Source organism: Parambassis ranga, chromosome 16 (assembly GCF_900634625.1).
Source record: "Parambassis ranga chromosome 16, fParRan2.1, whole genome shotgun sequence".
In the NCBI taxonomy this organism is placed as follows: domain Eukaryota; kingdom Metazoa; phylum Chordata; class Actinopteri; family Ambassidae; genus Parambassis; species Parambassis ranga.
The window spans coordinates 18,858,519-18,979,597 of record NC_041036.1 but is presented as its reverse complement, the minus strand read 5'-3'; the positions used below and the strand labels follow the sequence as shown (position 1 = coordinate 18,979,597).

At 40.4% G+C, this 121,079-nt stretch overlaps 13 protein-coding genes and 2 non-coding genes across 18 annotated transcripts; 8 read left to right on the top strand and 7 right to left on the bottom strand.

Annotated features, from left to right (window-relative positions):
* Nucleotides 1-7,437: 7,437 nt before the first annotated feature.
* LOC114449152 (CD209 antigen-like protein C) lies at nucleotides 7,438-15,725 on the bottom strand. Of its 2 annotated transcripts, none has more exons than XM_028426584.1 (7): nucleotides 15,600-15,725; nucleotides 9,254-9,325; nucleotides 8,987-9,076; nucleotides 8,620-8,811; nucleotides 8,362-8,525; nucleotides 8,129-8,244; nucleotides 7,438-8,052 (listed from the first exon to the last, which is right to left on the bottom strand). In XM_028426584.1, the coding sequence occupies exons 1-7, from the start codon at nucleotides 15,640-15,642 to the stop codon at nucleotides 7,923-7,925; spliced, it is 807 nt and encodes a 268-aa protein (XP_028282385.1). In that variant the 5' UTR covers nucleotides 15,643-15,725; the 3' UTR covers nucleotides 7,438-7,922. The 2 variants fall into 2 exon arrangements, with proteins under 2 accessions (XP_028282385.1, XP_028282384.1); XM_028426583.1 differs by lacking the exon at nucleotides 15,600-15,725 and adding an exon at nucleotides 9,466-9,662 and having other exon boundaries at nucleotides 7,439-8,052.
* A 3,254-nt stretch (nucleotides 15,726-18,979) lies between these two features.
* On the bottom strand, nucleotides 18,980-20,721 carry LOC114448422 (C-type lectin domain family 10 member A-like). Its single transcript, XM_028425342.1, has 7 exons — nucleotides 20,617-20,721; nucleotides 20,407-20,478; nucleotides 20,142-20,231; nucleotides 19,679-19,966; nucleotides 19,427-19,584; nucleotides 19,189-19,304; nucleotides 18,980-19,112 (listed from the first exon to the last, which is right to left on the bottom strand). Exons 1-7 carry the CDS (start codon nucleotides 20,657-20,659, stop codon nucleotides 18,980-18,982), a joined length of 900 nt encoding a protein of 299 aa, XP_028281143.1. The 5' UTR covers nucleotides 20,660-20,721.
* Nucleotides 20,722-28,274: 7,553 nt separating this feature from the next.
* LOC114449150 (lymphocyte antigen 75-like) lies at nucleotides 28,275-30,607 on the bottom strand. 2 transcript variants are annotated; one of them, XM_028426581.1, is made up of 7 exons: nucleotides 30,405-30,607; nucleotides 30,193-30,264; nucleotides 29,928-30,017; nucleotides 29,561-29,752; nucleotides 29,303-29,466; nucleotides 29,056-29,171; nucleotides 28,275-28,979 (listed from the first exon to the last, which is right to left on the bottom strand). In XM_028426581.1, the coding sequence occupies exons 1-7, from the start codon at nucleotides 30,445-30,447 to the stop codon at nucleotides 28,850-28,852; spliced, it is 807 nt and encodes a 268-aa protein (XP_028282382.1). In that variant the 5' UTR covers nucleotides 30,448-30,607; the 3' UTR covers nucleotides 28,275-28,849. The 2 variants fall into 2 exon arrangements, with proteins under 2 accessions (XP_028282382.1, XP_028282383.1); XM_028426582.1 differs by having other exon boundaries at nucleotides 29,303-29,463.
* Nucleotides 30,608-33,842: 3,235 nt separating this feature from the next.
* LOC114449154 (CD209 antigen-like protein C) lies at nucleotides 33,843-37,017 on the bottom strand. The gene is made up of 6 exons (XM_028426586.1): nucleotides 35,715-37,017; nucleotides 35,514-35,585; nucleotides 35,247-35,336; nucleotides 34,785-35,071; nucleotides 34,547-34,662; nucleotides 33,843-34,470 (listed from the first exon to the last, which is right to left on the bottom strand). The coding sequence occupies exons 1-6, from the start codon at nucleotides 35,755-35,757 to the stop codon at nucleotides 34,341-34,343; spliced, it is 738 nt and encodes a 245-aa protein (XP_028282387.1). The 5' UTR covers nucleotides 35,758-37,017; the 3' UTR covers nucleotides 33,843-34,340.
* A 422-nt stretch (nucleotides 37,018-37,439) lies between these two features.
* LOC114449138 (atrial natriuretic peptide-converting enzyme-like) lies at nucleotides 37,440-41,913 on the top strand. Its single transcript, XM_028426541.1, has 11 exons — nucleotides 37,440-37,929; nucleotides 38,567-38,920; nucleotides 38,994-39,356; nucleotides 39,477-39,830; nucleotides 39,922-39,939; nucleotides 40,468-40,531; nucleotides 40,623-40,666; nucleotides 40,839-40,989; nucleotides 41,071-41,184; nucleotides 41,456-41,523; nucleotides 41,817-41,913. The coding sequence occupies exons 1-11, from the start codon at nucleotides 37,531-37,533 to the stop codon at nucleotides 41,838-41,840; spliced, it is 1,953 nt and encodes a 650-aa protein (XP_028282342.1). The 5' UTR covers nucleotides 37,440-37,530; the 3' UTR covers nucleotides 41,841-41,913.
* A 6,796-nt stretch (nucleotides 41,914-48,709) lies between these two features.
* Nucleotides 48,710-50,421, top strand: LOC114448421 (HRAS-like suppressor 2). The gene is made up of 6 exons (XM_028425341.1): nucleotides 48,710-48,742; nucleotides 48,973-49,038; nucleotides 49,354-49,429; nucleotides 49,542-49,662; nucleotides 49,904-50,133; nucleotides 50,278-50,421. The coding sequence occupies exons 3-6, from the start codon at nucleotides 49,370-49,372 to the stop codon at nucleotides 50,419-50,421; spliced, it is 555 nt and encodes a 184-aa protein (XP_028281142.1). The 5' UTR covers nucleotides 48,710-48,742; nucleotides 48,973-49,038; nucleotides 49,354-49,369.
* A 4,568-nt stretch (nucleotides 50,422-54,989) lies between these two features.
* Nucleotides 54,990-63,446, bottom strand: LOC114449137 (NLR family CARD domain-containing protein 3-like). The gene is made up of 13 exons (XM_028426539.1): nucleotides 63,367-63,446; nucleotides 63,084-63,302; nucleotides 62,570-62,672; nucleotides 61,592-61,699; nucleotides 61,244-61,369; nucleotides 61,025-61,126; nucleotides 60,742-60,805; nucleotides 60,367-60,595; nucleotides 57,761-59,552; nucleotides 57,521-57,694; nucleotides 57,063-57,230; nucleotides 56,793-56,839; nucleotides 54,990-56,428 (listed from the first exon to the last, which is right to left on the bottom strand). Exons 3-13 carry the CDS (start codon nucleotides 62,656-62,658, stop codon nucleotides 55,896-55,898), a joined length of 3,432 nt encoding a protein of 1,143 aa, XP_028282340.1. The 5' UTR covers nucleotides 62,659-62,672; nucleotides 63,084-63,302; nucleotides 63,367-63,446; the 3' UTR covers nucleotides 54,990-55,895.
* A 348-nt stretch (nucleotides 63,447-63,794) lies between these two features.
* LOC114449155 (sorcin-like) lies at nucleotides 63,795-67,428 on the bottom strand. Its single transcript, XM_028426588.1, has 8 exons — nucleotides 67,116-67,428; nucleotides 66,164-66,208; nucleotides 65,503-65,572; nucleotides 65,215-65,258; nucleotides 64,915-65,062; nucleotides 64,454-64,567; nucleotides 64,267-64,325; nucleotides 63,795-64,168 (listed from the first exon to the last, which is right to left on the bottom strand). The coding sequence occupies exons 1-8, from the start codon at nucleotides 67,149-67,151 to the stop codon at nucleotides 64,142-64,144; spliced, it is 543 nt and encodes a 180-aa protein (XP_028282389.1). The 5' UTR covers nucleotides 67,152-67,428; the 3' UTR covers nucleotides 63,795-64,141.
* A 2,647-nt stretch (nucleotides 67,429-70,075) lies between these two features.
* snrnp48 (small nuclear ribonucleoprotein 48 (U11/U12)) lies at nucleotides 70,076-74,124 on the top strand. The gene is made up of 9 exons (XM_028425497.1): nucleotides 70,076-70,293; nucleotides 70,720-70,833; nucleotides 71,062-71,122; nucleotides 71,490-71,570; nucleotides 72,431-72,613; nucleotides 72,860-72,981; nucleotides 73,097-73,203; nucleotides 73,296-73,415; nucleotides 73,594-74,124. The coding sequence occupies exons 1-9, from the start codon at nucleotides 70,153-70,155 to the stop codon at nucleotides 73,679-73,681; spliced, it is 1,017 nt and encodes a 338-aa protein (XP_028281298.1). The 5' UTR covers nucleotides 70,076-70,152; the 3' UTR covers nucleotides 73,682-74,124.
* Nucleotides 74,125-74,409: 285 nt separating this feature from the next.
* LOC114448711 (collagen alpha-2(I) chain) lies at nucleotides 74,410-88,621 on the top strand. Its single transcript, XM_028425847.1, has 26 exons — nucleotides 74,410-74,702; nucleotides 77,438-77,522; nucleotides 77,855-77,923; nucleotides 78,009-78,178; nucleotides 78,443-78,568; nucleotides 78,746-78,799; nucleotides 78,912-78,965; nucleotides 79,093-79,146; nucleotides 79,243-79,296; nucleotides 79,774-79,827; nucleotides 80,698-80,751; nucleotides 80,909-80,962; nucleotides 81,160-81,213; nucleotides 81,595-81,639; nucleotides 83,250-83,303; nucleotides 83,385-83,438; nucleotides 83,821-83,874; nucleotides 85,199-85,270; nucleotides 85,435-85,470; nucleotides 85,853-85,897; nucleotides 86,007-86,039; nucleotides 86,212-86,358; nucleotides 86,637-86,813; nucleotides 87,006-87,096; nucleotides 87,299-87,376; nucleotides 88,053-88,621. The coding sequence occupies exons 1-26, from the start codon at nucleotides 74,682-74,684 to the stop codon at nucleotides 88,256-88,258; spliced, it is 1,995 nt and encodes a 664-aa protein (XP_028281648.1). The 5' UTR covers nucleotides 74,410-74,681; the 3' UTR covers nucleotides 88,259-88,621.
* On the bottom strand, nucleotides 77,750-77,821 carry trnap-cgg (transfer RNA proline (anticodon CGG)). The gene has a single exon. It is a non-coding gene; the product is annotated as a tRNA-Pro (tRNA).
* Nucleotides 88,622-92,751: 4,130 nt separating the features above from the next.
* cd83 (CD83 molecule) lies at nucleotides 92,752-95,457 on the top strand. The gene is made up of 5 exons (XM_028426318.1): nucleotides 92,752-92,874; nucleotides 92,994-93,118; nucleotides 93,773-93,998; nucleotides 94,122-94,228; nucleotides 94,377-95,457. The coding sequence occupies exons 1-5, from the start codon at nucleotides 92,829-92,831 to the stop codon at nucleotides 94,527-94,529; spliced, it is 657 nt and encodes a 218-aa protein (XP_028282119.1). The 5' UTR covers nucleotides 92,752-92,828; the 3' UTR covers nucleotides 94,530-95,457.
* Nucleotides 95,458-97,845: 2,388 nt separating this feature from the next.
* trnas-aga (transfer RNA serine (anticodon AGA)) lies at nucleotides 97,846-97,927 on the top strand. The gene has a single exon. It is a non-coding gene; the product is annotated as a tRNA-Ser (tRNA).
* A 568-nt stretch (nucleotides 97,928-98,495) lies between these two features.
* cfap418 (cilia and flagella associated protein 418) lies at nucleotides 98,496-107,121 on the top strand. Its single transcript, XM_028426038.1, has 6 exons — nucleotides 98,496-98,669; nucleotides 98,996-99,098; nucleotides 99,994-100,058; nucleotides 100,243-100,308; nucleotides 100,523-100,618; nucleotides 106,441-107,121. Exons 1-6 carry the CDS (start codon nucleotides 98,521-98,523, stop codon nucleotides 106,598-106,600), a joined length of 639 nt encoding a protein of 212 aa, XP_028281839.1. The 5' UTR covers nucleotides 98,496-98,520; the 3' UTR covers nucleotides 106,601-107,121.
* A 3,750-nt stretch (nucleotides 107,122-110,871) lies between these two features.
* On the top strand, nucleotides 110,872-116,257 carry wdr73 (WD repeat domain 73). Of its 2 annotated transcripts, XM_028426591.1 has the most exons (9): nucleotides 110,872-110,997; nucleotides 111,550-111,617; nucleotides 111,741-111,826; nucleotides 111,916-112,004; nucleotides 112,120-112,187; nucleotides 112,305-112,469; nucleotides 114,116-114,481; nucleotides 115,131-115,346; nucleotides 115,440-116,257. In XM_028426591.1, the coding sequence occupies exons 1-9, from the start codon at nucleotides 110,927-110,929 to the stop codon at nucleotides 115,445-115,447; spliced, it is 1,137 nt and encodes a 378-aa protein (XP_028282392.1). In that variant the 5' UTR covers nucleotides 110,872-110,926; the 3' UTR covers nucleotides 115,448-116,257. The 2 variants fall into 2 exon arrangements, with proteins under 2 accessions (XP_028282392.1, XP_028282391.1); XM_028426590.1 differs by having other exon boundaries at nucleotides 115,131-116,257.
* Nucleotides 116,258-121,079: the final 4,822 nt, after the last annotated feature.

The window sequence follows — 121,079 nt, the reverse complement described above, 5'->3', positions numbered from 1 at the left end:
TCAGTTTCACCACAATTCATTTTTATTATTAATAGTAATAAACATATAACATTAATAATCAATAAGTGGTTACTAATCAAAATAAGGTCTTTTATTAAAGGAAAACTCAGGCATGGTAACAAAACAGAACACTTGGGTTACGATGTAACCCTGGTTATTTGAGGGAAGAAACTATCTCACCACATTACATATTACATATGTACGGAGAATAACCCCCTTTCCATTGAGGTACGTGGATTCTTTAAGACACACCGGCTTGCCCGGCTACACCCCGTGGGTAGGTTACAAAGGACCCACGCAGGCGTGGAATCAGTGATAGTTTAATCGACACTTGTCTCTGAGTGGCTCAGAGCTGGAGAGATAGTCTCTTCACTCTGAGAACCAGGGTTACATTGTAACCTGGTAAGGTCCACTGTCCGGGGCCACATCCTGGTCCAGGACAGAGGCCAACCCAGACTACCAGCGGCAAATAGACAGAACGCTGAACATTGGCCTGATTGCCTGAGTCCATGTTGTGCAGCCCGTCAGTGCCCTGATAGGGCACAAACTCAGCTGACGGCATCCAGGTCATGGGAGAGGGAGAATGACCTTAGCTCCAACAATCGGCCAGATGACATGATGTCCGTGTTGATGGCAAAAGGCCAGGGGTAGGGAGGAAGGATGCGCTTAGGACATCCGGGATGACATAGCAGCCCAGTGCTAGCAGCCTCTCCCTTCCAGGGGCCATGCCATCACCACCGTCCTGCCAGGAGAGGGTGGAACATGCCTGAGACAGCAGGTCTCCCCAGAGGGGAAGCCCATATGGGGCCCCACTGATAGAGGCATCTTTCTGAATCGGAGAGCCTCGGCCTGAGAGGCTAGAGTGGAGTGGCAAGGGTTACCCTCAGCTCCTCCAGGGTAACTCTGTGCAGGGGAGAAGTGAGGTGAGTGAAGGGGGAAAGGCGTAGAGAAGCTGACAGACCAAAGGGTATGCCAGGGCATCTTATCCTAAAGGCAGATAGACATTTATAGGAGAAGGACAATTGACAGCGTGTGGACTCTCCAGCAGCAACTGGTATCAGAACACCCCTGAACCGACCAGGTCTGTCCCACAACATGGGGGCAGGGCCACCATACACACAAGTTGGTGTCCATTGCCGTGCACAGCGACCTGGCACGTGCATGTCTCTGAGCGAACAAAGACAGGAGCAGGCGTTATTGCCAGGCTGCCATGAAAGGGTAGGAGAGCGCAGGCCTCCCTACTCTTACATGTTGCTGCCACCATGCTGTCTGTGCAGACGAAGGCCCTAATTGTGCATGGTCTCTCGTGCCAGTGCCCAACCTTTCAACAGGTTGAAGCAGGCAGAAACACCTACTATGTGCCCAGACACAGTCCAACTGATACTGTCTCTCCTGTTTTCCTCATGCAGCAACGGAAGGCCATGCCCAAGAGGCGGCAGATTGGCAGGCTGTAGGTCGCTTGTTAAGGAGCCCAGCTGTAGTCTCTCCAACTTCCTGGAAGCTCAGAATCCCGAGCCCGACCACATAATCAGCACGAGTGCAAAGGCCACATCCATGCCCTGGGAGGTTTCTTCTCTCCAGGGGAGGATGCATTGTGGGAGGCCGTTGGAGAAACTGCAGGTGGTAACTCCTGTTGGGGCATTATCAAGCAACCCATGGGCACTGAAAGCCAACTATGCCACCCTGAACTTTACAAGGGAAGGGGCTGGCTGGGCAGTCGGTGAAAGTTGAAAAGGGGGATCACCTCTTGGTCCCTGACAACCTAGCTACCATATTGGTGGGCTGTCTGTGTTGTCCCCTGCACTGCTGGTGGGTATTGACCAAGACCTTGACCAGAGGCCCTAACACGGGTAGAGTCGAGGCAGCCACTTTTGCCAATCCTCCTCCACTTAGGGGTGCTACCACGTCCAGCAGCCCCTGCAAAGTGATGGCTCTGCCGTGCTTGGTGTGGGGTCCGGCGGCCGGATCAAATGTGGCCAACTTCGTTTTCAAGGGTAGCCATGGCAAACGGTCCCTGTTGTTGTCTGGCAGGGGAGACTGTTACAACCAAAGACAACAATCTAAAGGATGCCAGTCCCCCACTGGCAGCATTCTTCTTGCCCTTGACTGAGACAAGGTTGCTTTAGGCCAGCCTCTTTTTTTTTCCGAACCTCAAAGGGGCAAGCGCATCGCCCTTGCCCTGATAGTATACTGTCTATTTTATAATGTATATATCTTTTTCTTAACTTATCCCTTGCTGTCTGTATGCCGTTGCAAAAATGCAATTTCCCCATTGTGGGACTAATAAAGGTTTCTTAATCTTAATCTTAATCTTAATGGCCTCCTTGTGTTGGCCAGGCAGGCCATTCAGGGGAGGCTGCACGACCTGGCGTGGCTCCCTGACGCTCATCTGCACAGGTTGCCGATACGGGCCCGAGTTTGGGAGCAACCGATACGGCTGAGAGTAGCGCCCATTGTGTTAGCTGCGCACCGCGAAGTCTGCAAAGTCACAGACGGAAACCAGCTGGGGGGTTGAAGAAACAGCTGATTGTCTGACTTTCTAGGGCTAACCACGTAAAGCACAGTGCATTAGCTGCACACTGCAGCAATGCGTTGAGGACCTAGTTACTGCAATATAGCCTGGAGTAGCAATGCGTAGGCAGGCTACTGCCGCTCCCCCTCTTGTGTGTGTGCTTTCTGTTTGTGTTCTCGAAGAGGGAAACCACATACAGTGCGTCAGCTCATGACCCCGCAAGCGATACACTAGGCAGGCCAGCGTACAGCACCGATCCATGTGGGGGCTTTCAAACAGTCCCTATCTTTCTGCTGCATAGGGGACTGTGACAACCAGAGGTGGTGCCTGACAAATCTAAAGGGATGCCAGCGCACCACTGGCAGTGTCGGCCTGTTCCCTAGGCACCTAGACCCCAACCAGATCACGTCCGTGACGACGGCCTTTAGGGATGCACCGATCCACATTTTTTCACTTTCGATCCGATTCCGATACCTGAATTTGGATATCTGCCGATACCTATAGTATTCCGATACCATAGCTCTATTTGCTTTTATATCACTATGATTATTATCATTATTGTTGATTTTACGAGGCTGTAATAAACTTCTCTCCAAAAAGCAACTTGAGGTAAGTATGAGGTTAGAAAACGGCAGAAATCCCATCCTGAAAACAAATATGCAACTTTAAGGGTTTAAATGGATATTTATTTAAATTTCAAGACAGGATTACTAGATACTAGTGCAATATACACCACCCAAGAAACAAATCCTGTCATATGAATTAAACAGCACAAATATAAATCACCACTAGGCAGCAAAACAGTTTTAAAGTGTCAAACATGAAATAAAAGGGTAAGCTTCCATACTACCACTCTCCAAATAATACAAAGGGCTGCTTCATCCAATCAACACAAATTAAGTACACTGACTCTTGTAGCATAAAAAAAGGTTTTCAAATATCAAATATTAGAAATAAAAAATATTCACACTATCAATAGAACAATGTGCATCTGATCAACATAAATTCATGTTACTGGCATTGTCCCGCAGAATGACATGCACCTTTTTTAGATGGATCTCCCAGTTATTTAACATCTCGGTAATGGAGGCTGCGATTGTAGTTCGGCTGTGTGAACCCCTGCACTTTTTTACCTGAAGCACCGCACTACAGAGACTATGTGTATCTGAATCAACCCAATGCACTGTGAGACTTATCAGTGACATTGGGCAGACATCTGAAGTCCAAATATCTGTGGTAAAGCTCAGGGCTGGAACTCCTTTTAGCTTATCGGCTAACTTGGTTGACACTCTGTTGTACAGTTCAGGTAGCGCCGTCTCTGACAAATATCTCCTGGACGGTAAACTATACCTGGGCTGCAAGTGTTCAATCAGGCTGCGAAACCCCTCGTTTTCCACCACTGATAAGGGTTGGTCATCAAGTACGATGAAGTTGAGCAACTTCTCTGTAATCCCTTTGGCTTTTACGTTGTCTGCTGGAAGTTTATTTTGCCTTTTGAATGATTCCAGAAGTGATTCTTGGCGGCTCTTCTCTTCTTTCTGCCCCCTGGTTAAAAAGTCCTCGTGCTCTCTCGAGTGGTGCTTTTTCAGGTGTTTAATTATATTTGTAGTGTTGAACGTCGCAACGGAGGTTCCACCTCTCGGAACGATGGCTTTGCAAACATTGCACGTTGCTGTCTTACTTTGTGGCGTTTCGACCGTAAAATATTTCCACACAGCGGACATGTTGTATGGCGCTCAATGCTTAAACTGCTACTTGCAAACTGCAGAGGATTTCCTTAAAGTAGGCGTGTCATCTCTGTCAGTGTCTCATTGGAGCACAGACACATCACCTAGCCCGGGATCACTTGTGAGTCATTAACTCTGGATCGGAAATTTCTCCAGGTTGGATCGGAAATTTCCGATCCGTTAATTAAGCTGGTATCGGAACCCGATACCGATACTGGATCGGATCGGCCCCATCCCTAACGGCCTTACCCCCGCTCACTCTGCAACCGATGTGAAAGGTAGTGGAGGTAAAGGGCCATGATAGCTGCCGTATTGGCCAGGCGGGTCTGCAGAGCCACAGCCTTGTGTAGCCTAGTCAGCAGGGTGTCAATTCCTGCTGGCGCAGATGGCTTTCCCGAGAGCAGAGCTTTTTGGTCAGGGCATGATCCACTGAGGGCAGGGGGCCACAGAAACCATCTCACTGTCTTCTGAGTGGATGGTTTCCACATCAACATTGTCTTCCTGTCTTCAGACACAAAAATACACCTCTTGTGTCCGTTGTCTAGGGGTATAAAAACCTGCAGCCTACACAATTGTGTCCCTGCCCACTTGCCATACTCGCGTTTGCAGCAGACTTCCACGCATGTGCGATGAGTGCTTCGGCTAGCTACACATAGTAGCAACACAGCTCCATCTCTCATAGTACTCCTAGCTCTTTTTCTTTTCTACCGACTTCGTCACTTAGGTAGGCACCAAGCACATTAGCTAGCACTGCAGCTAATGTGATTGGAACAGTAATCGTGTCTGGTGCGTTAGCTCCCAGCACCACAAGCGATACACCAGACAACAGCAGGAGAGAGTGAAAGGGAAGCACACCAGCAATCACGGAAGGCTGCCCAAAGGACAGGCGCCTTATCTGACACAGGTCAGCAGATATATGCCATTTACTTACTTACCTCAACGGAAAGGGGGTTATGCCCTATATGGAATATGTAACGGAGTGGAGAGATAGTCTCGAGACGATAGAGAACTAAGGGTCACTGGGAAAATCCACAGGAACAAAAATCAGGAATCCACAAATACAAACAACAAAAGGCACTCAGAAAAACACAAGGACTAAGTGAGGATCACTGGGTAATAGACCACATATAAATACAAGGCTAAGGCAAGGAACTCTGGAACAAACTCTGGAAGACTACGGCTGAACACAGGTAAGTAAAAACTAAGGCAAGGAACTCAGAAACTCTAAGGTAGAAATCACAGGTAAGCTTTACCAGTTCACAAGCCACCAAGGCTGAAGAGTGGCTCATAGACTGCAGAACTACAGGACCTAAGGCAAGGCTAACAAAAACCCACTAGGGTTGGGCGATATTGGCAAAAAAATTAATCACGATTAATTGTGGCATTTAGCTGATAACGATTAATTTGACGATTAATTGATGACAATTGCACTTACATGTTTTTGACTCTAAATCGCCATATTGTTCTGAATTGATACTGGCAAATCATTAGGTCAAGTGAACTACTTCATTCTAACAGGCTGGTGAGTAGTGATTAGGCACAAACCAGCCATGGAACTATGTATTGATAACAGATGCACAAACTGTTTCAAAGTAATAATGAAGCAAACGTTTAAAGTATCTTAAGTCACAGAGCAGTCCATGTCAGCATTAAAATTAAACAGGACAAATAAGTTCAGAAAAGTCACATCAGTGATTATTAAAGTTAAAAAATGTGTCTGTGCAAATGAACCTGTGACTGAATATGTCCCACACTAGTGCATGTTTTCACTCAGACTGTAGAACAGCAGCAGAAAAAACATTACAAACAAACAAACCGGACAATTCCACATTTAAATGTATGTCTGTGCAAATCAAGCTGCCTTATGTTCTTCCAGCACTTAGTTTGGTCGTAGGGAGCACGATGACTAACGTATCGCGGATTCTCGGCTGAGTGGAATTCTTTCAATATCTGCTGGAGGAGACTTCGCTGTTGTAATGTTTCCTATCTTGCTGTGGAGTCCGCAAATAAAGATCGGAGTTCATTCCTTTGATCCGAGCAAAAGTCCAGTTACTATGCCAACAACCAATGCTCCACGCTTCACCTAATGCATGTGGCGGTACTATATACAGCTGTAGCCGGCGTTGTGTCCTCGTTGTGCTTTCTTCGGCTTTCTTCGGCTTTCTTCGTGCTCTGGCTTATGGTGACAGACGTTGAACCTCTGTTAGGAACGTGCTGCTCCGCATCATTTAACTAAACACCGCTGTCTTCCGCCATTATTGTTATTGTGGGCTCACATGTGCGCGCTTGACGGTGATGGTGAGTGTACGTCTCACACAAAAATGCGTGATCATGACGAAACGCGACTAATCGCTGTAATCGATAAGTGGCTAATATTAATCGGTGACAGTTTTTCTGACGATTAATTGCACACGATACGATTTTGCACAAGCGGGAGGGAGAGACAAAGACTAAATACACAAGGAACAGGGTAGACAATGAGAAACAAGTGGCACGCATTAGGGCAGGGCAGGTAATCACACAAGGAGGGAAACCACTGGAAGTAAAACACAACACAATGCACAAGGAGGGCAGGACTATCAAAATAAAACAGGAAGCACGAGACAAGGCAAGACAAACACTACAGGGACACAAGAAACAGGAACTAAACAAAACCCCAGCCCCTCAAAACAAGGAAGGAAACAAACTGCAAAAGAATGCAGTATCATGACATTTTCAACTGGAATATTTCATTCAATAAGATCTAGGAGGTGTTATTTTAGTGCTCTCTTTATTTTTTTGAGCAGTTTTATTCAGAACATATTCAGACCTTCATCAGGATGAATGTGTCCTATAGCTGCACATTCAAAGTCTACCAATGTATCACTTTCCTATACAGGTTTAACCTGTTATAATGTGAAAAAGAAAAAGAAAGAAAGGTTTATCCCTTTAAATCGCTGATTTCTTTTATTAACTCTCATATGTTCAGCCATGGGTTTCACATCTGGTTTTTCACATCTAGCCGTCACTTAAATTCTATACTATGTCTGTCTTGACTTCCAAAATCACAATTCATTCCCAAATGGGAAGCCTGTGAAGATCTTGTAAGCAGCATATAATGACGAGCAAATAATTGGTATATTATTTAATTTGTCATGATTATAAATTTTGATCTGCCAGTTTTAATGAAAACAGCAACAAAGTGCAGCATTTTATTCACTAAAACAAAGATTACCTTCTTTACAGATATAAAATTAAGTGATATGAAAATCCTCTTTGCATCAGATAGAAAGACTAAAAAGACTAAAAGTCGTGCAGTGCCCTCTGCTGGCAGCAACAACTTAAAATGTTTCTATGAAACAGGACACTGATCAGTCCTGTTGGTCCCTTCATCAATCTGCTTCAATACAAAGTGTCAAAGTTCAGCTCTGAAGATTCAAAGTTATTCAATAATATCATAAACACTGAGAGCCTGCCACTGTTTGTCTTTCATGCTGCTGTCAGCAGTCACAACACAAACAGCATGTACACATTGTGTATATTCACACAGCACAGACACACACAGCCTCATTCTATTTTGATACCTATGCTATGAATACAATAACACTTGGACACAGCAGTCTCTGTAAATCACAGATATTAAACTTTTGTAGATGTTGTTATATTTGCAGACAGTCCTTTAAGCTTGTTAATGACTGCAGTCTTTAAAGAGTTAAAACCTTCTTCTTGCAGATCCATGCTTTCTTCTCATTACAGTTCACTGATCTCCATGCTTCATTTCGGAAAGAAATTGCACATTGATCTTTATTTGCAGGAAGTTGTTGTATCCAGGAGCTGAAGAATAAACATGACAGTTAAATAAAGTCTGATACTTTTTACACTTCAAAGTGTTCATGAATGTGTCTCTTACAGATCAGTCAGATCACTTCCATCCACCCACTTCCATTTCCCATCTTCAACTCTCAGACCAAGCCAGTATCCATGATCTACTCCTCCTATGGGCCAACTGTGATCCCTGACAAATCTCTAAAGACAACAGAGAGAAAGTTATCAGGAACACTTAAATATTTGATTTTAATAAACAAACTGTGATGTAAGGACTTCATTTATATAGACTGTCAGATACATGTGTTTTCTAGTTACCTTTTCAGCGTCATTAACTACAAAAACCAAATCTGAAACCTTCCCTCTGCAGTTTTCACGAGCTTCTTCCCAGCTTCTCTGATCAGGAGGTGCAGCATTAGTTACAGCATAACAGTTGGACTCAAAGGACTTTTCCCAGCCATCCTGACAACCCTGATTCTTTTCTGAAACAACAGAGACCAACTAATAACCAACATCTCTGTGTGCTGATATTATTATTGGTTATCTTTGTTGATAATTATTCAGATCTGAACATACCAGCATTTATCTTACAGTACTGATCATAGGTACACTGAGCTCGACTGATGTTGAGCGCCATCTCTGCTGTCTCCTTGTTCTCCAGTTGTGCTGTTAGGTTCTTTTTGTCCATCTCCAGCTGCTGGTTCTTCAGTTGAAGGTTGTGGAGTTCTATGATCAGCTTGTCGTTGGTTGCAGCAATGACAGAGGTAACTACAGTCAAACACAGAGTCAGATGTTGGAGGTGAGCTGACAGGCTGCAAGTTCATAAAAACAACAAGTTTGACTCAAACTAGGAGTTAGATGAATTGTGTTTTAAATCAGGGATCTTACAGAACAAGTGTGTTTGTCACAGCTGCCATAGAGTTACTATTGAGTTCATACTTACAGTAGATACGTAGGCCGATGATTACTAACAGCGTCAGCCAGCACACTGTTATTTTTGGAAAAGAGCCACTGAAGGATGGAAACTTGTGATCTGACAGGAAAAGAAGAATTTAATGGAAACATCTCAACAACATTTAAAAGAGCCAGAAAGACCTTTGAAGTATGAAGAAAAGGAAGTGTTTGTTCAACACTCACATGTCCAACTTCCATTAATGTCACTCTGTAACAAAACAACAACACATTTGTGAACACTGCCTTCATAATGTACCTGCAGTGCTTTCCCTTTTCTCCACAGTGCATGCAGCTGCATTATAATAGTCAGCATCTTCCCCAATCTCCTCTGAAACACACATAAACACTCATGTCAGCATCTTAGAACAAACAATGTTAGATTTAGAAGAGCTGTAACCACAGGTTATTTACCTACTGAAAGATAAAAACACTGTAAAGTTTGAATGTGTAAAGTTTAAAGTGTCTTACCTGCAGAAGAAGAAACATTTGGGTTTTGGAAAGAAGCAGCCATTGTTGTTGTTTGTCTGTTCAATTTGAAAAATTCCTCAAGTTCACAATCAGTCTGAAAACAATCTTGAACAGAAGAGAAACGTTACAGATTGCAGTCTGACCACTTTATATTTCACAGATGTGTGGTTTTTAGTTCTGCTTTAAAGATGATGACAGAGGCTGCTTTCAGCACCAAACATTTAAAAAAAGAAGTTCCTTTTTTTTGAATTCCGTTTTTTGAGTGTGTGTTTGTGTGTGTATGTGTGTAAAAACATGATAAAAATAATCTTGTCAAACACAACTTCCCTAACTTTCAGCAGAAACACCTCATACACACTGTCAAACACGGTGGTGGAATCATGGAGGGTACATAAATAGAAAAAGAGAAAGAAGAAAAGAAAAAGTCATACGTCGCTGGTTATCTGAGGTTGTATTTTTCCATTATAAGACCCACATCAATCAGTTCAATGATGAGAGACCAAGACCTGGTGGTGGTGGAGAGGAGCTGGATGAAGGGAGGTCAGAAGCTGACCTGGCCTGGGCTGATGCTTGAACGTGATTGGCTGCATGAACAAGGACATGATTTCTGATAGGAGAGGGAGGTGATTCTATTAATCAGCTGAATAAGCTGATTAATGTAAAATACTCAATGTGCTGTGAAAGTGATTAAAGAAAGACGGACATGATTAATCAACCATTACTACTTTTGAATTAGCTGATTGCAGTGGAAAAAGTGCAATATATGTTTGTATCAAATTTTAACACAGGTTGTGTAATCATCATGCATAAAAAGTAAATGATAAGAACATGTTAAAGAGGAAGTTAATGCAGAAATGCTACATGGTGGACTGACACCTCTATATTTATCAGTGTGTGGTTTTAGTTCTACTCTGAAGCTCTAACAGTCTGCATGCAGCTTTTTCCCCACAATAGATCAAACAGCACTAACATGTGAGCAGACAGTGTTCATGTATTAGTGATCAGTGATGATGAACTCAAACATTTAAACAGAACTACAAAGATGGATGGATGTATATAAGGACATGTAAGACATGACTAACACACACAGAAACATATTCAGAACATATTCAGACCTTCATCAGGATGAATGTGTCCTTCAGCTGCACACACAAAGTCTACCAATGTATCACTTTACTGCAGGGTTAACCTGTTACACTGTAAAAAAGAAAATAAAGGTTTATCCCTTTAAGTCACTGATTTGTTTTATCAGCTCTCATATGTTCAGCCATGGGTTTCATTTCTGGTTTTTATATTCAGAAGTGAAAGAGTGAACCTTTTTATTGATATATTTTTTGCTCTAACTAGCAGTCACTTAAATTCTATACTGTCTTGACTTTAAAAAGTCCATTCATTCACAGATGGGAAGCCTTTGAAGATCTTGTCAGCAGCATATAAAGGAAAATATTTATTTTATTTGTTATATTATTCAATTTGTCATGAATATACATTTTGATCTGCCAGTTTTAATGAAGAATTTATACATGAAAAACAGCAACAAAGTGCAGCATTTTATTCACTAAAACAAATTATACGATTATCGTCGTTATCGAGTAGAGTGAAAGTAAAGAGTAGAGACACTGAACGCAGCCTTGGTGAGATGAGGGTTCAGTGAGGCAGGTGTGACTCCTCTGATCAACACAGCTGACATTAATATACTGACAAATTTTACCTCATACCAACAGGGTAAACCACCAACAATCAAGAATGCATGATTATGTAGTGTCATTTCTGTGCAGTCAAAAAATGTGGTTATAATGGAAGTCTATGGGACAAAAATGTCCACGAACAACACATAAGGGAGAAAAAAATGAAAATCCAGTGCTGTGCAAAAACTAACTAACCATGGCAACAGACACTAAAAATAAGAGGTCCAGCTACTTTTCTTTTGAGTATGTGGTCATAGAGTTTGAAGATATATTCATAAACAAAATAAACACGACTGCAGGGGTGAGGCAGGAGAGGTGCTTGCTTGAGACATTAAAAAAATGAGTTTAATAGTTAATTGACTGGAAAGTTGGATTAACTAAATATAGCTCAGTAGAGTCAACAAAGTAAGCACATACTAGTTAGGACCACTTGATATTTTTAAGTAATGTTTACAGTTACATCTTACAGTGATGGGTTTAAAGTCCTGTGGGAGTAGAGCCCCCATAGAAGCAAGGTGAAGTGACTGGGTTGAAGGCCCTCAAACTTAGTAGCCTAGACTGAAATGTATCAGCGGGTTTAACAGCTGTCCCTTAGGTGAAAGCCCTATAAAACTGTAATTGGATTGTTGCTCTGAATCAAATTTAAGTTGTGTGTTAAACTGTGCAGTGTTGATGAATGAGTGATAAAGATGTGGATGTATGATTGAGTGAGTGTGAAAGTACCGGTAAAGTCAGATTGTGAAAAGTACTTTTCTGTGTTTTCATGTTATCCAAGCAAACAGACTGGCCAAGGTTGTATTTGTGGATAACTGTCTAAAAAACACACACAAAAATGTTTCTTTCCAATTAGCCATAATTTAATGAATTTCATTAATGGCATTATTTATTATTTAATGGTAATAATTATGACATTTTAAATAATGAAATTAGATTTTTCTGCATTGACATGAACATAAGGGGAGAGTAAGTGACCATACCAACAGTTTTGTTCAAAGACACTTTGGAAGCATTACCCCTTCAAACCAGGCCTCGGCCCATTGGGCCACTTGTTGGTTTTCTAATTCTTTTCTTTACTTTCAGGTACGTCTGGGTCCTCAGTGGCAGCTGCAGGGGACAGAGTACTATGCACTGTACCTACACCTGCCTTTGATTCAGTGGTTACCTGTAGTTAAGGTCCTTGTTTGGTCCGGTCTATCGCCAGTTCTTCTACGAATCTCCCGTGGTAGTATTGAGCCACAAGATTTTTGTACTTACCCTTTCTCTTCCTCAGACCTTTGCTCCGGATTCCCTCCTCATGGCTGCTGCTTTCCTAGCCTGCCTTCCTTGTTTTCGAAAAATGTGGATCTCCTTCAAGAGGATGATTTAAGTTTATCTACCAAAACCTTTTTTGAGAACACTGAGACTTTGTATGACGGTCTCTGAGTCCCGTCTCTGCGTTGTGTATTTTTATATTAAGACAAATCCACTTTTGTTTTGGCTCAGCTCGCCATTTACAATGCATAAAACAACATAAATATCTCAGTGCTAGCAGAGGTCATGACCACACAACTTACCACGCGGACAGCATGGAGGATACTGGCGACAGCACTAGGGCGTACCCAGGTAAGCCCACAGGGACTCCATAGGTGGCGCCAGTTCCCACTGTCCGCGGGTGAACATGACAACTGTAACATACATACCTAATATTACAGTGGCAAGTGGAACAATTATTAAGGGACATTTGTATAATTTGTATAAAAAATTTTGTTGCATTCAAATCTGCGTTTGGGTCCTTCTTAATCTGCCACCAAAACCTAACAACCCACACACACCACCCATAACTGACTTTTCCACTGTCTATCGTAGACATATCACATAACTCAAGGAGCTGGATAGAAAGTTGAGAACAGACAGGGCAGTGCATAGTCATACTTTTCTTGATTCTTGTATTGCTTTGTTTAACATGTATTCTTCGGTCATAGCCATGGTGAACCCAACAGAAAGTGAAGGACAGTTAAAGAAGTGGGTGATAGGGTCATTGGGGAAGATAACGCCTGGGAGAGGATGTGACAAAAGCTGTGGACAAACTGTGGGTTACCAGCAATCTCCAGGGCCACCTATAAATGAATACACCCCACTACATTTGTCTGAAAACCTTTAGTTTCCTTTAAGAATCAAAATTTTCTATGAGATATTGTACTACAAAATACTCCCACAAATGTGGGCCATTGATTGCAACCAAGATTTGTTAATTTGCACACTCAAAAATAGTGATTTTCCTAACAAATTTATTTAAGCCCATGTTGCAAAAATGAGTACACCCTACAACAAAAACTACTACATCGAGTATTTTGTATGAGCACCTTGATTTTCAAGGACAACACCAAACCTTCTAGGCATGGGATAAACAGGTTGGCAACATATTGCAACATCTATCTTTTTCCATTCTTCAAGAATAACCTCTTTTAGAGCCTGGATGCTGGATGGAGAGTGATGCTCAACTTGTGGCTTCAAAATTCCCCACAGGTGTTCGATTGGGTTGAGGTCAGGAGACATACTTGGCCATTCAATCACCTTCACTTTCAGTTTCTGTTCAGAAATGCAACAGTAGCTTTAGATCAGGGGTGGCCAAACTTTTTTCGGGGAGGGATTCGATAATGCGAAACTCTCCGAGGGCCAACAGTCCCCGATGTCATTATTTTAAACAATAAAAACTGTGTATGCTGTTTTGTAATATGTTATATCTTACGCAACAAACAAAATAACGTCTTAGCATTCAGATGAACAGATCAGAAAATGTATATGAATATACAGCATAAATTTAAAACTTTCAGAAACTGTGTGGTTGTGATAACAGAGCAACAGGCAAGTTATTGACTCTACTGTGCAGGTGAGATCTGATCATATGTGGCAGATCTGGTTTAGGAGCAGCAGACATCAGTAAAATGTCAGGTAGACTAGGTGGGAGCCATTTAGTGCTGATCTCAGGGTCTGTAATTTAATGTTTACACAGGTTTGCAGTGAATGTCAGCGAGACGTAAAAACGTGATGACGTGCCTTACGACAGATGCGTACTGAATGACGGAGCCTTTTTGAGAGAAATGCCGCGTCTCTCTGTACAGCTGACAGTTTAACAACAGAGAACGTTAACAAGCAAAGGGACTGATCTGCTGCTCCAGTAAAACATCACAGTTTATAACAGTCACACGGCACAAACTAATTCATGGTTTACAAATGTTCGCATTTCTGGGGAGTTGCTTTTATCCAGCCGCCGGTAAAAAGGCCCGAGCAGGCTGCCGGCCAGGACGCAGCCTCCCCGTGCAGCAGGGAGCAATGAGCGTCCCTCTCTCTCTCCATCATGTCGCTTTAACTTCTCTAATGGCTCCAGCATCGCTCCCTGCTGCCCGGTGCGGGCAGGAGCGGGCAGCAGGGAGCGACACGATGCACAGGGAGAGGGACGCTCCGCTCCACTCCCCTGCGCTCCTGGAGCCCCCAGTACTCCGGCACGTTCCCCAGAGAGGGACGCTCATTGCTGCACGGGGAGGCTGCTCTCTGGCCGGGCAGCCCGCTCCCATGCGCCCCGTCCATGAATTCTAATAGGGCTACTATACTACAACTAATAATAACAATATTTCGTGCGCACGTTATTCGTGGCCACAATTTATTTCTTTTACCATGTCACAGAGGGGCTCCGTAGTTTTGGAGAACTTCACTTGTACAGACGCTCTCTGATAGCAGGTTGTATGCAGAAGCATGTTTAGTCTCGTAGTGAATTGTGTCGAAGTTCTGAACCGGTGTTGTGCACCTTTGGAGCCCTCTGCGTAGCTGGAACCAACAACCAAGCCCTGCAGCACCGCGTGACGCACCACGATGCAGAGAGAGAGGGATAATGTTCTGCTCGGAGAATCCTGATGCAAACGTTACACAATGAGTTAAAAACAAAAATAAGAATTGCCTGTTGATTTTGTATGATTTACTCTGTTTGGCTGGCGGGCCAAAAATAACACATTTTAAGATAGAAGCCGCGGGCCATAGAAAATCCGACCGCGGGCCGCAGTTGGCCCGCGGGCCGTAGTTTGGACACCCCTGCTTTAGATGTGTGTGTTTTGGATCATTGTCGTGTTGGAAAAGTGCACGACAGCCAAGTGCACGGAGTGATGGCAGCACCTTCTCCTTCAGCACAGAGCAGTACATTGTTGAGTTCATGATACCATCAATGAAATCCAGCTCCCCAACACCAGCAGCACTCATGCAGCCCCACAGAAGGACACTGCCACCACCATGTTTCACTGTAGGCAAAGGTTAGGATTTTTTGAAATCCACACATAAATACACGTAAACATACACATAAACACTCATGTCAGCATCTCAGAACAAAATGTTAGATTTAGAAGAGCTGTAACCACAGGTTATTTACCTACTGAAAGATAAAAACACTGTAAAGTTTGAAACTTTAAAGTGTCTTACCTGCAGAAGAAGAAACATTTGGGCTTTTCAAAGAAGCAGCCATTGTTGTTGTTTGTCTGTTCAATTTGAAAAATTCATCAAGTTCACAATCAAACAAGTCTGAAAACAATCTTTAACTGAAGAGAAACGTTACAGATTGTAGTCTGACCACTTTATATTTCAAACATATGTGGTTTTTAGTTCTGCTTTAAAGATGAAGACAGAGGCTGCTTTCAGGAATTTCCCATAAGGCCAAACAGCACTAACATGAGCAAAGTATTTATTCATCAGGGACCAAACATTAAAAAAGAAGTTAGTTCCTCCTTTTTGAATTCGATGTTGTGTGTGTGTGTGTGTGTGTGTGTGTGTGTGTGTGTGTGTGCCCTCCTTTAGGATTGCCTGCCCCACCCTAATGTGTGTGCCCTTAAATGGAAACTCTGAGCTGACTTAATGTGAGAGTTTCTGGTTTCAGTATAGCTGATTAGCATCAGTTCAATCAACTCTGATAGTGTTGATCTGAGTTAGGCACCTAGGGGAAAAAAAAAAGAAAAAAAAACACATTTCACCATGGCAACAGACACTAATATAAAAGAGGTCATGGTCATAGAATGTGAACATATGTTTATAAATGATTAACATGGCTGTAGGGGCGAGGCAGAAGAGGTGCTTGCTTGAGACAGTGTGGAGGTTATTATAAATTACTCTTTTGGTGAAAATGAGTGAAATATTTAAACTGAAATTCATTTTCATGTAGGTGCAAAATCCACAGCTGAAAGACAGACATGAGTGCAACTAAAAATTAAATAAAGTCTGTTAAGCATAATATCAAGGCTGTTCCTCACTTTATTACATCGGACATATTAAAAAGTAAATATCACACATGAATGCCCTCTCATACGTTATAAGTGCGTGGTTAGGTGGATATATCAGAAACTAACAGAAAAGATTTTGTACCTGTAGATGATAAAAAACAGACCAAATGCAGTGTGAAATATTAGTGTTGATTTGACAGGGTGGTACATTGTACTTATATTTTATATTTCTATTTTCTGTAAATAATGTGTATAGTGTTTAATTTTGACCATTAGAGGTATATGTTAGTATGCTGAGTGTCTGTACATTGCTGCTGTAATAGTGAAATTTCCCAGCTTGGGGTGAATAAAGCATTTCTATTCTATTCTATTCTATTCTATTCTATTCTATTCTATTCTATTCTATTCTGTTCTATTCTATTCTATAATCAAAAAGTCATTGGAATGTGGTTAAAAGTAAATCCAGTTGTGGACATCCCAACATAACTAACTCCCTGTGAACTGATGCAGCCTCTTCATCTACATGATCCTCCATAAAAGAACATCTTAGCTGATCATATTTTCAAAGTTTATATTTTGGTTCTGGGTCAAATTTATGAATAAATAACTATTGAGATGTAATTTAGATGCACCAGTGTTGGTTTCATCAAGGACAAAAGGGTGACTTTAGAGAAAGAAACAGTGAAAGTGAACATGCACGCCTGTGTGTAGTTTTAAATGGAGCTTGGAAAGACTCCTTCTGACTCCTTGGTTGCAAAGGTGACAGCACCTTCCTCACACAGCAGCTTCAGCAGCTCTCATAAAATATGTCTATTCTATTCTATAATTCTGAAGTCATTGCAATATGGTTTAAAAAAATCCAGTTGTGGACATCCCAACATAAATGTAACTCCCTGTGAACTGATGCAGCCTCTTCATCTGCATGATCCTCCACAAAAGAACATGTCAGTTGATCATTACACACTCAGTCTGCAGAAAATGTGCCAGACTCTAAATATAAGTTACCTCACATTAACTCTTTCTCGGGTTTGACTTACCTCCCTTATTATAATGGTACAACAGCCGTCTCACCCGGAAGGCTCTCCGCATCACAGGAGACCCCACCCACCCTTCACACCGCTTCTTCAGTCTGCTGCCATCAGGAAAGAGACTGCGCAGCCTCCGGGCCAGGACCAGCAGACTGAGGGACAGCTTCATCCACCAGGCTGTCAGAAAGCTAAACTCTCCCTGCGGTGCCCTCTGTATGTCCCGCACATATAGCACATTTCACAATAAAGCTGACTTTGACTTTTGACTTTGACAACTGAAGTTTCCCTCATTTCAGACTGAACAAAAACAGAGTTTATACACAGTGGAGAATCATTTCAAAATTTAACTTAAACGACAAATGCCTAAAAACAGCAGAATGACAGAGGTATCTGAATCAACAGGCTAAGACTAAATCCAATAAAACAGGAGCAGGTCAGAACGCTAAGAATTTCCCAGGAAATACTGACAGGAACATGTGACGACAAATGCAGCAACAAACTAACAAGAAGTGAGGCGACACAAACACAGGACAAGTACACAGCAGCAGAGACAACAGGACACAGCTGAATTATGTCAGACTGTTGCAGGTAATCACACAGACAGGAAGTGAAGTCATCTGAAAAGAGAACAAAGCAGAGTACGTTGCACCACAGACTGTCCATGAGTGGACTGATGCTTTAATCCAGGTCTGGAAGGAGATCCCTCAGGAGAACATCCACCGCCTCATCAGGAGCATGTCCAGGCATTGTAGGGAGGTCATACAGGCACATGGAGCCACACACACTACTGAGCCTCATTCTGACTTTTCTTGAGGAATTTCCACTCAAGCTGGATCAGCCTGTAATGTGTTTTTCCACTTTCGTTTTGAGTATGGTTCCAAATCCAGACCTCCATGGGTTAATGATTTTGATTCACATTGTTCATTTCTATGTTATTTTGTTCTCAACGTATTCCACTATGTAATGAGATAAGATTTTCAACTGGAATATTTCATTCATTGAGATAAGGAGGTGTTATTTTAGTGTTCCCCTTTTTGAGCAGTGTATTTATTTTATTTATATTGTATTCATTTAATTTGTCATGAATATAAATTATGATCTGCCAGTTTGAATGAAGAATTTACACATGAAAAACAGCAACAAAGTGCAGCATTTTATTCATTAAACCAAAGATTATCTTCTTTACAGATATAACATGAAGTGATATGAAAATCCTCTTTGCATCAGATAGAAATACTAAAGACTAAAACTCCTGCAGCGCCCTCTGCTGGCATCAACAATGTAAAATGTTTCTGTGAAACAGGACACTGATCAGTCCTGTTGGTCCCTTCATCAATCTGCTCCAATACAAAGTGTCAAAGTTCAGCTCTGAAGATTCAAAGTTATTCAATAATATCATAAACACTGAGAGCCTGCCACTGTTTGTCTTTCATGCTGCTGTCAGCAGTCACAACACAAACAGCATGTACACATTGTGTTTATTAACACAGCACAGACACACACAGCCTCACTCTATTTAAGTACCTATGAATGCTGCTATTATTTTTTTTTAATGCAGTCTTTAAAGAGTTAAACCCTTCTTCTTGCAGAGCCATGCTTTCTTCTCATTGCAGCTCACTGATTTCCATGCTCCATTACCAGGAACAGAAACTGCACATTGACCTTCAATTGCAGGAAGTTGTTGTATCCAGGAGCTGAAGAATAAACATGACAGTTAAATAAAGTCTGATACTTTTTACACTTCAAAGTGTTCATGAATGTGTCTCTTACAGATCAGTCAGATCACTTCCATCCACCCACTTCCATTTCCCATCTTCAACTCTCAGACCAAGCCAGTATCCAGGGTTTACTCCTCCTAAGGGCCAACTGATAGAACTGACAAATCTCTAAAGACAACAGAGAGAAAGTTATCAGGAACACTTAAATATTTGATTTGAATAAACAAACTGTGATGTAAGGACTTCATTTCATATAGACTGTCAGATATATACATGTGTTTTCTAGTTACCTTTTCAGCTTCATTAACTACAACAACCAAATCTGAAATCTTCCCTCTGCAGTCTTCTCGAGCTTCTTCCCAGCTTCTCTGATTAGAAGGTGGAGCGTTATTAACAGCATAACAGTTGGACTGAGAGATTTTCCAGCCACTCTGACAACCCCGATGCTCTGAAACAACAGAGACCAACTAATAACCAACATCTCTGTGTGCTGATATTATTATTGGTTATCTTTGTTGATAATTATTCAGATCTGAACATACCAGCATTTATCTTACAGTACTGATCATAGGTCCACTGAGCTCGACTGATGTTGAGCTCCATCTCTGCTGTCTCCTTGTTCTCCAGTTGTGCTGTTAGGTTCTTTTTGTCCATCTCCAGCTGCTGGTTCTTTAGTTGAAGGTTGTGGAGTTCTGCCATCTCTGCTGTCCCCTTGTTCTCCAGTTGTGCTGTTAGGTTCTTTTTGTCCATCTCCAGCTGCTGGTTCTTCAGTTGAAGGTTGTGGAGTTCTGTGATCAGCTTGTCGTTGGTTGCAGCAATGACAGAGGTAACTACAGTCAAACACAGAGTCAGATGTTGGAGGTGAGCTGACAGGCTGCAAGTTCATAAAAACAACAAGTTTGACTCAAACTAGGAGTTAGATGAATTGTGTTTTAAATCAGGGATCTTACAGAACAAGTGTGTTTGTCACAGCTGCCATAGAGTTACTATTGAGTTCATACTTACAGTAGATACGTAGGCCGATGATTACTAACAGCGTCAGCCAGCACACTGTTATTTTTGGAAAAGAGCCACTGAAGGATGGAAACTTGTGATCTGACAGGAAAAGAAGAATTTAATGGAAACATCTCAACAACATTTAAAAGAGCCAGAAAGACCTTTGAAGTATGAAGAAAAGGAAGTTTGTTCAACACTCACATGTCCAACTTCCATTAATGTCACTCTGTAACAAAACAATAACACATTTGTGAACACTGCCTTCATAATGTACCTGCAGTGCTTTCCCTTTTCTCCACAGTGCATGCAGCTGCATTATAATAGTCAGCATCTTCCTCAATCTCCTCTGAAACACACATAAACACTCATGTCAGCATCTCAGAACAAAATGTTAGATTTAGAAGAGCTGTAACCACCGGTTATTTACCTACTGAAAGAAAAAAACACTGTAAAGTTTGAATGTGGAAAGTTTAAAGTGTCTTACCTGCAGAAGAAGAAACATTTGGGTTTTGGAAAGAAGCAGCCATTGTTGTTGTTTGTCTGTTCAATTTGAAAAATTCATCAAGTTCACAATCGGACAAGTCTGAAAACAATCTTGAACAGAAGAACGTTAAAAGACAAACGTTACAGAGTGCAGTCTGACCACTTTATATTTCACATATGTGTGGTTTTTAGTTCTGCTTTAAACATGAGAAGAGTCCGCTTTCAGCTTTTTCCCATAAAAGGCCAAACAGCACTAACATGTCAACAAACATTTATTCATCAGTAAAGTTAGTTCCTTCTTTTTGAATTCTATGTTGTGTGTTTGTAAAAACATGATAAAAATTATCTTGTCAAACACAACTTCTCTAACTCAGCAGAAACACCTCATACACACTGTCAAACATGGTGGATGTTCTTGTTTTACCATGAACCATGAATGTTGCTAATAAAGGTGGATCTACAAGCTGCTTGATCATGGAGGGTACTTAGTGTTGACCACATGTTTTTTTTTACTTCATTTTACATAAATAATAACACAAAGAAAGTCATATGTTGCTGTTTATCTAAGGTTGTATTTGTCCAATGATAACACCCACTGCAATTAGTTCAATGACGACAGACCAAGTCCTGGTGGTGATGGAGAGCAGCTGGATAAAGGGAGGTCAGAAGTCGACCTGGCCTGGGCTCCTGACTGGTGGTGCCTGGGGAGGAGGAGGGCTGAGGGTTCGATCTGAAAAGAACGCTGACAGCAGGACACGTTGTATATATGCTGCTTGAACGTGATTGGCTGCATGAACAAGGACATGATCACTGATAGGAGAAGGAGGTGCTTCTATATCAGCTGACTAAAGCGATAGAAGTATGAAACGAAGGAGGGAGAGCGAGATAATAGGAGAACACAGGTCTATGAATTTAAAAACTGAATAAGCTGTAAAATACTCAATGTGCTGTGAAAGTGATTAAAGAAAGACGGACCTGATTAATCAACCATTACTACTTTTAAATTAGCTGATCACAGTGGAAAAAGTGCAACATATGTTTGTATCATTTTTAACACAGGTTGTGTAATCATCATGCATAAAAAGTAAATGATAAGAACATGTTAAAGAGGAAGTTAATGCAGAAATGCTACATGGTGGACTGACACCTCTATATTTATGAATGTGTGGTTTTAGTTCTACTCTGAAGCTCTAACAGTCTGCATGCATTTTTCCCCACAATAGATCAAACAGCACTAACATGTGAGCAGACAGTGTTCATGTATTCGTGAATCAGCTGACTAAAGCGATAGAAGTATGAAACAAATGAGGGAGATAATAGGAGAAGATGGAGGAGTGAGTGACCCAGGAAGCTTGTTACACCAGTGAGAGATATAGAAGGTCTTTGTGACTAAACTTTCACTGAGCTCTATTTAGTTTGTGGCCTTTAGGCTCCGTTCCAACATTCATTGTGAGACAACATTTCCAAGTAACAGCTGACTGAAAATGTTAAAGTCAGTCAAATAAATGTGGCATTAATTAATAAATTGCTTCACATTGTGTCACAGTTGTCTACAATTTGATGTGTACTCTTGGAACAGTGTGTACTTCTTGAGGGCAGCCAGAGCTCAGTGAAAGTATATATATATCACAAGTACAAATATATATATACAGTTAATAAATAACAATGAAAACATAGCAATGACTATTTAATAAATAACAGTAACATTAAATGAAATTTAGACGCCTTTAAGACGCTGTCCCAGGCGCTGTGTGCGAGCTCCTGAAGACACGGATAGAAACAGACGCTGACCAACTGATACACGCAAAATCTAAAGACCTCCTTCAAATTAAGTTTATCCAACATCTTGTACATTTATTTAACATATTTAGGCAACTCAGAGACAGACCAGACTCATTGGAACCTTCAGTTAGCCGCGAGACAGCGCACACCAACTGAAAGACGTCACGTGAGCATGATGGCGAGCCCACCCAAGGAAGGATAACCTGCAAGGACTGAAACACCGCAAACGGACCACTGTTACGGTTTGACCAAGACAAACTGAACTGAACTGTGATATTTAACAGATCAAATTAGAAGGGGATCCCCAAATTGAAATTATTGTGTTGCAACACAATTATTTAGGAAGTATTGAGGTGTGAATAGGTAAATGTATATGCGACATGGTTAAGGTATTTTATTTCATTTTTTTCTATGTGTTTTCCTGTAAAAGGGTACCTGAATACTTACCTTTTGTGGAAAGATCACACTAAAACCTAAATACTTACCTGTTCCCTAAAGAAAAGAGTTAACTCCAAGAAAAACAGAACAAACAAAGATAAATAGCTGAAAATTAGTTAAAGCAATTGTTCTAAATTAGCTATACAGAGTATAAAAGACCGGTCTAAGAGAAACAGAAAAAACTAGAGCAAACCAGTATTTAAATCTTTTTAAACTCTATTTAAATAAGAGGGACCAAACGGGTTATTTTATACTGTTTATTGCTCATTTTGCACTGTAAATATTCATTGATATTTTTATTGATATTTTTGTACATATTTTATTGATCTATTTATTGATACTTTCATTACTCTATTTATTGATATTTTATTTCATTATCTATTCATCTGTTTATTAACCTGTTAAATATTTATTGTTGTTATTTAAACTGCCGGCTTATATACAAATCTTCAAGTCTCTGTTCCTAATATTATTAATTACACCACTCCACGAACCTAGAACTGGTCCATAAATGATAAGAACATGTTAAAGAGGAAGTTAATGTAGAAATGCTACATGGTGGACTGACACCTCTATATTTATCAATGTGTGGTTTTAGTTCTACTCTGAAGCTCTAACAGTCTGCATGCAGCTTTTCCCCACAAAGTCCATTCATTCACAGATGGGAAGCCTTTGAAGATCTTGTCAGCAACATATAAAGGAAAATATTTATTTTATTTGTTGTATTATTTAATTTGTCATGAATATACACTTTGATCTGCCAGTTTTAATGAAGAATTTATACATGAAAAACAGCAACAAAGTGCAGCATTTTATTCACTAAAACAAAGATTATCGTCATTAGAGATATATAACATGAAGTGAAATGGAAACCCTCTTTCCAGCAGACAGAAATACTAAAGACTAAAAGTCCTGCAGCGCCCTCTGCTGGCAGCAACAAAATGTTTCTATGAAACAGGACACTGATCAGACCTGTTGGTCCCTTTGTGTCCCTTTGTACTTGTTAAGGGCAGCCAGAGTACAGTGAAAGTAAAAAGTAGAGACATTGAACGCAGCCTTGGTGAGATGAGGGTTCAGTGAGGCAGGTGTGACTCCTCTGATCAACACAGCTGACATTAATATACTGACAAATTTTACCTCCTACCAACAGAGTAAACCACCAACAATCAAGAATGCATGATTATGTAGTGCCATGGCTGTGCAGTCAAAAAATGTGGTTATAATGAAAGTCTATGGGACAAAAATGTCCACGAACAACACATAAGGGAGAAAAAAAATGAAAATCCAGTGCTGTGCAAAAACTAATAATGCATAATACACTACACTAACAAAAAGTGCATCAGAATGAAATCTCATACCCTACCTTTAAAGTCAATGTTGTTACTAATGTTTGACATGACCAAGACTGTGATAAAGGTTAAAAAAAATCCAGTCCACATTCACCTTTTCTATTAAAAATAAGCCATTTTGTGTTTTTTTACCATTTATTAGCACCACCCAAGCAAGTTAATTAAAAGCTCTATGCAAAAAAATATGAAAACAAATATTTATATATATATATATATTTTTAAAACCGTTAAAGTTAGAGGACGATTTTGTCCCGAACAACACGAAAGGGTAGTGTTTGCGAACGTTGCACAAGGGTTAAATGTGAACTCTGAGCTGACTTAATGTGAGATGGAAAACTGTTTCTGGTTTTAGTACAGCTGATTGGCGTTAGTTCACATACTGACTGACATTCATTGATCGAGGCTGTCTGTGCACTTAAGAAAGCAGAGATGAAACTTTTAGTGTCATATTTAGAACTAAATAAACTGTAAAATGTTGAATGTGCTGTGAAAGTGGTTAAAGAAAGACTGACATGATGAATCAACATTACTACTATAAGCCAACACAAGGGGGCAGAAGAGAGGAGGAGGCTGTAAGGATGATGTCGTCAGCAGGGGGCCTTTCATTAAGAAGGTTCAGCTAACTAAGCTTAAATGTGAACTCTGAGCTGACTTAATGTGAGATGGAAAACTGTTTCTGGTTTTAGTACAGCTGATTGGCATTACTTCAATCAACTCTGAGTGTGTTGATCTGAGTTAGGCACCTAAAAAAAGAGAGAAAAAGCCGTCATCATCAATCGTTTCAATTCTGCATTGTCTTTGGTTGTTCTCAAGCTCACAAGCCAAACAAGCCATCGTCAGCACAGCCTTGAACCACATTTCACCATGGCAACAGACACTAAAAATGAAAGAGGTCCAACTACTTTTCTTTTGAGTATGTGGTCATAGAGTTTAAACATATATTCATAAACAAAATAAACACGACTGTAGGGGTGAGGCAGGAGAGGTGCTTGCTTGAGACATTAAAAAAATGAGTTTAATACTTAGTTGACTGGAAAGTTGGATTAACTAAACATAGATTAGCAGAGTCAATAAAGTAAGCACATACTAGTTAGGACCACTTGATTTAAGTAATGTTTACAGTGATGGGTTAAAAGTCCTGTGGGAGTAGAGCCCCCATAGAAGCAAGGTGAAGTGACTGGGTTGAAGGCCCTCAAACTTAGTAGCCTAGACTGAAAAGTATCAGCGGGTTTAACAGCTGTCCCTTACGTAAAAGCCCTATAAAACTGTAATAGGATTGTTGCTCTGAATCAACTTTAAGTTGTGTGTTAAACTGTGCAGTGTTGATGAATGAGTGATAAAGATGTGGATGTATGATTGAGTGAGTGTGAAAGTACCGGTAAAGTCAGATTGTGAAAAGTACGTTTCTGTGTTTTCATGTTATCCAAGCAAACAGACTGCCCAAAGTTGTATTTGTGGATAACTGTCTAAAAAACACACACAAAAACGTTTCTTTCCAATTAGCCATAATTTAATGAATTTCATTAATGGCATTATTTATTATTTAATGGTAATAATTATGACATTTTAAATAATGAAATTAGATTTTTCTGCATTGACATGAACATAAGGGAAGAGTAAATGACCATACCAACAGTTTTGTTCAAAGACACTTTGGAAGCATTACCCCTTCAAACCAGGCCTCAGCCCATTGGGCCACTTGTTGGTTTTCTAATTCTTTTCTTTACTTTCAGGCATGTCTGAGTCCTCAGTGGCAGCTGCAGGGGACAGAGTACTGTGCACTGTACCTACACCTGCCTTTGATTCAGTGGTTACCTGTAGTTAAGGTCCTCGTTTGGTCCGGTCTATCGCCAGTTCTTCTATGAATCTCCCATGGAAGTATTGAGCCACATGATTTTTGTACTTACCCTTTCTCTTCCTCAGACCTTTGCTCCGGATTCCCTCCTCATGGCTGCTGCTTTCCTGACCTGCCTTCCTTGTTTTCTAAATGTGGATCTCCTTCAACAGGGATGATTTAAGTTTATCTGTTAAACCTTTTTTTGAGAACACTGAGACTTTGTATAATTTGTATAAAAAACTTTCCTTGCATTCAAGTCTGCGTTTGGGTCCTTCTTAATCTGCCACCAAAACCTAACAACCCACACACACCACCCATAACTGACTTTTCCACTGTCTATTGTAGACATATCACATAACTCAAGAAGCTGGATAGAAAGTTGAGAACAGACAGGGCAGTGCATAGTCATACTTTTCTTGATTCTTGTATTGCTTTGTTTAACATGTATTCTTCATAACCCTGGTGGACCCAACAGAAAGTGAAGGACAGTTAAAGAAGTGGGTGATACCAGCAATCCCCAGGGCCACCTAAATAAATGAGTAAACCCCACTACATTTGTCAGAAAACCTTTAGTTTCCTTTAAGAATCAACATTTTCTATGAGATATTGTACTACAAAATACTCCCACAAATGTGGGCCATTGATTGCAACCAAGATTTGTTAATTTGCACACTCAAAAAAAGTGATTTTCCTAACAAATTCATTCAAGCCCATGTTGCAAAAATTCTTACTACATCTTACTAGATGTAGTAGTTTTTGTTGTATGAGCATCTTGATTTTCAAGGACAACACCAAGCCTTCTAGGCATGGAATAAACAGGTTGGCAACATATTGCAACATCTATCTTTTTCCATTCTTCAAGAATAACCTCTTTCAGAGCCTGGATGCTGGATGGAGAGTGATGCTCAACTTGTGGCTTCAAAATTCCCCACAGGTGTTCGATTGGGTTGAGGTCAGGAGACATACTTGGCCATTCAATCACCTTCACTTTCAGTTTCTGTTCAGAAATGCAACAGTAGCTTTAGATGTGTGTGTTTTGGATCATTGTCATGTTGGAAAAGTACACGACGGCCAAGTGCACGGAGTGATGGCAGCACCTTCTCCTTCAGTACAGAGCAGTACATTGTTGAGTTCATGATACCATCAATGAAATCCAGCTCCCCAACACCAGCAGCACTCATGCAGCCCCACATAAGGACACTGCCACCACCATGTTTCACTGTAGGCAAAGGTTAGGATTTTTTGAAATCTTCACCTTTATGATTCCATACAGTTTTAAAACCATTTGTTCCAAAAACAGTGATCTTTGTCTCATCACTCCAGAGTACAGAGTCCCAGTTGTCTTCGTCTTTTCCAGCATGGGCCCTAGCAAATTCTAGGTGTGCTTTTTTGTGCATGGGCTTTAGGAGAGACTTCCCATGCCCATGCATGCCATTCCTCTGCAGTGTGCACCGTGTGGTGTCACCGAAAACGGTCACTCCAGTTTGGCTTCCTACTGCTTTAGCTAACTGCAGTGAACTTGCACAGCAATTTTCTTCTACCCTTCTCATCAGAAGACGCTCCAGCAAGATTTTGTGGACTTCCATGGACAGCCTGGACGTCTCTGTAAGATGGTTGCACTTCCATCTTTCTTAAATGTTTGGATCACTTTTGCTACAGTATTTTGACTGATATGTAAAGCTTTGCTGATGTTCTTGTAGCCCTCACCATAATATGGGAAGGGCTTTTCTTTGTTAAGTATGCCCTTTTATAGTCACCTGTCTGCTGGACACCTCTAAAATGAATCATTAGACTCACCTGTGGTTGAATGCCTGTTAATTAAAATTTTGTAGCCTGGCTTTTCTCCTGTACTCATTTTTGCAACATGGGTTTAAATGAATTTGTAGGAAAATCACTTTTTTTGTGTGTGCAAATCTTAGTTGCAATCAATGGCCCACATTTGTGAGAATATGTAGACAGTCCCATCTACAGACCAAGCATCTGGTCTTGCCTCCCCCACAAATCCTCCACCCTATCAGCCACAGATCTTCAATCCCTCCTCACTCTCCTCATAATCCATTTTTGCAAGCACCCATCTGTGCAACATAAAGCAGCCACATAGATATTGACTTCCCAGCTGGTTATAGAGAAATGCAGGAAGTGGTTAATGAAATGACACAAGCAATGGAACAGCTGACATTCAGAGTGAGAGTCAACTGAAACAACAACACCAACTGTCAGACCTCTCTAAAAAGATGTCAGAGAACACCGAGCTAGCAGTTCATATTAACAAGTTTTATATTAAGCAAGAGTTAAGCTTTACATTTTTTACTCATTAAGGTCAACAAAAGGACAAACAAAAGAGGAAGATGGAGCAACTTCATGCGTCAAAAGAATGAGGCATGCCAAGAGGCTGAGGACCAGCCTGTGCACCAACGAAGGGTGGAGCAAGTCTAAACCATGGTGCTGCCCCAGCTACAGTTAATCAATCAAACGTTATTAAGCCTATAGTATGGTAATGTATGTGTAAGGAAAATCTTGATCCTTTTCTGGGACGTTGGTTACAGTTAACTGCTTGCAGCCTGTAATTTTCTGAAGAGAAAAGGTCTTTGTACAAGCTAAACTTGTTCCAATAAATTCTCAACTGAGAAAGAGTTTTTTTACTGGAGGTCTTTTATCTTTTCCAGTAGTGTTGCCAACAAACACGTTGACAACACACAGCCTCATTGTATTTAAATACAATAACATCATGAAACATCAGTCTCTATAAATCACAGATATTGAAATTACGTAGATGTTGTTATATTTACAGACAGTCCTTTAATTTATTTTCAGTTTGACTGCAGTCTTTAAAGAGTTAAACCCTTCTTCTTGCAGATCCATGGTTTCTTCTCATTACAGCTCACTGATCTCCATTCATTACTAGAGGGAGAAACTACACATTGACCTTCAGTTGCAGGAAGTTGTTGTATCCAGGAGCTGAAGAATAAACATGACAGTTACATAAAGTCTGATACTTTTTACACTTCAAAGTGTTCATGAATGTGTCTCTTACAGATCAGTCAGATCATTTCCATCCACCCACTTCCATTTCCCATCTTCAACTCTCAGACCAAGCCAGTATCCATGATCTACTTCTCCTATGGGCCAACTGTGATCACTGACTAATCTCTAAAGACAACAGAAAGAAAGTTATCAGGAACACTATTTGATTTGATTTATTTGATTTGAATAAACAAACTGTGATGTAAGGACTTCATATCATATAGACTGTCAAATATATACATGTGTTTTCTAGTTACCTTTTCAGCTTCATTAACTACAACAACCAAATCTGACATCTTCCCTCTGCAGTCTTCTCGAGCTTCTTCCCAGCTTCTCTGATCAGGAGGTGCAGGATCATTAACATCATAACAGATGGACCCAGAGGGCAGCCAGCCATTCTGACAACTATAACACTTTCCTCCTGAAACAACAGAGACCAACTAATAACCAACATCTCTGTATGCTGATATTATTATTGGTTATCTTTGTTGATAATTATTCAGATCTGAACATACCGGCCTTTATCTTACAGTACTGATCATAGGTCCACTGAGCTCGACTGATGTTGAGCTCCATCTCTGCTGTCTCCATGTTCTCCAGTTGTGCTGTTAGGTTCTTTTTGTCCGTCTCCAGCTGCTGGTTCTTCAGTTGAAGGTTGTGGAGTTCTGTGATCAGCTTGTCGTTGGTTGCAGCAATGACAGAGGTAACTACAGTCAAACACAGAGTCAGATGTTGGAGGTGAGCTGACAGGCTGCAAGTTCATAAAAACAACAAGTTTGACTCAAACTAGGAGTTAGATGAATTGTGTTTTAAATCAGGGATCTTACAGAACAAGTGTGTTTGTCACAGCTGCCATAGAGTTACTATTGAGTTCATACTTACAGTAGATACGTAGGCCGATGATTACTAACAGCGTCAGCCAGCACACTGTTATTTTTGGAAAAGAGCCACTGAAGGATGGAAACTTGTGATCTGACAGGAAAAGAAGAATTTAATGGAAACATCTCAACAACATTTAAAAGAGCCAGAAAGACCTTTGAAGTATGAAGAAAAGGAAGTTTGTTCAACATTCACATGTCCAACTTCCATTAATGTCACTCTGTAACAAAACAATAACACATTTGTGAACACTGCCTTCATAATGTACCTGCAGTGCTTTCCCTTTTCTCCACAGTGCATGCAGCTGCATTATAATAGTCAGCATCTTCCTCAATCTCCTCTGAAACACACATAAACACTCATGTCAGCATCTCAGAATGAACAATGTTAGATTTAGAAGAGCTGTAACCACCGGTTATTTACCTACTGAAAGATAAAAACACTGTAAAGTTTGAATGTGTAAAGTTTAAAGTGTCTTACCTGCAGAAGAAGAAACATTTGGGTTTTTCAAAGAAGCAGCCATTGTTGTTGTTTGTCTGTTCAATTTGAAAAATTCATCAAGTTCACAATCAAACAATTTTGAACAGAAGAGAAACGTTACAGATTGCAGTCTGACCACTTTATATTTCACAGATGTGTGGTTTTTAGTTCTGCTTTAAAGATGACGACAGAGGCTGCTTTCAGGAATTTCCCATAAGGCCAAACAGCACTAACGTGAGCAAACAGTATTTATTCATCAGGGACTAAACATTAAAAAAGAAGTTAGTTCCTCCTTTTTGAATTTGATGTTGTGTGTGTGTGTGTGTGTGCGCCCTCCTTTAGGATTGCCTGCCCCACCCTAATGTGTGTGCCCTTAAATGGAAACTCTGAGCTGACCTAATGTGAGATGGAAAAACTCTGAGTTTCTGGTTTCAGTATAGCTGATTAGCATTAGTTCAATCAACTCTGAGAGTGTTGATATGAGTTAAGCACCTAGGGAAAAAAAAGAAAAAAAACACATTTCACCATGGCAACAGACACTAATATAAAAGAGGTCATGGTCATAGAATGTGAACATATGTTTATAAATGATTAACATGGCTGTAGGGGCGAGGCAGAAGAGGTGCTTGCTTGAGACAGTGTGGAGGTTATTATAAATTACTCTTTTGGTGAAAATGAGTGAAATATTTAAACTAAAATTCATTTTCATGTAGGTGCAAAATCCACAGCTGAAAGACAGACATGAGTGCAACTAAAAATTAAATAAAGTCAGTTAAGCATAATATCAAGGCTGTTCCTCACTTTATAACATCTGACATATTAAAAAGTAAATATCACAACAACAATATCAGAAACTAACAGAAAAAATGTCAGGGTTTGTAAGATGGCGGACACAAATGCAAACTTAGCCGGAGGTAAAAGTAAACTCTTTAATTCAGTCCAAGGTTCAGTACACAGAAAAGCAGTCGGCAAGGCGAAGGTACAAAAGGGCTCAAGCAAAAGCGATTGTCAAAATCCAGTCATGGTCAATGCACAAGAAATCCAAAAAACACTCGAAAGATACTCAGGAAAACACTAACGCTTCAGGCTGCTTGAGATGGCTGGCAGGTTAGGATCACTCACAGAGCGAACTGGCAACAAGAGGGAGGAAACACCCAGACTTTATACAAAGGAGGGAGGGAAGACAATAGGACACAGGTGAGGCACATTAGGGCGGAGCAGGTAATCAACGGGAGGGGGAGGGAACACACACGAGGAAGGGGAAGTCAAAACACCAGAAATAAGAGGGAGAACAGTGACTAAAAAATAAAACAGGAAATAACTGGTAAAACTAGAACTAAATAAAAGTCCTGGCTGAGACCATGACAAAATGTTGCTTTTGTACCTGTAGATGATAAAAAACAGACCAAATGCAGCGCGAATTATTAGTGTTGATTTGACAGGGTGGTACATTGTACTTATATTCTATATTTCTATTTTCTGTAAATCATGTCTATAGTGTTTAATTTTGACCATTACAGGTATATGTTAGTATGCTGAGTGTCTGTACATTGCTGCTGTAATAGCGAAATTTCCCACCTTGGGATGAATAAAGCATTTCTATTCTTTTCTATTCTGTAATTCTGAAGTCATTGCAATATGGTTTAAAAAAATCCAGTTGTGGACATCCCAACATAAATGTAACTCCCTGTGAACTGATGCAGCCTCTTCATCTGCATGATCCTCCACAAAAGAACATGTCAGTTGATCATTACACACTCAGTCTGCAGAAAATGTGCCAGACTCTAAATATAAGTTACCTCACATTAACTCTTTCTCGGGTTTGACTTACCTCCCTTATTATAATGTTACAGCTGAAGTTTCCCTCATTTCAGACTGAACAACAACAGAGTTTATACACAGTGGAGAATCATTTCAAAATTTAACTTAAACGAAAAATGCCTAAAAAACAGCAGAATGACAGAGGTATCTGAATCAACAGGTTAAGACTAAGGTGAATCCAATAGAACACTAAGAATTGACCAGTGTCATTCATGTTCATCATGTTATGTGTTTGTTTTGATATTTGTTGTATGACTTGCTCTGTACTTTTACTACGTGTTTGTCCTGCAATAAAAAAAAGAATTTACCAGGAAATACTGACAGGAACATGTGACGACAAATGCAGCAACAAACTAACAAGAAGTGAGGCGACACAAACACAGGACAAGTACGCAGCAGCAGAGACAACAGGACACAGCTAAATTATGTCAGACTGGCAGGCAGGTAATTACACAGACAGGAAACATGACGACAGGAAGTGAAGTCATCTGAAAAGAGAACAAAGCAGAGTACGTTGCACCACAGACTGTCCATGAGTGGACTGATGCTTTAATCCAGGTCTGGAAGGAGATCCCTCAGGAGAACATCCACCGCCTCATCAGGAACATGTCCAGGTGTTGTTGGGAGGTCATACAGGCACATGGAGCCACACACACTACTGAGCCTCATTCTGACTTATGTTGAAGAATTTCCACTCAAGTTGGATCAGCCTGTGATGTGATTTTCACTTTTATTTTGAGTGTGGTTCCAAATCATGACCTCCATGGGTTAATAATTTTGATTTACATGTCAAGGTTCAGTGGCAAGGTTAGGACACAAGTGCAGGACAGGAGCAGTTCACAGTCAACAAAGTCTTTATTTTCTCCAGGCAGTCAGGTAACAAAGATAATTCCTCAACTTGGAATTAATTCAAAAGTACAAGTACTTCATGGCTTGGCTTTACTAAGAATACAGGGCAAACACAAAAGTTCTTCATAGCTTGGCTTAACTAAGAGTTTATAGCAAAAAATAATAGATTCTTCTTAGCGTTGGTTTCAAAAGGAGTTCAAGAAAACAAGGTTTTACCATGGCTTGAAGTCATAAATACACAAAGGCTGGCAAGAAACAGACAGACGACACAAACCCACAAAGACACAGAACACACTGACACCGAGTGAAGGGAAGACACACAAAATATACAGAGGAACAGGGAAGACAATGAGACACAGGTGGCACACATTAGGGAGGAGCAGGTAATCACCAGAAACACAAGGAAATCAAACTCACAGGGACACAAGGGGAAACACCAACCAAGGACTTTCAAAGTAAAACAATAAGTACGAGACACTGAAAACATAACTAAGATGAACATTACCTACAGCTAACAATGACACAATAACAGAACACAGGTTAACCCAGAGACCAAACCTAAGAGGACAACATAAAAACAATCAGACAAGCTGAAACAGAATCGAAGTCCTGACATTATATTGATCATTTTTATGTTATTTTGTTCTCAACGTATTCTACTATGTAATGAGATAAGATTTTCAACTGGAATATTTCATTCATTGAGATAAGGAGGTGTTATAGTGTTCTGCCAGTTTGAATGAAGAATTTACACATAAAAAACAGCAACAAAGTGCAGCATTTTATTCACTAAAACAAAGATTATCTTCTTTACAGATATAACATGAAGTGATATGAAAATCCTCTTTGCATCAGCTAGAAATACTAAAGACTAAAAGTCCTGCAGCGCCCTCTGCTGGCAGCAACAATGTAAAATGTTTCTGTGAAACAGGGCACTGATCAGTCCTGTTGGTCCCTTCATCAATCTGCTCCAATACAAAGTGTCAAAGTTCAGCTCTGAAGATTCAAAGTTATTCAATAATATCATAAACACTGAGAGCCTGCCACTGTTTGTCTTTCATGCTGCTGTCAGCAGTCACAACACAAACAGCATGTACACATTGTGTATATTCACACAGCACAGACACACACAGCCTCATTCTATTTAAATATATATGAATACAATAACACTGTGAAAGAGCAGTCTATATATCACCGATATTAAACTTATGTAGTTGTTATATTTACAGACAGTCCTTTAAGTTTTTTTCAGTTTGACTGCAGTCTTTAAAGAGTTAAAGCCTTCTTCTTGCAGATCCATGCTTTCTTCTCAGTACAGCTCACTGATTTCCATCCTTCATTTTGGACAGAAACTGCACATTGACCTTCAGTTGCAGGAAGTTGTTGTATCCAGGAGCTGAAGAATAAACATGACAGTTAAATAAAGTCTGATACTTTTTACACTTCAAAGTGTTCATGAATGTGTCTCTTACAGATCAGTCAGATCACTTCCATCCACCCACTTCCATTTCCCATCTTCAACTCTCAGACCAAGCCAGTATCCATGATCTACTCCTCCTATGGGCCAACTGTGATCACTGACAAATCTCTAAAGACAACAGAGAGAAAGTTATCAGGAACACTTAAATATTTGATTTGAATAAACAAACTGTGATGTAAGGACTTCATTTCATATAGACTGTCAGATATATACATGTGTTTTCTAGTTACCTTTTCAGCTTCATTAACTACAACAACCAAATCTGAAATCTTCCCTCTGCAGTCTTCTCGAGCTTCTTCCCAGCTTCTCTGATTAGAAGGTGCAGCGTTGTTAATGTCATAACAGTTGGACTCAGAGGGCAGCCAGCCATTCTGACAGCACTGCATCTCTGCTGTCTCCATGTTCTCCAGTTGTGCTGTTAGGTTCTTTTTGTCCATCTCCAGCTGCTGGTTCTTCAGTTGAAGGTTGTGGAGTTCTGTGATCAGCTTGTCGTTGGTTGCAGCAATGACAGAGGTAACTACAGTCAAACACAGAGTCAGATGTTGGAGGTGAGCTGACTGGCTGCAAGTTCATAAAAACAACAAGTTTGACTCAAACTAGGAGTTAGATGAATTGTGTTTTAAATCAGGGATCTTACAGAACCAGTGTGTTTGTCACAGCTGCCATAGAGTTACTATTGAGTTCATACTTACAGTAGATACGTAGGCCGATGATTACCAATAGCGTCAGCCAGCACACTGTTATTTTTGGAAAAGAGCCACTGAAGGATGGAAACTTGTGATCTGACAGGAAAAGAAGAATTTAATGGAAACATCTCAACAACATTTAAAAGAGCCAGAAAGACCTTTGAAGTATGAAGAAAAGGAAGTGTTTGTTCAGCCCTCACATGTCCAACTTCCATTAATGTCACTCTGTAACAAAACAATAACACATTTGTGAACACTGCCTTCATAATGTACCTGCAGTGCTTTCCCTTTTCTCCACAGTGCATGCAGCTGCATTATAATAGTCAGCATCTTCCTCAATCTCCTCTGAAACACACATAAACACTCATGTCAGCATCTCAGAACAAAATGTTAGATTTAGAAGAGCTGTAACCACAGGTTATTTAAGCTGAAAGATAAAAACACTGTCAAGTTTGAAACTTTAAAGTGTCTTACCTGCAGAAGAAGAAACATTGGGGTTTTTCAAAGAAGCAGCCATTGTTGTTGTTTGTCTGCCAAACACGTCTGAAAGCTAAAAGAGAAATGTTACAGATTGCAGTCTGGCCAGTTTATATTTGACATACATATGTGGTTTTTTTGTTCTCCTTTAAAGATGATGACAGAGTCTGCTTTCAGATATTTCCCATAAGGCCAAGCACCACTAACATGTCAACAAACTAACAACAAACAAACAAGTATTTATTCATCAGGGACCAGTAACAATGAACACAAACATTGAAAATGTTCAAAAGTCAGTTTCTTCTTTTTTAATTCTATGTTTTGTTTTGTGTGTTTAAACCTAATAAACATCATGTTTTTAGAGTAGGTCTTAATATGAGGCAATCAACTCGCGTCACTTTCTGTCAGGTTTCCTCCCTGTGGTTTGTTTCATTTCGCACTTCCTGCCAGAGCGTCTTGTGTTGTTACCGAGCATTTCCAGCCTTGTTTTTCAAGTTTGATTCTAGTGCTCTGACCCAGATCAGCTTTGTTTTTTTGTTTTTTGTTGGTCTTGCTGTTTTGACCCTGCTACTGATCTAACACTGTCAAACACGGTGGTGGAGGGATGATGATTCGTTCTTGTTTTACAGCCACAGGATCTGGACACCTCACAGTCATTGAGTGGACCATGAACTCCTCTGTTTACCAGAGTGTTCTAAAGACAAATGTGAGTCCATCTGTCTGACTGTTAAAGCTTGGTGGAAATTGGCTCATACAACAGAACAAAGCTCCAAAGCACAGCAGCTAATCTACATGAGAATGACTGAAAATAAAATAATCAAGGTTTTGAAATGGTCTAGTTAACCACAGGCACTATCCTGTGTTGTGTTTTGACCTTTTAGTTCACAGTTGAGTATTCTACTTTAAGTGAAACTTTTACATGGCCTCGTCAAACATCTTATACTTTGCATAGCATAGTCTACTAGTTGAGGACATGTGTGCAAATCTTGAAAATCAAAGTTTCAGGCAATTTAAGGGACGGTCTGTCACACAGTATGTGTGTATATATTTTCTTCATGGTGCCTGCTTTGTGCAACAATTCTCAGACCCACACAAAGCACATAATCACAACCAATGTGTGCATCTCCTGAATGAGTGCTGCTGCTCTGAGAACAGTCTGGTTTTCATTTTGTGTTGCGTAATATATGGGACCCCCGCAGTGGTTCTAAATGAGTGCCATGTCTGTAGAAAGTCCATTCAATGATTCACACTTGAATTACCAGAATTCCTGGTACCTGAATCAAACAATGAATTTCACATGCACCATCATTACCTTCAGAGATGGCAGAATGTCAAAACTTCTGGGGTTGACATATATTCATAGCCCCCCAAGGATGGATCCCACAGACTTTGGTAGAGCCTGGCCTCTCTGTCTCTATAGCTCTGTCTTTACTTATTGGACTGGCCCAAAGTTAACTGCTTTATATTCTCAGTCTTTGTGTTAAAATACTTTCCAGAAGCTATTTATTGTGCCAGTTTTCTGCAACAAATTCTGACCCCCTAGGTTACCAATAAAGCCCATAATCACCACCAGATGCTTCATCCCTTGGATTGAATTTCTCAGAATAAGGCTCCTGCTCTGAGACCAGTTTGTCCCTCACTTTGTGTAGAGCATCCTTTTGATATTTGACCTCAGCAGTGGTCCTAAATCAGTGCCTTGTTTGTAGAAACTCCATTCGAGGACTCGTACTCCACCTCCTAAGCATAGCAGAGACCCAAACCTCTCCAGGATTTGTCCAACAGCCCGAGACTGTTGTTGAGATCCCCGAGAGCCATGAAGCATTTATGGTTGGTGGTTTTGGGTTTGCTGCTTTTTTCTATACAGCAGGTACACAGCTGGGGAGATGACAGGTCAAGCTGCAAGCCGGTGACGGCCAGCTTTTGTCAAGGTGTGGGGTACACCACTTCGCTCCATCCGAGCGGAGTCCAAGGCTTCACCCTGCAGCAAATTCAGCAGATCGTGGAGACAAAGTGTTCACCTGACATCGCCACTCTCATGTGTCGTGTTGTCATACCTGAGTGCAGCACCACGGCGGATGACAGCAGGGTGAAGCCCTGCCGGCGCCTATGCGAGAAGGTCAAGACAGACTGCGAGTCTGCCCTCAGAGTGAAGAGGCTCACCTGGCCGTCAAAGATCCGATGTGAAACCTTACCAGAAAGCAACTGTGTGGAGGTTAGTATTTAAAATGTCAACTCTTGAGTTTGAATTTTTTATTGTGCTTGTTTTTACATATGTTATAGACAGGCTTGTGTGACTTTGGGCTGAACCTGCACAATAAAAAGCCCTGTGCATGCCCTATGCATGACAGAATGCATGCAGAGAGAACGCAGCATTTAGCACTACTAGCAATCAGACCATGGACTGTGTGGTGATCTGTCAGATTTTTTTTTTTTTGTTTTTTTGGTGTCCCAACCTCACCAGAAGAACATAAAGAGCTGATAATGCAACCAAGCAGCAACGACTGGTGTTAAAAAATGAAGCAGAAGTGGTTAAAAAAACACCCTGTGGTGATCAATCCACATCCTCCATGTTAAAATGCAGAAATAAACATGTTTACAACCTGGTACAAAAATTCATGTATAAATATTAGTTTTGCATAATTAAGAGCATGACCAATTTGAGTGAAAAGTGTATGTCAACTCATGTCTGCATTGCCCTCCCACCTCAGCTCCACACAACTAACCTGGAGTTTAGATCCTAACAGGGGGTCAAAAATGAAGTGCAGAATATGGACAAATCCTGGTTTCAATTTATTAAAAGGAGAAATGTCCAAAAAGACTACTTTTTGTTTTTTTTTCCCTCCTTTTAGAGACAAAGCAACCCTTCTACTTCATCATGTCAGACAATCACCGTCCCGCTCTGCAGAGACCTGCATTATACAGAAACCACTCTGCCCAACGTTCAAGGTCACAACACACAAGAGGAGGTTGGCCTGACCGTGCAACAGTTTGCCCCACTTGTAATGGTGGGCTGCTCCCCTTATATGAAGCCATTCATTTGCTCTGTCTACATGCCTAAATGTGTGCCGGGAAGACCTCTGCCAGCCTGCAGATCCTTCTGTGAGAAGGCGAGATTCGGCTGCGAGACATTGATGAACAGGCTAGGCTTTCAATGGCCTGATACTTTAAAGTGTGAGCTATATCCCACAGAGTCCTGCGAAGAGGTATGATTCAGCTGAACAACAGGTTGAAAAAGAACACATATATTCATATAGTAAACTGCTTTTGTTCATCCAGGCTCCAGCTATCGGTTCAGCTGACCCTTCTTCAGGATGTCAGCCAATCACCGTGCCAATGTGCAAGGACCTGCCTTACACACAAACTGTGCTGCCCAACTTCCTCAGCCACAGGACTCAGGAAGATATAGCCCTAGAGATAAATCAGTTTATCCCGCTGGTAAAAGTACAATGCTCCCCTCATCTGAAGCCGTTCTTGTGCTCTGTCTACACACCAGAGTGTGTAGCAGGGAAACCTCGAGCTCCCTGCAGGACGTTGTGCGAGCAAGCCCGATCTGGCTGCGAGCCACTGATGAACAGGTTTGGCTTTCAGTGGTCTGCCAACCTCAAGTGTGAATCTTTTACCACAGATACCTGTGAACATGTAAGTCTGAGCAGCTACCCACACAATACACACCCAGCCTCACCTGATGATTGTCGAGAAGGTTAGCAAGCTAATGACTGGCTGACTGGTCTTAAGTTGTGTTTCTTATTCCGTCTCCAGTACGGCGTGAGCAGCAGCGGGGGGATCTGTGAGCCAATCAGCATCCCGCTGTGCCAGGACCTCTCCTACAACCAGACCATCTTTCCAAACCTGCTGGGTCACACCAGTCAAAGAGAGGCTGTCATGAAGATGTCGTTTTTCAACTCCATAGCGCAGACCGTGTGCTCCGTGGATATACGCATGTTCCTGTGCAGGGTGTACGCCCCCGAGTGTGTGGCTGGGCAAGTGCAGCGGCCCTGCAGGTCATTCTGCGAGAAAGCCAGGCGGGGCTGTGAGGGACTGATGTCCAGTTTCGGTGTTTCCTGGCCAGAAGAGCTGCAGTGTAACTCCTTCCCAGAGGAAATGTGTGTATCAGTAAGTTACTGATCACAAAGGAGTGTCATTATTAATTGAAACACTGCATTTTGTCTGGCTGTCTTTACATAACTGTTTTTGTCTTTTTCAGGAGGACAGAAGGCCTGATGTAAGTGTTTTCAGCTATAAGAATGTTAACACTACACTAACTCCACACCATCTTCTTAGATTTGCACGTGCATCTAAGAAAGTTCCTGTGCATGCACAAACACACAAACTATTATATTCATTAGAAAAGCTTAGTTATAATTTAAGTATAAAGCGATAATAAAGAGGAAATTTGTATCAAATATGTAATTTTGTGATTTCTGGAGACTCACTAAAAGGGCTTAGACCACAGGTTGGGAAACACATTTTTTAAAGAACGCCTCTTTTTAACGTAACTTGCACATGTATTGTGTTTTATGGTGGCTTTAACGCATCACGTACAGTACGTAGAAAAATATAATAAAGCAACAAAGCAATTCTGATTCATCATAAATGTACTCACCGAAATAGTATGATGTGATAGCTCTATACTAGTGCAACAAGTGGTTAAAAAATCCATGCTGAATCTTAAATTGACACACAAGACTCTACATTCACTATAAAAAGTAGTGAACAGTGATATAGTGTTAACATTGGTTCTTGTTCCCAGATGCTGATCGCTGAAGATGTTGTTGCTAAACTAAATGCTGCTGGATATTCTGTTCGTGGACAATGTCAGTTTATTTTCCACATATTTTATCAACACATTCTCATCAGCTGAATGTTCAACACTCAAATCTGTTTTGTTTTGTTCTTTAAATTTAGCCCTTACTCTCAAGACGGCTCGCCTCCTGCTGACCCTCATGGATGCATCCTTTTGCTGTGTGTCACCACCTGCAGCTCCCTGCATGCAGAAAACAGAACAGACAGCTCTCACTGGTGAATTAGAAATGAGTGGGAGAAGCTATTTTGCATAGGATGCAATGAGTTGCCAAGGTATTTAACCTAGGTTCATTAATGCTCTTTAACAAGAACGTTCAGGCAGATAAGACCGGAGACCTGAATGTGGTGGAGTACTTCAAACTGGAGCACTATGTGGCAGGGGTCAGGAGAGAGTATGTGGAGAGCTCAGAGAGCAGGCATCCAGCCTCTGTCACTCAGAGCCAGATGAAAAGGGCTTTGGCAGCCCATGGTATGAAATCATAAACAACTGAGTTCTAGTTCTCTCTAAGTTTACATTTTATTTTGACTTATTATTGTCTTTGTGATGCAGAATTTAATCTAGATGATGAAACCTTCAGAGTTCTCTGGCTGGAATATGGCTCCCAAGGTGGGATTGAATATGACAAGTATGTAGCAGCCATGACCAGACTTCAGATTCTCAAAGGTAAACAGAACACAGTAAAGATCACATTGGCTTTATCTGTGTGTGCGTACACTCCATATTCGGCTTAATGCTAAAGAATGCTTTATTTTGATGCCAATAACAAGTTTTATTATAGCTTGTCTGAATGGTTAGAAAGTTGAAGAATTATCAGAGCCCCTTTTTGAAAATGATTATAATAAGATTACTGAAAACATTTGCAAATAATTTAGGTTAATTCCAGCTAGTTTAAACTGGGGAAAAACAGTTTTAAATGATCTGCTTCCTTGTTCAGATCGTTTCCTGGCCCATGTGTTGAACTTGCCATGTGATTGTGTAGTCGCCAGATTCACTTTCAAGCAGGTGAGTTTATTAAAGGTAGAATCAACAGAATACAGCAGCAGCTGTACATAAAGGAGCGGAGCAACTAAAAATAATTATTAATGTGTCAATAAAACACTTGAAAATATTACATATTATACCTTGGTAATTCATATCTACACATTTGATGTATAAAAGTGAATTAGGTGAGTTCTTAAAATGGCAACATCTGCTGTCAGTGTTTTGTATTACATTCAAGCCAGAATTAAGAACAAGTCAAGTTCAGTTTTCCGACAATGTTTTTTTTAAAATGTGTTTCCTTTTATTCTTTTCAGTTCATGAAATCAGCCGTAGTCTGAAGATAAAGCAGGAACAGAGGGATGTCCATCCATCATTTTCACTAACCATCAAAGTACACAAATGTAAACTCAGAATTAATCTTGACTTTTTTAAGCAATTCACTTTTAAAATGTAAAATTATTAATATTGATATTGATAAAACTGACAAAAATGCATCAAATGTACGTAATAAAAACGTTTTAAAAATGCATATATACTGTATATTGTATGAGAAAATAAAACCACAAGCACATGTGAATATTGCATCTATGATTAGAAGATGAAGACTGGATATACAGTCTTTAAATACATGGTAAATGCACAGACTTTCAAACAATCTTTAACATATATTGCATGTGTAAATATATACAGATATACAATGAGACCAAAAGTAAATGGACACCATGTGCAACTTCAGTGTCTGTAAATCTTAATGCTGCTGATGATTGACACATCATTAAACAATTATCACGCCAGATTAATAGTATTAATGTATTTTGTGTTTATGGACAAACCAGTAGAGAATGTCCTAAAAATGTTCCTGTTTCCAGACTAAGAGTTCCAAACTTCAATTTATTGATTTAATTGTTACAGCTTTAGAGCACTATAGACTATACACGTCATTTAATTAAATTCACATAGGGTGTCCACAGAGGTTTATTGCTCATCACCAGGGGTCGCTATTTAACACCACAATTCCAAATTCAACAAAATTGTCTCTCAAATCAGCATCCTGATCCAGCAGATCAATGGTTCTAGGTCAGAAACTGTTTTCTGCTCGGGTTCACACCTCCACTTTTGTTATAACTGACACAAAATCAAGGAGGACCTACATTCTCTAGGCCTGACCCTAAAGGCAGGGTAGACCGGCTCAGTGAATGTGGTGTGGAAAGTGTGGAGGTGAGTCCGTTTGTCAGAGGAGACACTGAAGAAGGAAAGTGTGCCAGCATCCCAGTCCAAATACACTCCCACTCTCCTGGTGGGGGGGACATAGATGGATGCTCTTATGTTATTGTGCTGTAAAGAATAACCACCATCGGAGCACTTTAGACACCATGACTGTTTGTTTCTCCCAAGACAGCAGTCGTCAAATTCTCCTTTCCTTCTGATGCCTTTGTAAGTGACTGCCACATGAACCACTCCTTCACGCTCAACCTCCCAATAACAGCGGCCTTTCAGACCATTTGCACAGAGCAGCTGGCTCCAGTAGTCAAACCTCTCAGGATGATTAGGATGTAGTTGCTTGTGCAGACAAGCAACTACATCCTAATCATCCTGAGAGGTTTGACCACTCTGACAGTTTGAGGTTTCTCTGTGCTGTGTTTGGGTTCAGTCTGAGCTCACAGGCATCTGACACAAGACAGAGTACAATAATTTGATTTACCAAGTGCAGCTCTGCGTTTGATCTAGAGTAAATGTACCATATTTAGCAAACAAAGGTGCTTATGGATGGAATGTGTAATGCATGGACTTCCTGGATTTCCTTAAACCAGATTCCAACATCTGCACTTCATCATGGTCAAGCCTAAGGGAAAGAGTAGCATTTAGCATTTTAATATATATATATATATATATATATATATATATATATATATATATATATATATATATATATATATGTATTAATGCCCAAACCCATGGCCTTGCTGTTACCTTAGGCTGTCCAGGCAGCAGCCTGCAGTAGTAAGCAGCTCCACTCCAGCCTCTCCTGGATGATTGTAGCTCAGATCCAGCACTTTCAAATGGGAGGGATTGGAAGTGAGAGCTGAAGCCAGAGGAGCACAACCGTCTTCACTGACCAGACAGCCTGACAACCTGTGCACACCGAAATATGTTCCCATCATGTCACAAGATATTCCAGTAAAAAAAATAAATAAATTGTGGGCTGAAATCTGTCCTGAGAGTTTCCAGTGCACAGTGCGGACTCTTCAGTCCTTCACAGAGCAGCTTCACTCCTGAATGCTGCAGGTCATAATATTTAAGCACCTGAAAGGCATTTAATAATAGAATTGTCCACAATCATCAAATGCACCAGGACGGGTTGGGGGCAGTAGCTTCGTCCTTTGCACCATCTGCCTCCTAAGTCAACCCACCACTGAAGAAGTCAAACAGATGAATTATAGGAGATGCTCTGGCTCAATTTGAGCAGTGAAATAAAGTTGAGACCACGATGATCTAAAGTCTGGGTGTCAGGGAAGGAAAGTCAGGAAAATAAAGTTACTAAGTAAGTGAAGTGTACCTAATACACGATGCATAAGCATGTAAAATGAAAACATCCAGGAGTTCTGGCGTCTGAAGCCGTGTATAGAGTAAACTAGCTGTTTTTTTTTTTTTTTAGCTTTCGGAGAAAACATGTCCTCCAGTAGAGTGACTTTACTTTTAGGTTAGTGTCTCAGTTGAGATCACTGAATTAGTCTAAGTGAAGTCTAAGTGCCCCTTTTCCATAGTGTGTTGCGCTCCACACGACCATACGTGCATGTACATGTTACTAAATAGACACCATAGATAGATAACTTGATAACAATAAATAATCATTGACTAACCAAATATAATCTACAGTTTAGTCCCCTACTAAAATTAGTATTAAAAGTAGTAGAGGATTCACCTGTGCACGAGTGAATGATTCACTTGTGAACGAATGAAGGATTCACTTGTGAACAAGTGATGGATCTACTTGTGCGGCCTTCACAGCTTCACAGCCTGGCGACTTTGTAGTTGTGTGTACTCACACACAGCAAGGTCAGTGTGCAAATGGCTCTCTTCCTCTCTAACATACACACACAGTGTGTAGACACACAGTTATGTGCTAAAATACTCCCTATAACTCCATATACAAGCCAGAAACTACAGTACATGAGCACAGGCCTGCAGGTAAAGGGTTAATAGGGTCATCAGGTTGTTAACTGTAAAAATCAATCAATCAATCAAAAATCAACTGTAAAAATTTTACCTCCTACCAACAGGGTAAACCACCAACAATCAAGAATGCATGATTATGTAGTGCCATGGCTGTGCAGTCAAAAAAAGTGTGGTTATAATGGAAGTCTATGGGACAAAAATGTCCACGAACAACACGTAAGGGAGAAGAAATGAAAATCCAATGCAATAAAGTCAATGTTGTTACTAATGTTTGACATGACCAAGACTATAATAAAGGTTAAAAAATCCAGTCCACATTCACCTTTTCTATTAAAAATTAGCCATTTTGTGTGTTTTTTTTCCCATTTTCAGCACCACCCCTTATGAAATTAGTGATTAAAGAGTTAAAATCCTGGGGGAAAATGATTTTTTCACTACTACAGAACTGAAGTTAATTAAAAGGTCTATGCAAAAAAAAAAAAAATATTTATCTGATATATTTTTATCAGTTAGAGTTAGAGGACGTTTTTGTCCCGAACAACACGAAAGGGGGTAAAATTTGTAAATCTGTTAAATTTTTCTCACAGTGTACTGTTGACCAATGAAAAATGCACTGGGGGCAAGTTGTGCCACAAAACCACTTTTTTTTCTAAAGCTATATTTCTCAAACAGTTTATTTAAGATCCAAAGTGATTGCTCCCAGGGATGCACAATATCCTAAACTATATGTACATATGTTAGTTGGAGGCATTCCTGTAATCCGCTTGTGTAAATGGCACTTTACACAAAACTGGCACCTTACCCCACTCTCCCCTAGTGTATTTTATAGTATATAATAACTGTTTCATCTTGCTTGACAACATCAACAACCTGCCATGTTTGTTCTCTGTAATGAAGTTTGTGCATGTTTGTTCCTCTCTCTCTCTAATTCATCCTCTCTGTCCTGTGTACCTCTTCTTTTTCTTGAATTGAAAGTTTTATAGAGGTAAATGATTTTGTGCTGTTAGTGTTTGGCTGACTTACTCTGAAAAGGTTTTAAAATTCACAGGTTCACCCATAGAACAGTCACTTGGCAAAGACTTTGAAATTGGCCTGATAGGAACAGAAGAATATGTGTCATAATAAGCTGCAAATACTGTAACAAATCAATAACTGCATCAATTTTTTAGTCCATAGGAATGCAGTAGTGATTGATCCAGATACACTAGCACCTATTTCTTCAACTTTTGTTAATTTTTTGTTAAAAATTGTTAAGTGTTCGGTGTATTTTCTGTTCATGTAGTAAAAGTGAGATTTGCAGTTCAAAAGTCAGTGTCACAACAACAAAGTACTGGTATGCAATAAAAATAAAAAATGACACCCTCACATGATGTGACATTTCAAGTAATCAGAGTACACATTTTTTTTACACATAAAGTTTGACAGCAGTGCTTTTGTGTAATTCTGCATGATTTCTTTTCTTTTTACTTCTGAGTTGTAGTCTTACTGTCCTGTTCAGCACCCATGGAGAGAGGGACTCCAGCTACTTTCTCTTCAGGCTTACTCATGCTGAAACCAGCACTTGTAGGTTCAAACAGGTTGTGTTAGCAGGATAGTTGTATTAAAACAAAACAAACCAAAGAATTATATTAACAAGTTACTGAAGTTTAAAGAAAAAGATCACCAAAGTTGTTCAGATGTTGGTTAGAACAGAATTATTGCTTTTAATCTGTATGAAACTCAAATATCTTCGCTTCTGTCTGCTGCCTGTTTTGTGATTTTCGCTTGATAACCGACGTAATGTCACGCAGTGCCACATATATTGGACAGAATTATGTTATAAACCGAATAATATAATATTAATAATATTTGAAAATTCTGTACATTACCTTTTCTCCGTCTACATAAAAGCTGCGCAACGAACAGACTGAAAGTATGAGATCCAACTTCCTGGTGCGCTTTGTGTGTCTATTAGTCCTGGACAGGTGCCATAACCACACCTGTACCTTACACAAACATCAGTAAAACGTGTTTCATGAAGAAATGTTGAACCTGTAATCACACTATTTGAGGCAGGTGTAAAAGAGACAAAAGCACCTTTAAAGAATGGGGGTGAGCACACTTACTTTGATTCACACGCGTGGTTTCCTTTCAGATCCTCTCAGCTGCTTTTTGGCAGCTGATATATATATTCTCTGCTGTGTCTGCTAGCATAGTTAGCTTGGATTTTGGTTTACCTTAATTCATGTAGGGAGCATGGTCCTGTCTGTGTGGTCACAGAGAGGACTTTCAAAGTAAAACAAGAAACAGACTAAACTACAGGGAGCATCACACAGCCCGAACCACAGGATGACACAGGGAACACGAAGAGAAAACCCAAAGAATACAAAGATAACCAGTAGATCAAAAACCATAACACAGATCATGACAACACACACACCAATGCAAGGACACACACATCTCAGGTATGACAGGAAAGGACTGTCACAGTATTGTTAATGTAAATATCTTGTGTATTTGATTTAGCCTATTTTAAAATGATTACTTGATGATAAATATTTAAGACATCAACAAATAGAAAGAGTGTCCAGTCTTTAAAAATTAAAACAATAGCTTGGTGTTACCCACACATTTATCTATCTCTTATTTTAATATACAGTACAAAGACAGGATTTGTCACCAACACTGAGCTTCTAGTTTGAATACTGTACGTAGAATTATGCAAATGTTTCTGTTTCAATCATTCAGGCAAGATAATCCACCATTTTTACAGTTAGCAGTCTTAAAAGAGTACAATGCTAAAGTAGAGATTCCAAAGCAAAGAAGATGTGTTCAGAGATGTCAAAAGTAGCATATGTGCTAAAAATTACTGTCTCAAGGTGACGTTTTCTTCAGGTAGACTAACCCATCCACATTTGCCATGTTGTAATAGTAGTTAGTATCAGCCAGCAACACCTGTATCAGCAGGGACCAAATGAAAAAGCATGTAACAAGAAAAGTCAAGATTTAATATGGTCGACTACTCAGTCCTCCCGACATGTCTGGCCCAGCAGGCTGGCCTTCAGGGACCTGTGCTGCACTTAACAGGTCGCAGTTTTTCAGTTATGGTTGGTGATATCTCTTCCTCTACTGCCCCTCTGACCTGTGGTGTACAGCAGGGTTCTTTTTTGGGACCCATTTGGTTCTCCTTGTACATGCTGCCTTTAGGGTCAATTATTTTAAATCACAATGTTTCCTTTAATTTGTATGCAGATGATGTGCAGATTTATCTCCCAGTTGCTCTCTTGAGGTACACTTGAACGTCTCCACAGATGACATTGAGCTCTGGCTGTCGCAGAATTTTCTTTGCTTGAATGAGAACAAAACTCAGTGTATTCTGTTTGGCAATTCAACTCTGTCAACCAGTGTCTTTAGATTGTCCAACTGTCCTCCCGCAATTCAGCCATGTGGTTAGGATCTTGGGTGTGACAAACATGTCAATTCTGTGGTCAGGGCAAGCTTTTTTCCACTTCTGTGCTTATGCACAAGGTTCTCAACCCTTTTGAGTTGCACACCGTCAGGGACCTGCCACTGCCTATTTAGGATATTCAACTCCTGAATAGTTGCAGCTAAATATATATATATATATATATATATATATATATATATATATATATATATATATATATATATATATAGCTGCATAAACCCATGCATTTCTGAAGAAATAAAAAAAGATGCCAGCAGAGGATAGATAGCATAATGTGTTGGACTTTTAGATTTGTGTATGTCGTGAATAAATGCAAAGTGAACTTGATAACAAGAGTAGTATTGAAAGAGCAGTTGGAACATCTTCCAGTTTCCAGGCTCCTGATTTGAATACAACACTGACATTGACTGTTAACAGAAATTAACTGTTGCTTGTTAGATCAGCGTTTTACATAAATGTAAGTGTTACTTCTATCATCTCACTTCAGACACGTAACCCACATGGACGTGGGATGGACAGAAATATGATAGAATCAGTCCCATTGTCCTGAATTGTATATAAGACGATGCTGCTCTCTGCCCCAACAGACCTCTGCTCTCACTGGTAGGACCTGAGGTAATCTACTAATAATATATTTCACAATTCAATGGTGGCTTTTGTTATTCCATCTGCTTTAAAATGTGCTTAGAGTACAAGACTGTATTGATTTAATTTAAACATTTTAGGCTTTATGCAAACTTTTAAAACATGTGTAAGAAGGCTTTTCAATTAAACTTTACTTTTACTGGTTATCATATCCAAAGATTCAATTCTCAGTTTCCTTTCTCTTTTTTCTTGTGCTTTAGGTTTGGTGCAAGGATTTCTTGGGATCAGTGACTCATTTCTATTGATTTCCAGTCAACACATCAGTGGTAAGTCATATGGGCCTACTGTGTATTTTATCCATCTAAATCCTTTACACTAACACATAGCTCACACATTACACGCTACACACACTAATAAATAAGCAATATGCAACGTGAGTTAAGTGCAAAAAATAACTACCGCAGTACACAATTGGAGAAGATGGATAGCTGAGACGCCTGTAGCGCCAACCCTCCAACACTAGAACACCCCAAACAACGAACGGATATTAACAAAATAAATACAACAGAGGATAACACACACACACACACATATATGCATTTTTATCTAATTTTTTTTATATGTTGTTGTTTAAATGACAGTTAAATTGGTGGAAAAATGAGGACCCTTATCTCAGTTGGTATGATTCTTCATTTGGTAATCACAGTAAACAGTGATGTAAGTAACATACTACTTACATTTCATTTTTATTTTTTTGTCATATCACCTTTCCAGTGTTGTTTTTTAATTTTGACAAGATGCATGTGTGTTTTAAATATCCTGTTTGCAGACATTTAAATTTGGAGATATCCTTTCAACTCGCCGTTGTGCAGACTGCTTCAAGCACTTTGCTGTTTGGGTGGGTGACAGACAGTTAGACGACAAAGAGTCCGGTCAGAATATATTTCACCGTATGTATCACTCAATCTTAAACAGAATAACATATAGTTGTAATGTATTACACAAACAAAAGACCTTCCTTGGCAAGTGTGATAAGAAGATAATTATCATTTTTATCCTTGTTTCCTTTTGTTTTTCTTGTGTGTGTGTATGTAGAGGTTTTGTGAAACCTTGTTATCCTCTTTTATATTTGTTGTCCATTTGAGTGAAAATACCAGTTATCATGTATTAAAAGTAATTGTATTTTTGCAGGTCAGGGGTTGTTGAAGACTGAGTGTATTTTTGATACACTCAGCAACCCACACAACTATGAAAAAGATAATTATTTGGATGGAGCCGAAAACATTACAATTGCAACAGACCAGGAAATAACTCAACGCATCCAGGAAAAGCATCAAAACTGTTTAATGTATAATCCCACTTCCCGTAACTGTGAACACCTTGCAACTTACATCCGTTATGGAATAGCCATTTCAGAGCAGGTATGTGGCAACTTGTAGTCCAGGTATCTTTTATACTGAGCATGAATAAGTTCAAGAATGCTTTCTGCCAATAATACAATAGCTAAAATCAACCCATATTCTTTGAACCTTCAATAAAATGACGTTTCCATGTTTTGTTCACAGCGGGGCGTAATTGCTAGATATCTTTGCAAGAGGGAGGGAGGATATGAGAGCGACGCACAATCATGCGAGGCTGCTGAGGATCTACTAAAAGGTCTTGAGGAAGACTCAGCTAAAACCTGTGACCTACCCACAAATGCTGGCTAAGCTTCCAGCCGATCCTGCCAGCCTGTCTTGCTCTTTCTTGATCTTTGCATAAAGTCTTATTTGAAATAAAACATTGAGCAAGATGTGTCTCCCACTGTCCTCATTGTCTCTCATTAAGATGAAAATGAGATGATGTTAAAAAGCTGGTTGTGTCCCTTTGGTTTAGTCTTCTTCTGCCTCGTACACTCATGGTGACCTGGATAAACTAGCAGACGGAGATGATGTGTAAGTGCACCAAAGTGTGAACATGTACTCCACCAGCATGTTGTTAAGTTTGTCCTGTTGTTACCCTGAGTTCAGTATATCTTTCACAACCCATTTTCTATGTATTATATGTTTAGCAACTGCTTGTATGGCTGGGGAATCTTACATGATCATAATGTGACATTGCCTCTGTCCCTTCTTTAAAACTAATGTGAAAAAATTACATTATAACAATTTGTAACATTGTTTTATGGCTGATCTACTAAGAAGTGACCTGCTTAAGGAAAATGAAATTGTTTAAAACTATTTAATTTTTAAATTCAAACTCATCAGTCAGTCAATCACACAACAGCTTATGAAACCATCAAAGTGGATTCTGCCCTGTCTTTATACAACAGTAAATACTGATCTAAGTAACCATTTTAGTTTTATGTAATGCAAAATATAATCTAGATGATGAAAGTTGATGAAGAGGTTGATGGCAAGAAAAAAGCAAAGATATTTGTTGTAATTACGCTCGTGTTTTCTTGTCACGGTAACAATTTACAATTTTATTTCTACACACATCCAGTCACCAGGAACCATCTCTGCTTCCAAAAACCATTTACAGTCATGAGTGTATGATGATTTTCATGCAGATTACATAGGTGATCTAATCACCTATATAATCCATGGTACCACTTCACTGCTGATGTCATCAGTGTGGACACAAACTGTGTAAACAATTCTACAGAACTGTCAGGAAAACAAGCAGTCTGACACACATCAGCATGATCTGGATACATGTACATAGGAAAATGGCCATCAAAAAGTGTTTGTGCAGTACGCCCCCTGGTGTCTGTCTGCAGTATCTATTTATGTCCTAGAATATTAAAAGAACGTTTTATCTAGCATCCCTCCACACACACACACACTGTTGATAAATAAATATGCTGATTTAATTTTTTGGTTTTATCGTCATCTCTAACTTCATGTTACATCACAGGGACTGTTGAGACAAAACTTATTGTATTGTACAATTAAAAATAATCTCAAATTCAAATTAATAAATGTATTAATAATGTACTCTCACTATAACATACATCATATTTATTTCAACAAAATGCTTTGAAACATTAAAAACCAAATAATTACATTTGAGTATGTGTCACCATGGTGATGGAAAGCTGCATCCCTATAAATAGCAGGCAGCACGTTTTAAACTTTCTTTGCACCTGAGCTACTGACTGAAGCAGATCTTTGCCAAAGTCCTGAGCAAGTGCTGAAAACCCTGAATCCTGAAAGCTTGGAGATCCCAACTCTTCTTTCAACTCCACATCTTCTGCAGTGAGGACAATGACTCCCCGCCACCAGAGGTTCCTGCTGACCTTCAAGACCACCAGCGTGGACGCCCGCTATGGTAAGACAGACAGATGAAGTTTCATATATTTCTGAGGCCAAAAGAAACCTTGAAGCTAAAATTGAATGAAATGATGGATTATAAATAGATGAATCTTTAGCAGATCAGTCCTCAGAGTAACAGCCAACGTTAGACAGCATGGATCATTTTGACACACAACATTCACACACAGTCAGTGAACTGTCAGTCGAACCAGCTCAGAGCATGACTTTATTTTACATTTAAACACTGCGGATCACTATGAATGCTCCAAATGTGTTGTGTAGTTTGCTGCACTTTATAAATGATGAATCACTTTGAGATGTTCGAGCAGAATTTGTGATGAACTGTATGAAAACAAGACTTCTCATGATTCCTGACGAGGTGTCTTTGGTTTGTTTTTCTTTTCTGTCCTTGTAGGCTCTCTGCTGAGGTCCACGGTCTATAAGATGTTCCTGACCAACTTGAGGAACCGACCTCTGAGCAGTGCGGACATCCAGTCTCTGACTACAACCATCCCCAGCCTGTTCCACAGCCTTGCCACGGGCAGCAGCAGCTTCCCAGTCATTCCTTGTCGGGCAGTTCTCACGGCAAAGCAGCTGGTCTCTCTCTTCCCTGCAGCAGAGCAGCAGGAGAACACCCTTCCTCCTCTGCTCTCTGCGGGACCAGCGAGCCTGATGGCGCCGCCTGCTGGAGCTGCTGTGAGACCTATTCTGACCCCAGTTCTCCCAGACATAGCTGATCTGGGACTGCTGAAGGCGGACCGCAGAAATTCTGTCCGCACAGTCGAGCTGGATGGACGCACTGTGGTCAGGGTCATCTCCCCCGTTTACCTCAGTGAGGAGACCAGGCTGGAGAACCGGTGGAGGGTGACGGACTACAGTACAGATGGCATCGTACTGATGGCGGTCCTCTGTCGGTTCAAAGTCCCTCGCAGCGCCAAGAGGAAGACCACGGAGACCGCCTGCCATCGTCCCCCACAGAAGGGCATCAGAGTGTGACGAGTGTGAAGTTGTTATTGCTGCTGTTTGTGTTTCTGCTTCTTTGTTCTAGATACATGGAGAGAAGACAGAGACTTAAAGAAAAGCTGCACAGGTACTGATGGTGTTTGTGTAGTGTACTCATATAAATAATAACACAGCTTTAAACAGTGTTTCTGGTGATCTGCTGTGATTAATATGTGAATGTGTCCTTTAGAAGAAGAAGAGGAGGCTGAGGACTAGACACCACCTGCATTGTGTATTAATATTTTACAGTTGTTAACAAAGTTGTGTTTGTCTGACATTTGCCTTTTAGAAAGAGAGGAGACGTGAAGACCAGAAGAAAAGCAGCCAGCATGCATGGAGAGCCCTCTTCTTCCAAAAGATAAATATCCATTCACCTGTGACATTATTCATCCCCTGCACACATCAATAAGTCACTTTATTAATGTCCACTTTTTATTTGTCTTGTAGAGAAAGGGAACCAGAGACAGAGCCAGAGAGACAGGCAGCATGTACAGTGAGCCCTCTCCTTCTAAAAGATAAGTTCATATTTACAGAACATTCTGTTTTATTAGCAAACACTGACGTGTTGTTATGTTCACCCCATGTTCTGTCCTCTGTCCTCTACAAAGACTCTGAGCAATAATGCTTATTTTTCTATATTTCTGATGAAGCCATTAACTGTTCTGCTCCTTTGTCATCCTTTAGAGAGAAGAGAGGGAGAAGCACACAGCACCAACACAGATCAGTACATTTATCTACTGTTATCATGAGAATTCAATACGTAACAAGTATTTCTTCATGGTTGAGGTCACTCATTAACTTTATATTTTCTTTTTACAGAAAATGAAGAGCAGAGGATTCAAAAAAGATAAGTATACTTTTATTCTATGTTTAATCAGCATTCATGCACTGATGTCGCCCCCTGTGGGCTCTCCTGAACATTTCAGTTCTTCTGACTCCCTCTGTGTGTTTCTCCACAGGTGCTCTGATGAGGCTGCAGTGGCTGCTGGGTGGATGTGTTTAGTTACCTTTGTTCTTAAATGAACTGTTAACCCTTTTCCAGACCTGCGCCTGGATCCTCCCTCCTTTCACACACATGTTTGTGTAGCTCAGACACATCCAGCTTTATGTTTTTGATCTTTCTTGTATACATATAATATTAACACAGGCAGAGCAGAGCAACAACAGACTGAGAACATTTTTTATATTAAAGCTGTGACATGAAAATAATTTTACAGCCACGGTGCTTAAACTATAAGAACAAAATGTTGCATATTACACAGGAACTACTGACACTGTGTTACAGTAAGGTTGTGAATGCCTCTCCTGTCACACTTTATTTTAAAAATAAAAATATATGTCTATCATTTCCGAAGTGTAAATGATGTTTAAAAACATAAATAGAAGTAGGTATCCTAGTGTGTCAGCCCTCAGAGGCCCTTGACTTACCTGTGGCCCCAAGCAGTACAGGCTGCATTGCCTACTAAAGAAGAAGAACAAAGAGAGGAAACACGACAGGAACATTTCATTCAATGGATTATTTCTAGTCCATCTGTTCAGGCTTTAGACGATAGGTTCTCAATGTGTGGCCCGCGGGCCAATGGCAGCCCTCAGAAACATTTATGGCGGCCCATAATTATGTTTATTTGTGTTATGATGTGAATTTTTCATATACTGACAACCCCGGTTTAAATGGCCTAAATTAGACCCTGGCCTAAGCTAAGTAGAAACTCCCCAAAATTTCTCAGGACAGACGTGCAATATCAGAGTTACAGTATGTACATTATGATCCAGCAGTCAGAACACAGACACACCTTTGACACAGAGGAGGCCAGGCTGTGTGGATGCTGACACAGACACTGCACTCAGATCCTGTTCAGCCTGTTGTAAAGGATGAGCATACATTTTATATATATACTGTAGTACAGTGGCTTGTAAAACCATCAAAACAAGCAAAACAGAGACAAAATGTAAGATATTCCTTTATTAATTTCATGCAGTGATGTTATAATATTTTATTAGAATAATATGAGATACTCTGGTCCTCTTCATACACTCATGGTCAGGTTTTGATTCTGCTGATGCCATATTAGATTTAATGAATAACCCAAAAGCTGATCAATATTTACCCTGTGCCTTTTTAAATGTCTAGGGGTAGTTTTACTTAACTACACCAAATATTTCACCAGTGTGCAGATACAAATAGGATAATTACACAGTGCCACACCACAAATAATACGTACGACTGTTGCAAGCAGATACATTGTTATTCCATCGTCTGTCACTAGAAGTTTGCTTCAGTGCTGGATGATTAAAGCAGAGGACATCACAGTGGCACACACTTATGTACAATCCACCTTTGTAGTGTGTATTTTTCTTTCTTTAATACAAGCAGAGTTCAAAATCAGCTGTCACAATTAAGTAAGAGTAAATATTTCATTTTAGATCAAAGCTGTGACATAAGAATTTTACAGCAAGTGTAAAATAATATAAAAAAAATAAAATACATTTAATTGTAAAGTTAAACTGTACAACCCATCACATTTCATAGATATTTGTTATGAAAAAGTAGTGAATCTGTTCAAAGTGAGACAATAGTTTTGCACTCCAGGAGTGTCGACTTGTGTACAGAAGTTAAAAATCAGATTGGTTAGAACAGTGAAAGCAGCAGCTTTTTGCCAAGTATCATGTGTCCATTGCCAGAGTCTGAATGACCTGGGGTGTGCAGGCATCATTACACAGTAGCACACCACAATCAATATGTACGACTGTTGCAAGCAGATACATTTGTTATTCCATCGTCTGTCACTAGAAGTTTGCTCCAGTGCTGGATGATTAAAGCAGAGGACATCACAGTGGCACACACTTCACCCCCACTGCATCCAAAATCCTGATGCGATACGGTGTTATATGTGACACAAAGACAGTGATGAGTTAAATGGCTCAGTCCTGACCCTGAAAGCAGGGTAGACTGCTTCAGTGAATGTGGTGTGGAAGGTATGAAGGTGATTCAGTTTGTTAGAGGAAACACTGAAGAAGGACAGTGTGCCCACATCCCAGTCGAGATACACTCCCACTCTGCTGGACAGGGTAACAGGGATTGAGGTTTTTTTGTTATTATGCAGACTGGAGTAACCGTCTTTGTAGCACTGCAGACTCCAGGATTGTGCATTCTTTCCAAGACAGCTGTCTTCCCCATCTCCGTTTCTTCTGATTCCTTTGTATGTCACTGCAATATAAACATGTCCTTCCCACTCGACCTCCCAGTAACAGCGCCCCTTCAGACCATCTGTACACATCAGCTGTTTCCAGTAGTCAAACCTGTCTGAGTGATCAGGATAGGACTGCTTCTCCCTGCTGACTGTCACTTTTCTGCTCTGGTTCAACAGGAGGAGTTTTCTGTTTACTGTGTTTGTGTCCACTGTGACTTTACAGGCATCTGGTGAAGAATTAAAACACAACATCACTGTATTTAGCCTTTGTCCTCCCTGCAAGTTCGTGCTAGTTCGTCTGGTCGCTCTGGGATTGTGCCTGTGCCTTGCCAGCCTTGACTTCAGGACCAGGAGATCTCCTGGTGACTAAGCTTTGCTTTGGGTTTTTACTGTTGTGAATCTATGCTAAGTATTTCGTTTTTGTCACGCTTTGTGTGATCCTTAATTTGTTTATATTTTTGGTTTTTGCCCTGCGGACGTAAAATAAAAGACTCTTTTTGCTTGACCTGCTCTGCTCTCTGCATCTGTGTCCACACTGAAACACAACCCTGACAGTTAGTCTTTTGTCAATATATATAAAAGCATACTTACACTTCCCCAGACCAGGTTTTATAAAGAATGATCCTTCAGGTTCCATGCTGGTAAAATAAATACATAAATAAATAAAAAAGAACAACAACCAATATCTAACACCTAGTTAATCAAGATAATCCACTGATAAACAATTAATTCAGTGAAGTCCCTGGAGTTCTTCTGAAATGCTTCTGAAAGTGTGTTACTATCACATTGTTGTAATGACTTATCTTATTCTGAATATTCTGACTTGAATAAAATCAGTCTACACCACTTGTCTGTTCATACCAGAGAGTTTGCATTCCATGGCCCTGCAGTGAACCGGAACGCAACCTTAATCCAGAATTTCGTGTGTTATTGTAGCTCAGGTCCAACACTTTCAGATGAGAGGGGCTGTTACTCAGAGCCGATGACAGTGAAGCACAGCCTTTCTTTGTGATCAGACACCCTGAAAGTCTACACACACAGAATCATGACAAAAATTTATGTTTAAAAAGGAGATGACAGTGACTGTAGTTTGTAATTTGGGAAAATGTGTAACTGCAATTGTGATTATTTTCATGATTTACTGGCAGTGTTGAACCTGTCATTATGCCAACTACAGTCTGTGATTCTCTTTAAAGTAATAAAAAACAATTTTCAAATCCAAATCAGAGTTTGATCTAAGCCATTTTATCAATCACGTTTTTCCTACCATAAAGCAAGGTCTTTACAATCATCTGGTGAACAAGCAGGTGATCACTGACCTAAGAGTTTCCAGTGCACAGTGCGGACTTTTCAGTCCTTCACAGAGCAGCTTCACTCCTGAATCCTGCAGATCATTGTTACTCAGGTCCAGCTCTTTCAGACTGGAGGACTGAGAGCTGAGAACTGAGGCCAGAGCTTCACAGCTTCTCTCTGACAGATTACAGCAGCTCAGCCTGAAGAAACAAATGATTTAAGAAAATGTTGACAGTGTTTCTTTATTTAAGTATATTCAAACTCACTGAGCTTTGGTGGATGCCATGATCACTGGCAGCAGCCTCAGCACAGCCTCGTCTGAAGCAGAGTATTTCTTCAGGTCCAACTCATCCAGCTCTTCTTCTGAAGACAGTAAGATGAAGACCAGAGCTGACCACTGAGCAGGAGACAGTTTATCTGTGGACAGTTTTCCTGATCTCAGGTATTGTTGAATCTCCTCCATCAGAGAACAGTCCTTCAGCTCGTTCAGACAATGAAACAGGTTGATGCTTTTCTCAGGAGGCAAATCCTCACTTAATTTCTTCCTGATGTACTCGGCTGTTTTCTGATTGGTCAATGCGCTGCTTTTTGTTTGTGGAACAAGGCCATGTAAAAGACTTTGATTGCTTTGCAGTGAAAGACCCAGAAGAAATCTGAGGAACAAGTCTAGGTGTCCATTTGGACTCTGTAAGGCCTTATCCACAGCACTCTGATACAGAGATGCTGGATCTCTAAACAGTCTGGACCACAGGGAGGATTGCTGTTCTGACAGCAAGTTGAGTCCAGTGTTGATGAAGGTCAGGTGGACATGAAGAGCCGCCAGAAACTCCTGTACACTCAGATGGATGAAGCAGAACACCCTATTTTGGTGCACCCTGCTCTCCTCTTTAAAGATCTGTGTGAATATTCCTGAGTACACTGAGGCTGCTCTGATATCGATGCCACACTCTGTCAGGTCTGATTCATAGAAGAACAGGTTTCCTTTCAGCAGCTGCTCAAACGCCAGTTTTCCTAAAGACTCAATCATCTTCCTGGTGTCTGGACTCCAATGTGGATCTGTCTCAGCTCCTCCATCATACTTGATCTTCTTCACTTTGGTCTGAAACAACAGGAGTTGGATATATAGCATAGTAGGAGTGTTGGGCAGCTCTCCCTCCTCTCTGTTTTTCAACACATTCTCTAGAACTGTAGCAGAGATCCAGCAGAAGACTGGGATGTGGCACATGATGTGGAGGCTTCTTGATGTCTTTATGTGGGAGATGATCCTGCTGCCTTTTTCATCTTCTCCAAATCTTTTCTTGAAGTAGTCCTCCTTCTGTGGGTTGGTGAACCCTCTGACCTCTGTCACCATGTCCACACAGTCAGATGGGATCTGATTGGCTGCTGCAGGTCGGGTGGTTATCCAGAGGCGAGCAGAGGGCAGCAGCTTCCTCCTGATGATGTTTGTCAGCAGTACTTCCACTGAGGTGGATTCTGTGACATCATTCAGGATCTCAGTGGTCTGGAAGTCCAGAGGAAGTCGACACTCATCAAGACCATCAAAGATGAAGACCACCTGGAACTCTTTAAACATGCAGTTTCCTGCTTCTTTGGTTTCAGGAAAGAAGTGATGAACAAGTCCTATCAAACTGAACTTTTTCTCCTTCAGTAAATTCAGCTCTCTGAAAGAAAATGGAAGTATGAACTGGAAGTCCTTGTTGGATTTACCTTCAGCCCAGTCCAGACAGAACTTCTGTGTTAAGACTGTTTTCCCGATGCCAGCCACTCCCTTTGTCACCACTGTTCTGACTGGTTTATCTCTTCTAAAAGATGGTTTAAAGATTTCTTCACATCTTATTATCATCTCTGATGTTGATGGTTTCCTGGATGCTCTTTCAATCTGTCTGATCTCATGTTCCTCATTGACATCTGTAGCCTCTCCCTCTGTGATGTAGAGCTCTGTGTAGATCTGATTCAGAAGGACTGGATTTCCTGGTTTAGGGACCCCCTCAAACACACACTGGAATTTATTCTTCAGGTTTGATTTGAGTTTATGGTGACACATGACCATCAGGGCTTCTACAAAGAAAAAATAATGAAAGTGATTGTAAAAGCACCAACTTTTAACAGCACAAAAATCAATTCTGTGTCATAATCCACTGTTGGTTTAGCCTTCTGTGTTGTGATTTTCGTAGTTTATTTAGTATTCTGGTGTTTTGTGGACAGTTTTGTTGGATTTCCCGTTTACTGTTTTGGTTGTATCCTGTTTTATGTTTTTAAGTTCCCTGTTTCCTTGTGTCCTACTGTTTGTTTTATTTCCTCGTGTTCAATCCGACTTTGATTGCATGCGCTGCCCTGATTGTGCTCACCTGTGTCCTCTTATTCTTGTGTATTTGAGTCTTGTGTTTCCCTTTGACAGTACGTACCGTTGTCACTGTGTCTCTCTGTGCCTCCAGTGTTTTCCTTCTTCGGTCTTGGTTCATTGGTTTTGATCATTTTAGTGTTTGCTTTTGGATTTTGTAAGGGTTTTTATCAACTTTATTTATTTTAACTTGCTTTTTGTTTAATTTACCTGCCTTTGGATCCTCCTTAAATTAAACGTAACATTTTTTGACCAGATACAAATAGTCCACCTCTGGTGTTATGTATTGGGAACTCAAGTAACCGCAGTACAATGACTGCAGTCAGATGAATGTTTGTCAAATTTTGATGTCATGCTTATGCAGCGGTACGGCTTCACAGCCCTCAGTGTTGGTCTGATCATGTGTACACACAGGTGGATGTCAGATAAAATGGTAAGGACTATTTTAAATACAGGTAATACCCTTTTGACTGACACAACTGATCATAGTTCTTATTTTCTGCTGTACCTGTTGTTTTGAATGTTACTTACTGCTCTCCAGAGTGTCAGCCAGCTCATCTTGCTTCATGCTCTTCATGAACTGCACTGTGATACGTAGCAAAGCCTTTCTGAAGCTCTTCCTCTGCTCCTCTTCTTCGCCATTAGTCCCCTCTTTATTCTCCCTTTGGTTCCTGAAGCATTCTGGGTATTTTGGACTCAGATACCTCCGGAACATCTTCACCTCAGTCTTTACAATGGTGATGATGTTCTCCTCAAGATGCTGTAGTAAAGGCAATGTTGATTCAAATCAGCCTTATATTAACAGAAAGTCTGGTGGTCCACATTTGATAGTATTGTGGACATTCTGAAGAATGACTGATTTTTCCATTTCTCCAGTCACAATGTGTGTTTAAAAGAATTACAAACCCTAAGTATGGTTTCTACATCTTCCTCACAAGTGACAGCATCTCCTGGTGTCTCCTGTTGACCTCTGTGAAGAGAAAATATGATGCTTAACAATGAAAACCTAGAGCAGTGACATGTTCTTGGCTTTGTGTTTCAGCACATTTTCAGAGACCATTGCATTAAGATATAATACTGTAATATTAATAACCAGTGTTGTCACAGGGCACACAGCTAACTTACTGAAAAACAGTAGCCTTGTTTTACATAAAATACAAACAACCAGAAATACAATCTGTTGACTCACTGTGAAGATGAATCTGTGAACACAGGAGGTTGATCCCTTGAATTGTCTCTTTTTAAAGAGCCTTTATTGGGTAAATGAGGGTCTTCTGTTTTCTGTTCAAGCCTGAAACAAATGAAGAGATGTTGGAAGGAGCACAGTTTCATCCATAATAAAAATATAAACTGAATTGGCATGAATGTTACAGTTGCACAAACGACTGCTAAAAAACAGTTGACTTGCTTTAAAGATGAATTTTGCTGTTTAAAAACATCAGGTTGATCCATGGACCTGTGACTCATCGTGGATACACTGCTTGGTGAGGGAGCATCTGCTCTCTCCTCCCCCTCAGACCTGAAAGAGATGGAACTTTGACAATCATTAAGTGTAAAAACACTAAAAAAAATGGTAATGGTGCTTGTTATCACAACAGTAGAAGACCGGTGTTTGATTGCTAACAAATATTGTGTTTATACACAATACATGCAAAATATCTGCTTAAGAGTGATAAAAGCAACTAGAGCTGCAGAACTGTCTCTCTTTACAGACTCTTTAAAGAAAAGTCTTCTCTTTTCTGTTCAAATGACTTACTTTGAAGATGAATCTTGCTGTTTAAAAACATCAGGTTGATCCATGGACCTGTGACTCATCATGGATACACTGCTTGGTGAAGGAGAGTGTGCCCTTTCCTGTTCTGCCCTGAAAGAGATGAAAAATTGACAGGTGGATGTTTACTGAGCTCATCGACTGTGATGACACACAGTGTTTGGTGCAAGGATGCTGGAAATCAGTCAGCTTAGTAGCTGCAAAGCTTAGTAGAGTGAGGTAGAGTGGGTCGTCCAATAACCAGAGGGTTGGTGGTTTGAATCCCACTCCTCCCTAGTCATTGTCGTATGTCCTCGGGCAAGGCACTTTACCCACGTTGCCTCCAGCACACTCACTGGTGTATGTATGCACATGGCAGCCTCTCTGTCTGTCTCCCCTTGGGGAGCTGTGGCTTTACCACTGCCACTGTGTGAATGAGTTTGCATTTCAATGTAAAACTGAGCCCAGCAAAAACAGCATCTATATAAGACCAATTATTCATTATTATTATAACATTATTATTATGCTGGGCGGAATACCATTGCAATGATGTTATTTTTAAGATTCATGATTTTTTGTTGATTTTGGCCACAAAGTGTAAACTGTTTCACACTGTGAATTCAATCAAATGACTTTTGACTGAATTTTTTTATCCAACTAACCAACAGCCCTTTTCTAGTAAATGATGCAAATCAGTGTGTGTATGATTTGCTTAAATAGCAGAGATTTCTTGTATCCCCCATTTGTATGTTGCCTCAAACAGCATCAAAAGATATATAAAATTAAAACTGAATCTCCGCTGATTGAAAAAAAAATTATAGACTGCATTTTCTCAACCCCAAGAAAATAGTACAAACAGACTGTATCCTGTCTGCCATGCAGGTGAATATAAGAAATATATCCAATTCCAAAGGTTCTTATTTCAAATCATACCTCTTTAGGATTGACTACAACTTTGAGTTTAAGTGAATATCCTTAACTTACCTCTCAGCATTAGTCTGGATGTCAAGTTCCTCAGACAGAGGATCATTCGCGGGAGGGTCCGCCTCATCTTTCTCCTCTAACTGACTCATGGTAAAATGTTGACCTTTACAAAAAACAAACCAAACATGATGTGTCAGCAGGACTAATTCCATACAATGCTTTTATTCATCCCACATATCTCTTTATCGCTACTGAACATCCTGTTCTCTATAATAAACAAAGGAAGCTTCAAACTCCACCCAGTATTTCCCCAACCATTGTGTGTCTGCAACAAAGAGTACTGTTTTTTTAAGAGTTTTTTTTAAATGTATCATTAAATTGTTGAATAAATGTGTATTTTCAATATTACATCAAAAATGGGTCAATAATATGTGTAATTGGCTTAGATAGCACAGGAAAAATGCTATTCTACATATTATGTTCTTTCTAAATAGTGCTGTGATTTCAACTTCAATCATCACAGCATTCTGTGTGAGTTAAAAATATATATGGTTGTTTTAATGACCTGTAATACCTGGGTTACTTTCTGTTTCGCGTTCCTCCTAATTAGGCTGAAGTCTACCGCTGTCATAAAATGGCAAACTCAAACGTAGAACATTCGGCATAAAATACATGTTCCCTCTTGTGTCGTTATATGTAATGAAGATTGACACTAAACACGTCCACTTTACAGACTGGTGAAGGTACTTTGTGAAGTCTTTCTCTCTTCCGCGGTGAAGCGTCACTTTTGTTCCTGTCAAAGAGGGTCAAACAGCGTGTTATGACACTAAGTATGCCCATAGCGAAAATACAGACACAGCATCTTCTACGAATATGTGATATAGCCTATATATGTAGACGAAGTGGTACACTTACCTGACACGTAGTTCAGTCGAAATCGAAAGTAAAAGACAGGGGCGCATTATACAACGGCTTAAAGAAGGATACGGAAGTAATCGACGCTGTTAAACAAAACAATATTTGTGGACGTTCTTTGTGAGAAGACACGTTTCATAAAGTGATTAAAGTCAAAACTAATATAGCACTGGGGCTCTTTGCTTTTACAAGCATCACCGAATGGAGTCTATAATGACTAATAGTTTAAATATAGAATAAATGACGCACTGGCAGAATAATAAACAGAATTAATAAGATTTAAATTTTTAAATTAAGGTTCACATCGTAATACATTAAGCAACATATCAGTGTTGTTTTGGACCAATGATTACTTCAATAACTACTTTCAGGCTGTCTAACATATATTTATTGTAATTTCCATGTTATGATTTCATTATCAGGATTTGTTGTATGAGAGTGAAACAAGAACAAATATTATAGCTCTTTATTTTATATTTGTTGACATGTAGTAAAAGGCTCTAGTGATATAATACCCTCCAGTGCGCAGGCACACGAGTGGTTGTCATTGTTACACATTGAGGTTATTTCTACAGGTTCTTTAAAACAATCTGGTAAAATGGAATGTGACAGTGACTCAGTTTATACAACACTGATTAAAAATAGGACACATAGAATGCTATGAGATGATGTTAAAAAGCTGGTTGTGTCCCTTTGCTTTAGTCTTCTTCTTCCTCTTCATACGCTCATGGTGACCTGGATAAACTAGGAGACGGAGATGATGTTTGAGTGCACCGAAGCATCAACAGTTTGTCAGCTACATCTTTAGTGACGTATTTTTGAATTTATTTGGGGAAACTTACATCATCATACTGAAATGTGGCATTGCCAGTCTGGCTTGTGTCCCTCCTTCGAAATTGATCTGAAAAACACACAATATCATTACATTACAACAGCCTCCTTGAGTTGTGTTACATCATTTCAGAACTGATTTAAAAACATTTTCTTTCTGTATAACCTGATTTATAGAATATTTAAATTCTAACTCACCAGTCAGAGCACGGAGTCTCACACAACAGCTAATGAAATCATCAAAGCGGATTCTTCCCCCGTTGCTGTAGCGCTTCATAATGCAGTTCATAGCCTGAGGGCTCAGATGGTAACCTGCACAGGAACACACACACACACACACACACATTATCTAATGAAGTCTGTTTAATACTTAAATAGACAAACATCTGCTTTTAAAAAAGTGACTCTCAGCTAGCAGGAAGATCTAGCTTTGTGAATAATATCTTGGCACTTTATTCATGTGTACCAAGCATATCAAAGCATATTTGTATCCTTGATGTTACACATTTGTGTATCAGTTTACTTTTTCATATCTCATCAGTAACATTTTTCCATACTCTGATTAAAAATTAATCTGAAACTATAAGAATGGAGCAATGATTACAGCGAGCAAAAGCTGCTGCAGTTTTTTTTTTATCTATCTTTTACTGGGCTCTTACCCATGGAGGCGATGGCCTGCTGCAGCTCGGGGCCTTCTACCGTCCCGCTGTGGTCCCTGTCAAAGGAGGCAAAGGTCATCCTCCAGGCATTCAGAACCTGAGACAGTTCCTTGAATTCATTAAAGCCCATGGTGCCGGACATGTCCCTCTGAGACAGCCAGTTAAGGACCTCTTCATTAGACACCTTGTTACTGAGTACACACAACACCAAAGCAGCAACACAAGGTTCAAGAAAGAAGCAGCAGTACTGTTGTCATTATGACATCATGAGTGTTTCCACTAATCCTCACTGAAGGATACATCCAGCATGCTGATCATCAGTATGCACGTCTCCAGGCTGAAGGCTGTAGGAAGAAACAAACACATTATCCCAAACAATGACACCAGTATTTTGAAGGGGACAGTGATGATTCTATGCTGGTGGCAACTCAGACAGTAAAAAAACTTTAGTGTCATGTCACCTCACCAGCTCTCTCCCCATGTCTTCTGAGCTGACAGCTTAGTAAGAGACACTAGATATGACACTAGACATTCTGTTACCCTTCTAAACATGGGAGGGCTGCTACATTTATGAAGTGTGCCTCTTACGTTGGTATGAGCCTGAGATGCCTGACTGAGTGAGGCAGCGCTGCAGCTCATCCGCTGAGATCTGCCCATCCTGCCAAGAAAACAGAAGGAAGGAATATATGAAATACAGACAAATAAGTACCAGCTATTGCACAAAGGTTTAAAAACACATCTCAAACTCTGAACATGCTGTTTATCAAAGGACACCAACAGACTGGACAAACTCATTAAACAGAGAGGGTCTGTTGTTGGCTTTAAGCTTGCCAACCTGGAGGAGGTGGCGAGGGACATGGTGCTGGCTAAACTGCTGACAATCATGGACAATCCCTCCCACCCTTTCCACAACACTGTGGACAGACTGAGAAGCAGTCTGCAGGAGTCTGTACAGGAAGTCATTCCTGCCGTCCGCCATCAGACTCTATAACTCATCTCAGATGTACTCCAAACTTATTCAGTTACGGTACATCATCTGTGTATTTCTGTTCATGTGTCTGCTGCTATGTGCATGTATGTGTATATAAATGTTTTTCTTGTATATATTGTATTTATTGTTCTTTGATATATGCTGCTACTATAACTTCATTTTCCCATGAGGATTAATAAAGTAATTCTTAATTCTTATCAGGCTCAGTCACACATGAGCACATAAGTGGTTGTTTAAATGTTTATGTGAGTGTCTTACCTGTCCAGCAACTGCTGAAAAATATCCAAAGAGAGGATCTTGTTGCTGCAATAGTCACAAAGAGAGAAACATAAGCCTTTAAGAAACTATTATACAAACAAAAGTACACTGTTTGACTTAAACTATCAGTATTGTATGTGATGAAGATAAACAACAGCTACATGAAGTCATTACTGCTCTATTATAAGTACAAAAACAAAAGTGTGCCATTTGAAAGTTAAACCTTGGTTTAACAGTAAACAGTATTATAACTGTTGTACATTATTTTTCTGTCCAATGATTAACTAACTAATCTCTTCAACTGTACAGATGACACACCTAAGTGTAAGCTATGTCACAAACCATCCATTCCAATATACTCTTAGACAGAGCACAAAATCAATCACAACATGCTGAAAACTGAAAACTGCTGATCAGTGAAAACACACAGATCTTATCTGATGTGTTGTCTTGCAGTTGTCTCTTAATGCAACTTTATATTGTAGTTCCTCTACAGTTTAGAGGGATATTCTACACTTGTCACTCCACCGAAGTAATTTGACAGTTTAACTTACTATTGCGTCTGCTAGTTCATGACATTTATGACTTATGAATGACTAATAAATGTTCAATATGTAAGAATAACAATCACAGATCTGGAAAAAAATCACTTGCTTTACTTTTGATTCTTGATTTTTTTCCTGTTGGGTACAGCTGTTTATGCTGGATTCCCTATTTGGCAGAAGCTTCACTGAATACCGGACATCACAAAATTAAACATCTTGTCATTTCCCAATCATTTATCCGCTGGTTTCGGATTAATACGCGTGATAAACTGTGAAATAATACACGTACTGCCCTGTGCGGTTCGTTTCAGTCATCTCCACCAACTTCCGCACAGCTTGGACAACCGTCCCGGGACGGTTGTCAGTTGGTGTGTTAAGTTTGAAGTGATATTTCAAAGGTTTCTTACCATTCCTGGAGCTCCACCGTATCCGGAATAGGCCATTTTACAGTATTTTATCTTCTGTTTCAAACCAATAACTCGTAGAAATCTAACAGACCAAAGTATAGCTACCACCTAATGGGCGTGTCTGTCGATGTACACCAACACCGAAAGACAAAAAATAGAGATTATGGAGTGTTGCAGTAACTCGAAGCAGATGTAGGTGTGATTGAACTGGAAATTAAGAAAACAAATGCAAGAAGTGCAGAAGCAGAGAAGAAAATGTTAAAAGTATCTGGATTGTGGCTGGGCCTAAGCATCCGGTTTCCTCAGAGCTAGCCACACCCCCGTATTCTTATTGGCTGTGAGTGACCACGTGACTCATAACCGACCAATCAGCTCAATGCACTGGTTGTGCGCTACAAACGGCATACCAGTCTGTTACACTCCAATGCTTGATATTTCTGAAACATCTAAGATGCAGGAATAAGTGAAGTCATGTCATTTCACACATAGATGTAGCACAATAAAAATGGCAAAGTCTGCACTGATAATCCAGAAAAAAAAAGAAAAACAGCCATTTAGGATCTTAAATGTTGCCCTGCATTCTTGGACCCTTGGACCTAATAATAAAGATAAAGATAAATCACTTACTTTTATTGTACTATGTGAGACACAGATAACACAACACTGCACAATTTATGATGCAAATATAAATATAAGGGTAACAAAACCACACAACAATTTTCCTCTTTAGTGTTTTTATTGTTACTTAACTGTATTATGGAATTCAACAGATTATACTGTTTTAAAAATGTTATCAGTTTGTTGAAAATCAAACATTTTTCTTATAACTGCTAAGTTTTTGTCACATTTGTTTTTAAGAGTTGAATAAATATCTTTAAAGTGATTCTTCTATGCTGTAGTTTGTTAAATGAAAGCTAGTGGCAGTCACAGTTCAGGGCAAAATAGAGGACTGATTGTTTTTATGGGAGAATTTCCATCAATACCTGATGCCCAATCAGCTTGTTGTCCCCAATGACACATACAGCGACTCCTTCTGCATCCAGAAATATCCTACTCCAAAGCTCCACCTTCAATTTCACTGGCAGAGCTCAAAGGAGGTGGACGAGCTGTTTCACCACATACACACACACGCTGAGCGCTGCTGATCGTGTTCTGTTGGGATGTACAAACTGAATCCTGACTGTTGGGTTTGGTCCCCCAGACCTCCTCTGTGTCTCCTTTCTCAGCGTTCAGGGAGCCCCATTCCTTCAGCCATGATGGGACACCAGGAAGAAGAGGAGGAGGAGGCAGATGAGCATGTTTGCTGCTACACTACTGGTATGATAAATCCAGGCCATCTAATGAACTTTAACATTTCTCATTTTTACAGGTCATTTGTGTTGCAATATCTTTTTTTGTTTTCGTGTATTTCTTTGTCAGGTACTCAAAACTCTCTTAAAAGAGAAATCTTAATATTAGGTTTGTTGATTTTGCTTCTATTAGGGGTTGAATTCATTCGTCCGCGGATGTTTTTGTATTCTAAAAAACCAACACTCCCAGTTATGTGTGTATACATGTGTGTTGTGTGTGGGTGTGTATTTGCCACAAACCCAGCAGGTTTCATCAGTAGGCACAGGAAACAGATGGATTGGACATATGATTCAGCCATGACGTACAGCCAACCTCCTGCATTAACCAGCCATGCACGTCTGGCTTGTTGACAAGTGTTTACAAAATTAAGATATTTTAATTTTGTGGTTTATCTGTATCATTGTTTCTTTTTTCTCACATTTATTTTCAGGTTATGATGTGTTTATCAGTCAGGGTGCCGATCCTCATTGGTCCACCTGTGAACCTGCAGTTCACTCAGGGATCCCCAGCAGCTCATGCATGAGTGGGTGTGATGAAGGTGCTTCCTCATCACAGCAGCCAGCAACAGTGATTAAGAGTGACCAGGAAGACTTATCACAGGATTTCATCGGGGGTCATTGCTGGAAAGATCCAAGGATGGAAGACCAGAGATGTGTGTGTGTTTATGGGCAGATCGATAGGGAAAGCTTAAATCCCTGCTGGTCAGGATCTCCATGCATTTACTATGGAGGTGAGTGTGACTTATTTTTACTCTGATTGGTTTGGGGATGGAACTAAGACTTAATGAAATTCTAAATTGTTACATTGTCAAGACCAGTAAATGAAATGATTTACCTCTGCAGGTTGCCTTTAATTCGCCCCAAGATATGATACGACTTTATTTATCCTCAGAGGAAAAATTAAGTTTGATGCATCAGCTATGAATTTCTTCCTGCACACAATCAAATAAAGACTTTAGATCTGGTACATGTCTATCTCAAAATTGTATGTCATTAATGCAGTGAGGAGGAACATGGTGGTAGGTGTGGAGGTGGTGGAAGAGGTTGCTATTGAAGACACTGTAGAAGTAATGTAAGTATTGCACGTTGTAAGTACAATTCCATGTTGTAGTATTTATAAAATTAGTACGGAATCCATTCTTGAGTCCCTGTTTGAAAAAGATGGTTTCTCTACTTCTCCTCACAGAACAGAGGACATATATGCAGATGATTTCCTGGATCCTGAGGTGCTGCAAGACAACCAGCTGTACCCAACATGAAACCTGAATGACCTACAGCCTGCCATCTCGGCCCCCACATTGTTATCAAAGCTATTCATGTTTATTAAATTTGTTTGTATTTTATATATTCATTGTTTTGTTGTAGTGTATGCTACATGTTTGACAGCAAAAAGTCTGGCATCTGTGATGAATAAAAATGGTTTGAATGATTATGTGATTATGAACTGTTTGTGAATATAATATAATATAATATAATATAATATAATATAATATAATATAATATAATATAATATAATATAATATAATATAATATAAACAAATGGACTTCAACGACCAGCATGCATCGCTTCTACTCCCATAGACCATAGCGTCTTCTCGCGCTGCGCAGAACAGTCAGTGCAGTGCAGCGAGTTGAAAACACCGATATTTCTAAAACAAATTGGTGTCGTTTGGACATATAATGGTAAAATGTCAGATTCTTTGCCTACAGAAACTGTTCAGGATCGCCAGGACCGTCTACAGGAGCTGATAGAATTTACTGAAAACTACAAAAAAAGGCTAGAGGATATATTTGAATCGCTGGGATGGTCGTGGGACTACAAGGACCAGGTAGCTAACCGTGGCTAACGATTGAATCGCTAGCGTTTGCTTTTAGTTTTTAGGTTAAACCGAATTTGTAAAATGTATCAGGTCATTTGTCGCCGCTAAATAATGTTATATCCAATTTTATTGGACTGACTAGAAATGGGTGTTTTTTACGCTAAATCTAATGATGTCCCGCAACATTTGCTCTGCTAGCTGTTGTCTGCTACTGGAATACTACTAAACCAGTAGTTCTTGTCATAGTTCTACAGTTTTTAAAAGAAATTCTGATTAAACTGTATTTCCAGCGTGTTGACATTAGTTTGTTATATCATCATAAATGGTGAATAGGTATCTCTTAAAACATAATACTACTAATACACACAGTAAGTCTAAGACACACGGTAAGTCTAAGACATCTAACAACCTGATTTACTTTTGCTGTATACTCAGGAACCAATGGAGCAGTGTCCCTACGACCGCGACCACAGAGTTCCAGTCAGGAGCATGGAAAAACACAAAGCCTCTTGCAGACTTAAAAAAATGGGCTACTCAGCTGAGGAGCAGGTAAGACACATCACTGTAGTCAAACTAACATTAGACATTATTCACAGTAAAGGAGCTGATGGCATAGCAATGCCTTTAGTAACTGTAAAAGTCAAGTGATACAAAAAACAAGATGAGCAAAACCTTACGATGTGAAAGAGTGGTGTAATCATCATGAACTCTTATTAGTATCAATATTAATGTGATCCCACTATTACTGTATTTATCATTAACATATATGTCTTACAGGCAGAGATGTATGACCCTTCTGTGTGTTATGAGAACACCAGTGTCCAAACCTTTACAATGGGTAAGTCATTTTTCAATACAGTACTTGCTAGTAACTATAATTACTGCTACCAATGTACTATATTACATTAGGAGTTTAGCCAGTCAAGACAAGCTGTTTTCATAAATGCACCCTTTTCCTTTTGGAGATTTGTAAGCAGTGTTTTCGTGAAGAATGTGTGCTTTATGTGAATAAATATCAAGCTTAGTAATATGTTCTAAAAATATATTTTTCATTCATTAGCATATTTTTAAAGGCCAATAAAAAGGCAAAAGGCAAAGTCCCTTGTAATGTACAATGAAAGAAAAGTGGTGTAAGATGAAAGTTAGGTAACTTTCTACTGGAAAAAAGCAAATAGTAGCTCTTGTGTTTTTGTATCTTTTGGCAGACGCATCAACCCAGCATCAGGTGATTCTGCAGGCGAGATCTGCTGCACCACTGATGAGGATGGAAGGAGTCTTCTGGCAAGGTATTAGCACAGTTTGTAACATTTACAACAAAGCTAATTTTCTGCTGCACTGTTGTGTACCATCCATTCAGTAAAAACAATGTCTCGCATTTACATTTCATAATACAGAAGTGTAGCTTCTTTAGCAATAGATGCCACTAGATGGCAGTAGAGGACAAACCTCTGGTAAACATTTAAATTCATTGCTCAGGTTGTTAGTCACTCCCATCTGACATCTGCCTCCATCATCCCCATAAATGCTTCATTTTTAAATCTTTTAATGTTTCATTTTTAAAAAAAAAATTGGGACTGTCACCTTCATGTGACATAATTTTTCTGCTGACCGGTCTATAATCGCTGTGTTGTGTGTTCTGTTTACAGCAACAGGGGTGAGTATTAGAGAGGAGATGGGCGCTAGAAAGTTCTGCTGCTCTGGTTCAGGCTTGCCTGATTACATGCAGTATCCTTTAACAACATATCCTTTCAAACTACAGGCCTGGGCTGCAGGACTCACATCCACACACTCAGACACAAACATTTTTCCTTTACGTGTGGGGAAATGTCAGTTCATACACTTAGATTTGCCAGCTGGATTTTTAGTGAACCTACAAAATGTTGTTCACTGTAATTTTCTTTGCAGTGATAGTTACTAATTTCACTGGTACTGGTCATAAAAGAAGCTCAAAGGTGCAGCTGAGTTAGCAAGGAGTCTTATAGACTCCTAATATTTTATACTGAAAATGGCATGACTAGATGTGAAGACAAAAATACAAATACGTGCTTTGTTTAGGGGTTGCTTACATAAGTTATTAGGAACTTTTGTAATGACTGAAAACATGTCACCCATGCATGTGTGTAAAATGTCTCTGGTCCTTCATCAGGTCAATACAGCAGTGAGCCTGGTGACGTCCCTCAGAATCATAAGCGAGCTGTTTGTGACCTGACTGTTGCCGACCGTTTGGCTCTGTACGATCATGTGGTCAGCACCCTCAACCAGGAGAAACAAGCAGCCTCTTCTAACAATGAGGATCTCTACGTAGATTTGGTGTCCAAACTCCAGAGGGGTAAGAGATGTACAATGTATAGAAACCTGACAGACATCACAGCAATACAATCACCTGAAAGAAAACCTTTTTACAGGCAATCAGGATGGAAGAGTAATTAATAAACTTTGCCTTATTAGTTATTCATTTCATTGTTAAATACAGTTTCTTTACAGGTGTATCATTTTGCTTTTATTTTTGAGAAGCAATAATAGACGGTGTTCCCTTCCAGCACAGTCCTGAAGGAAAGTGTGTGTTTGTGTGCAGATGATGAACAAAATGAACCAAAGACTCATCTGGAGTTGATGGCAGAGATGAGGGACTATAAGAGACGACGTCAGTCCTACCGAGCCAAGAATGTTCACATCACCAAGAAATCCTACACTGAGGTGATTAATCTACTGAGACTTTAATGCAGATCTTGATATTTTTCTTTCTTTTTTCCTATTAAATCAACATTAAAGAAAATTATTGGTGATGTGGCAAAACTGTGATCCCTTACAGGTTATCAGAGAAGTGATCACCGTCCATTCAGAGGAACTTGCCAGGCAGTGGAAAGAGGAAACTGAGGAGGAGGAGGAAGTGGTGAGATCTAAACATTCCAGTCAAAGGTACATCATACACTTCAGATGATTACATTACAAAACATTAGATAAGTACAAGTTTCAAAACATTATGGTCTAACCAAAATACTTTCTCCCAGGCATAGGGTGGATGAAAGAAGGTCAGCATCCTCTGAGTCACACCACTCCCACAGTAGACGCCATCGCAGCCGAGAGCGAAGTCGTGACAGAGAGAGCAGGAAGAAAAAGAGAAAGGAGAGGTGAGAAAGGGCAGATTTAAAGCTGGCTTTGTGTATTAAAGGCAGGCTGCTGTTTAAAACCCTGCAATTACCATATGTCCACAGACCAGCCATATAGGTGGCTGTTCCATCATTCTTTCATTATTTTTGATTGATTAAAATGTGCTGGAATAATTTAGTCTTTTTGGCTTTTAAACAGGGATTCCCGTTCCCCAGATGACCGGCACCATGACCGAAAGAAAAAGAAGAAGAAGAAGAAGAGGGAGGATAGAGAGGAGGAGAAATGAGGGTCTGCAACAACAGCAGAAACACAGCTTAACAGGTCCAGTGACAACAAGTGTCATAACATTTTGTTTACAAATGGAAGGATTTGGGATTTTGTAATGATAGTAATGTTAATAAAGTTTTGGGAAAAACACAAAAAAATGTGAATCACTATGTCCAAATCATGTCTGCAAACCTTAAAGGGGCCGATTGGCTTGGAGGGATTTTTTTTTGAAACTATGGACAGCTGGAATTTTGGACAGGAGTGTCATAGCTGACACACTTTCCCTGTGGGGTCAAGGGTCAAAGGGTTTTGTTCCTGGTTTTGTGCTTAATTCTGCTGTGTGTCTGTGTGTTTACACAAGATTTTCATTGCAAAAACCGTGGAAAGTGGGTTTCAATAGTGAGGAATATGTTCAGACAAATGAAAACATGAATTAGTGACAAATAAAATGACAGTACTTAATGTGTGCTTCTCTTAATTATATACCTGAATAATTTTTGGAACGCAGTTCACTCCTGCAGTAGCTTCATGTGAGCTTGGTATATGTCACTCAAGCCAATGTGCTGTAAATATCAGTTTTGTTTTTTTGTTAAGAAAGAGACTTGATTTTAACTTAAAGTGATCTAGAAATTAATTATATAAGTTTTTTTGTTGAGAAGAATATTTAATAAGTCATAAATCAAATCCTAGGTTAAGACTTTATTTAGGCGCACACATGCTTGTGTCTTTCCTCTGTGTCTCAGTTTTTCTCTGCTGAGGCTGGATTCTGGCTCAGGTATTTCTCACCCTGTTGAGAAGCAGAGATAGAGACTGAAAAGAGGAAAAAAAAGACCCCCTCAGTGCCTGGGAACCCAACGGATCCTGAGGAGACGGGACTGGACAGGGGAACCATCGGAGTGATAATGCTGTGAGGTGAAGTGGTCGGGGAAAGCTAAATCCAACAGATTTTTCCTCATCTGTATCCTGAAAGAATCCGGTGTAGGATCTGGTCTGGTGTGAGGGGACTGCTCTGCAGCACCATGAGAGGCTCCAGTGACAAGGTAAGAGAAGATGGCCTGTGTCAAGGTTTCCTACATATTTGAGTCTTTCTATGTTCCTGAGGGCTTAGGGATTCATTTGAATAAAACTTTGTGAAACAGATAGGTAAAGAGAAGAAATCAGCTTTTATTTTGGACAAATTGGACGGGGTAGTAATGACAGATTAGTTACACTTGTCACACCATGTGTCAATGACAGTAACGGGCCAGGATTTGTAAATAGAGTTAATGTCAGATGGTGTTGACAGCAAAAGCATCAAGGGGGGTTAGTTGGACTTTCTTTGGTCTGCCAGTATTTGGTGCAGCAAGGTCAGAGATGTTCTCCTGTAATCCACCAATCTGTCTTAAAGCTTCTGTACTGTCTGCACACACCATGGAGGATCACAGGAGAGCTAAAAATGTTTCTGTAAAAGTTTTCTGGGGATCAATGCAAAGCCTGATTTTATTTGGGTTTCTTCTAAGTGTACAAACTCAAACATCTCTTTTCTTTACAAGGACATATTGCAAAAGGAGCAGGGTGGGTTTTTATGTGTTTACCACTGCAAGTATTTATACTACATGTCACTTTTGAAAAGGAGTCCAGTAAATAATGTACGATTCTCTTTGGTGTCCCAAAGGTCCCTTAGGTTACCTGCTCCTTATTCTCTGCTTGCTGGCTCTACTTACTGTTACAGCAAAACCTTTAGATTTACAGCCACGCTAACATGTAATAGAGGCTAATTTGCAGGGTATACATGCATCCTGTACAGGCTCGTAGCAATACAGAAAATTCCATCAGGTGTTTATTTAATGCCAATAGTTATATTGTTTTCTGAAATCTACAAGTTAAATTAACACAGAAACTGTGGTTCACCTTTATTACCTTCATCCCTCACCTTGTTGACTTTATGTCAGAGTCCATTATGTAGCTCATGTGGGTAAATGTGCAGGATTTTTCTCGGTCAATGTTCAGGCTGACGGTGAACATTCAGGAATTTCAGACAAGTCTGAGAAGAGCTCAGCGGTTTTCATTCTGACAAAGAGCCCTCTCAGTTTGTTTAATTCTCACCCAAACACCAGTCTGATCTGAGCAGCTCTAACCCCACAGAGTCCTGCAGGCCTTTAAAACTGGATCTGCTGTTTGAATGTGGTCTACATAGACACTTCACTGATCCTATTTAATACAGCAGCCCAAAGATCTGCTCGTGGCCCACAGGCACGCTGCCAGACTCACAAATCAATCTATTTATTAGCAAAACACAGTCGTGTGAAAATGAGCATCTGTGGTGAGTGTATATAGGACGGGTGTTACAGTACCACTGGCACCAAAGCAGGAGCACCAGAACATACAGCACTGTGTTCTATCATCTTTTGGACATTACAGCCATCAACAGCTGGAGAGTTGTGCCATGCCAGGGAGAAGACGCCTATGGCCTTTCAGCCCCTTATGAAGGAGCTGGTAACACAGCTGACCTGTGTGATAATGGAAAAGAAAACAACTGAAGTACACAGCATGGCTGCAATTGACTGTAAGCCATCAGCACCTGAACAGATGCAACACTACTTGACAAGTGGGCAGAGTGAGCAACTGAAGGTGAACAGTGTTGTCTTGCTGTCTCGACGAAGACAGGAACTACTTCCTGTCACATGAAGAAAGGGAGGTGCAAATAGGATGGAAAGCAAAGACACCAGCTGGAATCTATCAGTAATAAGAGAGCAGTCCTGCCCATGTCAGTGCAAATTAATATCAGCTTGTTCCATCCCAACTGATGGCCTACAAAAAGGTGTCTCATTACCAAGGTGTCACACAAGAAACAGGTCATGATGGATAAAAGCAAAGAGCTCTCTCAAGAAGGATTTCAAAACTTCTGAAAGTTCCAGGAAGCACTGTTGGGGCCATAATCCAGAATGGATAGAACATAATTTCACCATAACCCGTCCACAACCAGGTGCTCCTTATCAGATTTTAGACAGAGCAGTGACAAGAATTATGAGAAGAGTTGTCCAAGAGTCAAGGACCAATTGTGGAAAGCTTCAGGAAGACCTGGACTTAAAAGGAACAATTGTTTCAAAGAGAACAATAATTCATGCACTCCATCACAGCGGCCTTGTATTTTTTGTGCCATGAGTTTTCTCACCAAACAAAACTCCAGTGAAGAGGAAAAAGAATGTTGAAGCTTGTTTCAAGTTTGATGCACAACATTTAGCCAAGCCTGTGAAATACTGGGAAAATACCAACTGGTCAGATGAGACCAAAACGGAACTTTGAAACAGCATACAAACAGTGAGGGTTGGAACGTCTTAGTGTGGTCAGTATTCGGCACTTGCAAACTTTATATAATATGAGGAAGAAATCTATGGAATCTATGAAGTCTATGGAGAGATCAGAGTTCATAGAAGATGCCTGTGGAACCTTCAAGATTTTAACACTGTGTGGAAGAATGGGGCCAAAATACTGTTTACTCAGCTCAGAAATACTGCAGTTTTTCTGTTAAATTAAAGAAATTGTGGATGGTTTTGCAAGTGCCTAGTCAGTATTAACTCCATCATTCTCTTATTTTTCCATAGCAGTCTTGACTTTATTAGGCACAGGAAAATGATATAATAGAATCCTTTGTTGTTTCCCAGAAATTACAAGACAATTGTCCACACAAGGAAGAATGTTTCAGAAAAGCTACAAGAGCCAGAGATACAGGCAGACTAGTAAATCTTAAATTATATTTAACAAGTTCTTTTGTTGGTTGTTTTGTCCCCTCCAGGTGTCGCTCCTCACAGGGCTGCTTGTGTTCATGCTGTGTGTCCTATCTTCTCTTTGCCAGGACGAATACTCTGGAAACCACTCAGGTCTGAGCCACTTTACACTAAAGAGGATTTAACATTACTGTGATTATTGATGACATTAATCACATTTAAATAAATGGTTTAACTTAAAGCTGGTCAAACAACAGAACAAATGAACAGGTGTGTCCAGTTAGGAGGTTTATATAAGTAGTTCACATCTAATATAGAGCATCTCATTTAGGTGTCATCAGCATGTGACACCTAATGTGAGAATTGAAATTTTAAATTACGGGCTCGTCCGGGATTTGAACCCGGGACCTCTCGCACCCGAAGCGAGAATCATACCCCTAGACCAACGAGCCACCTCTGCCATTGTCATTGTTATGTGTTAACAGGTGAGGACCACACCTTCGAAGAGACATCTGCCATCGACCACTATGACAACTTAGCCTCTCCTCATCCAGGTCTGGCTGGTACTCTTCATCCCTCACTGCACTGCTCCAAACGCATATCTAGAACTGAAAAGTGCATCCAATAATCTTTCCTTAGAGTATCCCCTTGAGCCTACTCACAGCTATGATGAGGTCCAGACACCCGAGGAGGACTACGACCCCTATGGCCCTGCGCCCACCCAGGTCACCATGATCACAGAGGATGCATTCCCCTATGCCACCACAGCAGAGTCCCACTATGCCAAGGAGGACAAAGAGACCATGCAGGTGGGGCTGGAGGTCTTGAGCAAAGCCTCAATGTAAAGGTTGTATTTTATCAAGATTATAGATGTTTAGTTACCATTTTAACATTGATGTAAAAGCTTATTTTATCTAATGTATTGGAATGTATTCATGTATTTTTATGCAATTTCCCTATTGTGGGACTAATAAAGGTTTCTTAATCTTAATTTTGCACACTTTGGGTTGGTTTTAGTCTGGTAAAACACACTCAACACAGGTCACATCATGTTTTGTACATGCTGTGTTCAGGTCCCTTTTACTGACACTGACTCATCGGAGGAGTCAGGGCTTGATGTATCACCGGTGGAGGAGGGGCCAACGGAGTGCGACTGTGAACCTGGAGAGCCTGGATTTGCTGGCTTTGCAGGGCCGAAGGTACCCACCCATTATATCAAATCACATTCATCAGCAAAAGAACAGTGTATTCAAGACCTTTATTGATTCATCACACAAATTGTAACTCAGCAGCATTAGTTTGAATAAAACCTTGTAGGTTTTGTCTGTTTTTGCCGGTAGTGTGTCCCTTCTCATTCTTCTTCTCCTCCTTCTCAGGGACCCAGAGGGTTCCAGGGTCAGACTGGTGAGCCAGGATCTCAAGGCAGAGTGGTGAGAAGCAGGTTTATTTCTGTCACAAAAACCTGAACAAGGAAGGAAACCGTAGCTGCATGTTTGAATGAGCTCAGTTTGTGTTTAAGGGGTTTTTCTTTGTTATTTTCAGGGTTATAAAGGAACAAAAGGTGTGCAGGGACGCAGAGGAGACCCTGGACCAGTAGTGAGTAAATCATGTTAGAGGGATGTGTGACATTTTATACTGATAAATGTTTGTATGTTTACAGTTTTGTATGAAGTGAAACTAAAAAAAAAAACAGATTCTTTTGACCTTTGACCTTCTCCTATAGGGAGATGCAGGACCTGAAGGAGAAGAGGGAGCTTCTGGATTCTCTGGAGGCATGGTGAGTTAACCACCTGAGGATGCACAAGCATGTGTGTGAAAACGTTACTGTTCAGCATCATAAAACCTGTGTAACTAATAACCTTAACTGTGTCAGGGAGAACCTGGACTTCAAGGAGACCCAGGAGAACAGGGAGAGCTGGGTCTGAAAGTAAGTGCATGTTTCACCAACTCAGCGGCACAAAATAAGAAATGTCCCTCTAGCTTACAAACTAACTGAAATGTGTTCTTTACCCTCTGTGAGATTTTTATTTTGACTTATCTTAGTATACAGAGTCACCATTGTCATCTGTAATTAGCATGTTACTTGGATGAATGGTATAATTATCAGAGGATTAATGCAGATAAAGCGCAGCGTCTCCTCATTCTATCTGTCATCAATTTTCAGAGTTTGTAAATGCTGCTCATCTGTCACAGGGCGAAATACATATAGCTTCATTCTTTTGTTTGGATTCAGACATTCAAAATTGAGACATTTATTGAAAAGTTAAAATGTGAGCCTTCTGGGAATAAACATGTCACAAAATACTTTGTGGACTTGTTGACTTGCTTAGTTTTGCTTATTTCTGGATTCATGCTGAATCTGTACTTTTCTTTGAATGAGTCTCGTGTCTCTTCCTGTTTACAGGGTGACATCGGTATGGAGGGACCCCGCGGAGGAGTCGGACCCCCTGGTGAGACTGTAAGGAAACACCTCTCAGATTCTCTGTGGTGGAAATCCCTGATTGACACGTGAATTTGTTCTTATACAGTGATTTGACTTTTTGAGCAAGTGGCCATTAGATGAACTGCAGTTTTGGGTGTCTTTTAGTTTCTTGGAGTTTGCACCATTAGGGAAAAAATTTATTATCAGCAAAAATGTAGATGTGAACTGTGCAACCTGTTGTATTTGATTTAAATGTGTGTCTGACCTTTTTGCGTGAGCGTGTGAGAACGCAAATGTTATTTATGTGTAGGCAGACAAAAGCGAAAGAAGCGAGGGTGTAACAGCTGTTATCAAAACCATCTGGCACCTAGTTAACAGATCCAGGTGGTAGCCTGTAGCCTCTCATCATTTCCTTCCTGTGGTTAGAAATCCCCCAGTATTTTGGCTCCATCACCACAAATACCCGTGTCGGTGGCATACATATGCCAACAACAACCAGACGGAACAATGACGGCAGAAAGAGGCGCCAGGTGTATTTGGGGATTACCCGTGTGGCAGCTGCTGTGGCTGATAACGGATTAATGTGTACTTTGAACTGTATATGTAAATGTTTTCATGGGATTGTTAATGTTTCTCCAAAATGTCAGTGCATTTTACAGTATTTCAAATTGAATCCCCTCATCCCAATATAATAGAACAGAATAAGCATCCATCTGTTCTCTTAACCTGCTTTATCCTACACAGGAATATATGCATTGTGTAATATTTTAAATACCATAACCCATGCATGGATTTAGCCTTCGCAATATACCGGTACAATATTCTGTCATGTCAGCAGTTGCGTGTTTCATTTGCTCTGTACACATGTAGGTTAAATGATGATAATAATATTTTTGTGTATCCCAGGGTTCTCGTGGTGATGCTGGGCCAACAGGTCCAAAGGGTGGTAAAGGTATCAAGGTAATGCAAACAAATTTTAACAAACGTGCATTTCTGGAGGAAATTCGGTTTTGTTTTTAATTTCATTTTTAATATTTTTTCTTTTCTCATCAGAGGGTTTTAGCATTTCAGCTTTGTGTTTTTTTGCATGTGTGTGTGTTTTTTTGTGTGTGTTCAGGGATCTCATGGTGATGAAGGCAAAGAGGGTCCTCAGGGACGAGAAGGACCAAAGGTATAGGAATACAAATTCAGGGAGCATATATAATAATAAAAGGTTTTGGAGCATAGTGTACAGTATGATCATGTTATATAAATAGATTCAGGTAACTGTATGAAGTCATTGTTGCACATCTTCTTGATCACCAGCAGAGGTCAGTAGAGCTCCTAGCCATGTTGCTGTCTTTCTAACTGTATATTTTTATCACACAGGGTCAGATCGGCGCGCCTGGGTTTACGGGGGATGTAGGCGATAGAGGCTCCACTGTAAGAACAGATCCTTCATTATTACCCCAGACCACTGACTATTAGCTGCAATGTTGCTTGCACTTTTGATTTGAATGCCCTCAGCATGCCATCTGAATGGCTCACAGCCTGTATTTATGTGCTTGGATAGTGTCACCATCCAGAACTGTCGCACAAATATAACTGCCTAGATAATATCTGCTTATAGGACACTCTTAATATTGACATATTGAATAAGTATTGACCTTACGTCTGCAAAGCATCAGATTACATCATTCACCCTCCTAATGGGACCTGAGGCCATGAAAATACTTTATTGAAGTATTTTCCTTCTTTCCATCACCTTTTAAATGTTTTACTCTTCACCCTACAGACATATTCATTCATGTTTGTCCTCCTCAGGGTTATACTGGACAGCCAGGACCACCTGGACCAGGTGGTCCAAAGGTACAGAACCATATCATTACACTCCTCAACACTCACAGCTGCAACTGTGGACCTGTGCACCACATAATTACTTGATTTACTAATAGGGAGCTTCAAGTGATTGCACCATGTGAAAGCTCGCTATCATTCTTGCTACTTTAGAAGAAGTATGATGAAATGTTTTTGAAACAGAATGCCACGTGACCACACAGATTCCTAATGTTTTAGATTAGTTCAAATACATATCAGTCTGAATGGAAAAAAAATTGTTTGATGACCAAATAGGGTTAGGATGGTACCCTGAGTGAGAGCATGGTGAGTTCATCAAGTGGAAAAAATGGAGAATAAAAAGGGAAAGTGTCCCTGTAAATTGATGAGTAATTGTACACTTTCACATCTCTCTAAACAAGCAAAGGTACATATTAAAGGTAAACTTTATAGCAAATGGATGATGTGAAGAAGGGCCGTTGATTGGATGGGATTATGGAGGGTAGAGACCGGAGGTGCTGGTACAGCTGAGAGAAGACTTCAGGAGGAAGAATGGTTTAGTAATAACCAGCAGTGATGGGCTTTAAAGAAAAAAAGAGGAGACTGATTGGCTCAGATGCAACGGATAAGATCAGAGATAGTATTTCATTCATACCTTGAGACCAACAAGCAGGTGATTAAAGTGTTGCATCATATTTTCTGTGGTGAAGCAGCTGACATCATAATAATCCTGAAAAATCGACTTGTCCCTTTAATTGAATGATATCATTAAATAGTTATTTGGTAATTTAAGAAAAAAACCTGCTTGTCAGTTCACAGTTTCCTAGAAGACCTGGTAATGTTTATCATGTGTAATTGTAACCACGTGGAGATCACATGAAACAACATGATGACCTTTATTTCCTCAAAATTACGAAACAAAACTAATTTGTATCCACAAAAACAACATATCAAGAGATCATGTGACTCAGTCACAGGATGAAAAGTCTGTTTGTACCATCTGTAGACACATTTCCAAAGAGAAGGTTTTGTTTTAATATGACACGTCAGACAGTGTAGACTGTCTCACTTCCTTCCAGGACAAACCCCGTACAATCAGTTTTTCTCTGGGGAAATCTCTTATCTCATTTCTAAATCAAACATGTTATGTTTGAAGATAATGAAACCTTGATTATCACAGTGACAGTTTTACTTCATGAATTAGACTGTAAAGTGTCAAAGTCAAAAGTGAAACAAGAAAGGTGCCAGATTGAGATATAATGAGAGTGGAAATGACCAGGATGTTTATTCATTCTGAAAACTCCCACTTTACCCTCACACATGCACCTGACTTCTTCTAAACAGTTTTTCAGACAATGGCTGATGTGTTTGTGCTTTGATTCATCACTGTAAACATATAATGTAGGTACAGTGGTTCTCTGTTCTCTCATGCCTGGGGTAAGATTGATGTGGGAAACAGAAAGTATCAAGATCAGGGATATTAACGTTTGAAAGTGAAACTAAATGAAAGTAGGAGTAACGTTTACCTTCAACTAGAGCAGAATCGTGTTTAATAGTTAAATTGCATTTCAGATCACCTGGTATGAACTGTGTTTTCTCTCTGCTCATATACTTTCTCTTCCTCTTCTTCTTTTCTGTCTCAGGGCAGTGCAGGTCTGGATGGTCTTCCAGGAAGTGACGGTGACCCCGGTGAGGATGTGAGTGGATTCAGTTTATAATTCCAAATCTCTACATGCAGTCATCTGTGCTATCTTTAACTCTAAAAACTCCATCCTCAGGGTCCCATAGGAGTACCAGGGTTTATGGGAGAGCCTGGACCGTTTGGTGCAAAGGTAACCATAGATACACAACATCCAGGACAAGATGCTACAAATAGCTGATTCCAAATTTAAAAAAAAACATTTATTTCAAATCCTAAATGTTATCAGATCTAAGCTCACTGCCACACAGCCAAAGAATGTAACATTCTTTGTTTAGCTTATCGCTTTTTGTTTAATTCAAGAAGAATTTGTGACTCACTTTGCTTAGTCTTGACCACACCCACAGATAAGGCCATATGCTCTGTAATCTTTCCTGTGCAGTCATCATACCAATCAAAATACCCACACTCATTATGTCTCAACAATACACATTGCACATCTGCAGCCGGGCTGAACCCACCACTGAAGATGCCTTTTAAGGTTCTAATCTAGTCCCCTGTTGTGTACGTTGCAGGGCAATAAAGGAGATCGTGGCGTCAGGGGGCGTCGGGGCAGAGTCGGCGCTGTGGTGAGTGAACAAATACTAATTAGTTTCAGACAAGGTACTAGTGTCACTAATAAAAATGTACTAAAAGTTTCAAACACATTTGCAGTTTCAGTTTCTGTCGGACACGTCTTCTTCGTTAAGTTTCTGGGAATTCCCACAACACTATATAAATATTATGTTCTAGTACTCTAGTCTGTACCGGTCAGGGGAGTTCTGACATTTACATATGATTGTTTTGCCAGAGTCGTCAGTCTGCTTTATCAAACCAGGTAGTGTAACACAGATCAATGAGACACAAGTCAACAAGGTGATTTTTATGATAATGATAATGTCTATTCAGATGTATTTCTCAGTAACATCACATCGTAAAATTGTGACCATCAGCATCTCTCACTTCTGTAAATGCAGGTTGTTTTTATTTTGACTCATGGGTCAGTGAGAGCTCTTTGACCTTTATAAAGGGAAACATGAAGAGAAAAGGGAACGCCCCATAAAAACACCACTGTCAACACCACCACTGTGTGAACTGCATGCATGTCTGTGGCGCAGTGTTAGAACTGTTGTTATTAAAGGAGAAAAAGCTCAGAAATCACCTGCCTTAGGTCATTTTTACTGATACTGATTAATAAACCGGACTGTAACAGAGCCAATATTGCTGTCGGCCATAACTTCAGGCCCCTCCTCAGACATTAAATACACAAAAAGAAGCCTGCTCCATAAGGCTTACTCTGGAAATGTGCGCTATAGTCATTTCCTCCAAACTATTGAATCTTTGAACTTAACCAAATGCTAAATAAATGATCTTGTGTCAATATGAAATGTCACAAGAGCTGGCAAAAGTGCAGCTATTTAGAGCCCAGACGTTTGACATTTAAAATGCCAGGCTGGTTCATTTCAGACCAGTTGAGGCCTCGATGAGGCTGTCCACAAATGGAGAAATACAGTCCAAAGGAGAAGTAGGAAAGCATCTGTGCTGTTCATTACTTGTGTTCAAATCTTCATTAAAAAACAAAATAAGAAGGATCAAGTCTGGATTCCTGCCATGCTCTAGGTTCTTTACAGAACCTCCAGGTACTCCACAAGTGATGTATGCTGTTTGCTTGTTCAAATCCAAAACATCATGTTGTTTAGCCATCAAACAGGTGAGGAGTCTGAAACACCAGGGGGTTTTCACAAAGGGGGATTAGATCATTGATAGTGTGTGTACCATCCTCGGCTTTCTCATGGTCTTTATGTTAATCTGGAAATCTTGTAATCTTTCTCGTATTGTCACTGTTTGTTTTCTTCAGTATACAGCACACAATACAAATGTTGTCATTACTTTTCTGTCTTTTTTTTCTAACAGGGAGCTGTAGGAGAGCCAGGAGACCCCGGCATACCAGGAAAACCAGGACCAAAGGGCCTACAGGGGGCAACAGTGTGTACACACTCACAACAACATAGTACCTGCAAATGTTTAATCTAAATTAAAAAGGCATCAGGTTTGATGGCTTCAATCTGGCCTGTGAATGAACTCTGCAGCATGACGTTAGCATTATTTTCTTTTAATTTGGTTTAACTTGGGTTTTTTTTTTTCCTCAGGGGGCCAAAGGTGAGATAGGACCTGATGGTGAGAAGGTAAGAAGTGCTCACCAAAAATCTTCTACTCCAGAAATTGACTGTTTAGATGAATAAAAACAGAGTTGGCTGTTTGTTGTTAATGTTGTTGTCAGCCTGTAATGCAACAATAATATGCTCAAACTCAAACACTGATTTTATCATCATCTAATCAGACATTTATCTGTCCATAACAGATCAAACTCTGCTGTTGTAATCATAAAATGCTTTCCTTGGCATTGATAAAGTTCCTCTTCCAAGCAACACAGGCGGGAATTTCCCTGTCTGTCAAAACATTCGTCCCCTCGTCTGTCTTGTTTGTCAAGTGGTTGACTGCTACACGAGTTTTTGTTTATGGTGGTTACTACTACTTCCTCTTTCATAAAACCTGTTTTTTTTGTAGGGCACAGTGGGGAAGAAGGGAGTTAAAGGGGACAAGGGCCAAAAGGTAATTTCTTTCAGAGTCAGATGTTGTTGTATCTATGTCATTTCCTCTTGTTTTTACACCTGCTGGGAAAGACACACTGATCTGTCTGTTCCTGGTTCTAACCCCTCAGGGAGGTGTGGGCGATGGTGGAGACAAAGGACAGGTGATCATTTACATCCTTTTTTAATTCTGACATCATAGAAATACAAAAATGTTACACATACACGTGGACCCGATGAGCAGTAACACAGATACAGAGCGTGTCCTCATACGTGTTGTTGCCTTAAAAACAAACGTGATAATCAGACATTGATTGTTACCTCATCCTTCAACAGCGTGGTCCAAAAGGTGTGGTTGGTGGTAACGGTGTACCCGGCCCTGTTGGTCCACCCGGCATCCCTGGATCCAGGGGAGAGCGTGGCCCGATCGGTGACCAAGGTGTAAAAGGCAAAGCAGGGCCTAAAGGAGCACATGGTCCAGCTGTGAGTAACACCTGCATACCATAGGCATAGGATTATTCAGTCCAAAACATGAGTATGTGTTTATGGTTCCAAGGGTTATCACTGAGTCGTTTTGTAGTCACCTATCTTTTGACACGATCAGTTAATAAACCTGTAACATGTCATAATGTTTGGGTTTAGGTTTCTGTTTAGATTAGGTTTTATGTTTGAGATTGCACTGGAATGTCTTGTTAACGTGTTTTTTTTGTAGCAGCGATGCTGAGAAGATTAACCTCTGTGTGATATTTTTTCAAATACAGGGTCCTGGTCTGACTGATGAGCAGGTCCTGCAGCTTTGCACAGGTGTGGTCACAGCCCAGATCTCCCAGTACGCTGCAGCAATCCGTGCCAAGTGCTCCCAGGGCTGCCCCATCAACAACCGGACGCTCATCGGGCCCCCAGGAGGCCAAGGACCACCGGGAGCACCAGGCAAAGCGGTATGTCCCTCTTCAGCTTTATGACAGAACTGTGGATAACGGTCTCTAATGATTTAGTTTTTAATCGTTTTTCAAAACTTTATTTTTCCTTTTATATCTTAAGGCATCCTGTAAATTCCTTCTTTTTATATTTGTGACACAAAGGCTGAAGTTCAGTTATAATTGAGCATCATTTATGCCTCCACCTGTCAGGGTAAACCAGGAAAAGCTGGAGCTAAAGGAACCAGAGGTGCTCAAGGGGACAGAGGCCTGGATGGACAGAAAGGAGCACCTGGCACCACAGGTAACATCAGCTTCTCATACTGTACCCATGTATACATAAGAAACTGTTAATAGGACTCCACATACAGTAGGCCAGTTAGTTTTTACTAAACACACAAATATGGAACTTCAGTTCACAGTCTTAATATCTCTTTATCAGAAAAATATGTTGAAAGCCTTGTCTTTTGTGAGTGATTGGTTTTTCTCTGTGTTTTTCTCAACAGGTCAGAAGGGATCTAAAGGTGCACAGGGGGATCCAGGTAAAGGTCTGCCTGGACTCGACGGACCACAAGGACTCACAGGTATGACACTGCTCCCCTTCACACAATCAGTGCATAGCATTACCCCTAAGCTGTAAAGAAAAATGTACATGAGACATTATAGTGGGTCTTCTAGAATTTTGTAAGTGCTGCTGATTCCTTTGAAATCTGTGCAAAAAAATGTGAAAACATGAAGTAGAACAACAAAATCGCAACGACTGGTTTTCCGTAGCCGAACAGGGGACAAAACGTTGAGTCAACATAGTCCCTGCGTCATAAAAAAACATTCTACACCGTTAGCTCTGGAAAATTCCAAGCTTGTGTTCAGAAAGTTCCAGAGATTCAGAGAAATATACAGTGAAATGTGGCTGCTCAGCTGCACAACAGATAGACTGAAGATACTTCCTAACCTGTCCAAGAACAGCAGGAAGACAACCATGTCCCCAGATAAAAATAAACCACATCAGTCTGTGTTGGCAGGCTAGTTATAGGTCTTTCATTGAAGAGAATAGCTGTCATCTAATGGCCCGAGCAGCACACAGTTCATGTATTACACAGACTAAGCAGTGTTTATGTAGTTATTTTTGATAGCAAAACAGGGAGATACAAGTTCTGCACTGCATCTTTAATTAACTTTTTATTAACGTATTTAATTCCTTTATAAATGTTTATGAGACATTTTCTGCCCGCTGATAAATGTGATCATTTCTTCCCCCAGGTTTTCCTGGCCACCCAGCAGAACCCAAAAATGGCATGGAAGGTCCCCGCGGGCCTCGTGGCTTCCCTGGTCCAGTGGGTCCCACCGGTATGCTTGGCAATGCAGGCGTTCCGGGATTTTGCGAGGCACGGGACTGCAGCATTCACGCACCAGTGACACGCAAAGAGCAGGGTCTGGTGAAAAGACCCGCAAGTTCAAAAATCTGAACTTCAAGGACCGCTTCAAGATCATAAGAGTGTCTGAGGACCAACAGGCGGTAACGGCGTGGTTCATCTCAGTAATCACAGGGGAACTGGGTTTTAATGGAGAGCATCTTGTATATTTATGAGAACGGCTTGTTCAGAGGCTATGATGAAAACGTCAGTGGGACGAGTGTAGCCCTGTGCGGCACTCCACTGAGAAGTGAATCAAACAAACAGCCAAACCATCTAAGTCATACGAGGCTACAAGAGAACTGACATGTCATGCGGTTTATTCTATATAAATATTCTAATCATTTTTTTAAACTATTCCGTCGGTTTAGATTGTTTTCTCCCCTTTTCTCTAGTACCCAAAGAAATAAAATAAATAAAGCTGTGTAAATATTTTGTAAAGAATCTTAAATACATGTACTGTGCTGAAGTTTGTTTCAGATAAACTGATTTGTTTTCCTCTTCTTTTTTTTTAACTCCAGTCGTCAGTTGTTGTCACATTTGTTCACATTTTTAAGACTGGTTGAGCTTTTACATTGTAAAATTCTTCTGTATATAAAACAATGACAGCAGGAAGGCACAGACTCTGACCGACATGCTGCCTTTTATTTTACATTTTATCAAGTATAACCTCACTGTTCACCACACAACAACAAATATTATATAAAAAAAAGTAATTCAACGAATATTATACGAACAACATCATGTATGAAAAAAATATTTTTATTGTTTAATGAAATGACAGCATAGAAACAGGCACAGTACAGTACAGTACAGTAATGGCAGCATAGAAACAGGCACAGTACAGTACAGTAATGGCAGCTAGTAGATACACAAGGCATAATGCCCAGAAGGTAAACATGGCATATTTTTTATCACTTTATATTAGCTTAAATACTGACACCAATAAATAATTGAAAAAAAAAATGTAAAAAAAGTTAAGTTAAGAAATATTAAAAACACACATTATTCCATCAGTTAAGTGGGTTGTACAAGGACTTTTATTATTATTATAATAAAACCAGATTAATTTTAAGTGATAAAAAAATCAGGTTAAAGTATAAAAAACAAACTATATCATACCCTTTTAAAAGAATTAATACCTTATGTGTAATCAGGAATGCAGAACTGAATCCTCATTTGTGCAAACAAGTACAAAAACCTGCAGAGGTAGTGGGGGATTTTCCACCAGGAGACTGGAATTCTCCCATTGCTATTGGACAAATAAAATTTGCAACTGGCTGATTAAATATTGGGCGCGATGCGTGATGGTATATATAATGCTAATGTCATGACCAACGGCTACTGTTTCTGATTGTGGGATAAATTCAGCTACGTTTTTAATGGTTATTATTACACATTCAGCCAGCATTGCAAAACCTCAAGGTGGACTATAGCTACTCAAGTAACGTCTGATCCATGTTCCAGCTAAGGAACATTCTTGTGCATTTACCAGCATTACAACTGTATTCATGTGCACTAGAAACACAGCATTGTAATAATGATGATCAGACACCTGATGCTCTTTGCTGTTCTGACAATCCCTGAATTTCCTTCAAGTGTATTCCATGTATGGCTGCATTGACCCTGCCTGGCAGGATCTGTGGCACTCAGCAGCCTACATTCACTTTTTATATTGCAAAATCGATCAGTGCCTTCTGGGTTTCTGTTCTTTAGCATTATACTAGATAATACCAGCAGCTGCCGCTTCTATTTGGAAGACAATGAGTGAGACAAATACTCTTTTCTCCAGTTTTAACTGTGCCACAAACTACACATATGATGCTTGTCGGTTTAAAGGATTTCAGTCAAAGACAGTTCATTTCAGTACCTTTTTTTTGATTGTAAACAAAGATCGGGCTTAGTTCTGCCATAAAGTTTTGTGATTTTGGAAGTCTGTAGTAGTTAACCTGTTTTTTCCTTAAAAATAAAATAACATCATATTAGTGATTTATGGCACAATTTAGACTTTCCAAGATTGTTTGTCCTTGGCTATTAGTCAGCGTTCACATTTTACAGGATCCCTATAACATCATCCTACAGTGGTTTATTGGACGGGGTGGGGCACTCCCCCCCTTCACTCACTAAGGGGGATATAGTTTGATCACAGCATGGTTGTTCTAAGGAATGAATGGATCACCTGTCAGTGTTACAGCAGTTTTGTTCTGTATAGGTGTTTTAGCTTATGATGATTCTTTGATATTTAGTGTGTTTAAACTGAAATGTATGTGTGAGAATGAATCACTTTATGTTTTAGTAGCAGCAAATGGATCCTTTGTCTAACCTACACAAAGCATCAGTCTGGTATCTGTGGATTTGAGTTGGATTTTCAGGAAAATTGATTAACATACAATGGATGAATCAATGAATCTATACTATACCATAGATAACTGGATAAAATACAGTGTGATAGCTACTGGCGTACCAAAGTTAGAGATATAAAAAATCAGTTTGAGATGATAGGTGTGTGCAATACAAAGCTATCCAGGTGGAAATAAAGTGCAGCATGACAGTAAAGGAAGAAAGATTCCCAACATGGAAATAAAAGTTGTTAAAAAAACAGCAGGCTGGTGAAGTTCAACATTCAACCCATGATCTGTTTCAAAAGCCATCCCCCAATTAGCACAACCAGGAGCAAACTGATGGAGCCTGCAGTGGAGAAAACAATCACAGAAACTTTTTATTGCCACAGAAAGAAACTGCAGACAGTTTGATTGTAAAGTTTCTGATGGTCCTTGAATGCATCATGTCATACAGGACATTAAGCTCTATTGAAACTCTATGTCCCACCTGACTGCGGGTTCCTGCATGATAAATGTGCCTCTGTAGGCAACAGCATGGAACAGTTTGTAAGGTGAAATCAAGGGATCACAAACATGTCTTGCATGTTGTATGACTCATATATAGGACACAGGTATAAAAACAAAAACAAAACATATCAATTTGTCAAATTTTCTTTATTTTTACATATTTTTGATAGTGAAATGGTTTATTATATAAATAATGTGGTCGTGATAAAACAGTTTCAATATTATAAACCTCTTTTATGGATAAAATTTCAAGTGAAACCACGAGTCACACATGATTCATTCAGGGACCATGCATCAAAGGTTTGTGTGTGTGTGTGTGTGTGAATGGGTAGAAGCAGAACACTGTAATCTGCTGTGAGTACCTGTACAGTATATGACTCACCCTGCTGTCCACTTGGTACTTGGCTGAGAAGAGAGGGAGAGCACTGCCGGCCGTAGTAGTAAACATTCTCCTCTTCGATCACGCTCCCCTTTGGTAAACAGAACCATGTAAATCAGATGGATGACATCATAGAATCCCCCCAGACCCCACCGATAGGAGATGATGAGCTATAATGTGCGACGTGCAGTACCTTTGTGCACATAATGGTGACATTTACAGCCACGCATGAGTCCATGACCATCAGTCCATGTTCAATGTTCCTGCAGGGAGATGTGCAGTCTGTGGACGTTCCTACAAAGTGTGCAAAGTTCTGCAAGAACAATGATATGGCTGCAAATGAGTCTGCTGGCACCCCCCAAAAATGAGTTAGAGCAATGCAAAGCTTGGAGTTTTATTATTATTATTTTTACCTTATTATGAACTGTCCACATGACTTCACACATGTGGTTGTACTGGAGCTTGGGGCTTTCACAGCAGTAAGAACCAGTGCTCACCTTCACCTGTGAGCTGCAAGGCACACACGCCACTGCTGACAAAAACAAAGGAGCAGGTGATCGATGTGCACTGGTGTATTAAAGAAAACATAAAAACATTAGGCTATAAATAGGAGCAGTGTGTAGTTTGGCTTGATTTGCATCTGCTTGGGGTTTCTCTTCCCACGTGTATCAGGGAAGTTCCCAAAACCTATAACACCAGTTTCTCTGATAACAGGAAAGTACCGGTGAGTCAGGCAGGGACTGCCGGGAAACCCCATGCTTCTTTCACTTTCTGCACATATCCCAAATGATCACATTACAAAATGAAAAAGAAGCCTTACTTTAAGGCTTTTTACCAATAATATGTAATTATCCAGTAACAATTTAAAGATAACATCAGCTACCAGTTGCCAGGATCCGTGAATATGAACAGCAGCGCAGATAGAAGAGAAACCGCGTTCAAAGATTCTGCTCTTGAACAGGATCTGTCTTAATATATCAATACATTACTTCCCACACATTTCCTAAATATACATGATCCGGTCAATAATTCGGCTTATGCCGAAGTGGTTTCAAGAACCTTTTTTTTTTTAAATCTTCACACTTTAAACATGCAATAAACACTAGGCTAATAAATAACAAGAAGCACTAGCTGCTAATACTCACAGAAAGCGGTGGCTACAAAAAGGATCATTGTCTTGGGCATTGTCTTGGCGCTGATGCATATGACCACATGGATTAATGCCCCCTTCTGATCATATGGCGCTTCCTCAGAAGTCCAGCCATGCGCGCCACGGACGCCACGCCCCCTTCACAGTCGTAGTTATTTATCGCAGTTCTCCTCCACCACAGTTTCACATTGAAAGCTCCTTCTGAACCTTCACTCTTACCGGCTCATCCTCCTCATCATCACCACGATGTGTCCTCACATGCTGAGCCGCTCTCTGATGCTTACTGCACTGTGTAAGTGTTTTGGTTTGGATTTAATGAAATCACGTCACGGCTTCGTGGATGTTTATGTCATTTTGTCTTTAAACTAAATAAAAGTCTGATGAGTGTGGCGCTGTGGTGTTCCTCTGCAGGTCTGCTCCTCGGTGTCTCAGCAGACATGCTGGAGGTCCGGACCCTCACAGGTGCAGCCGCTGAACTTCGATGCACCGCAAACATCAAGCCAGGCGCGCGGTACATATCAGTCAGGTGGTACAAGGTAAACACGCGTCCCTTTTTCTGCTGCTTTTTCTATTTGTATTCATTTATTTTAAAAGATAGGACAAGATGAAACGAAAAAGGAAATAACAGCTTGAGACATGTCCGCCTCTCATTGGCTGAGAGTTAGTTTCAGTTACTTTCAAACAGCAGTGGGCGCTTCCCAAATAAAATAGCACTAATATGTTATGTCTATATTTTTATACCTAAAGAATCTTGAAGCTCACTGGCTGTAGAGTGTTACAAGATGAAAGAATGAGGTCTGATGATTTAACATCTGAGTCTAGTAAATATTTTGAGTTTGATCTAGCCTACAGTATAAAAATCCAAGAAATTCAATATAGGCTACAGTCAATTTGACTGATATAAAAAAATCATATGTATATTCATTTAATTTCTATTGCAAATGATTCTAATCCTACTTAGTACTTTTATGTGTAGTTATTGATTTTTTGATTCATGTTTTGTTGTTTAAACTTAAGTATTGAATCAAGTAACCAATGTGTTCTTTCAGGGAAAATCAGTCAATTAAGTAGAACATAGATAGATCTGTCAGTGATGATAGCAGAAGTAATGATAATAGTTAAAACTCATGTTTTATGTTAGAGTGGATTGTAGCCTACATTATTATAACATTAAACTGATGGTGTTGCAGGTCAAAAAGGACCCGGACATGAGCGGCCTTTTGACCAGAGACCTCGGGCCAAACGGTACTACGAGAAAGTACTTCGGCGTGCAGAGACAGGTGGAGCTGCTGGGGGAGTCGCTCAACATCGTGCTGCCCAACGTACAGTGCAATGACAGCGGCGTGTACATATGTCACCTGGCAGCGTCTGTGGGAGAGCAGAACCGGGAAGGGCGGGTCCTGCTCACTGTGACAGGTAAAGGCGCCCCTGGGGTTTGTCCTGTCTTTAGGAATAATGCTCTGATTCCACCAGCAGATTCTCTGACCTGTCCCTAAGCCATGACTTAAATTTCACTCCTCTACTGTGTTTCATTTCCAGATTGTCCTGTGGAGGCAACAGAAGTCAAACTGACGACTGATACTTACTTGGTCATTGCTGCAATCGCTGTGCTGATGGTTGCACTTGTAATATTCCTTTTCAGCTATGTAAGTAATAGAAAATGCTTCCACACACACACACACACATTTAAGGATTTTTCAAAACACCAATTACATAGTTGTGTGTACAGCTTTACATGGATTCACGTAATGATCACTTTGTCTAATCTAGTCTCATTTTTCTTCTTCACAACAGAAATGTTTGATGAATTCTCTCAAAGGAAAAAACAAGATGCCAAAAAAAGTGTTATTGAACTCACCGCTTCACTCACCACTTAATAAAAAGGACTTAATGTTGATCTACACTTTGGGTCCGAAACCATCAACACTGAAGCATGTCTGTGTTTGAAGACCATCGACTGTTGATCAGGACGGACAGTCCCTTCCTTCTACCTCTACCTGTTAAACATCAAGAAAACATTTCAGAGAGGTACAGGAACTCCTCCATAGAAGGATCCTCTGTAGACAAACACTGCACTGGAGTGTCGCCACACAGCTGTGGCTTATCCAGTCACTGGACCAGTGATCAGTGTGTGATCACTGGTGTTTACTGGGGATAGAAGCCTGCACAGCTGCATTAGCTCAACCATAACAGACCTTTGGCTTAGGCCTAGTCCATGTGTATGTAAAACACCATGAGTAAATGCAAAACATGCTGAGGTGCTTTTAGAGAAGTCATTTCAATGGCTGATGCTGTAAATTTGACTCTACAGCTTGAGCAAAAAAAAACAAAAGAAGCAAAAACAGCTTGCACACACAGAAATGCTACAAAAAATACTGATGTGGCAATGGACAAGGCCTGAGTTGAGGTTTGGAGTTTGGTTTGGTTATACATGTGTGTGCACTTATGTGTGGGTGTGAGGGTGTTATACTGCTTCTCATTTTTAATTTTGTCTTTGACAACTATGTAGGCAGACGTTTAGTCCTAACGTCTGCCTACATAGTTCTTGTGTATAAAAATAGAAAATCATGTGAGTGAAGCGAAAGAAGAACTGAGAAGTGATGACTTTTAACACTGCTACCGTTTTTTTGGACAGGGAAAACCCAAAGCCTGGTGTGACGCTCTGGGAAATGTCAACATAAGCTATGTCACAGGACTAATCTTTAACATGCATTTCTGTCTTATTATTTTTTTATGTCCTATTCTGCCCAGAGCATAAATAGCAATGTACTCAGGAAAGTGTTTTTTACAACGTCTCGATTCTAAAAGTTGACAACGTTTCAATACTTTAAAATCTTTGTTTGTAGCTAATAAAATAAAAGACGGAATGCGGAAATAACTCGTTTGTGTATTATTCATGTATTCATGAAATCAATGTAAGACACTTTACCAGCCCTACATCTGTTGCCACACTCTTATTGTGAAAAAGGAAAAATGTTAATTAAGCTAAGATTTGTGGGACTTCTGCAGGTGTGTAGCACATTTTTCTACCTCTGGCCAATCACATTCTCACAGGTGACGTAGCTTCAATAGAAAAACCAAAAGATGTGATAAAATACTCCCGCTGTGAGGGCTGACTATAAGATTTTGGGTCTAAATGATGAGCAAAGACACCTTAATCCTTGCCAAGCATAGACATATATATGTAGAGGCCTCATTAAGCGATGCTATCTCGCATCAACGCCATCGCCAAGTGAGTGCATCTGCCAATATTGGTTCCATTTTTTAGTGAGAAGCCAAAAACCATCTTGACCTAGGCACCCACATTAAATGCTTTTCTTTCTTATCAAGGTGGATGAGCTCTGTGGATTCCAAGCCTGGGCTAAACATGGCCATTGCTACACATGTTACAGAGAAGACAAGAGGAAGACCCAGCTAAATGTGGTTGTGTGTGTCTTATGTTGGATGCCATGGCCATTGATAAAAACATGTCAGTACAACCCTCATACCCAGAAAATGTCAGGAATTGTGGATCTGGGGATGGTTTGAATGTAACAGAAGTTGCTACTGAGGCTCTTTTTTTCATGGATCCTACAAGGCCACTGGAAGGCCCCAATTACCTACTACCTGACAAAGTGCCTGTCACCAGAAACCCAAGAGGTTCTACTTATTAATGCGTTGGAGGAACTGTGTCTGGTGAGAGGGTCTATGTGATGATGGATGCATGCCACAGGTTAAAGTTGTCATGAAATATGCTTCAGGTATACAGCCCAATAACCAGCACCAGTGGCCAGATCAGCTGGAGATACATCGTTCAACTGAATGATGTCCAAACTAAGGATCAATTGCACGTTGCCAACAGGGTCACAGAAAGGCATGTGAATTTTGACTCAGACGCAGAAAATGAAGGTGTCCCTGGCTGCACAGACTCTGAGACCCCGTTCACACTGGGGAAATCAATCCGGCTAGAGCAGGATTCAGGCCATATCCGGATATATCCAGTTAGCATTTTTTCTGAGTCTGAACAACACAGAGGTGGATCTAGCTGGATTGGCTTACATCTGGCTCGAAAAACAAAAGAACGAGCGACATTAGACAAAAAAAACATATGACTCATGCGCACGCGTGGTCCTACGCGCCCTGAACAGACTCTGTATATTACGAGGTGCCACCTAGCAGTTTGGAGGACCGCGAACATGTCGGATTAAGCCAGATTGAGAGGCGACCTGCGTGTCATAGCCAGATTTGAAAATAGGTCTGAACATATCCAGCTCAAATCCTATCCGGATTCAATCCCACTCTAGCTGGATTGACTTTCTCCAATGTGAACGGGGCCTGAGTCGCTCTGTCACAGTTGGTCTATGCACACTGAGGGACCTTGGATATCCACAGTTCCAACACTGTGAAGCAACAGCCAAATTCATTGAGGTGATAATGTAATAATGTTTTTGTTCATGGTGATAATTATTGTGCTTTCTGTTAATTGCTTTTAGATAATAGACAAACTCTTCGATATAATGAACAGCCACAATCCCCATGCCAAGGGGTTCAAAGCTCCTCTGGGTTCTTTGAACTAAACAGAGAGTATAGAGTTCTTGTTGCAAGGCAGGGACTACATGATGAGTTTGGCTATGTTTGGTTATTGATTGTTTGACATCAAGTTCATGTGATGTTTTGTATATATATATATATATATATATAGGTAGGTAGCCATAACAACAAAGATCCTGGTGCTATTTTAATCAGCATTAGACTCATGACATTTAGACCAGTGGAAAACCACAACTGCCCGGGGTGTTATTATTTTCTCGTTGCGAAGATACTGTCTACTCTCCTATAAAACTTAACAAGTTTTCTTAAGGTTAAACTTATCCTCGCTAATATGTACTTTTTTATCCACTTCCTCATGTCTAACTGCATTTGTTTTTTCCCCATAAAATGATTGTGTAGCACACACAAATATGCAAACATATTATATTATTATTAATATATATTATTTATTGTGACAGAGTTTGCATTATACTGAAATAATGTTGTGAATATGAGAACTATAAAACAAATGCAAAAATAAAGGTTGTAGCAAAAGTCATAGCGCCATTTCTCCTTGTCAACATTTATACAATATGAAAATTATTCCAAATAATAACCCACATACATACTTAAGTGTTTTTTATTATTGTATAACCTTTGCATTCGATGTCAGTTTATGGTATTCTTCCACTTTCCTGGCGATGTACAATATAATGAGCCTTTATAATCACTCAAATTCTGACGTTGCAACGCAGTTGTCGTGGCCGAGTGGTTAAGGCGATGGACTAGAAATCCATTGGGGTCTCCCCGCGCAGGTTCGAATCCTGCCGACAACGAACTTTTTCATTTTTCAATCGTGTTTTTATCCAACATCTTTATATACTTGTTTTACGTTATTGTTAGCATGATAGCATATAGGTGAGCTGCAGTGTTGTGATAAATTCAAAATAATCGCTAACGATAAATAAAAGCACATCCTGCCATGCTTTCAATATAAAATCCTCAGAATTGTTCTGATCCAATTGAATCGAAGTTGCACCACTAGAATGTGAAATATGATGCTGAGTACGGTGGTGTTTGCAGGTTATTAGAGACGTGCAACGACAAAGTGCATGGAGAACACATTTGACATTAAACAAATGCAGATAACAACAAGTACACTTGTCTTTTCTGCCATGACAAGTCCAATAGATGTGGTGGAACCTCTATAGCACCACGGGAGAAAATAAATTTTAAAAAATGAAATTTTAAGTGCATTTTGGAAAGACTGTGTCAACCCTGAAGGATTTTTGTTGGAGTTATAGTTCATTTTGACATTTATGTTGAAGTCAAGCTCCTGCTACTTCCGTTTTGTTACTAAGCAACGAAAAACGCTCCGGTAGCTGGCTACAGGCTAAAGGCTAAGGCGATGGTTAGTTAGCACTCTATAATGGCTGATGATGATAATGATTTGGACGAACTGCTGGATGAAGTTGAAAAAAAGTTTTGTCGCAATGTGTCAGTAGCGTCTCCCGCTCGTGCGGATTCGGCTGAGGCTGGACAATGCGGGAAATACATGGACGTACAGAAAAAACAGAGGTAAACAAAGCTAATATAGCTAGCTAATGTTAGCAGCTATAAGCTAACCTTACAGTTCACGAGCGATACACTGCAATTGATTAAACGTCAGCGAAATGTGCTACAAGCTCCTAAAGATTCAGGAAAGTGAGCAAACGTATCCTGAGTTCTGAACTGCAGCAGAACATTAGTTTGTGACGAGGTATGATTATTATAGGATAACAACATATGCCTCTGGTAATACAGAATAGGTTTCTTCTCTGTTAGATCTTCTCTGTATGCTGGTGATAAAATGAAGATGGATATAGTTACTAAAAAAACTAAACTCTTTTTTGTGTCTGATGTAGCGCCACAAAATCTGAACAGCCAATGAGCAGCATCTCTGAAGATATTGACGCCCTTCTGGAAGAATTACAAGAAGAGGACTGCTGTGACCCCTCTCAGTCAAAGGTGAACTAATTGTTGCACCCTGCCCATGAGCTGGTCAGAAAACTGTACATTATAAACACTACAAAATACTAAAGCTTAATGTTTACACCCTTAACTGAGATTCTTAAGCAGAAGATGCACAAGTTCAAACAACAGATAATAAGATAAGATAAGATAAGATAAGATAAAACTTTATTAATCCCAAAGGAAATTCTTGTGCCAGAGGTATCAAGTTACATTAAATGTAGTACAGAGTATAAGAGTATAAGTGTCACTATAATCCAAAATAAGAGTACAGTACGCAGTATGAGCACAATATATGATACATGGATACAAATATGGAGATGTAAGGTGCTATTGTTGCTACTGTTCAGAGTTATGTCTTTTAACAGGGTTTCCCACAGAAAATCAAGTCAAGGTGGTGTCCTGGAGGTGGGGGGGGTCGCTTTTTCATCCTGTGAACCTAAACAAATGGCACATAGCCTCTCTTAATGAAACAGGTGTTATGTCAACAGTGGCATGTGACTGGGCAGTGATTGTGTGTGTGTGCGTACCTGGGAGGGGTGAGCGTACATGAGGGTGGCCAAGAGTGTGTGTGTGTGTGTGTACGAGACAGGAGAGTTGTTTGTTAGCGGCAAGAATGAAATGTGAGGTATGAAGTAACACAAAGCTGCAGCCCTGCAAGGACATATTTAACCAACAGATGCCATGATGTGGCCTTATTTTACTGTCTATGCATGCGTGGATGCAGCAGACTTTTTTGTTTCCGGAGGGATGTAATCAAGGTGAGGGGCGGCCACCCTAACTATACAGCGCTGTGGGAAACCCTGTTTAACCAAATACATCATGCAACCTAAGCTGAATAGACACTTAGAGCATGTAAACTCTCTGATCTGCTTTTCTGCTGTAATTTCAGACTAAAGAGTTAACTAAGGAACATCATGTAGAGAAGAAGCTGCCATCTCAGTCTGGAGGAAGACGGTAATTCATTCTGCATTATAATGAACATCCATACTGCACATGTTTTGGATGTAGTGAAGACATCTCAATGTTAAATAGGTCTTAAAATCCTCTCATTTATAACGCTCTGTATTGTAGTCCTGTCGCTGTAAAAGTTCTCTTGATTTTCTCGGATATTTTTGTCTTTGATCTGTTCCATGTCTAGGTGCTGTCCTGTTTTTGTTGGCGGCAGCTCTGTCACAAATGGTGTTGGAACCGCCACATCCAAAAGGTGTGAAAAGATAATTTCATGCAGAGAGCATCTGTCATGTCTTGCCTGTTTTTGGTTTATTGAGATCCAGAACTCAGATATTCCCAACATACCATCCTTTTCATTTGTTTGGTTGTCCCTATACCATACTTACTGATGAGCGCATTGCCACAGCTACATTAATACATTTAGAGACATATATCAATAATAACAGAATGGCCGTATGTATCTATAGGTCATGTGACCAGCTAAGGTGCATTTCCTGTGACTTCTGGGTGCTGATGTTTGATGACCATGAGTGGGACCCGTCCTGTGACTACTTGTTTTTCAGGTGAGTTTTCAGTGTTATTCTCACTAAAGAAAAAACATAAAAATATGCAACATGTAAAGAGAGACGTACTTAACATCTTTCAGACCTTAATATTTTATTAATTGATTTTATTGATTGTTTACTTACTAGACAATGGCAATGAAAAGTTTGAAACTTCTTATGATAAAAACCCATTTGACAGCTGGTGATGCAAAGCTTGCAGTGAGAGCTCCTGTCAGTTTTCCAACTGTAGATTTGACTTTGGGTCATTTAAATTCAAATTGATTTTGATTTCATTCACCTCACTTCCTTTTGCAAAATCGAGCTTCTGCTCAACACCTATGCAGAGCAATTACAGTGGGTGTCAGCTATTTTTTGCAAACTGCTTTGACAGGTTAGAACCCGGTGTGAAATTACATGAGGCCAACCCTGGGGATGCAGCAAGAGTACAAATGTGGCAACAAAGAACTGAATCATATAGTCTGTTTCTCTCTGAATGTGCCTGTCAGTGGTGTCTCATAACGGAGTTACTGGGCTGTATGCATTTTTTTGTGTATAGGCTCACTGCTGTAGTGAAATGACTGTGTGGTTAAATGAAGTGTGTGACCCCCACACAAACTGGTTTTTAGTTTTTGTTTGATTCTGCTCAACGCTACTGAAATCTACATAAAGTCGTCCGTACTTTTATCTCAGCGATAATGAAACATGTGACACTGACAGACTGACAGAAGTTGTTGGGTTTACTCTCCTTAAGTCATTGGATTATGACCAGTAGGTGGCAGTATTGAGCTGTAGTGCTGTGAGATGTTTTTTTTCACAGGCTGTTCTTTGCATTATTTTCAACCTCAGTATCTAAAACAGGTGAAAAAGTGCCTAAATGTGTTTTTTTACAGAAGAGGTGAACATTTTTGCTGCTATGCTGCAAATAAGTGTGACTGGAATATAACATAATAGAAGAATTGTTATTAAACCCCTCTTCCTTTCAACATCCTTGCTAATTTCACAGTTTAAAAGACCACTAACAGAGACTTTGGTTTGCCTGCATAGACATATTAGTAGACGTTTAATTTAACATTACACTGATAATAGTCTTATTTTGTGCTGAGTGGACTCGTTCTAGTGACACTGTGTCATTGGTTACAGTAATGTTGACTGACAGGCTGCAGAGGGAAATAAAGAATGTCCCAGATGGTGGAACAGTGCGTGTGTAGATCTGAGAATTGGACTGAACACTGGGAGTAGATGCTGTCTTCCTCTGAGGAATGTGGGTATATCCTGCTTGTTATGATGAGACGGTCCCAGACATCATCACAGGGTGTTATGCTATTATTCAGACTGGCTGTAATGTGCCAGGTTTACAGGGAGTGTTTCTAACTCTGCAGCTCTACTGGACGTATGTTATCTCTCACTATCACATTCTCTGTGTTGAGTTTCCAGCAGACATCTGATGCTGTTTTTTAAGATGAATGTATATTTTATTTTAAAGTTCAGCTCCGTATATACTGCAGGACATTTTTATCTTAGTGCGAGCTTGAAGCGGTGCTGGTGCTTTGATTTGTACAGGAAGAGCATTTCAGCCATGCACAAAGGCACAGTGAAGTTTGTAGAGGGAGAAATTCACTCTCAAGTCTTATCTCAGATCAGCTCACATCACTGATGTCTCAGTGGGGACCCTGAGGCTGATAACGTTTCCTCTCCTGTCTGGGTAGCAGATACAGTCACCTCCGAAAGTATTGGAACAGTGAAGCCAATGACTTCATTTTTGCTTAGTCTGAAAACATTTAGGTTTGATGTTAAAAGATGAGTGTGAGACAAGAGATCAGCATTTCAGCTTTTATTTCCTGGTATTTACATCTGGATCGGATGCACAACTTAAGATAGCACCCATTGTTTGAACCCTCCCAGTTTTCATGTGAGCAAAGTGTATTGGAACATTGTGACTGCCGGAAGGTGTGTGCGGCACCAGCAACAACCTCTAGAGGGCGGAAGTAAAATCTCCTGTAAAATCTCCTGTTTGTAGAAGACTTAGTGAAGAAAAGCACAGAGGTTACACCAGAAGATGTGAACCACTCATTATCAAGAAGAGTAGGAAGGCCAGGCTGGAATTTGCCAAAACGTACAGAGGCGAGCTCAGACATTCTTCACTGCTTCTACTGGGACAGGCTTATCAATCTTCACTTCAAAACGACCTCAGAAGCCTACAGAAACATTTTGTCTGCCAGTTTAAAAAAGATTCAACCAAACTGACTGGGAGATCCCTCATCATGCAGCAAGATAACGACCCACACACTACCAAAACAAAGCAGTTTATCAGGGGCTGGGACTGGTCATTGTCAAATTTTACTTAAACCCTATAGAGCATGACACTGAAGGGACTAACCTAAGAGGCTGGAAAAGCATCACAAATTAAGAATGCAAACATTGTGTGATGTTAGTGGGTCCCAGACTTGATGCAGTTATTGCAAGCAAAGAATTTTCAAATAAGTTTTAAAGGTAGGGTAGATTTTGAAAACTCAGTGAGAGTCAGCCAGATTTTGAAAGTAAACACACGCCCCGTTCTCTCGGAGCTCACCCTGAAGCCACGCCTCCCAACCAGTGTGACTTCGGCCATCATGCACGTACCTCTCTGGTGAGCGCAGAGCAGGAAGAGACTGACAACCAGCCAATCCTCCACGCAGGGTCCACCCGGAGGATTGGCTGATGTTTTTAGTGTTTTATAGCTTCCACAGATGATTCATATTCTTCGTTATAAAATAAAACTGCCAAACTAATCGGTTGCTCTCAGATTAATACATTATTATTTTTTGCACAGCACTGGATTTTCATTTTTTTCTCCCTTATCTGTTGTTCGTGGACATTTTTTCCCACAGACTTTCATTACAACCATTCTTCATTATTCAGTCCGTTCAAGACTGCCGTTCAGCGTTTGCAGTCTGAGTAGAGTGTGAGACGCAAGAATAATAAAAATAAGGTTGGAGAGTGGACGGTTTTTACTCAGTTTAAAAGCACTGTGTTGTTTGTGTTACCCTGAGAAAGGTGACCTGATCTATGGTTACACAATAGTGCAGAAAAGGCAGATTGCCCAATAACCTGCTGAGTTCAAGTCACTTCTGGACTCAGCAAGCTGACATCTTGGGTATTTGCATTGTGAGTAAGTATATTATTGGAATCAGCAGCCCACTTCTTCACCATGATCAGCCCTAGAGAACGAGACTTTTAATTTTCAATGACCAGCAACAGAAAGGATGCACAGAAATGACGATGCAGCGGCTCTCACTGGATCACTCAAAGTGAATGAATGAAGTCACATTTTCTGTGCACAGTGTGCAATTTACCTTTAGTGTGACTTTTTGAAGTTCTGAGTGCTTCGGACCACTCAGGAGCACTCAGGATGATGAGTTTGCCCTTCATGTTGTCACGTCAGGGTTATCATCCATAAAGCCTCAGTCCTTCAGCAGTAAAGCTACGACCTTCCAGCTACAAGAGGTGAAATAAAAAAAATAATAAATAAAAACGAGAGGAAAAACTGTGCCGCAGCTTCTAAAACAAAAGTTAAAGTACATCTGTTGGCATGTTTGTAATGGTCATGGTTCATCTCTGACATGAAAAGGATCCCTCTCAAAATGTGTAATTAACTCACAGCTACAGAAGAAAAATATGGTTAACTGCTGAACTGTGATTTTATTTCACACACACATTTTTTTGATTAATATCATGTTTTATTTCCACCTCATCAGCTCCTCAATGCTCAGAATATTCATCCTTAAACAGGCGAATGTGAATGTGAATTATAAGGCTTAACCAAGAACATCCATGATAATGTAACAACATGAGCCTGCAATTTGAAACACCAAATGCAAATGTGCCTATAAGAGCATAAAAGTAATCACATACCCAGTGCGTGAATTCATATTTGCATGCATAATTGTCAATGATGTGGCCCGTTCATGATGGCGTTAATTAAAATGCAGCTGAGGTGAGGAGCCTCCAGCTGACCTTTGAAACAGGATTCAGCAGAAGGTGTCAGAGGGCGCACACTCAAACCTCACAAATCCAGGAGAAGAGAGCTACATGCTTGTTGTGCGTGCTTATTTTCCTTTTACCAGCATACAATGCATCTAAATGTGCTAGAAAGGCAATGGTTTTTAATGGATTATTCATGGTTTGCTTTAGTGGCTTTTATTTTACACGGAAATCTATACTAAAATGCAGTGATGTGTTAGCATGTTGTCTTATTCAGTGTAATCCAGCAATTTATAATGAATTATATATTTTCATAAAGAGATTATTATGATGCAGAAGACACTATATAAAAAAGTATGTGGACACCCAGTAAGGTTTTTTTGTAACTTTTCTGTTTTGTGTTGAAACAGGATGTAAATACATTATTTCCTGTAAAGCTGCAACAATTGAATAGACGATAGGAAACAGGAAGACTTTCAGGGCCTTTTTCACTGGTCTGATCTGTCAGAATACATTGATTGATTAGTCATCAATCAATAATGAAAACAATCATCAGCTGCAGAATAGTAATAACATGTCACACCTTCAGAACATGTTTTTGTTAACTGCTGTCAGAATTGGCTTCATTTAAAGGCAGGAGATTTCATTCTGATGCACTTTTTGTTAAATTAGTGTAACTTCTCTTTACAATCCGATAGCAACCGATTAGTTCGGCAGTTTTGCTTTAAAACGAAGAATATGACTCATCTGTGGAAGCTATAAAACACTAAAAACATCAGCCAATCCTACGAGGCGCCCCTGCGCGGAGGATTGGCTGGTTGTCACTCTCTTCCTGCTCTGTGCACCAGAGAGGTACGTGCATGATGGCCGACGTCACAGACTGGTTGGGAGGCGTGGCTTCGGGGTGAGCTCCGAGAGAAAGGGGCGTATGTTTACTTTCAAAATCTGGCTGACTGACCTTTAAAGCTGCACTGATAAATTTGGTCACCAAGGAGGAAAACGGTTTACCGTACTCTAAACACTTTAGAAAGCAGCCGTTTAACCCAACCAAGCACTTTAATGTGCTCTGATTTTCTGCTGAGGCTGCAGAGGCATGGATCTGTGGAGCCACCCTGTCTACTATCAGTCCTGACTGCTGACGGTGGGGTAATGGTGTGGGGGCTGTTTCTACCCTTTGCTCTGTCACAGTGCATTATTATTGTTGACCACATGCTTTCCCTTCACAGCCTTAATTAACAACGTTCTAATGGTTGCTTCCAGCAAGATAGTGCACCATGTGCACCATTCATTTGGAGTGGTGTGTGTGTTTGTCCACTTGATGAATATAATCTTAATGTACACTCTAGTTTCAGCAACTCCTGAGAGAGATTTCTGTCTCCTGAGCTGAGAAATGACTTCATCAGATATTGTTTGATGGAAACAGCTGGTTACCAGAGGCAATGAAAATGAACCAGACAGTAAGTGTGCTGCAAAATGAAGTAAAGAGGAGTCAGGTTAGAGTCAGCTTACACAATAAGCATGGCTTTATATGCCTTACTACAATCAATTTCTTACATCATGAGGTCATAATACCTCTAAAAACAGGTGCATCTGTTCATAGCCAAGAGGTCCTCTCAGGACAGAACCCTTTCTTTCTTTTCTCTTTAATGTCCAAAGCTCAGATATTTCTCTTTGGTGCAGATATTAATTACCGCTCAGCAGACATGAAAAAAATAAATAAAAAGAAAGTATCCCTTATTGAATCTGAAATGAGAAGAAAAATCATTTGTGGACGCTCAGTAGGAGTATAATGACTCAGCTGCAGCTGTGAATGCTGAGGTCAGGCTCTCCGAGGTGACTCACTGCATTTTGTGTGTCTTTCTTGTTTTGTCCATGGACAGGAACAACATGCCCGACCGTCAGAAGCTCAGGAGCAAACTAAAGAAGAGGCGAGGCCTGAGGGCGTACGCCTGCCAGTGCAGCTGGTTCTCCACGTTAGAGCCGACAGACCTCCGAGACCAGCCTCAGCTCAGATGGGTCTGCGGCAAACACCGGGACTGAGGTCTGCTCTGCACTGCTACGCCGAAGCAGAAAGCCGCTGCTCATCTTCACTGTCTGTGCTTTGAGGCCGCCTGGGGGCAGTGTTGGAAATGTGGGGTAGAAAGTCCAATATTCATCATTTATAGGTGTTTCTGGACAAAAAACCTCTCCCTGAGGGTTACTTTTGTACTAAGTTTTCATACACAATGCTAATTAGAACAGCTGCCAGAGGTGGTATCCAACAATCATGTAGCCTCAACAAGCTAGCACTATGATTCCATTATGGAAAAAAGCTGTTGTGCTGATGTTCCACCTGATTTCTCTCTGTTGGACTAATTAAAGTATTTACTAAGGTAGCAGCTAAAAAGGCCTTTAACCCAAGTTCTGAGATCAACATTTGTTCTTGTAGCAGAGCAGACGCACAAAAAGAGAGCTGAGAAATGAAGGACTGCAACTCCTCAAGTGAGGGCTGGTTCCAGAACTGAGTCGGTCTCCATAGATCTAAATGTTAAAATGTCCAGATTTACAGCAGAAATGAACGTGCTCACAAACCCACGTGTTTTAAGTGTATTACGGTTTAGAGTCATGCGTAAGTAAAGGCATGATCACACTGAGTCACACTGCTTTAAAACAGCTCTTTGTTGTAACCTCTGGGTAATACATGCTTCTTGTTACCGTAACAACACCATGTGTGTCCTGGTCAAATGTAGCTGCTGATGATGGAAAAGATCAAAAAAAAATATATATATATATATATATGAAACCTTGTTTTTTCTGCATTCATCCATAATTCTGCACGACACCATCTACATGCTGTTATATATATCTATATCTATATTTTCCAGTTTTACTTTTTATGTAAGTAGCTGATTCCCTGTGGAATAAGCAGCCTATATATAGGTGAATTTCATTTCCCTTTGTAAATGTCATGTTTTCCATGCTAACAGTGTGTATCACACAGCAAACAGCGGTGCTGGTAAACTGGGCATTAATCACCTCTGCTCTCCTCGAAGCTGTAATTAAAGTTTAGAGACAGCCGTGTTTCTGTTGACATTTCTGTCGGATTTGACCTGAAGAAATCTCTCTCAGTGCTTCAGAGTCACATCAAAGTTCAGCGAGACGAATGTCGCTGTTTAACTACAAACACAATCAAAGGCACAACAGGTCACAGCAGCTGTGTCTGCACTAAGGGCCAATCACAGCTGGTTAACAACCTCAAAGATCACTTGTTAAGAGTGATTATTGACTTGATGCTTTCTGCATAGCCACACACACTCTGAAGAAAGTCTGGTCAGATTGTCCGTACAGTTCATTTTCTTTGCTTGTTTGCTTGTATGGGTTCCTGCTGGGAACTTATTGACGCCCAGCTGGGGGACTGTTCTGGCTCGTCAGACAGATAATCCGACAATTATCGTATCTGAAGCTTCCCTGCTGCGGCCGTGATACAACAGCAGTGGGAAGGACGCTGTCAGATCTCTGTGATGTGATAAAAGCATGAAATGTGCTGGTACTGGTTCTGTGAGGGGAAATGGAGAAGCTGTAGTTTTGTAAGATGTGTTTATTGAGGTGATACATTGCTGATAACCGCTGTTAAAGTTCAGACTGATCAGTAATGTACAGATTTCTTTGTTGTATGTTATAGAAAATGCTACCTTAAACTTAATGTTCTCATGTCGACATGGATTCTGTGTTGTCAAAGGAGCTGTGAGCTGAGAGAGGAAGACGGTGTGACAGTAATGTGAGTCAGTATCTGTCCTGTCAGACAGCAGGAAGAACAGAACGACCGGGCTGTTGAAAAGGAGGAGGAAGAAAACAACAGCCGGAGTGATGGAGCGCTGCGCACCGTGGGAGGGATGCATTTTAGCAGTCCGTCCACGGAGAAACACAGAGGACTAAAAACAGACGATGGTTTGAACATCATACAGGCCAAGTGTTGTTATGTAACAACACATCTGTTTATGATGTTTCTTCTGGGAGAAAATCAGTCTTTATTCAGTTCCTCTGTTAACAGCCTAAGGTCGGAGGACACTTTGTCCAGCTATCATGGAGAAAAATGGATGCCACTAAGTCCCTTCCTCATTCTTGGGGACGAGATAGTAGTCTGAAGGGCCAAATCAAGTGACAAGGAAGCAATCAGCACTGGATGGCTGTCCTGGTGGAAGAGCGCTCCTCTTACCACACTGAATATTCTTGCTGTGTCACAGATCAGTGAAGTTGGCCCCTGCAGCAGTGTGACCTTTTTTTCACGCTGTCCAATAAGCAGCTAATCAGAAGACTTGACACTACATTAGAGATTTGTTGTGTGTCTCTGGATGGAAGTGGTGGACCAACATATTTTTTTTAATTTGTTTTATTATTTTTTTATTTTTTTTATTTCTTTTTTCTTTTTTAATTTTTTAAATTTTTTTTATTTCTTTTATTTTTTTTACTGCACTATATTTTATTTTATTCTATTTAACTCTTGCTCTGACTGTCGGTGTTGTATTGCTGCTGGTACCCAAATTTCCCAGAGGGACCTTCCCAAAGGGATTAATGAAGTATATTCTATTCTCTTCTCTATTCTAACCCTCTAATCCATGGCTACAGGCTGCTGGAGAAATCTAATTTGCCTCAAAACTGACCCTTGACCCGTTGTACCACCTGAGTTTTAGGACCCAGCAAACCAACCAGTGGTGATGGTGTCCCGCCCTCCAGGACCAGTGTGTGTCTTCTGGACTCTGCCACATAGCAGAGCAACTGAATAGCACTTATTCACCATTTTCTCAGACAGCGCTAACAAAAATCACTTAGTCCAAATAAAACATAAAGTATGTCCCTGTGTCTCTTTTAAGTGGGTGCTGCTAAAAGTGGAGCGGTCATGAAATATTCTTCTGAAGCGTGTTGAAACCTCATGTCGGGCTCTGTTGATATTTTAAGTGTTTACATAAGCATAGTTTCCCATCTTTGCAGTGTTTTGATGCTTAGGATATTCATTAAATTCAGGCGGTGACAGGTGTCGTCCACAGCTGCTTTGTCCATCGCTTCATTAGGCCTCTGCGTCCACCTCTAAGGCAGCAGGACACACGCATTAACAGAACTACGGTCAGAGTGCAGTGACATCACATACGGCGTTTATCTTCATTATACCTACATCCAATTTTCACCAGAATAACCACACACCACTGAGCACACAGCAGGATTTCTGCTCGCTTCACTGATGTCCCACGGCTCATTAATACAGCAGGTCACGACTTCCCCCCTTAACTTTTCTGTTTTTTCATGTTTTATTCTTTAACAATGTGAGAAGCATCGATAGGATCATATCAACAGCTTCTGTAAACAGTTACACAAAAGTTGGAAAACTGTTCCACCTGACTCCAGACTGACCTTTGCTGCAGCTACATGGGCCCAACAAAGAAAACTTCAAGTAATTGTGTGACGGCGGTGAGCTGCACATGGAAAGCCTAAGGCAGGGAGAGCAGCGGGCCTCAGTGATGCAGCTGAAGCAGAAGCAGAGAAAGTGTAGGTAGGCTAAGGTTATTTAAATATGGAGTGTTCTTTTGAATTGAAATGTGGAATCATCAGCCAGCTTAGGCTGGGATCAGATGAAATGGGCTGAACTGTGACTCTTCCTGTGCAAAGCATCAGTGTTTTTTAGACCAGTCCAACTTTTTGTCAGTGTGGACCACAATGTCCATGGTACTCCCGATGCTGACTGGGTTTGATAGTGGCCTGTGCTTCCTGAAGTCCAGCACCACTTCACAAAGCTGTTCATCCTAACTTAGCCTCCTTATCTCTGCTCCACAATGTCAGTCATCTGAGAACTTCTACAGTTGGCAGGGCTGTGAGCAGCAGGATGGAATCTGTCAAGAGGACACATTATTGTTTACATTGGGCACAAGCCTGTAATCATGAGCAGATAGCATGTAAAGATATAATTGGGTCAACTTTATATACAGTCTATGGTTAACGCATGCTGCCTGGTGATTCATGGATGTGGTTTGCTAGAAAATAGTTCTTACATGAATTTGCTCACAAGGTTCTCTTTGTGCACTGTGTACGATTACATGCACTGAGCTGATCTGTACTGAGCTCTTGTGTAGTAAAAAATAAATTGTGTTTAACTTCATAAATAAATACATATAGAAATCTCACATTAAATTAATCTAATTGTATAAACTCTCACTGTCACTATAGTCACAGAAAAATGTAATTTGTCGTTTTTAAGGGCCGATTCCATCAATTGGAATTCCAGGCCAGCAGGTGGCGCATTAACTTGGAGCGTCCGTTTAAAGGACTCCATCTGGCCGTAGAATAAAAAAACAGGAAGTTAAATAGAAGCGGGCGAGTCAACAGCACTGTGAGCTGATGATGGAGGAGATGGAAGACGCAGAGTTTGATGATGTTTTAGATGACTGGTTTATCGAGTCTCTGAAAACGTGAGAAATACATTTTCATTCTTCAGTTAAACGCTGGCTATGCTAGCTGCTAGCTACTAAAGCTAGCCCTGCATGTCGAATTCCGCTTAAAAATCCAAAGTTTTACTTACTAGAAGATTTACACCCCACAAAATACATCAACAGAGTATTTATTAGTGCACATTGTATCCATTTTGAATTCGGCTTGTTCATATTAGACCAAGCAGTAACGCTGTCGCTAAAATGCACCTCCAGTAGTTAAACCCCCAAAACACAACGCGATGCATCACAAGTAAACAAAGTTGATTTAAAAATGATTCTCAAGACGAATTAAACTATACGATCAGACGAGTCCTTATATGAATCAGATTTTACTGCACAGATGGCTGCGTTGATCTTAGAGTAAATATTAAACAGAATTTTGTACCGAGTCTGGTGTCAGGTTTTGAGCCTTTGGTCAATAACTTAAACAAAGACAGAGTAAGTCAGTACTTTGTGTTTAAATTAGATCCATGTTGTAAACTCCTGGCTTGTTTACTCAGAAGGAGAAACTGACTGTTGCCCTGTTCCTAGATACAAAGATCTTCATGTGTATCAGCTGGAACATCCCACTCAGGTCATTGAGTGGACATCAGGGACGAGTGAGTGGGGTTCTCTTGTGTTTTGACCTTGACAGTACAATAAAGTTTTGATGTTTGCTTGTGTTGAAACATATTTTATCAGAAAAGCTTTTAATTTGATGCTAAGTGTATTTGTGTTTGCAGCGGTCTGTGTCGCGGGCTACAGTGCATCTAAGAATGAAATTCTGGAGCTACGTTTGCCAGCAAAACTCTTTGCAGATAACAACAAGGTAATTTATGTAATCATTCATATTCATTTTGAGAAATAGGCGATCCAGATGTGACTGTTAGCTATGTTGTGTTTTGTTGATGTGTTCAGGGTCTCTGTGCAGAGCGGGATTTTAAAGTTGCCCATGGTGCATTCACAGACGGCCCTGTTCGCTGCCTCAGACACATCCCAGGAACGAGGTGAGGTTTATTTGATTATTTATATATTTTTTAATTTAGAAGAAACAGTTTATGCATTTCTAGATAAAAACAAATGTCTATTTTAACAAATTACATCCCATGCTGTCATTGACAGGTCTGTTGTGACCAACGATGGGCTGAGCTCCGACCTGCAGGTATGGGACCTTGGGGGAGACGACAGCGGTGAGTTCACTTCCATGACGTTCCTCTGGGAATTATGACAGCAGGTTTAAAATGAGTACGAATGTCTTAATATGTAAAAGCATTTCACCAGACTTCTGCTCTACTGTCTGATTGCAGATGTGATCAGGAGAACAGGAAGCATTGAGGGGAGGAGGAGTGTTCCAGAGAGAGGCTGCAGGATGGCAGCTCGACTCTCGTCACCGCCGCAAGTTCTTCATGGAACCCAGTGCAGTGACGTCCAGCTGACTCAGCTGACCTCCGGGCAGATTCTTTATAAACTAGGTAACACTCATGCAGCCCGTTAAGATGTAAACATGCATTTCAAGTTTCAGTGGAGAAGCAGGGTTAGTCCAGGAGGAAAACACTGCACTCTGCAGGGATTGTGTTATGATTGTGTTATTATTATTTGAGACTTGAGCTACAGTGTAGAGTACAGTGACATGCTGTTGTCAAATTGTCCAAATAGAGAATACAGCGTGTATCAGCGGTGTAAAACATAATACAAAATCACCTGATTGTAGTGGGTCTTAGTATTGGACAAATACAACCTCAGATGAACAACAACATGTAACCTTTTCTTTGTGCCATTATTTATGTAGTAAAATGTAGTCAAAGAAAACAAACACGTGTACCCTCCATGATTCAGCAGCTGGTAGCTCCACCTTCAGCAGCAACAACTTGAAGTAATGGTTTCCTGTTTGACTTCATCAGTCTTTCACATCATTGAGGAGGAATTTGGTCCATTCTTCTGAGTTTTATTCCTTTCAAAAGATTCATTTGGTCTGCACCTTTTTAACCATAAGAGCATTCCTTCGATCAGACCAGTGTTTTGTGTTTTTACCTTGACATGTTTCAACTGCTGCCTGCAGTCTTCTTCAGAAGTCACGTGATGTTACGGGTGACGTGTCTGCTTTTTTATGCAGGTTGTTACTTCTGAAGAAGACTGCAGGCAGCAGTCGAAACATGTCAAGGTAAAAACACAAAACACTGGTCTGATAGAAAGAATGCTCTTATGGCATTCTCCTGATTGATTCAGTTCATTGAGGTTTTTGGACATTTACTTATTCACAGACCTCTTAAGGTCCCACCACAGTGTTTCAGTGGGGTTGAGGTTTGGACTTTAACTGGACCACTCTGGAACCCTGATTCTTTTATTTTCCAGTCATTCTCATGTAGATTAGCTGCTGAGCTTTGGATCATTGTTCTGTTGTATGACCCCATTTCCACCAAGCTTTAACTGTCAGACAGATGGACTCACATTTGTCTCTAGAACACTCTGGGATACAGAGGAGTTCATGGTCCACTCAATGACTGTGAGGTGTCCAGTCCAAATCCTCCATGACTGTATTTGACAGTGTGTATGAGGTGTTTCTGCTGAAATGTTTTTGGTTTTCAGCAGACATGGTGGTGAACATTAAGACCAAACAGCTCCACTTCGGTCTCATGTGTCCAGAGGACGTTGTTCCACAAGTGTTGTTCTTTGTTCAGATGCAGTTTAGTGAACCTCAGTCTTGCTTCCATGTGCTTTTTAGACAGTAGAGTCTTTCTCCTGTTAACCCTTCAAACAAACTGTACTTGTTCAGTCTTCTTCTAGTTGTGCTATCATCAGCAGCACCTGCTGCAGCTCACCTAGTTAAATCATATGGAAGCAGTAAGAGGACACAGTGTTTTTCCCTTTGTCTTAATTTTTACTAAATAAATACATAATGGGACCTTTATTAACATTAAGTGGCTTGTAAAATATTAGTGTACTTCATCTTACAGTCTGTGTACACCAGCCTGAGGCTCTGTTCATGAGCTCATTCCCTGTAATTACTGCAGCAGGAAGCGTCTTAATTACTTTGTCAAACAGGATTTCCGGAGCTGCTCTTCACGTTCAAAGCAGCAGGGCTGCAGTTTGATCATTTTCTGTTATTTTGTCCCACCAGAGACCGATTCTGCACATCCTCTGAGTTCCTTACAATTTGTGAGCGACACAGTTTTCCTCGCCGGCTGCTGCAACGGAAACGTTTACATCACAGACACTCGGACGCCCGCTGCTCCCCAGCATTATCCACCACCTGCGTCCACCGGTGAATCCGTCCTTTGGTGGACCAGTGTGTCTCCAGGTCCACATCTGTCCAGCTGCAGGGTTGTCAGACTCTCCTCCTCTGGACAGGCAGTGGTTTCAGACATGAGGAACCTGGGTGCAGCAGTGTGTCGGGCTCAGCTGGACATCCAAATGCGTCCATGCGAACTGTATGATGTCACAGTGTCCTGGGCTCCAGCGCTGGATGGCTGCATCTCTGTGTCAGGTCAGTTTATACACACAGAAATCCAGGTGTTGAGTTCATACACATCATATTCATATAATTCCAAATAAAACCATGAGGCCTCAGTGTGGTAACATATTTTGTTTGTTTATGTCACAGGACACAAGTCTAGTTTTGAAGACATATCAAAATATCAAGCTTAGATTTGGATACATTTTCTAATAGAAGGACACACGATGCATTCACAGACCACTGGAAATTTCAAAATCTAGCAAGTAGTACTAGTTTTTAGTGTCTGGCTGTGCTGATCAGTAAAATCTTAAGAAATGTATTTTCAGACCCATGGGTGAATTTGGGAGTTCTGTACTAATCAGATCAACAGTTTGAGTGTTGTTGTATCTGCTTGCCAGCAGAGGGTGAACCCTTTGACCTCTTGTGACCTTTTCCTTCGTTGCCACCCTCAGAACAAACCTGACATTTTTGGTAAAATGAGTCAGAGGCCCTTCACTGGCCATCGGTGATATTAAACCTACAAAACTGACAGCTGTACACAAACCTGTCCAGCAAAAAGAAAGGTCAACAAAAAAGCACCTTTTATCACATAAAAAAATAAATAGCACGATCAGACTAAAAATGATTCATTCAAATTTCATCCAAGTCATTTAAAGTGTATTCAAATCTCAACTTTTAGGTTCCAGTGGCGTTGTTCAGATCTATGACACACATGTGTGGAGCACGGAGCTGCAGGACGCTCAACCTCTGTTTCAGCACCGAGGTCACGCGGTCTCATCACAACAGGCCGATAACTGCGACCCCGTCTTCGTCACTTCTCACATATGGCATCCCGAGCGGCCACGGACGCTGCTGTCTGCAGCGTCAGACGGCTCGGTACACGTCTGGGACTGGGTGGATCCAGGTCGGTCAGGTGCTCAGTGAGGGGAAGTGACGATCCAGTTCACCTCAGGTTACGATGAAAGAATCCATTCAAAGGACCCGAGGTCAGAATAACATTGACATGAGAATATGAAACTGGATTACAAAGTGGAACTTTTTTAACTAAAAAACAAAAACACAGATTTTACAGATAATCTGTCCACTTGTACTGTCCACCTTATTCAGCAGAGAAGAAAAAAAACACTGGGAGAGAGACAGAGAGAGAGAGAGAGAGAGAGAGAGAGAGAGAGAGAGAGAGAGAGAGCTTTTTTGGGTGACACATCTGTGTCACATTGCACATCTGCAGTGCAGTGATGCAGCAGTAATGGACTGATGTGAAACATCTGCAGCCAGCTATTATTTGTGTCACATGTTAAGTGAGACTGTTTTAGTTTAAGGTCAGAAAATTGAGTTAATTATGATGAATTCCTGATCAAGCTGTTCTCACTGAGCTGAACTCCTCTCTGCTTCTGCTGTCACACAATGGAACAAAACGTATGACTAAAGTAACCACGACAAACTCACCTCATGTGTTATGGACAGCAACTATATGGGCTTTATTTGACACTTGATGATCACTCACAGCTTACACTGGGTGATCATCAGTGGTCATGTTATCAAAGGAGAGAGGGGGAAGCATGGTGCGGAGGAGAGTGATGCAGAAAAGCACCTACAGTAGCACCATTTGAACAGGAAACCAGCCAATAGCCTCTTTAGGGTGGAGTTAATCTTAAGGTTTGTAGACAAAACTCTCCACTGGCTCTATGTTCTCTCAGGTTTCATCTTCTAATTTGGTTCTAAAATGTGAGATTATTAGCAAGTATGTTAGCATTTGTGTTGCTGATCAGTCTAACAACTTCACTTTATTAAAAAGATGTCTTTGTACCATTGACTTCATGACTCATTTGAGACAGGAAATATGGGCTGTCACATATATATGTATATATGTGTGTGTTTATAAATAACACAGAACAAAATAACTTCAAGATGTTTTACTGATGATTTTGTTCCTGTTTTGTCCCGTGTGTGTGTGTATATGTGTGTGTGTATACATTATACACACACACATATACACACATTAAAAATAAGTTTAAAAAAAAGGTGTCATTTGTTAAAGTGTAAGCAAACAGGACATGTACAGAGCTGCAGTCATTGTCACGCACCATGTCCTCCGTTTAAATAATGTGAGGTGAATGGGTTTGAGCACATGAATCAAACTGTAATAGCAAACCAAACCACCCAGATACCGATCAACACAACAAACAGACAAAGCCAAATATTTCTGAAAGAACAGCAGCTCTGCTCATTCACGTACACCTACACACCAGGCCTGCTTTCAGCATTTAATTAACCACGACGACCGTCACAAATATTTACAAGGTTTAAACGAGTTCTACTAATATTTTAGGAAATACCTCACAGTGACTTTGACCTTTGACCTCTGTGTCATTTTCCTCCCACATAGGCGTCCAGAGAGTTTCTGCAGTCAGCTGCATCCTGCATCAGCTACTATTCATCTCAGTATAAAACCTGTGAATGTATTTCAGGGTTGTGGATGAAGATTTCTAGAATTTTACAGCACACGTGAGTTGGAGCACTCCTGTGCAGTGCTGTCATTACAAATAAATTGAAAAAATGATCTTGCAGCATACAGCTTACAGCTTGATACGTATGATTGGAGTTTAACCACGTAGACTGCATCCACATAACCATCAGTCAGCAGACACCCACAGGCAGGACACATCATTAACGTTTAAACACACAGGATACAAACATGTGACCATCTTTTTAAAGCATCAGATAGCATCCCTCTGCTTATTGGTTACATCACTGTCATCACTGCATCAAAAGTCCTCTATTACTGTCCAATGCACAACATCAGGATGTGCATTGCCATACTGCATTGTGCTCTGTTTTTCATTTAAAGAAATGGAAAAAGTGGAGAACCTCTGCTCCATTCTTGCCTCTTGAAAATGCCATCATGCCGCTCGAACTCTTGACTTTACCAAATAATGACACCCTGCCGCCTCGGAGTTAAACCTCAGCGTCTTGTTCACGTCCGTCTCAGCTGAACAAATATCTTCCTTTTAGCACACTGCTGTTAAAATGCAGGAGCCTGCTCCGGGTCGCCCCTCAGCACCTTTCCATTCACCTCTTACTACTTGTCTTATACTTGAAGCCTTCTTGGATGGATGCTTTGTGCTGCGGTGTGTCGGAATCAGCATTAATTAACACTTTGCCTCCTTACACCAAACACTCATCTCCTCTTGTAGTGCTCCAAAAAAACCCATTGATTTCACTGCTTCCTCCGGCAGGTCTTCCCATGTCCCTCCTGCTAGAGTGAGCAGGTTAATACTATTGTTACTACTTTTCCCCGGCAGCTCCTGAGCTCATCCACCCCTGTTTTTCCAGCCCTTCCAATAACGCCACACCTGTCTGAGCCGATGAAGTGTGAAGAACGACAATTAACACTGGTGCTGTGGGACAAAGATGGCAGCAGGAAACAGAGCAACAGAGATGCAGCAGCAGCACCGATTCAGTTTGATTTCACTTTTATTTTCCCTTTGAAGCTCCCTCTGGGTATTCAACAGTGCGTTTGTCTGTTTGGTACAGCTTTTTAGACATGGCTGCTTTTCAGAGAGATAATTGGATTGTGCAAAAACAAGCTGTTTGGAGACCCAGAATCATCTCCAGGTCCTGGGTGCACGTGATGGATTTTTTATTCTGACATTTATGGAGCAGCAAGTACTTAATAAGAAGACCCATATGACAAACAAACCAAAAGATCAGCCACAACATGTGAAATGAGCGGCACCTTTTATCTCACTGTAACAGCACCTGTCGAGCAGGTTTCAACAATCCCAAAATGATTCATGAAAGACAGGTATCAGGATCTTCCACACTCCACACTCATCTCTAAATATATTATTTATTCTATGTAAATCATGTAAATAAGTAGGACTGCAGCTTATTTATGATGGATATATTTTATATATACAGAACAAAGTGTTTTTAGAACAAAAAGTGTCAGAATTATTAATGAAGCTAAAATCACAGCCCAAAAAAAAAAAAACTGGCCCTTGCAGAAAATCTAAAAAAAAAGTCAAAAGCAGGAAGCTTGTGCTGTAACACATTTATCTACCTGTCACTCAAAGCTGTCATACCCATAATTATGCATAATGTGAAGTCATAATGCCATTCAAACCATCCATCCATCGTCTGAACCCATCATAAGACAAACTCAGTCTGATCTACCACAGTGTCCTGACTCGACACTGGTGGTTGAACCTGTGGTTCATAGTGCTATAGATGATGGATCAGAAGCTGTGTTAACAGCAGCAGAAATGTCTTCACACAGGGAGAATGTGATTTGCAGGAGCTCCTCCTCCTCCTCCCTCCTCCCAGCAGCAGCAGCAGCACATGGATTCAGTTTATTTGGTAGGTTAAAGATGTTTTTTGTCTGTGTTGGAGATGTCAGCATTACTGTTCCATGGCTAAAAATAACCCCGTCATTAACAGCTTGATGATTCCGCTCTTGGTTTTTCGACACGTCTTTCTGTAATGGCTGCATATCACATAATTATGGAGTCATTGTTCTGAACAAATATCACTGGGCTGGAAGAGGAAGCATGTTTCAGACGTTAAAAGCCAAACTCCCAGCTTGATGACAAGCTGCAACAAAAACATGATTACATCTCCAGCTGAAAATATCAATATCCAGAACCAGTCTTTTTATTCATGATGATAACAGTCTCTGCTGTCTTCCAGTCAAACCCAAAGTTTGAGCGACAAGGCACACAACAATGGATGCACCCAGTAGGGATGTGATGTCATATTTTGTAATTATAAAATATATAAAAAAAATGTTAAGATATTTTCTTTCTTTAGAGCAGTAAAGGTCAGATTTATTTACAGTATTAGTGCACATGATATTCTGTGCTTGGATCATCCTGTGAGCCACATTCTTAAAGTTTTCATATAAAGATAAAAAGAGATAAATAAGCATGTGTGCCTGGAGGGAAGAGTCTGCACACAAAAAGAGACAAACACATGTTTAAAAGAAGGAAGCAAGCGTGTCCACAGCACCGGCAAACACAGAGCTGCTCCTGCCCGTCTTCATTTTCATGACAATCACTGATGGAAAGTGTCGGCCACCCACACACTGCTTTTGCATTTCAATACATGTCTCTCCATCTACTCTAAATTCATTGTGTTAACATCACCATCTTGTTTTGTGTTCCAGGTGTGCATTAGACAACATCTGCTTCGAATTTGAATTTGCACCAAATAAAGACACGCACAGCGTGAGAGATTCATTTAGATAAAAAGCTTCGCATTAACGGACGTAGGAAAAAAAAACCTGTTGAATCTTGACTCTCAGTGTGTGTGTGTGTGTGTGTGTTTGGTTGAAGGTTGCAAAGGCTAAACTAAAATTGAAGAGGCTCTTGAAAGGACTTAAGAGACAGTAATTATATTGACTGACAGACCAGCGAGTGGTGAGTCTGAACTCTTTTAAATGGCGCCACAGCCATTGCAACTGAGTCTGAATGAGTCACATTTATTCCCTGATCTGCGATGAGTCAAAAACTGCCCCCCCCCCCCCCCCCAAAAAAAAAAAACAACAAACAACACAGCTTTCCTTTGTAGGTGCAGATTTACACTGAAGTCTGAGTTTCAAGCAGCTCTGTGAGGAAAGTGTCCAAATAAAGATGGTCCACAATTGGTAAAACTTGGTCAAATTCACTTGACTAAGCTTTGTCCACAACATACGAAGAAGAAACAACGTTGCTATGATGCATCAGTCGTCGTCTTTGGTGGCCAAGCAGCGAAGCTATTTCCGTGGGAAGTCTGTGGCAGCCCATAGAACCATCTGCGGGAAAGTTGTGAGTTTTGGCACATGGATTCAGATCAGTCTCATGGTTGTTTTCACAAAGTTGTCACAGCTGGCTGCACCTCCCGCGCTCTAGCGCCATCAACTGCTCAAAGTTAGAGGTTATCACGTTTTGTCTTTGGATTTTGAAGCGTTCGCCCGCTACGACCAATCAAATTCCGCGGTGAAGTCGTCAAACAGGAAATGTGCTCATATCTCTGCAGCGCTGACATATTGTATCCAAACTTGGTCCCATGACTCCTGACCCCTTCATTGTGGGTCACAACAAACCTGATGCAGTTTGACCACTAGGTGGCGATATAATTAGAAGAAATGTGTTTTGGCTCATGTCTCATGATGTGTTTGGTTAGAAACTGAATTCCAAGTTCTTATCATACTGTCTCCAGGCCCCCTACATTTTAAAGAAATGTATTTGAGATTAAGATTAAGATTAACTTTATTAAGTTATTATTATTAGAGAAATGAGAGGCATTGAGAGAGGCATGCAAATTGGCCATAGGTGTGAGAGTGGATGGGTGTTTTTCTGTCTGTGATGGACCGGTGACCCGTCCAGGGCTCCTCTCACCCCAGTGGCAGTAGAGAGTAGAGAGTCAAAAAGTGCAGGCATAACTACACAAGAGGCAACTTTTTCACTAAATTGGGGTCAAAGTGAGAAGTGTGTGAGTGCTTTCAGTGTTTTTAAAGAAAGTGTGTCCCAACCACTCAGCCTTCTAAGGTCACAGACTAAAGGCACCAAAACACAACAAAAGAAGTGTGTGGATGTGTGTCCGGCCCATCTCTGAATGAGCTCTGATTAGACTCCATTCTGCCAAGTGT

Excerpts from the sequence above, each read along its gene's own strand:
- LOC114449138 (XM_028426541.1), top strand. The coding sequence starts at position 37,531 with ATGAAGCATTTATGGTTGGTGGTTTTGGGTTTGCTGCTTTTTTCTATA. Across the intron at positions 39,357-39,476 it reads CCACAGATACCTGTGAACAT|TACGGCGTGAGCAGCAGCGG; the intron begins GTAAGTCTGAGC and ends TTCCGTCTCCAG. Across the intron at positions 41,185-41,455 it reads CAGACTTCAGATTCTCAAAG|ATCGTTTCCTGGCCCATGTG; the intron begins GTAAACAGAACA and ends TTCCTTGTTCAG.
- LOC114449137 (XM_028426539.1), bottom strand. The coding sequence starts at position 62,658 with ATGAGTCAGTTAGAGGAGAAAGATGAGGCGGACCCTCCCGCGAATGAT. Across the intron at positions 61,370-61,591 it reads CAGCAAGATTCATCTTCAAA|TTCCATCTCTTTCAGGTCTG; the intron begins GTAAGTCATTTG and ends TGATTGTCAAAG. Across the intron at positions 60,806-61,024 it reads TTCACAGATTCATCTTCACA|AGGTCAACAGGAGACACCAG; the intron begins GTGAGTCAACAG and ends TTCTCTTCACAG.
- LOC114449155 (XM_028426588.1), bottom strand. The coding sequence starts at position 67,151 with ATGGCCTATTCCGGATACGGTGGAGCTCCAGGAATG. Across the intron at positions 65,573-66,163 it reads TTTCAGCAGTTGCTGGACAG|GATGGGCAGATCTCAGCGGA; the intron begins GTAAGACACTCA and ends TTTTCTTGGCAG. Across the intron at positions 64,326-64,453 it reads GAGACTCCGTGCTCTGACTG|ATCAATTTCGAAGGAGGGAC; the intron begins GTGAGTTAGAAT and ends TGTGTTTTTCAG.
- LOC114448422 (XM_028425342.1), bottom strand. The coding sequence starts at position 20,659 with ATGGCTGCTTCTTTCCAAAACCCAAATGTTTCTTCTTCTGCAG. Across the intron at positions 20,479-20,616 it reads AAATGTTTCTTCTTCTGCAG|AGGAGATTGAGGAAGATGCT; the intron begins GTAAGACACTTT and ends TGTGTGTTTCAG. Across the intron at positions 19,585-19,678 it reads GTACTGTAAGATAAATGCTG|AGCATCGGGGTTGTCAGAGT; the intron begins GTATGTTCAGAT and ends CTGTTGTTTCAG.
- snrnp48 (XM_028425497.1), top strand. The coding sequence starts at position 70,153 with ATGTCAGATTCTTTGCCTACAGAAACTGTTCAGGATCGCCAGGACCGT. Across the intron at positions 70,294-70,719 it reads CGTGGGACTACAAGGACCAG|GAACCAATGGAGCAGTGTCC; the intron begins GTAGCTAACCGT and ends CTGTATACTCAG. Across the intron at positions 73,416-73,593 it reads AAGAAAAAGAGAAAGGAGAG|GGATTCCCGTTCCCCAGATG; the intron begins GTGAGAAAGGGC and ends GCTTTTAAACAG.
- LOC114448711 (XM_028425847.1), top strand. The coding sequence starts at position 74,682 with ATGAGAGGCTCCAGTGACAAG. Across the intron at positions 74,703-77,437 it reads TGAGAGGCTCCAGTGACAAG|GTGTCGCTCCTCACAGGGCT; the intron begins GTAAGAGAAGAT and ends TGTCCCCTCCAG. Across the intron at positions 83,304-83,384 it reads ACGGTGACCCCGGTGAGGAT|GGTCCCATAGGAGTACCAGG; the intron begins GTGAGTGGATTC and ends CTCCATCCTCAG.
- cfap418 (XM_028426038.1), top strand. The coding sequence starts at position 98,521 with ATGGCTGATGATGATAATGATTTGGACGAACTGCTGGATGAAGTTGAA. Across the intron at positions 100,059-100,242 it reads TCTCAGTCTGGAGGAAGACG|GTGCTGTCCTGTTTTTGTTG; the intron begins GTAATTCATTCT and ends TTCCATGTCTAG. Across the intron at positions 100,619-106,440 it reads TGTGACTACTTGTTTTTCAG|GAACAACATGCCCGACCGTC; the intron begins GTGAGTTTTCAG and ends GTCCATGGACAG.
- LOC114449152 (XM_028426584.1), bottom strand. The coding sequence starts at position 15,642 with ATGGCTGCTTCTTTGAAAAGCCCAAATGTTTCTTCTTCTGCAG. Across the intron at positions 8,245-8,361 it reads TAGTTAATGACGCTGAAAAG|AGATTTGTCAGGGATCACAG; the intron begins GTAACTAGAAAA and ends TGTTGTCTTTAG. Across the intron at positions 8,053-8,128 it reads GGAAGTGATCTGACTGATCT|CTCCTGGATACAACAACTTC; the intron begins GTAAGAGACACA and ends TTTATTCTTCAG.
- wdr73 (XM_028426590.1), top strand. The coding sequence starts at position 110,927 with ATGATGGAGGAGATGGAAGACGCAGAGTTTGATGATGTTTTAGATGAC. Across the intron at positions 111,827-111,915 it reads TCTTTGCAGATAACAACAAG|GGTCTCTGTGCAGAGCGGGA; the intron begins GTAATTTATGTA and ends TGATGTGTTCAG. Across the intron at positions 112,470-114,115 it reads GCAGATTCTTTATAAACTAG|AGACCGATTCTGCACATCCT; the intron begins GTAACACTCATG and ends TTGTCCCACCAG.
- LOC114448421 (XM_028425341.1), top strand. The coding sequence starts at position 49,370 with ATGAGGACCCTTATCTCAGTTGGTATGATTCTTCATTTGGTAATCACA. Across the intron at positions 49,430-49,541 it reads TAATCACAGTAAACAGTGAT|ACATTTAAATTTGGAGATAT; the intron begins GTAAGTAACATA and ends TCCTGTTTGCAG. Across the intron at positions 49,663-49,903 it reads CGGTCAGAATATATTTCACC|GTCAGGGGTTGTTGAAGACT; the intron begins GTATGTATCACT and ends GTATTTTTGCAG.
- LOC114449154 (XM_028426586.1), bottom strand. The coding sequence starts at position 35,757 with ATGGCTGCTTCTTTGAAAAACCCCAATGTTTCTTCTTCTGCAG. Across the intron at positions 35,586-35,714 it reads CAATGTTTCTTCTTCTGCAG|AGGAGATTGAGGAAGATGCT; the intron begins GTAAGACACTTT and ends TGTGTGTTTCAG. Across the intron at positions 34,663-34,784 it reads TAGTTAATGAAGCTGAAAAG|AGATTTGTCAGTGATCACAG; the intron begins GTAACTAGAAAA and ends TGTTGTCTTTAG.
- LOC114449150 (XM_028426581.1), bottom strand. The coding sequence starts at position 30,447 with ATGGCTGCTTCTTTGAAAAACCCAAATGTTTCTTCTTCTGCAG. Across the intron at positions 30,018-30,192 it reads GAAAAGGGAAAGCACTGCAG|ATCACAAGTTTCCATCCTTC; the intron begins GTACATTATGAA and ends TTTTCCTGTCAG. Across the intron at positions 29,172-29,302 it reads TAGTTAATGAAGCTGAAAAG|AGATTAGTCAGTGATCACAG; the intron begins GTAACTAGAAAA and ends TGTTGTCTTTAG.
- cd83 (XM_028426318.1), top strand. The coding sequence starts at position 92,829 with ATGTGTCCTCACATGCTGAGCCGCTCTCTGATGCTTACTGCACTGT. Across the intron at positions 92,875-92,993 it reads TCTGATGCTTACTGCACTGT|GTCTGCTCCTCGGTGTCTCA; the intron begins GTAAGTGTTTTG and ends GTTCCTCTGCAG. Across the intron at positions 94,229-94,376 it reads TAATATTCCTTTTCAGCTAT|AAATGTTTGATGAATTCTCT; the intron begins GTAAGTAATAGA and ends TCTTCACAACAG.